At 43.6% G+C, this 141,472-nt stretch overlaps 11 protein-coding genes across 39 annotated transcripts in view; 5 read left to right on the top strand and 6 right to left on the bottom strand.

The window, feature by feature from the left end:
* LOC109875099 (matrix metalloproteinase-14-like) overlaps positions 1-10,648 on the bottom strand; it is a 17,903-nt gene extending 7,255 nt beyond the window's left edge. The window contains exons 1-2 of the mRNA XM_020467287.2: positions 10,105-10,648; positions 1-37 (exon numbers count right to left, since the gene is read on the bottom strand). The exon at positions 1-37 is cut by the window's left edge and continues 112 nt beyond it. Coding sequence (XP_020322876.1) covers positions 1-37; positions 10,105-10,203 — 136 coding nt within the window. The 5' untranslated portion in view covers positions 10,204-10,648. The remainder of the gene's footprint in view (positions 38-10,104) is intronic.
* A 10,115-nt stretch (positions 10,649-20,763) lies between these two features.
* On the bottom strand, positions 20,764-28,672 carry LOC109874740 (sal-like protein 2). The gene is made up of 3 exons (XM_031810080.1): positions 28,102-28,672; positions 22,407-26,164; positions 20,764-22,047 (listed from the first exon to the last, which is right to left on the bottom strand). Exons 1-3 carry the CDS (start codon positions 28,175-28,177, stop codon positions 21,700-21,702), a joined length of 4,182 nt encoding a protein of 1,393 aa, XP_031665940.1. The 5' UTR covers positions 28,178-28,672; the 3' UTR covers positions 20,764-21,699.
* Positions 28,673-29,165: 493 nt separating this feature from the next.
* trim110 (tripartite motif containing 110) lies at positions 29,166-58,248 on the top strand. Of its 4 annotated transcripts, none has more exons than XM_031810082.1 (8): positions 29,166-29,410; positions 52,601-53,140; positions 53,222-53,317; positions 53,468-53,701; positions 54,523-54,545; positions 54,653-54,798; positions 55,627-55,898; positions 56,133-58,248. In XM_031810082.1, the coding sequence occupies exons 2-8, from the start codon at positions 52,643-52,645 to the stop codon at positions 56,400-56,402; spliced, it is 1,539 nt and encodes a 512-aa protein (XP_031665942.1). In that variant the 5' UTR covers positions 29,166-29,410; positions 52,601-52,642; the 3' UTR covers positions 56,403-58,248. The 4 variants fall into 4 exon arrangements, with proteins under 4 accessions (XP_031665942.1, XP_020322804.1, XP_020322805.1 ...); XM_020467215.2 differs by lacking the exon at positions 29,166-29,410 and adding an exon at positions 50,808-51,103; XM_020467216.2 differs by lacking the exon at positions 29,166-29,410 and adding an exon at positions 50,809-50,969.
* On the bottom strand, positions 36,780-37,649 carry LOC109874739 (mas-related G-protein coupled receptor member A-like). The gene has a single exon (XM_020466755.1). The coding sequence runs from the start codon at positions 37,647-37,649 to the stop codon at positions 36,780-36,782; it is 870 nt and encodes a 289-aa protein (XP_020322344.1).
* A 1,523-nt stretch (positions 58,249-59,771) lies between the features above and the next one.
* Positions 59,772-62,343, top strand: LOC109874502 (cerebellin-1-like). Its single transcript, XM_031810107.1, has 3 exons — positions 59,772-60,062; positions 61,933-62,022; positions 62,146-62,343. The coding sequence occupies exons 1-3, from the start codon at positions 59,772-59,774 to the stop codon at positions 62,341-62,343; spliced, it is 579 nt and encodes a 192-aa protein (XP_031665967.1).
* Positions 62,344-64,180: 1,837 nt separating this feature from the next.
* LOC109874738 (uncharacterized) lies at positions 64,181-66,691 on the bottom strand. Its single transcript, XM_031810081.1, has one exon. It carries the CDS (start codon positions 66,302-66,304, stop codon positions 64,652-64,654), a length of 1,653 nt encoding a protein of 550 aa, XP_031665941.1. The 5' UTR covers positions 66,305-66,691; the 3' UTR covers positions 64,181-64,651.
* A 2,819-nt stretch (positions 66,692-69,510) lies between these two features.
* LOC109874501 (uncharacterized) lies at positions 69,511-73,328 on the top strand. Its single transcript, XM_020466419.2, has 2 exons — positions 69,511-69,852; positions 70,649-73,328. Exons 1-2 carry the CDS (start codon positions 69,667-69,669, stop codon positions 72,347-72,349), a joined length of 1,887 nt encoding a protein of 628 aa, XP_020322008.1. The 5' UTR covers positions 69,511-69,666; the 3' UTR covers positions 72,350-73,328.
* A 1,227-nt stretch (positions 73,329-74,555) lies between these two features.
* Positions 74,556-100,630, top strand: LOC109874498 (chromodomain-helicase-DNA-binding protein 8). Of its 3 annotated transcripts, XM_031810905.1 has the most exons (40): positions 74,556-74,685; positions 75,622-75,878; positions 75,967-77,043; positions 77,213-77,482; positions 77,610-77,720; positions 79,344-79,837; positions 79,936-80,050; positions 80,191-80,415; positions 80,521-80,589; positions 80,706-80,761; positions 80,921-81,038; positions 81,174-81,251; positions 81,398-81,535; positions 81,652-81,773; positions 81,848-82,091; positions 82,271-82,447; positions 82,632-82,874; positions 83,000-83,159; positions 83,388-83,598; positions 83,982-84,177; positions 84,295-84,465; positions 84,560-84,853; positions 84,951-85,171; positions 85,330-85,532; positions 85,882-86,038; positions 86,127-86,216; positions 86,333-86,436; positions 86,532-86,655; positions 86,761-86,836; positions 86,922-87,196; positions 88,529-88,761; positions 94,332-94,988; positions 95,074-95,186; positions 95,372-95,599; positions 95,823-95,918; positions 96,081-96,224; positions 96,363-96,473; positions 96,583-96,687; positions 96,871-97,083; positions 99,744-100,630. In XM_031810905.1, the coding sequence occupies exons 3-40, from the start codon at positions 76,069-76,071 to the stop codon at positions 99,897-99,899; spliced, it is 7,773 nt and encodes a 2,590-aa protein (XP_031666765.1). In that variant the 5' UTR covers positions 74,556-74,685; positions 75,622-75,878; positions 75,967-76,068; the 3' UTR covers positions 99,900-100,630. The 3 variants fall into 3 exon arrangements, with proteins under 3 accessions (XP_031666765.1, XP_031666763.1, XP_031666764.1); XM_031810903.1 differs by lacking the exon at positions 99,744-100,630 and having other exon boundaries at positions 96,081-96,242; positions 96,871-97,949; XM_031810904.1 differs by lacking the exons at positions 74,556-74,685; positions 99,744-100,630 and adding an exon at positions 75,080-75,267 and having other exon boundaries at positions 96,081-96,242; positions 96,871-97,949.
* A 219-nt stretch (positions 100,631-100,849) lies between these two features.
* Positions 100,850-108,258, top strand: LOC109874499 (TOX high mobility group box family member 4-A). 24 transcript variants are annotated; one of them, XM_031810924.1, is made up of 10 exons: positions 100,850-100,921; positions 101,324-101,464; positions 103,930-103,995; positions 104,133-104,429; positions 104,540-104,794; positions 104,936-105,286; positions 105,971-106,051; positions 106,206-106,976; positions 107,069-107,223; positions 107,374-108,256. In XM_031810924.1, exons 4-10 carry the CDS (start codon positions 104,382-104,384, stop codon positions 107,429-107,431), a joined length of 1,719 nt encoding a protein of 572 aa, XP_031666784.1. In that variant the 5' UTR covers positions 100,850-100,921; positions 101,324-101,464; positions 103,930-103,995; positions 104,133-104,381; the 3' UTR covers positions 107,432-108,256. The 24 variants fall into 24 exon arrangements, with proteins under 24 accessions (XP_031666784.1, XP_031666781.1, XP_031666782.1 ...); XM_031810921.1 differs by having other exon boundaries at positions 100,867-100,921; positions 104,136-104,429; positions 107,069-107,245; positions 107,374-108,258; XM_031810922.1 differs by having other exon boundaries at positions 100,867-100,921; positions 104,933-105,286; positions 107,374-108,258.
* A 17,298-nt stretch (positions 108,259-125,556) lies between these two features.
* Positions 125,557-129,591, bottom strand: LOC109874737 (zinc finger protein 37). The gene is made up of 4 exons (XM_020466754.2): positions 129,131-129,591; positions 128,164-128,303; positions 127,650-127,734; positions 125,557-127,519 (listed from the first exon to the last, which is right to left on the bottom strand). Exons 1-4 carry the CDS (start codon positions 129,393-129,395, stop codon positions 126,213-126,215), a joined length of 1,797 nt encoding a protein of 598 aa, XP_020322343.2. The 5' UTR covers positions 129,396-129,591; the 3' UTR covers positions 125,557-126,212.
* Positions 129,592-130,218: 627 nt separating this feature from the next.
* The window catches only part of LOC109874943 (calsequestrin-1-like), a 15,880-nt gene continuing 4,626 nt past the window's right edge, over positions 130,219-141,472 (bottom strand). Inside the window, exons 2-11 of the mRNA XM_031810653.1 lie at positions 137,391-137,484; positions 136,578-136,678; positions 136,296-136,407; positions 133,877-133,950; positions 133,639-133,769; positions 132,922-132,967; positions 131,895-131,949; positions 131,670-131,770; positions 131,465-131,539; positions 130,219-131,093 (exon numbers count right to left, since the gene is read on the bottom strand). Coding sequence (XP_031666513.1) covers positions 130,947-131,093; positions 131,465-131,539; positions 131,670-131,770; positions 131,895-131,949; positions 132,922-132,967; positions 133,639-133,769; positions 133,877-133,950; positions 136,296-136,407; positions 136,578-136,678; positions 137,391-137,484 — 936 coding nt within the window. The 3' untranslated portion in view covers positions 130,219-130,946. The remainder of the gene's footprint in view (positions 131,094-131,464; positions 131,540-131,669; positions 131,771-131,894; positions 131,950-132,921; positions 132,968-133,638; positions 133,770-133,876; positions 133,951-136,295; positions 136,408-136,577; positions 136,679-137,390; positions 137,485-141,472) is intronic.

The raw sequence follows: 141,472 nt of genomic DNA, 5'->3' as shown, positions 1-141,472 counted from the left end.
CACCTGGCGGCAGGTAGCCATATTGCTGCAACCACACCTGAAACATGGAGGTTGTACTGTTACAACATGTCTCAAATGCGTGAAGAATTAATATACTATGAATAAATCAACATCTGTTGAATGTCTTCAAATAAGACAGAGTGGGCTCTGGTGTTGATATACATTTCACAATGACATAAATAACGAATAGGCTCTCATTTAGGTTTTCATATGTTTTGGCTTGCAGGAGAAGCACAATGTCCACAAACAGGTGCTGGTCATTCCAATGGGTAAGTATAAAAGTATTCAAACATCAACACTACTCTTCAGTGACTGTGTCCAGCCAGCCCAATGGGACTCTGATGTACTGATGTACTGAAACCAAACCAGGGCAAAATGGCACCCACAAAGACAGCTCAGATTTCACTAAAGCCCTTGTAGGGAAAATTCAAAATCCTGGTAGACAAAGACTGAACAGTGAAACTGAAAACACTCTGTTGGTAAAATATTTCCACATTGTAAGTTACGAACTATAGTACTCTGGTGTCTTTTTCATTGTGTTTGTGTGTACGTGGCAAACATGTTCTCTATTGGACTACAGAGGTATCGTTTTTGATTGAGACCATGCTCCAGATATATGTCATAATTGTTTATGAGATTTTTTATTCCAGTCGGGCCTCTGCAGTAAGGGGTGTCCTTACATCCCTATAGGTCTAGGGTGGCCTCGCTTTCCAGGCTTGTTCTTGTAAGATTACAGTGTCTGGCTGCACTAGAGAAGGTGCTGAATTATTATATATCTGACCTTACTTTCCCCTGGAAACGTATTAAACTCTGGTGCCTCCCTCTCTCTATTTGGAGCAGAACCAGTGGCTGGGTCCCAAACCTCTCCCACACAGTTTCAGCTCTGCCCTTTCTCTCCCCCCCAAACAGGAGTTGGAGGTAGCTGATACTTCTCTGATATTCTTTACCGAACACATCCTGACTTGAACATTGTCAATAAGCTAGCACACAGCCAGGAAGTGTTTTTCACAACTCTAAATACTATTTGTTTGATTGTATGTTTGACCTTCAACTATTTAGTTCTTCACAAAAGTAGACTAACCTCTTCAGTTGCATTAATGTCAGTCTCTATTGAAACAGCACAGTCAGTCAGTCATTTTACTGGGAATTTCTCTATGATCCCACCCAAACCTCAAAGTCAAAACCTCTCCCCCCTACCCGTCTCTCTGTCCTCTTCTCTCCCCACTCCTCCTTCCCCTCTCCCTCTCTTTTCTAATATGGAAAACCCAACGGCCTGAGGGTAAATTATTGTGAACAACCACACCCTGTGCACAGTCAGTACATTGTTACTATAGTGTATGTAACTTCCTGTTAGGTTGGTGTCCATGTTCCAGGAACATAAAGAACATACCAACACTTTTAATTAACTAGTAATGATGCCATTTCAGCATTTTCTCTATCAACAGTAAAATGTCAGCAGTTTCATTATACTAGTGGAGGCTCCTCAGTGGAGGACCATGCTCCTCAGTGGAGGACCATGCTCCTCAGTGGAGGACCATGCTCCTCAGTGGAGGACCATGCTCCTCAGTGGAGGACCATGCTCCTCAGTGGAGGACCATGCTCCTCAGTGGAGGACCATGCTCCTCAGTGGAGGACCATGCTCCTCAGTGGAGGACCATGCTCCTCAGTGGAGGACCATGCTCCTCAGTGGAGGACCATGCTCCTCAGTGGAGGACCATGCTCCTCAGTGGAGGACCATGCTCCTCAGTGGAGGACCATGCTCCTCAGTGAATTTCATATAAATAAAAATCGTGAAACATTAAACAAGTTCTCATTTTTAGAACAATACAAAATATATTCACATCACCAAATAATTTATTAAAACACACTGTTTTGCAATGAAGGTCTACAGTAGCCTCAGCAACACTCTGTAGGGTAGCAACATGGTATAGCCGGAGGACAGCTAGCTTCCGTCCTCCTCTGGGTACATCGACTTCAATACAAAACCTAGAAGACTCATGGTTCTCACCACCTTCCATAGACTTATACAGTAATTATGACAACTTGACAAGCTGAAATTCGGCTTGGCCCCTAAGACTCTCAGAAACTTTTACAGATGCACAATTGAGAGCATCCTGCCGGGTTGTATCACTGCCTGGTATGGCAACTGCACCGCCTGGTACGGCAGCTGCACCTCCCGCAACCGCAGGGCTCTCCAGAGGGTGGTACGGTCTGCCCAACGCATCACTGTGGGCACACTGCCTGCCCTCAAGGACAACTACAGCACCCGATGTCAAAGGAAGGCCAAAAAGATCATCAAGGACATCAACCACACGAGCCACGGTCTGTTCGCCCCGCTACCATCCAGAAGGCGAGGTCAGTACAGGTGCATCAAAGCTGGGACCAAAAGACTGAAATACAGCTTCTATCTCAAGGCCACCGACTGTTAAATAGCAATCACAAGCCGGCTACCACCTGGCTACTCAACCCTACACCTTAGAGACTGCTGCCCTATATACATAGAGATGGAATCTCTGTCCACTTTAATAATGGAACACTAGTCACTTTAATAATGTTTACATACGGCTTTACTAATTTCATATGTATATACTGTATTCTACTGTATGCTAGTCAATGCCACTCCGACATTGCTCGTCCTAATATTTATATATTTCTTTATTCCATTATTTTAATTTTAGATTTGTATATTATTGTGAATTGTTAGATACTACTGCACTGTTGGAGCTAGGACCACAAGCATTTCGCTACCCCGCAATAACATCTGCTAAATATGTGTATGTGACCAATAACATCTGCTAAATATGTGTATGTGACCAATAACATCTGCTAAATATGTGTATGTGACCAATAACATCTGCTAAATATGTGTATGTGACCAATAAAATTTTATTTAAACATCCGGAGGACGTCCTCCAACCTATCAGAGTTCTTGCAGCATGAACTGACATGTTGTCCACCCAATCAAAGGACCAGAGAATTAATCCAGTACTGAAAGCATAAGCTACAGCTAGCTAGCACTGCAGTGCATAAAATGTGGACAGTTGTTGACTTAAAGAGAGAGAAAGACAACAGTTGAATAGTTTTGAACAAATGTATTTATTTAAAAATGAAGGAGAGACAAGAGAAAGAGAGAGCTAACTATATTTCAAAGTATTTTTTTTTCAGAGAGAGAGAGAGAGCTATATTAGGTTGTATTTTTCTCAACATTCACTTAGCTAGCAAATGCAGCTAGCTAGTTTAGCTTACTCAAACACCCGGCTCAAACAGAGAGGGATGCTATGTTAGTTAGCTGCCTATGACTATGCAAAACTAGAACTTTTCCAAGTCAGGGTAAGCTTTGGGCTTTATTAATTGATTACGACAGTGGCCCGCTGGTGTAATAGCTAAACTGCATTGACTGAACTGCTTGATTGTAGCGGGTTTACTAACGTGTTAGTTCTAGTAGCTCTAGACTATGACGCTCTAGACTATGACGTGACAATGCTGTAGGATGTGTGTAGCGGTCAGCGGTCATGATATGAAGGTTTGGCTTGGAAAGGTTTTCTCGCCTGGTCACAGACAGCTGATGTGTTCTGCACTGAAGTACACAAGCAAAGGGAAAATGGGAGAGGAGGAGCGCACATAGATAGTTGCGAGAAAGAATTATATATACAACGAGCAAAGTGATCATGCTGTGTGATCAGGGGTCTATTAATTCCGCTAATTCAGTTGAAAAACGTTTTTCTTAAACAGAAGCAAACAGAACAAAACAGGGATAAACATACCAGAATTTCTCATTTGCAACTGTTGGACTAATGATTACACCCTAGATCAGCTAGATGCAGGCAAGAGTGTGCAAGGTGGTATTGAATGTGTCAATATCTGTCATATTGATTACTCAAAATTCTCTAGACACGTAGGCGTGCTTGGAATGGAGGGGACTAATCTCTCTCGGGGAGACCCTGCTCTCTGTGTTAAGACTTAATATGTGAAAGAGGTCTTTCATCATGAAAAAGAGGGATGGTGAAGCGTGTAATTAATGGATTATGATAATAGAAATATAATGGAGGTGTGAGGACATGTCTTAGAGGAATAGTTTGTTTCAGGACAAGATTTAATTCTATGCTTGACATAAGGCCACAGCTGCTCTTTCTGAGGCCCCTATACCTTTCATTCTAGTCTTCTATCTAGGTCTTTCATAGTGTGTGTTGTTGTTAAACTGTATTTAAAATGGATGTATGAGCGAGAGAGCCATTGATAAACACTGAATACTTGTTTCAATGATAAGCCTAGTGAGTCCCACTCCTCCCATCCATGGTCCCATTTGTGGGTCCACAAATAACAGTCTTTAATTAAGTGTTCTTCAATAAGGGTATACTACTCCTAACTCTTGTCGTTTTGATCACTGAAGCCTAGAGAGAGTGAGTGGGCAGTGGGCAGTTATAGTGGTCCCTTTATTTGCTTTAGTTAGTTGAGTGAGTAAGACCTAGTATATAGACATTTTCCATGAACAAAGTAATAAATGAATAGCCCTAGGCTTTTTAGAGGCAAGGATATGACTTCCCTGACCTTAAAAAGACTTACATGAAATTTGGCTCGGTTCTCCAGATTACTGATCCACTTAGTGTGTCACAATGACTACCAACAAACACAACAACAGAGCATGAGAAAGAAGCCTCATAGCTCATAGCTAGATACACAATGATCTGGCCCATACAAGACACTTGGCTTAGGAGCCACAGCACACAGTATTACAAATCACAACACACACAAACACTACATGGTCAAAATATGTGGACACCCCTTCAAATTTGTGGATTCGGCTATTTCAGCCACACCCATTGCTGACAGGTTTATTAAATCGAGCACACAGCCATGCAATCTCCATAGACAAACATTGGCCTTACTGAAGAGCTCAGTGACTTTTTACGTGGCACCGTCATAGGATGCCACCTTTCCAACAAGTCAGTTTGTCAAATTTCTGCCCTGCTAGAGCAGCCCCAGTCAACTGTAAGTGCTGTTATTGTGAAGTGCAAACATCTAGGAGCAACAACTGCTCAGCTGCGAAGTGGTAAGCCACACAAGCTCACAGAACGGGACTGCCGAGTGCTGAAGTGCGTAGAGCGTTAAAAAAATATTCTGTCCTCAGTTACAACAATCACTACCGATTTCCAAACTGCCTCTGGAAGCAACGTTAGCACAAGAACTGTTTGTCGGGAGCTTCATGAAATGTGTTTCCATGATCGAGCAGCCTAAGATCACCATGCGCAATGCCAAGCATCGGCTGAAGTGGTATAAAGCTCGTCACATTGGACTCTGGAGCAGTGGCAACACGTTCTCTGGAGTGATGAATCACGCTTCATCATCTGGCAATCTGACAGACGAATCTGGGTTTGGCGGTTGCCAGGAGAACGCTACCTGCCCCAACTGTAAGTTTGGTGGAGGAGGAATAATGGTCTGGGGGTGTTTTTCATGGTTCGAGCTACACCACTTAGTTCCAGTGAAGGGAGATCTTAACGATACAGCATACAATGACATTCTAGCCCTGACCCGAACCCCATCGAACACCTTTGGGATGAATTGGAACTGCAAGCCAGACCATCACCATATTAATGCCCATGATTTTGTAATGAGATGTTCGACGAGCAGGTGTCCACATACTTATGGTCATGTAGTGTATATCATAAGAATCAATAAATATAAATGTGTCTGGGTGGTGTTACAACATTATCGTCATAAATCTTCTATGTGGATATTACTGATAAACCTCCCTGACCTCTGACTCGTCTCTACATGCACATCGTGTGTATGGGATTCCAGCTGTCTATGCAAACAGTCCTCTAGCCAGCATCAACAAGACTGAGCAAAAGAAGCAGCTCAGTTGATAGAGCATGGCACTTGTAACGTCAGCGGTAGTGGTTTCAATTCCCACCACCCCCAATATGTAAAATGACTGTAAGTTGCTTACGATAAAAGTGTCTGCTAAATGGCATATATTGTTTTTATATATACAGTTGAAGTCAGAAGTTTACATACACTAAAGTTGGAGTCATTAAAACTCGTTTTTCAACCACTCCAAAAATGTATTGTAAACTAACTATAGTTTTGGCAAGTCAGTTAGGACATATACTTTGTTCATGACACAAGTAATTTTTTTAACAATTGTTTACAGACAGATTATTTCACTTATAATTCACTGTATCACAATTCCAGTGGGTCAGAAGTTTACATACACTAAGTTGACTGTGCCTTTAAACAGCTTGGAAAATTCTGAAAATGATGTCATGGCTTAGAAGCTTCTGATAGGCTAATTGACATCATTTGAGTCAATTAGAGGTGAACCTGTGGATGTATTCCAAGGCCTACCTTCAAACTCAGGGCCTCCTTGCTTGACATCATGGGAAAATCAAAAGAAATCAGCCAAGACCTCAGAAAATAAATTGTAGACCTCCACAAGTCTGGTTCATCCTTGGGAGCAATTTCCAAACGCCTGAAGGTACCACTCTCATCTGTACATACAATAGTGCGCAAGTATAAACACCATGGGACCACGCAGCCGTCATACCGCTCAGGAAGGAGACGCATTGTGTCTCCTAGAGATGAACTTACTTTGGTGCGAAAAGTGCAAATCAATCCCAGAACAACAGCAAAGGACCTTGTTAAGATGCTGGAGGAAACAGGTACAAAAGTATCTATATCCACAGTAAAACCAGTCCTACCAGTCCATAACCTGAAAGGCCACTCAGCAAGGAAGAAGCCACTGCTCTAAAACCACCATAAAAAAGCCAGACTACGGATTGCAACTGCACATGGGAACAAAGATCATATTTTTGGGAGAAATGTCCTCTGACCATCGTTATGTTTGGAGGAAAAATGGGGATGCTTGCAAGCCCAAGAACACTATCCCAACCGTGAAGCACGGGGGTGGCTGCATCATGTTGTGGGGGTGCTTTGCTGCAGGAGGGACTGGTGCACTTTACAAAATAGATGACATCATGAGGTAGGAAAATTATGTGGATATATTGAAGCAACATCTCAAGACATCAGTTAAAGAAGTTCAGAAGTTCATCAGAAGTTAAAGATTGGTCGCAAATGGGTCTTCCAAATGGACCCCAAGCATACTTCCAAGGTTGTGGCAAAATGGCTTAAGGACAACAAAGTCAAGGTATTGGAGTGGCCATCACAAAGCCCTGACCTCAATCCTATAGAAAATTTGTGGGCAGAACTGAAAAAGCGTGTGCGAGCAAGGATGCCTACAAACCTGACTCAGTTACACCAGCTCTGTCAGGAGGAATGGGCCAAAATTCACCCACCTTATTGTGGGAAGCTTGTGGAAGGCTACACGAAACGTTTGACTCAAGTTAAACCACTTAAAGGCAATGCTACCAAATACTAATTGAGTGTATGTACACTTCTGACCCACTGGGAATGTGATGAAATAAAGAAAAGCTGAAATAAATAATTCTCTATACAATTATTCTGACATTTCACATTCTTAAAATAAAGTGGTGATCCTAACTGACCTAAGACAGGGAATTTTTACGAGGATTACATTTCAGGAACTGTGAAAAACTGAGTTTAAATGTATTTGGCTAAATTGTATGGAAACTTCCGACTTCAACTGTATAAGAAGTAACATTTTTAAAACATCCCACTGATGCCAAAGTAATTTGAGCATTAGCCAATTTGTCTGCATATCTTAATAAAAGAGAATCCTCTTCTCAAAAGCAAAAACAAGAAGGTCAGTCTAATATACTTAATTACGTTATCATTATGAGAAGGTTATAACTAAGACCCGGAGTATTTCCTGGTCAGGTTGTGTGGTCAGGAAACTAGGATGTAGAGTCGTTGCCATGTTCCTACCCAGCAGTGCTGCTTACAGATGTCTACTAAGTGTATGTGGCCTATGAGTAACATCCGGGCACACTGTGTATTGCCTAATTACATCATTCATAAACCTAAACCACTTTGTTCCCAAATTGCATCATCACAATTACTTATTTTCGGTTCCTTTTCATGTGGGTAGTACCCCTTCCCTCTTTTTCTCTCTCTCCTTCCTTTGGCATTTAGTCATCTCCCACTCATTCACATTTCCTTGAGACTGGTTCCCTCTTTGTACTGACTAACACTCCTCCCTTTCTCCCCCTCCCCCCTCCATCTCTGTGTCAGTCACTGTATGTGTTGTCATGGTCAGGCTGCAGTGAGACTAATTCAAGAAAAGAGGAAATCCCATGCCCACTTCCTATCTCTCCCTGAGGCCACAGGATATGACACACCTGCCTACCTTCCATGACTGGTACTATGGTCTTCACACAGCTGCTTTGAGCCCAGTCCAACGGACTATTAAACAGAACTGCTGGTCTTGATTTACCGTTCATTTAGGGTATTATCACTCTCTCAATACCTAATGTGTAAGCTAGTGAGTGTTCTGGTGCAAAATGATGGCCAAGCATTGTAAGAGTCTGTTTGAGGGACTCATTTTACCAGTAGTATTATGTGGTTTGTTGGTGATTTACCCCAAAGCATGTAAAGGAGAAGCAGCAAAAAGCAGTCTGTCTAAATGACAAACAAACACTATCAGTGATTCAGTTCCCTCACCTAGTAGCCTGCTTTCTGCTAAATTGGCAGTCTAATCTAGGTCAATGTAGTTCAATTATTCTTTACATTTGCACAGCTGGAAATACAATCCAGGCACCTACATTACGCTAAGATTACAGTTAATGCGCCAGCAGTCAGATCAAAAAGGCAGTGATGAAGTCAGAGCTTCCTGGGACATGATCTAGCTGACTGCATTGTCCTAAATGGCAGAGGGTGGGGTGCATAAGGGTTTAACATCATGGTAACTTCCTGTAGTCGAAACAGGCGAGTCCTCCTCCACTGCTGAACACCAGACTATCATATCCTCAGAGGCAGCCCTTAAAACTCCCCTCCCCCAGTTCAACCCTAACTCAGGACAGATGTCAACAATTATCTCTGCATCTCTTTGAACTTGGATTCTATACTGCAACTATAGCGCAACTCTAAATCCCCTCTCCTTTCAGAAAGTGCCTCTGTACCTGACCACAATACAGAGACCATGGTATTTCTCCCATTTGCCGCCTTCTTGTCTTTTTCTTTTCTCATCTCATCTTATTTTGCAGCCTCAGAATTCCTAAGTGTTGTCATGCAAGCCATCACCATTGTGGCCTGCTTCCTTTGGCTGAGGTCAGATCAATTCCACATCCACCCAGTTTTACTGTAAACTGTAATCTTGGATATCCTCGACCGCACTCAAAGATTGCGGAAGTAAACCATATATTATTATTATTAAGCTTTTGAAATTGTACAATCATGAAAGGGATACTATTATATTCCAATGTATCTCCTTGCCTACCATACGTATACATAGGTGGCTGGTGTTTGTGGGACAAGAGGCGTAACAATAAATATGTCAGACAAGTTATTTCCAAAGAATTCTTCCCAGAACAGTTCAAACGGAATTATATTTGTCAAATGTTTGATGTATCTGAAACCAAGTAAATAAGAACACAATATTTGTATTTACCTACACCACCCAAGGCTAAAGAGAACCATTTTAATATTCTAAATGATATTTATCTGTACATTTTTATGATTGAATTTCAATGTAGTTGGTAATGACTCTACATTTTGTGTAAATGACATTGGAAGTAAGCCGTCCCGCTAGGTCATGAATATGTGCAATACAACTTCGATCGGAAGTGACTTTTTCGTAACAGGCGAGGAGAATTTAGGCAGCAGGTTAGGATAATTAGATAAAGTTTAGGAAAAAGTTTAAGGTTAGCTAAAATGCTATCCTAACCTACTACCAAAAGTATCTTCCGGTCGTAGCTGCACTCGATATAGTCACAGGCGTAGTTTTACCTACAGTCTGGCATCCCAGACTTGGGAAATTATTTCCACTTTTTTAACAGTAGGGACTATTGCTTTATAACAGATTAAATCATCATAATGCAAATTGTTTAAATAATGCATATTTGTTGCATATATTCAATAATAATATATGCCAGTTGGCAGAACTTTTGTCCAAAGTGACAGTCATACATGCATGCATACATTTTCAATAAGGCAATATCTCCCGTTGTTATTTGTTCTTTGACCACTCACCTCGTGTTTTATATCTTGTGGTGCCGCTCCTTGTGCGCTCGGGTCCCATGCCAACACAAGAAACAGCAGTTGGGCAAACGCCTCTATCCAGAGTGCCATTCCACGACACCCGTCCCAAAAGCCCCTGTTTTGCCCTCTATGACTTTTGCCTGATTCTTCAAGTAGGTATTTGTCAACAAATTTCAAGAGCCTACTAGACTACACATATAGGAAAAATGCTTCCAAATGCAAAATAAGGTGTCAAAAGTATTATTATCACTTGCATTCTATGTCGAAAATACACATATTCAACGTAGCTTGCTTCTAAAGATTAACTTAATTAAAGAAAGAGGTGCGACGGGTTGCATGAATGATTTGGCATCCCAACGTTTTAACGCTCAATTTCCACTCTAACTATAATCGACCTACTTGTTTATCTTTGTCCGCAGTACTCAACGTTTTATCTAGTTCTTTGCATCTCCCCCAAACTTGTCCTTGTGATATGTTGATTCCTCTCTCACACAGCTACAGATGTGGTCGTTTGAGAGTCCCTCTCGAGGCCTTTGCTGGAAACTACTAAAACCTCCCACTTTAACATGGGGCTTTCCCTTCTGCCTTGGCATGAATGGGCATGGTTAATTTAGCTGATGACCTTCGCAGAGATGTTGGGCAAATGGTGCCCAGTCAGCCTCTGTAGGCCAGTGGCTGTCGGTAACTTTTAAGATAAGGGAGGACGATTTTTTTAATGAACATGGCTTATTTCTATTACAGCATATTGGATGACTGTCATTCATATTCCATTCACTCAGCTCAATGTAACATCGATATGTTTGGGCTACTACATGATACTCAAATTTTCCCTACACCCATCATGAGGTTGCTACATCCTTTCCTATGAATGAAAGTATACAACATAGGTGCACAGGTCCATAGGAAAATTAGGTGACAGACAGTGACACATTCAATACCACCTTGCAATCTCCTGCCTTCATCTAGCTGATCAAGGGTGTAATCATAAGTCTAACAGTTGCAAACAAGAGTTTCTATTGGACAAATTCAGGTATGTTTATCCCAATTCCGTTCCGTTTTCTTCTGTTTAAGAAATGTTTTTCAACAGAATCGTCAGAATGAATACACCCCTGATCAAACACAAACACAGTTCACTTTCATGGCAGCCACATACAAACAGCATGATCATTTTGCTTATTGTATAAATCATGGGCACCACTTTGGTTTTGGAAGTGTGGGGGGCATAACCTGTGTAATCCTCCCCCAGAATTTCTTTGGGCATCTAAAGCTAATTTCATGCATTTTCATACAATCCAATATGCTGTCTTTATTTAGAACAAGAAGTCAGCAAACATTTCCACAGTCATCAAGCTAGTTAAGAGTGTAAAGGCTTTCTTCCTGGGAAGGAGAGGAGGACCAAAATGCAGCATGGTTAAAGTTCATGGTTCTTTAATAAGAGAAACTAAACATGAACAGAATACAAAACAATAAACATGGCAAAACCAAAACAGTCCTAACTGGTGCAGAAAACAAAAACAGGAAACAACCACCCAACACAAAACAGGCTTCCTAAATATGTTTCCCAATCAGAGACAATGACTAACACCTGCCTCTGATTGAGAACCATATCAGGCCAAACATAGAAATAGACAAACTAGACACACAACATAGAATGCCCACCCAGCTCATGTCCTGACCAACACTAAAACAAGGAAAACACACAAGAACTATGGTCAGAACGTGACAAAGAGATCATTATTAAATATGTTTAAGTGATTAATAAGACTGAACTAGATCAAAGGTAATTCAATAATCCATATTGTGTTGCACCTTTAACCAGTAGCCTAACAAATGAACAACTCTTGAAAAAATACAGACTTTTGATTGTCTTTATTAAGACATCCTCTGTATCAAATTTCAGCCAGACCGACCAGCCAGCCCGAGCCGCCTGCATGTCTAGTCAGTAACTCACCTCTCTCCCAACACAATTTCCTTCCCAGTTCACATCTTTAAATGTTTTCATTCCCAACAGTAAGGTTTGGAAAAAAAACACATCAAAATAAACACATGCACCTCAAATATACATTAACACACAGAAACAGCAAATCCTCCATATAATTAATCTCAAATGACTAGTTGTACTGTAGAGCTCTTTTTACTTGCACACAATATAGCTGGTTCACCCCGTCCTGTCCCTAGGGGTCCAACACCCTGCAGTGCCCCAACCCAACGCACCCCACTCAGCTTTAGGATCTTAGTGAAACAGACATTTTTTGTTTTGTGTGTGTTAGGCCTAGGCCTAGACCAGAGTGCCAACCCACAGGATGGTAGACCCCCAGGGCCAGCACTGAGCAGCCCAGCTGCTAGGGATTGCCTAAATAGGTATCTCCCCTGACGTGGGCATGTTTTCAATACAGACTCCTTTAGTCGTACTGTGTTCCATATAAGGCATCCAGACCTTATGAAAGTTGCCCAGTATACCCTTAATCTTGTAATAAATCAAATCTAGTGATACATAACATGACATTGTGGGAGGATAACCAACCTTCCAATTAATGGCAATGCATTTCTTTGCTGCTATAAATGCTTGGTTTCACAGTTTCTTCCGATAACAGTCTCCAGTATCAACATTTCCAAGCAAACAAAAACAGGGAGAAGGTTGAATCTGTAGACATGCTGAGATAAAATAACATACTCTTTGCCAGAATTCAGCCAACCTTCACAAGACCATAACATATGAAAATATGCCTGCTTTTGTGTTTTACACCTCCAGCAGAGGAATGACCCTTCTGAGTGCATGTAATTCAGTTTCACTGGCATATAGTATGTTTTATGGATGGTCTTAAACTGCAGTAGTTTATGTCTGAGATGATATGAACATGACTGGGCATTAAAACATATCTGTATCTATTCATCATCATCAATAGCTTCTGCCAGGTCTTCCTCACATTTTTGTTTGACATGTTTTGTGTCATCGGTAAAAGCCTCTATCAACCCTTGATACAGTTTGGAAACTTTGGAGGTTTGTCAGACCGCCTTAAAATAGCATCTGGCTCATCCAGTGTTTGCTGCACAGAGAGAATAAAGCGTGGTATCTGCAAAAAATCACCTCACCTCCGTCCAAGACTGGTCTTCCCTGGCTGCCTGACTCTGCTGAGACCCCTGTCACCATCTGATCCTCCTAAAATGAGGCATGACAAAGAATTACCTTGGTGTACATTTATACATGATATTTTCCAAGAATAGAATCAATGGTTCAATAATTGAAATGACCGTTATTCCTAGATCCCAGACTGCAGCTTTAAAGCTGCTGTCCTGTAGCTACTTTAGGTCTACCCATCAATTCAAGATGGAATCTTTGTATCATTCACTGATATTATTAATATACTGCTAAATTCACTTGAGCTCCCTGGCTGTCTGACCCTGCTGGGAGCACTGTCACCATCTGATCCTGTTAAGACATGATGAGCATAGTGTTGTGTACTGACTGCACTAGAGGGCTGGATTCTGTAGGATGCCTTCAGACCCGACAGAGATCGTTGCAGCGCGGTCTGCATTTTTCATGCTGTGGGCTGAAGTGGGCAGTTGTCCCACAGACTATTTGTAAACAGTCCTCTTTCTGCTTTGCTACCTATTGTATTAAAATCACATCTTTTTCACATTATTCACACACACAATTTGCTGCTTGAACATTAGTAGCCTACCTCTCCTAGTTGGGCATGAGAGTTCAAGTGCACCTAGTATGTGTGGCCTCATTGAAATAGATTAGGCTACTTACATGGGCAGAGAATCAAGTGGAGGTTAAATTGATTATGAAATTAACTTCAATATGATTAGACTGTAGTTTACTACAGTGTCTGTAAATAAATATTGATAATGGAAAGAAGTGCTCAACCAACATGAATCAAAGTGCAATAAAAAATGTGTATCATCATTGAAGGCACAATGTACACATCGGTTAGGCTACTATGGTGAGCAAGCATTGAACCTTTTCATTTTCAGTAAGTATCGATTACCCATTTATTTGTCTCTGTCTGCAAATCGTCCTCCCAAAAGGTAAGCTATTTCCTATAGGACTGTTTCCAGTTCAGTAGCTATACCTGTGAGATCAGGTGCGCGTGTGGTCTCAGTTAAATAGAGCAGGCTATATCCTATGCATGGGCAGAGAAGCACGAGGCAGTTATCTTTCCAAGGAAATGTATTTCCTAAATAGGCCTATGATTAGGCATACAACACATACACACTGAACCATGCTCAACTCTCCAGTGCTGGTCCAGTCAGCCTTCCAGAAGCTTTGCCTTTACACTGCCTGTCAGCCCGCTCTGCATGCTCCTAAATCCAGCCATCTAAACACTCCAAACAGTGTACCTGACAACTCGGAGGCGACCGCAAGTACACTGTTGCCGCTTTTTTTTGTCACATTGCAATGATAAAACTAGGGGGGACAAAAATGCAATTTCAGAATGTGTGGGGGGAATGTGTGACATCACCCCACCATCCCCAGTGAAAGTTGCGCCCCTGGTATAAATTCCTTCTCATATCTACGTGCTCTCGTCCTCTCACATTTTCCCTTCGCTTGTGGACTTCAGTTCTTGCTGAAATTAATACAATAAATTAACACAACCAAAAGCTTACCTTGACTTGGAAGAGTTCCTGTGTTGGATAGTCATAACCAGCTAGCTAACATAGCACCCCTCTCTGTTTGGGCTGGGTGTTTGAGTGGGCTAAAATAGTTATCTGAATTCGCTGCTTTTTTAATTACATGAATTTGTTCAAAACTGTTCAACTATTGTCTTTCTCTCTCTTTAAGTCAATTAGTCACCACATTTTAAGCACGGCAGTGCTAGCTAGCTGTAGCTTATGCTTTCAGTACTAGATTAATTATCTGATTCTTTGATTGGGTGGACAACATATCAGTTCATGCTGCAAGAGCTCTGATAGGTTGGAGGACATCCTCCAGAAGTTGTCATAATTCCTGTGTAAGTCTATGGAAGGGGTTGAGAACCATGAGCCTCCTAGTTTTTGTATTGAAGTCAATGTACCCAGAGGAGGACGGAAACTAGCTGTCCTCCGGCTACACCATGGTGCTACTATAACAGTATAACTTTAGACCGTCCCCTTGCCCATACCCGGGCACAAACCAAGGACCCTCTGCACACATCAAAAACAGTCACCCTCGAAGCATCGTTACCCATCACTCCACAAAAGCCTTGCAGAGCAAGGGGAACCACTACTTCAAGGTCTCAGAGCAAGTGACGTCACCGATTGAAACGCTATTTAGCGAGCACCACCGCTAACTAGCTAGCCGTTTCACATCTGTACACTACGCTGGGGTGTTGTTGAGGCTACTGTAGACCTTCATTGCAAAACACTGTGTTTTAGTCAATTATTTGGTGACGTGAATAGACGTATTATAGTTTTATCAAAAGGATCACTTTTTTTATGTTTCACTATTTACATTTTTGTGAAATTCACTGAGGAGGATGGTCCTCCCCTTCCTCCTCTGAGGAGCCTCCACTGATGTAGGCCTTTATAAAGGGTTACTAGTTAATACTAGTTAGTAAGCATATATCACCAACACTGTCTACAGTCACACATGACATCATTCCATAAAAGTATCAATACATGAGATATGTTGTGTAAGGCAGCAAGGCTGTTGTTGTCCCCTCCAGGCCAATTAGTGACAATTATTCAAATTGATGTTGCACGGATTAATGAGGGCGAGTAAAAACTCTAGTCTTTTTCCCCTGCTGGAAATAAAAAATAAAAACAGAATGGGTGCAGCTTATAGCTGCTTATATGGGAAACGTGTTGCTCATGTGAGGCTGCATATAGGCCTATGTACAAAATGTCATGACTGTAGCTCAAACGATCCAGGAGATATGCTTGTTCAAAGTTTTCAGTTGATTACTATACCGCCCCCCTTGGGCCAATCAGTGTAATTGTGTATATACCTAATCTCTATAGGAAGGCGCATGATTCATCCAATTTCCATCAAAATCGCAGTATGGGTGGGTAACTGCATACTTGGAGTGTGTCTGAGAGTGGGTGTTTCAAAGATCAACAGTGATGGGTGTAACATCAGTGGGTGGCTCAACAGGGTTGGGTGTAAGATCAGTGGGTGGCTCAACAGGGTTGGGTGTAAGATCAGTCGGTGGCTCAACAGGGTTGGGTGTAAGATCAGTGGGTGGCTCAACAGGGTTGGGTGTACGATCAGTGGGTGGCTCAACAGGGTTGGATGTAAGATCAGTGGTTGGCTCAACAGGGTTGGGTGTAAGATCAGTGGGTGGCTCAACAGGGTTAGGTGTAAGATCAGTGGATGGCTCAACAGTGTTGGGTGTAAGATCAGTGGGTGGCTCAACAGGGTTGGGTGTAAGATCAGTGGGTGGCTCAACAGGGTTGGGTGTAAGATCAGTGGGTGGCTCAACAGGGTTGGGTGTAACATCAGTGGGTGGCTCGACAGGTTTGGGTGTAACATCAGTGGGTGGCTCGACAGGTTTGGGTGTAACATCAGTGGGTGGCTCGACAGGTTTGGGTGTAACATCAGTGGGTGGCTCAACAGGGTTGGGTGTAATATCAGTGCTCCATTATTGGTTATATTAGAGCTGTTTATTACTGTGTCCATGTGAAAAGTAGGGAATTAGGGCTAGGGAAACTGACAGAGAATGAGGTCAAGGTTAGCAAAAAGGTTAGGGTTAGGCTTAGCTAAAATGCGTATCAGCTTAGGATAATTAACATGGCAGGTTAGGAAAATTAACATTAACATTAGGAGATTGAGGTTAAGGTTAAGGAAATGGTTAGGGTTAGGCTCAGCTAAAATGCTAGCGTAGTCAACAATCGACTCGTCGTGTAGCCCAATCAGCCAAGCAAAACGGTCTTGAGCGGCAACAAATCTTCCCAACAAGCTGATTTGAGTTCCATAGACCCACTTCTGTTGAACCTCCCACTTTTGCAGACACATCCACTTTCAGACACACTCCATGTATGCAGTTACCCACGACTCCAAAATCAGGGAAGTGGTGTCTTTGATATCACATGTGACTAACGAATGGTTGATTTCATCATTGGGGATAAAAATAAAAATAAAATTGTCTTTCACATTCTTTCTGAAACGTTTAGTAGTCTGGAGACATGCTCAAATGTCCTGTGATAGATGATTGTTGCTCCCAGTTGAATGACACATTTATCATCAGGCAGGCATGCACAAGGGGCCCGTTGATATTGGATAATGAACGAGGGGTTAGGCTTACCTCAGCCCAAATGGGTCAGTTAGTTCACTTGGTCAATCCAATAGGTTCTCTCATGTTGAAGGCCTGGCTAAACACTGCCACGTTGTGGTCTTAACCAGTAATATGTTATGAAATATTACCAAACAAATTCAATCCTGAAGGTTTTGTTTAATGCTACTTCATTTTTTTTACATAGTTGATGTTTCATCGCCTGAAACCTCCAAGTCAAGTGACACATTCCAATAATACCTTGACAGCCATACTTTAGGGTTTTTCTATGGGCTGTTTTGTCCACCACTCCTTACTCCTTCCTCTTTGTATGGTGTCTGGATCAATATCTAAAAGTGGACACTGCCACCTGCTGTACAGACATACTAATCCTTTCTACTTAGTATACGTGTCATTCATGTGGAGATCAGTTGCACATACACTGATGCTTTACATGTTTTACATGTTACATTTTAGTCATTTAGCAGACGCTCTTATCCACAGCGACTTACAATTAGTGCATTCATCTTAAGATAGCTGGGTGAGACAACCACATATCACAGTCGTAGCAAGTACATTTTCCTTCAATAAAGTTGTTATCAGCAAAGCCATGCCTTTTTGTAAGTGGTAAGATGAATGATCACTAGCTAAATCCACACAGATAGACAGCACACCCACAGAAAATTCAGTACCTTACTACGACTGTGATCTGTGGACGTCTCACCTAGGAGTCTTAGGGTGAATGAACTTACTGTAAGTCAGTCTGGATAAGAGCGTCTGCTAAATGACTTAAGTATAAAACATGTCAAAGGTTCATCTGTGTGTGCGCTCACACTCTTAAATGTTCATTCATTAATGCGTACACCTTGGCAATCATTTTAACCATCAGAACCCTCGTAGGTGTGCTCCAGTCGCTAGAGTCTGTCTCGAGGCTAGTTTAACTGACAGTATGACATCCTAGACCTGGGAAATTATTTCAACTCTTTTAACAGGAGGGCCTATTGCTTTATAACAGTTTAAATCATCTTAATGAATATCATCATAATCACCCATTTCTTTTGTTGTATAATTTTTTTTAAATCATCATAATGCATATTCTCTGCCTAAATTTTCATAATAATAATAATATCTGCCATTTAGCAGACGCTTTTATCCAAAACGAAGGTCATGTGTGCATACATTGTCACATAGGATATTGCCCCTCTAAACTTCAGTGTATTTATTGCGGTGATTATATGGGCGGCAGGTAGTCTAGCGGTTAGAGCGTAAGGCCAGTGACTGGAAGGTTGCTATTTCAACTCATGAAGCTGACAAGGTTAGTCTGTTGATGTGAGTTTAAGGAAGGCACATAACCCAGATTGCTCCGGCATCACCTTAATAATGGCAGAGTTGGCATAAAGCCAACATTCTCCTTTATGTTATTTTGACCACTCACTTCAGGTTTATTAATTTTGTGGGCTCAAATCAAACTTTATTTGTCACATGTGCCAAATACAACAAGTGTAGAATTTACCGTGAAATGCTTACTTAGAAACCCTTAACTAACAGCAGTTGGCCAAACGTCTCTATCCAGAGTGCCGTTCCTCCATCATGACAACAAGCAACTGTTTTTCCCTCTCTGACTTTTGATTGATTCTTTAACTAACTATTTGTCAAAACATTAAATGGAAAAATGCCTTCAACAAATTTCAAGACACTAAAAATGCTTCCATATGCAAAGTAATTTTCAACCTACAGTAGTTTGCTTCTGAAGAAAAAAAATGTTTATTTATGAACATATATTGACGTGTGTCAATTTTCCAGTCTGAAATATGGCTTTTTCTTTGCAACTCTGCCTAGAAGGCCAGCATCCCGGAGTCACCTCTTCACTGTTGAAGTGAGACTGGTGTTCTGCGGGTACTATTTAATGAAGCTGCCAGTTGAGGACTTGTGAGGCGTCTGTTTCTCAAACTAGACACTCTAATGTACTTGTCCTCTTACTCAGTTGTGCACTGGGGCCTCCCACTCCTCTTTCTATTCTGATTAGAGACCCTTTGCGCTGTTCTGTGAAGGGAGTAGTACATAGCGTTGTACGAGATCTTCAGTTCCTTGGCAATGTCTTGCATGGAATAGCCTTCAATTCTCAGAACAAGAATAGACTGACGAGTTTCAGAAGAAAGTTATTTGTTTCTAGCCATTTTGAGCCTGTAATCGAACCCACAAATGCTGATGCTCCAGATACTCACATATTCTAAAGAAGGCCAGTTTTATTGCTTCTTCAATCAGAACAACAGTTTTCAGCTGTGCTAATATAATTGCAAAAGGGTTTTCTAATGATCAGTTAGCCTTTTAAAATGATAAACTTGGATGAGCTAACACAATGTGCCATTGGAACACAGGAGTGATGGTTGCTGATAATGGGCCTCTGTACGCCTATGTAGATATTCTATTAAAAATCTGCCGTTTCTAGCTACAATAGACATTTACAACATTAAGAATGTCTACACTTTATTTCTTATCAATTTTATGTTATTTTAATGAACAAAACATTTGCTTTTCTTTCCAAAACAAGGTAATTTCTAACTGAGACAAAACTTTTGAACGGTAGTGTACATTTTCCCTTTTGTGAGTGGTAAGATGAATGAGCATCAGCTAAACAGATCCACAAAGACTGCACACCCACATAATATTCAGTACCTTACTGTATGTGCCCACACTCCTAAATGTTAATTAATTGATGCTTACACCGTGGCAATCCTTTTAACCCTCAATGACCAGTGACCACAGTCTGAGCCATCAGCCCCCCCTTTGACCTTTCTCACACACACCCTGCTCTGGTTGTCATCATGGCTGAGGGGATTAGGGTCTGAAGTGGGGACAGCTGGTCTCTCCCCCCCTCTTCCTCTTGGTTGATGTGACAGACACAGAGGAAGGCAGGAGTTTAATTGTGTTGAAAGAGAGCAGGGATTAATGGCGCCTGTGTATGAGGAAACCTGGCAAGGCCGAGGCAGTTAGAGGCTACACACTGCTGTGCCAACACACACGCACATAGGCACATACGTACACATATGTAGCGCGCTCACACACACAAACACACACCCACTTGCACAAAAAAATAGCCAAATGCACACTTACGATATGCACAAAACAGCTGTGTGCATCTGACATGTTTGTGCATGTGCCATTGTTTTGGTGTCACTAACAGCAGTGTGTGACAAATAAACAAATATCAAAACAGCTCTACAGGAGAATGTAGAACAGGCACGATAGAGATCCAAAACAAATAAAACAGCTCTACAGGAGAATGTAGAACAGGCACGATAGAGATCCAAAACAAATAAAACAGCTCTACAGGAGAATGTAGAACAGGCACGATAGAGATCCAAAACAAATAAAACAGCTCTACAGGAGAATGTAGAACAGGCACGATAGAGATCCAAAACAAATAAAACAGCCACAGTCAACAACAACAACTAAAAAAGGAAAGCTTTTTTGTATTTTTTTTATCCCTCTTATTTCACAGGAATACACTGAAAGTACAACTCACAACAATATCAGACATGGACCTCTGATTTTTTTGTTTTTTGTTATAAAGATACAACATGAACCAAAGACAACGAGTTACAGAGAACGGACATCACTGTGAGACCAAACGACAATCAGCTTATTCAAAAGATCCAAAGGAAAATGGGTCACACAGGAAACTGTCTGTCCATTTCTTTCTCCACCTGGCACACCACAACACCCACTCCTCTGTGCTTCTCTGTAAATCAGCTGGAGGAAGAGTCTGGAGTATTCACAAGTTCAAAAGTAAACCCAGATGACATGAAAGATGAGGTTTTATACAGTAGTAGGATGAGAGACTGCATCTCCATAGACTGCCAGGGTTGAAGCTACCATGTCAAGTTTAGTTTAGTGACCCTTACCATTCTGTTTCACCTCCTTTTCCCTTTTATGTTTGAATGAAGGAATTGTTTATGTGAGAACAATATCACATCCTCTCTACCTTGCCTCCTTTTCCAATACATGTCTTTATCTGAGTTGATATCTATCACATAAACAGTGAGTCAGACTGTTCAGGAAAATTAGCCCTAAATCTAGAGTAGAGCTCTTTGCCTGACAAGCTCTCATTTTAGAGCCCAGCTCCAACTCTTATTGTCTTAACAGTGACTTGTGACCTCCTCAATCTTCCAATCCTGTAGTTATGTCATGTTTTTTGCATCCTTCAACTTTCTCCTCTTTTAAAAGAAAAGGCCAGGATGGCCAACTTACAGTTATCACAAATGAACTAAGCAACTTACTCACAGACAACAAACCCGACAGACTACTCAACTGAATTTGGAAGCAATACAATACAAAAGTCCCTACGGTTTGACTCAAAGGTACAGTGAATGTCCATTGATAGCACCAATTACATTGACTCTAGAGTAGACCCTTCGTCAGACCCATCTTCTGAACCCCTTCCAGTGGTTGGTTCTTTCGACAGCTGGGATCTAACGGGAGATTTAGCCAATCTGGGCATCTCCCCATCCTCTCCTTGGCTACCACTGGCCGGGCCTTGTGCCGGGTCGTCTGCCGAGTCGTTACTGGTGTTGAGGAAGGCTTGGTACTGGTTCCAGAAGCCCACATTGCTTCTGGTGGCCGGGGGGTTGGAGGACGTTGTCGGTGTGTTTGCAGGAAGTCGCTCAGAGGCCGAGCGACCGCTCCGTACAGGGGGACGTGGTGCCTTGACAACCCCTCCATGATGCTTCATGTGTCCCTGTGGATGAATATGAAAATAACAGATTGTTTAAGTGCCACTCCGACCAACATCTGAGTCCCCCTGGCTGGAAATAACATTTATATCACAAACATTTAGCTTGACTGATTACCCTCAGTCTGGAAGGAGATTTGTCATCAGTGAATGTTTCAGGTAAATGTAACCTGATGCCTAACAAACAGATTAAAGTAGTTTTAGTAGTAATGTTGGGTTCATTGGTTGCAATGTTTTGGACATCTAATTAACAATTCCACAGATTAATAAATCACTTCAAAGCAGCTATCATGAAGTCCATAAACATAAGAGATGGCTAAGTTCTCTACCAACCCACACACCAATCAATACTTTCATCCTCTCACCTTCAGTCCACTGCGGCTGGCATACTCTTTCCCACACTCGGCACAGCTGTAGGTCTTCTTCTCAGGGCGAGACAGGGGAGGGGGGAGAGTGGTAGCCAAACTGATGGGAAAAGTGCTTTCCAGTTGGTCACTGACACCACTCATCCCATCCTCCTTCCCATGGGAGCCAAGGTACGCCCCCTGACTCGTCCTGGTGTAGGGTACATCTTTCTGAGGAACTTCCCTAGCCTCAGCATCGCTTGTGTCTGTGCTCTCTGATGGTGGTGCCATTCTCAGGTCCGTATCAGATACAAGAGCTTGGTCATGCTTTGGTGCAGCAGGTGGGGGGGTTTCAACCCTGTATTCCTCTGTGGGCTTGGGGGTTTGGAGTTTAGGGGGGTGCTCTAAGTCTGGTTTGGGTGCTGGGTGGGGTTTGGGGTGCTCTGGGCTAAGGACAGGGGTAAAGGAGGGGGCTGGGCTTGGGTGTGCTACCGGGGCACAGAGGGTTGGTGTGCTCAGTAGATCCTCCAGGTTTGATCTAGGGCCGGGGAGGAAGACATTGAGAGGAAGGGCATGCTGACCCAAAAGACAGTCTGACATCATTAGACTGGACAAGGGGGTGGTTTTGGTAACACTGGAGGAAGTGGGAGCAGGGCCAATGGTACTAATGGTTGAATCAAGGTGTTCAGCATGGTTGTCATCGTTGACTGGGGAGGCTGTATCTCGTAGAGAAGGGGGTGGGGAAGGCACACTGACAAACAGGACTGGGGGGTCTGCGCTGCCGGGCGGAGGGGTGTGTGAGGTGGAGTTTAGGAAGTGGTCAGGGGTGAGGTCAGAGGGAGGGATCAGGTCAGGGCTGGAGGAGTGAGATCTGTTAGGCTCCCAGACACACTTTGGTGATGTCACACTGACCGATACGGGGGCAGAGCCTCCCACTAGGGTTTGAAAGTGTGTGGATGCTGCTGAGCTCTTTGACTGGCTGCCTGAGGCTGCAGTGGAGCTCTCAGTGGAGACCTTGGGGGTGTCATTGGACTGTGGCTGGGACTGAGACAGTGCCAGGGAATGGGTCTGGAGCTCAGAGATAGTGTCAGACTCTGCTGAGGCCTCTGACAGAGACTCTGCACCGCCCTCCGGTGGCAGCTGCCCTCCCAGGTGCATGCGAATGTGGTGCTGCAGCACCAGGGCATTTGTGAACTTGCGCTGGCACAGCGGGCAAGAGTTCTGGGCACGAGAGTTCGGCGGGCGGGCACGGTGTGTTGCCAGGTGGGACCGCAGGCTGCCCTTGGTGGAGAAGGAGCGTCCACACAGTTTACAGGGGAAGGGGCGCTCGCCCAGGTGGGTGGCCTGGTGCAGACGCAGTGCCCTGGGGCAGCTCAGCACACGCAGACACACCCCACACTGGTTGGCGGCCAGGGAGCCAGTGCTCATGATGCCAAGGCCTGGGAGCATGGCTCCTGCCAAGGCGCTGCCCCCATTTGCACTCATGCCCAGAGCGGCCACCATCTCCCTGGTGAAGTTGGAGACAGAGGTGGGGGCATGGGTGGAGGACGGTGGGGTTGCCATCACATAAGTGCTGGAGGTGCTGGCGCCCATGAGGCCGCTGCTGAACAACCCAGTAGAGGCCATGCTGCTGTGGGAGGTCTCCCCTGAGGAGGAGGCCCAGGGAGAGGAGGTAGGAGGCTCCTTCACCAGCTTCTCCACCAGCCGCTGCAGCTTGGAGGTGTCTGAGGTGGGGGTAGAGGCGGAGGGGGAGGAGGTGGAGGCGTGGGCTTTGGGGTAGTGGGAGAAGGGGAAGGAGAGCTGAGAGTGGGTGGAGGAGAGGTGGGAGGAGCCTTGGGCAGGGGGTGGAGGGCGGAGCAGGCCCAGGGCAGGGTGTTGGTGGGGGGAGCCAGAGGGGAAGAGGAGTTTAGGGAGGTGGGCCAACTGGGAGTAAGCAGAGTGCGACATCATGGGAGGGTGAGGGGGCGTGTTCTCATCAAAGCGTTGCTGCTTTGCCCCCTTGAAGAACCCAGCGATGGCAGAGGTGGACGAGGATGGGACAGAGAGGAGGGAGGAGGACGCAGAGGAGGAAGAGGAGGATGTGAGTGAGGAAGCAGCTGAGGATATGGATGCAGCAGCGGCTGCAGCAGCAGCTTGGTTGAGCCGCAGGAGAGAGTGGGCGGTGGAGATGAGGGCCAGGTCCACACTGGGGGGAAGGGGGAGAGAGGTGGGGGGAGCACTGGTGGATGCCCCCAGAGAGAAGCCCCCTCCGGCACCTCCCACCTCCATACCGTCTCCATACGGGTCATCCTCAGCCCGCCGTTTACGACGTCTTTGAGCCTGTGCTGCACTGATACTCAGTCCAATGCTGCTCATGGGCTGACCCTGGGGCTCAGACCCCCCCGCTGGTCCCATGCCCGGCCCAAACAGGGAAGGGGGGAGAAGGGAGAGCGAGAGCTCTGGGTTCTGCTCGCGGTGGCGGAGGAAATGCACCTTGAGGTTGCCGCGGGTGGTGAAGCGGCTGAGGCAGACAGGGCACTGGTAGGGTCTCTCGCCCGTGTGGGAGCGCAGGTGGATTTGCAGGGATGAGTCACTGCTGAATAGCTTCCCACAGAACCGACAGGCATGCTGGAGACGCCCCAGGGAGGAGGACGAGGACCCTGATGAGGAGACAGACAGGTGGGGCTCCTGAAAGGAGGGGGGTGCCATAGAGGCAGTGGTGGGCAGGGGTGGGGTGAGGAAGGACAGGCCACCGTGGCCGCTGGCTGAGGTGGTGTTGGGGGATTTCTCATGGAGGTAACGGGTAGGCAAGGCCAGGGAGAGGGCCAGGGGGTAGTTGGACGAGGCCATGGTAGAGATGGCCGAGGAGGCAGAGGAGGAAGAAGACGAGGAGGAAGGGCGGACACTGGTCCCAGGGTAAAGATAAGACCCTGTAGCCCCTCCTGCACCCTCCATCTGGGTCTTGTGTGGCCGCAGGACATGGGACAGGGGGTGGCTAGGCTTGGAGGGCTTGGAGGCAGGCTGGGGAGGGAGCAGGGAGGAGAAGCAGGCCAGGAGAGGAGCTACAGAGCTGGGAGGTTGGATGGGTGTAGGCTGGGGAGGACTGGGGGCCCTCTCACTGCCTTCCAGACAGAGCTGGGGAAAAGGAGGCAGGAGGATCTGGGGCGCCTCCAGGCCACAGGAGGCCCCGCCCAGCCGCAGCACCTGCCTGCAGATCTCCTCCGTCATCTGCATCTGGTGGATCTGCCTCTGCTGCAGCACTCGCAGCTCATCCAGGATCACCGCAATGCTCAGGTGGGCACGGGGCGGGGCTACAGAGGCAGCACCCGGGCTGGGAGAGGGTGTCACAGGGCTGGGAGGGCCCTCTGGCACAGGGCTGGGGCTACCAGGGTGGGGCGGAGGGCAGAGGGAGGCTGAGGAAGAGGATGAGGAAGTGGTAGTGGTGGCTGACACGCCCAGTTTGGGAGAGGCCATGATAGAGCGGGGAGGGTGGGTCTGACTGGAGGCCGATGTGGAGGTGTTGGGGAGGTGCAGGCCTGTCTGGGAGAAGAGGGAGGGGTGGGGGAAGTCAGGGGAGAGGGAGGACTGGGGGTCTGTGAAGGAGATGGGGCAGGAGGTGGGCTGGCAGGGGCAGCAGGAGAGGGGGGAGCCCTCACTGGGTAGAGAGTGGGTGTGAAGCCCCCAAAAGTAGGGATGTGGAGCCAGGGGTGGCTGGTAACTCTGAGGAGAGGAGGAAGATGATGAAGAAGAGGAATCTGTGGTAAGAGGAAAGGAGGATAACTTCACTGCCAACTGGTCACCTGAGAAAAGAAGAGAAAGCAGACAAGAGAGAGAAAGTTGACTTAGTTATTGTCTTACTGAGCATGACAGCGCTTTGCATCTACTTTACACACTGTTACCACGTTCACTTATATAAAACTCAGGGAAGTCTGTTTGAGCAGTGAGCACAACTCAGAATGCCCTTTTTGTGAGTGTTTTCCACAGGTTGACCTTATCACACTCTGATGATGGTCAGTGGATAGCACAGAAATGCAACTCTGGCAAATCATAGAGGTAACAACAACCAGATATAAGAGAATGGCCCTCTTAAAATTGTGATTTTGCAAGTAGTGGCAGATAGGTAGAAGCACAACAGCTAAGGACTGAAGCCCTCAGATAACAACTATACATTATGAGACCATTCTGTCAGGTGAACTCCTGATCCAGATCCAATTTCACATTGTTCTCTTCTCTATCACCTCATCCTCCAAACTCCCCCTCATTCATAATTCTCCAAACTCCCCCTCCCCTTCTCTTTCCTCTTCACTTCATTCTTTATCCTCTCCGTCTTCGTCTGCACCCCCCCAACTTACACCATGAGCAGCCTACCTTGTTTCCACGGCAACACTGAGGACAATGGACCCTAAAACTGCTTACAACCCTGACCCCTGAAAAAGACATGGAAACCATACATAGACATGCACATGCACTCTATCACACACTACTCTCTCTCCTCTCTCTGTCTTTCTTTCTCTTCGTTCGTTTTGTCTTTCATCTCTTGGTGCACCCTTCCCCCATTACCCTGTAGGGTATCAGGGGTCAGGCTGTAATTGGCTGGCATACTTGACCTTAAGAACACTGGGGTCACATTCTTTCTCCTAGATTCTGGGCAAGAGGTGGAGGCAAAATAAAACACACAGGCTACCAGACAAGAAAACAAACAGACAATCAACAACCACACTTCCCTAAAACACACACACACACATACTTGAAATTCATTATCTGAATCCACAAACACATACACACACACCTTCATATACAAACACAATATTACTACACCCTATCACTAAGGGTGGCAGGGTGGCCTAGTGGTTGGACTAGTAACCGAAAGGTTGCAAGTTCGAATCCCCGAGCTGACAAGGTACAAATCTGTCGTTCTGCCCCTGAACAGGCAGTTAACCCACTGTTCCTAGGCCGTCATTGAAAATAAGAATTTGTTCTTAACTGACTTGCCTAGTTAAATAAAATAAACTACAATGTTACTACACTATTAGACCCCACTAGCCCTGTGTGACTGGTCACAGCCCCACAAGCACATATAGACACACACACTTGGATATTCACAATAGTTCTTGTGTATGTTCATACCTCACTACTCAACCACAAAGCCCAGATGGACAATGGGGTTGCATGCTATTGCAGTTACACCTTGTACAGCACATATCATGGTCATCAGTTCCTCTTTCCTCTCCCAAAACTTGGAATTATAGAGTTGAATAAATAAATAAAATCTTAAATACACTGTATTGCCTCTAAGTTCTCATGTATTTTCTATTCTTTATCTGCCCACTAACTGGGTGGTCTGTGTCTCTGAGCCTGGAAATAGGAGGGCTGGTGAGGGGGGTGATCAAAATAAGATCAGAAAACAGAAAACAACAACAGAAAACAATGACTCCTAAGACACCATAAATGAAATAATATTACATTATTGCTTACATTAATAAAAGGAACATCAAAACACCGCCATAACTTTAGATTTTGAACTGTCATTGATGGGAGTCAACATTTTAAATCAAACTATCACAAAAACTCTCCAGATGACACGTAGAATATACTGCCCCTTTACGTTTATTTTATATGCATGTGCCACTACACAATCACTGTTATGTAGAGAAAATAAAGGCATTAACTACCCACCATACTAATAGCTACTGTATTCTATTGATAACTTGCATATCAATAGTAGTCAATTTCTCACCATGCTCTAATATCTGAGAGGCTGAAGGGAGCGGGCTCATGAGCTGCTGGGGCCGTTTCTGTTTCCGACGAGACATGCTTCAGCTGCACATGGGCCAACAAAATGCTTTCATTTTTTCTCCCTGCACACTGAAAAAGTAGTTAACTAAATTGTCCGAATTAGAAGCGATGCGCGGGTGAATTTTCCGCCACAAATGTTCAACTCCGTTGGTGGCATCTTGGTGTAAAAGAGAACAACGTGTGAAGACTACAGTCATATGTGTCAATTTCTCTCAACAAGTCTTCTTTTCTCAAACTCACCGTTAGATCCCCCCCCCCCCTCCTCCTCCTCCTCCCACAAAACACACACGCACACACACACAGGCCTCTTGTTCAACCACTACATTTGCATTCAAATGGCGAATGAACACTTCTTTTGAGCCATGACTCCCTCCTCACTCCACTTGCCTCCTTCTAGTAACCCACCTCACCCACAAAAGCCATCACGTTCTGTCCTTCAGATAAACACAATCATGAGTGTCCCAAGTGCTGTCTTTGATTTCAATATATACAAACGTTTTGATTTCAGTATATTCTAAAGTTTTGATTTCAGTATATACTAAAGTTTTGATTTCAGTATGTTTCCAGTATATACTAAAGTTTTGATTTCAGTATGTTTCCAGTATATACTAAAGTTTTGATTTCAGTATGTTTCCAGTATATACTAAAGTTTTGATTTCAGTATATACTAAAGTTTTGATTTCAGTATGTTTCCAGTATATACTAAAGTTTTGATTTCAGTATGTTTCCAGTATATACTAAAGTTTTGATTTCAGTATATACTAAAGTTTTACGTCCCCATGTGCTACATGTATAGTCCCTATACATTTGATGAAGAACAGACCAATTAATTTACACCTCTCCCTTGATTAGATGTTTCTCTTTATATTGTATACAACGTGTGTGTGTGTGTGTGTGCGCGCGCGCGAGTGTGTTTGGGTACAAGTAGGCCTACCCATAAAATAGCATCCTCCCTTCATTATGTATGTCCTATTCAAGCACGTATATCCAGTCAATTGCTTGGAAAGGATGATTGGCGGACGGTGATTGGTGGAACCCCAACTTGGAATTCGAATGACCTCCCTACCAGCTTTCGGATGCACGAGCTCCCATTAACAGGCCCCTGAATGAACAGGAATTCGCAACAATGGGGCTAGGACACAGCTGAATGAGCATCACCCTCTGCGAGCCTCTCGAATACACAGGACCACTGACGCGACGCACAATGCTTCCTTTTCAAACTCGAGCTCTACTGCTTACCACGTGGAAAGGTAATGAAAAGGAGGGATAGCCAGATTGAGGGAAAAATATATATTTTTTTTACTGAACCTACCCGTACAATACATTTGGTCCCCTGTGAGTCAAATGTTCTCTAGCCACAACAAGCGGTAAATTACTGTACGTAATTTCAACTCTACGATTATAGGCCTTGAGTCTTTACTGCTGGATGGAGGAACGTTACCACGCACGCATTTTACATCAAGCTATTTTTTTTTTAAACTAGGCAAGTTCTTATTTTCAATGACGGCCTAGGAACAGGAACTGCCTTGTTCAGGGGTAGAACGACAGCTTTTTACCTTGTCAGCTCGGGGATTCAATCTTGTAACCTTTCGGTTACTAGTCCAACGCTCTAACCACTGGGCTACCTGCCTCCCCAATTGCATACACACAATATATAGGCTATACTGCAGGCCTGTTACACAATCGATTTGCAATGACGTTTACACAAAACAAACAGGAAACAAGACAATACGGTAAAGAAATGCCGGGCCTTAGGCATGGTTACCTACCATATAGGCTAAGCCCCAGTGGCCACATATGGGTACAAGCTCAGTTCCCTGTGTTATACTTAAATGTATCACATAGACTAACATGAAACACTTCCATAAATGTAAAGTGTACAGTAGGTCTATGCTAGCCTATATTGTATCAAATGTGTGTTCATGATTGTGCATAATTCTGCAAATGTTTGTACATGAATAATGCGAATTCTTTGCTCTGATTTTGACCGTGTTCTCCTGGTCTGCACACAAGCCCGCACATCTTGGGCGGACATCGCCCCCAAATACACACAAACACAGGCTTAACTGTGTTGCACCCTCTGCTGTTACACCAAATCAGTTTTACTTAATAATTGAAAATCGATTGATAAAATAAATATTGTACATATCAAGAAATTCAATTATAATTTATCATTGTGGATTGTAGGCCTATACAAACATCTAAATATTAAAATAAGAAAGCCTGGTATTCACCAAGCCTATTTAAGTTTATCTATAAAATACACTCTTAGAAAAAAGGGTTCTTCGTCTGACCATAGGAGAACCCTTTTTGGTTCCAGGTTAGAACCCTCTGTAGAAATTATTCTACTTGGAACCCGAAAGGGTTCTACCTGAAACCAAAAGAGTTATACCGGGAACCAACATGTTTTATTTAAAGGGTTATCCTATGTAGACAGTCGAAGAACACATTTAGGTTCTAGTTAGCACCTTTTTTTCTTAGTGTAGGTTTCCGATTCACAGTTGGCACCATATGCTTTGAGTCAATAACGACACAAAAAATATATTTAGGGGCCTATTTGTCATAATAACCCACATTTGTAATCCTTGCCTCCCATAATTTGTGTATTGAAAAGGGAATTTATGGTTTGGATCAACGTGTCTATGCTGCAGGATAGGGATGTATGTCCTGATTTGACTGTTTGATATGGCCTACACATTCATTAGCCTTACATTTTAGAATTCCCTTTTCAGAGGCTTACGATATATTTAGACAGCGTTTTATATCTAGAAAAATATGTATACGGTTTATACAAATAAACATTTCAATCTGTTGTCCGTGTTTCGCAAACTATTTCATTCTATTAAAACATCGCCTATTGTGCCAACAAAGCATTTGTGTTTTTCGTTCCATCGCACCGTGACATTTAAAGCAACGATCTAACATTTTCATACAAGTCAGAACAGCGCGATAACTTCTGCTGTCCCGCTACTGTACCGGCGACCTGTTGCATGCCTGCGCGCGCACTGATCATAACAAGTTATGATTTCATAAATTATTATGACTGCCCTAAAATATCGCTACAAATTGCTCATATCCCTAGTTTGCGTCGTCGACATGAATAAGATAAAGGAAATTACTCACCATGTATGAATCGATTATATTTGATAGTGGTTTACAAAATGATAAAATATGTTGGGCAATAGGCTACGTCTCCCAGTCGGGACATCAACATAGCCTTTTCCGGCATACAGCCACAAAGATGCGCAGTAGTCCCTTTGACAGCCGGGCGGAACACCGCATTGTTAAATTATTTATTTATATCGTCGCCGTGAATTGAGACTATTTGATATCGTAAATGTAGTCCATCAATTCATTGTTTTGACTGACCCAGAGAAACAGCCGGGGGAGGAGATAAGCTACTATGCGGTAACGAAAGGGAATTGGATTAGTGTTTCTGTCATCCTCCTCCCCTTCCCCATTCAACCCTCTTTGTAGACTATTTGGCGAGGGCGGCCTGCTTCTCGGCCTGCGTCTGTGGTCTCTGCGGCACTGACGGCTGTCTGTTTGGCGGTCTGTCCCTCCTATTCGGACACTCTCCCTTTATAATTAATGACATTCGTCGCCACCGTGACTTGGCCTAGGACACAGTCTGACACTGACTAGACGAGCCTACCCACTGAGCATTTTTACGGCCTCACATATTGCTCTGAAAACCACATGTATCGAATTAAATCATCTTCCCGTATTAGCCCATTGTGCAAATCCAGTGTAACACCCAGGCACAATTTGGATAAGGCCCAGCCTACCCTTAGAAGTTACAATGGAGGAATGTTATTTTTCCACCTGGCTATCTTTTGTGGTCACATTATAATGGTCCTATGTGTCTTCTTAGAATATAACCTTCTATTTTATTCTAAATGCATACATCGTAGGCTACATAGAGGAAATTCATTAAAGACAATGAAAAGAATGCAGTAAGCCTCCAGCAAAATATGCAGCACATTTAAATGGCAAATTAAGATGTTAACAATAGTCAGTGCCACTGCCTAACTTTTAGTAGTCAAAATATCATCCCACATCTCAGACAATTACAGGTCTATGAAAATATAATGCCCCTATTCAGGCTTTGGTCAGACATGTAGGTCTACTGAACTCCCCACTAATGCAACTGTTATTATCAGGCTGTGTAGGCCAATATATTACTATTAAACCCAGTAGATAGTCTCGCATTGTGTTTTAGATGGTAGTCACACTTGCATGTTCAAGGTGGGTGTATTTGGTCTACACCAGCCAAGCCGCAGGCAGTAATTTATGAAATCTAAAACCTTCATGAAGAGGAATCTGTCCACTAGGTGGCTCACTAACCTGAAAAACAAGGTTGTGTTTCAGCCATTGAATGCATTGGGCACATTCGAGCGGATCACTTTTGTCAAGTTGGTGACCATCGTTGGTCCCGCCTTTCAAAGTTTGTTGCATTATGGGGATACAAATGGTCTGACTTGCGCCTACATGTGGACTGCATGAACTTGACTAAAATCATGTGACCAAAGGTCATGAAGTTTTGACTGTAGTCGACTGCAAGATTCTGCAAGCTTCACCAACTTTATCTTGCAGTGCTCGCCTGCATTGTGGGAGGCTCCTTTGTCAACTAATCATTAGGGTGTTTGTGTTTGACCCACACGAACGTGACCAAAGACCTGACTGAAACAGGAACCAACTTTGCTGCAATTCATGTTTATAATGGATATGTAGAAATGAATGTGATATTTGATTGTACAATGTAGCATACACACATATATTATACATGTTTATTTCAACATTATAAAGAACAACTTTTTATTAACAATGGCAACACTGGCACTGCCATGTCAGTGTCCAACTTTCGGCTGTCACATATGCACCTCGCCTGACTTCACTCCCTGAATATCGCTTTTACCATCAACTCCATCCTCTCAAGAAGCTCTGACCTGAGTGACATCCACCCTGTTCTTGACATTGAGGATGTGGCATCTGTTGTCACTCTTCCTGAGGAGCCACTGGAGGGCTCTCCCATCACTCTCAATGAACTGCTGTATGGAGGTGTCACCCATTGTGTCACACCAGCTGAATATCACCAGAGTGTTGATCTCAGGTGGGCTTCAGTGAAGGCAATACCTGCAGCAAAGACTAGAAGGATGGCATGGGGTCGAGGGGGACACAAAGACAAGCCATTCACGGCAAGGCCTACCATGTTCAGGTGTTCCTCCACAGCTCCCCTGCTCTTATCGTCCAGTATTGAGTACAAATCAATGAACAGGAGGAAGGCATGGGGGCCTGGGGGACTCAGAGACACACTGTGTACTATCTCTGTCATCACCAGCTCCAGGACCTCCACGGAGAGGTCTTCCACCATCCTAGAGTTTCCACTACGGTGCGTTGCCACTTTTCCCCGACGTCCCCCTGTCTCCTTACATTGTCCACGGTCTCGCTGTTGATTTCAGACTCAACTCGGGCAGGTATGGTGTTGCCTGCCAGACACTTATCAGCCCTGTTCTTACCCAGGAGAATGATCCGCATCTCTGGGAGGTGATTTGGGTCAGCCATCTCTGTCTGTCCCAGGGAAACACAGTACTGCGTCTCCTTGGCTGTGGAGCGCACTTGAGGTCACTGTCAGGGCTGCAGAGTCTCTGGCCTCGTTTAAGGCACAGCTAAAGACTGGGCTGTTCAGAAAAGCTTTCCAAGGACCTTCTATGCTAATTCTGTTTGACAACACCTGTATATGGCTTTGATTGTTGTCTGCTTACAATGTTTTGTTTTTATTGGCACCCCTAAAGATTCTTATAAATAAAAGCAAACAAAATTACATCTGCATTAACATTAATACATTTGCATTACTTTTTTAAGTTAATCTCATTTTAAGGAAATACACGGTATTGTGGCCTTCCATGGCGTCCTGTTTCACTGGGGAATAAAAAGGAGGTAACACGAATGTGAAATCCCTTTGTCATCCATTACCATGGGAAAATGCAAAGAACTCAAACAAAAAGAGACAAATGGTTGTTGACCTTCATAAATCAGGCAATGGGTACAAAAAAATGCTCTTTTTTTAACTCCTGAACTTATTTAGGCTTGCCACAACAAAGGGGTTGAAGACGTATTGAATCAAGACATTTAAACTTTACATTTTTAGTTAGTTTGTAAAAATGTCTAGGCCAGTGACACATCTCAATTTAATCAATTTTAAATTGGGTTGTGAATATTTTCTGAAGGTACCGTACATACATACTGTACTTGTGCATCCAAAGTACAATTCTATAATGTGTTGTATTTTGTTGAGTGAATGGTCAGAACATTTTCTCTGTTATTTTTCAATGCCTGAATTCTCTTGTGCTGTGTTACCAGTGAGCTCGGCTGAATACCTGAGGGTATCCGATTGGCTGACAGAGGGGAAGTCTGGAAATGCTAAAGATGTTTTGGGATATAGGACCAGTGAATATAAGTCCAGTGAGTCTCATATGAGACCAGTGGGTCCAGTGAAGTGGAGAGAAGGGACAACAAGTTATATTTTAGAAGGGAAAAATACACTTTTTAAATCTTGAAAGTGAACCCTTTAATCCACACCACCACACCATGTCAATTTATTTAGCTAGTTTGACGAAAACCGAAGCTGACTATGTCATGTAGGCCTTTTTTTTATTGTGAAATTGACTAATGTTGAAAACATTGAAATCAAGTAACATTTTACAGAGGAAACATCAGCTTTATAAATATTGAACGTGAAACCTGTTATCGATATGGTCATACTCTCCTGTATTTTAATTCTGAAGTTGCATAATGTTCTTTCTACATGTACAGTCTTACCATGATTTTCTGTGTACTTCGTTTGGTGAACATCATAGAGACATTATAATACAAGTAAAGGACTTTGTAGATCTGTATGGCTGGCATATACAGTGGGGCAAAAAAGTATTTAGTCAGCCACAAATTGTGCAAGTTTTCCGACTTAAAAAGATGAGAGAGGCCTGTAATTTCCATCATAGGTACAATTCAACTATGACAGACAAAATGAGAAAAAAAATCCAGAAAATCACATTGTAGGATTTTTTATGAATTTATTTGCAAATTATGGTGGAAAATAAGTATTTGGTCACCTACAAACAAGCAAGATTTCTGGCTCTCAGACCTGTAACTTCTTCTTTAAGAGGCTCCTCTGTCCTCCACTCGTTACCTGTATTAATGGCACCCGTTTGAACTTGTTATCAGTATAAAAGACACCTGTCCACAACCTCAAACAGTCACACTCCAAACTTCACTATGGCCAAGACCAAAGAGCTGTCAAAGGACACCAGAAACAAAATTGTAGACCTGCACCAGGCTGGGAAGACTGAATCTGCAATAGGTAAACAGCTTGGTTTGAAGAAATCAACTGTGGGAGCAATTATTAGGAAATGGAAGACATACAAGACCACTGATAATCTCCCTCGATCTGGGGCTCCATGCAAGATCTCACCCCGTGGGGTCAAAATGATCACAAGAACAGTGAGCAAAAATCCCAGAACCACACGGGGGGACCTAGTGAATGACCTGCAGAGAGCTGGGACCAAAGTAACAAAGCCTACCATCAGTAACACACGACGCCGCCAGGGACTCAAATCCTGCAGTGCCAGACGTGTCCCCGTGCTTAAGCCAGTACATGTCCAGGCCCGTCTGAAGTTTGCGCTAGAGAGCATTTGGATGATCCAGAAGAAGATTGGGAGAATGTCATATGGTCAGATGAAACCAAAATAGAACTTTTTGGTAAAAACTCAACTCATCGTGTTTGGAGGACAAAGAATGCTGAGTTGCATCCAAAGAACACCATACCTACTGTGAAGCATGGGGGTGGAAACATGTTTTGGGGCTGTATTTCTGCAAAGGGACCAGGACGACTGATCCGTGTAAAGGAAAGAATGAATGGGGCCATGTATCGTGAGATTTTGAGTGAAAACCTCCTTCCATCAGCAAGGGCATTGAAGATGAAACGTGGCTGGGTTTTTCAGCATGACAATGATCCCAAACACACTGCAATGAAGGAGTGGCTTCGTAAGAAGCATTTCAAGGTCCTGGAGTGGCCTAGCCAGTCTCCAGATCGCAACCCCATAGAAAATCTTTGGAGGGAGTTGAAAGTCAGTGTTGCCCAGCAACAGCCCCAAAACATCACTGCTCTAGAGCAGATCTGCTTGGAGGAATGGGCCAAAATACCAGCAACAGTGTGTGAAAACCTTGTGAAGACAAATGTTTGACCTCTGTCATTGCCAACAAAGGGTATATAACAAAGTATTGAGAAACTTTTGTTATTGACCAAATACTTATTTTCAACCATAATTTGCATATAAATTCATAAAAAATCACTACAATGTGATTTTCTGGATTTTTTTATTCTCATTTTGTCTGTCATAGTTGAAGTATACTTATGATGAAAATTACAGGCCTCTCATCTTTTTAAGTGGGAGAACTTGCACAATTTGGTGGCTGACTAAATACTTTTTTGCCCCACTGTATGCATGTACCACTTTAACGTTTTTTATTAATTTTTTTAAACAAGTCATTTTTTTCATTTCACTTCACCAACGTTTTCATTGCACAAAATAATGTTCTCAGACACGATCAACTGGCTAGTCATGGGCCAGTCTGTGTATCTCCCTGATCAGTCTGTCTACTGCTCCTGTTACCATCTCCCACATTGAGCAGCCTCCTGCAGCAGGGGAAGGCATCCACAGTGTCTCTGAGGTCCCTCCTCATGAAGATATAGAGGAAGCAGTCAGTGAGAGGGCTTAGGTACAACAAGGCACTGGTTATCACAGAGGACAGGTCCCTGACTGGGTCTGACACTGAGGGGGCATGGGGCTTGATGGAGTAGTACAGGTTCCTGATGCTGTACGGGAGGAAGAGGAGTGTATAACTGCCCAGGACCAGACCCAGAGTTCCCAGAATCCTTCTCCTTCTTTCTGCCCCCCTGAAAGCCATACTCCTGGAGAGGGCCCTCTGAGTGACCAAGAACAGCAACACCAGAAAAGGGGCAGGCAACAGGGAGATGGCAGAGAAAATCGTCAGTGAATACCGCATGTCGATCAAGAATATGTAATCAAAGGTAACGTAAACCAGTGCCAGTGCCCAGAGGCTCAGAGAGACCAGGGTGGAGTTTTTGACTGAGCGTCGGAGGCGGTACCACAGAGGACAGACCACCACCATGTACCTCTCCAGGGAGATCAACAACATGAAGCCCAGGCTGGTGCAGAGGCCCAGGCGAACAAAGATCCTTGACAGGCAGCGGGCCATCATGAAAGGCAAACATGTGGTGTCAAAGAACCTACTGAAAATGAAGACCAGCGTCATGGTGATCTGGAGAAGGTCTGAGATGAGCAGGTTGATCACGTAGACAGGAGCCACTCGGCCGGCTTTGACCAAACTGAACAGGGCATAACTGGCCAGGCAGACGGCAGGAAATCCTATGAGGAATATGATCCAGTCCACCACGATACCTATCATGTTTGCGTAGTAGGGTGGATCCAGACCACATGGAAAGGCAGTGGTGTCGTTAACGTCAATCATCTGATTACCGATGAGTAGTATTTTTTTTTTTAAAGCTAAAAAGTAGAGATATGTCCTTTCCTGGTAATTTGAGATGTATAGGTTAGAGTCCTTACTTGGTGATGGATGGAGCAGTGATCAGCTTTGAAGAGGGTGATTGTCTTACCCAACCCCTCTACAATTCCCTGTGAGAAGTGAAAATAATTGAAGTACAAAAAGGTTAAATTCTTCAACACTTTTCAATTACTGTTTTTGCTCATCTGTTGCTTTACTGCAAATTGCCTCCCATCTAAGATGGTGAAACTCCTCCCTATATAATCCCTAGATGTTTTACTCTGTTTTACATGGTTATGTGCTTACCTAGTCTCTCCGCGTCTGTCAATACTAGTCACGTTTTGTCCTCTCTCTTTAGACAACATTTAGTTATTAAGACTTATCCACATCCTGGGCAGAACCATTCCAGTACTTACCCTGCTGTCATTATTACATAGAAACATGCAAACCATGTTTACCATTTTATGGTCAGTGCTAGAGAAGGAAGTCAGGGGACTGACATCACTCTGTCTGGTGTTCTGGTGTTTCTCTTCCTTCCTATCCATCTCGCTCAGTCAATAATAGGCTATCAGGTTAGACATTTGTTTATATCCATTTTGTGCATACTGTAAAACAGTGACTGGTTGGCCTGACAAAATGATAACATATATAATGATGGCATAAAGCAGATGCCATAAAAACATAGATGATGAGCATATGCAAATAACAAAGGGTTTATAAAGACAGCATGCTCATCCCTATTGTTGTCAACCATGTCACAAAAAGGCACAGCTCAAAGCTGAATAGTGAGCTTTGCAGTGAAATGTAAATATTTTAGTGTATTGGAAGTTTAAAAAAGCCTCAAGTTTGTCATTTCCACTTTGACATTTCAGATTAAAAATGTATGACGGAAATAATGAAAAATGTATAAACGCCTACAAAAATGTCCATAAATAATAATCTACATAATAAGTCAAATTTCTTGTTGCTGCAAGATTATTTTCCTGTTTTAGCAAACTGTGCTCAAATTAAGATCCTACACCTGTAGTTGTAGAGCAACACAAATGTGGTCACTTAGGCCGTCACACTCTCTCTGTCTCTCTGTCTCTCTCGGTGCCTCTCAACAGGCTAAAGTGTTTTTCAGCTCATCTGAAAACTCAAGAAAAATAAATAAAGCTACCCACTCTGCACAAACTGGTTAAATCAACATTGTTTCAACTTAATTTTTCAAGGTATTTTGACGTGGAATCTATGTGGAAAACACATTGGATTTTGAGTGCAAAATTTCAACCACAGGATTATGTCATCATGGTAACCAATTTTCAACATAGACAAATCTTGTATAAAATATGTTGAATTTGTACCTTTTGAAACAATGTCAGATCTTTAAAGTAATATCCACTATACAAAAAAAACTTTACTCTTTCTTGAACTGCACTGTTAGTTAAGGGCTTGTAAATAAGCATTTCACGGTAAGGTCTACTACACCTGTTCTATTCGGCACATGTGACAAATAAAGTTTGATTTGATTTATCTACAGCTATCCCTTCCCATCCAGGGTTTTAACCAAGCCCAGCCCAGCTTACAGTGGCTTGCGAAATTATTCACCCCCCTTGGCATTTTTCCTATTTTGTTGCCTTACAACCTGGATCAATTAAATTAAAATTGATTTTTGGGGTGTTTGTATCATTTGATTTACACAACATGCCTACCATTTTGAAGATGCAAAATACTTTTTATTTTGAAACAAACAAGAAATAATACAAAAACACAGAGCTTGAGCGTACCAGGGTAGCCTAGTTGTTAGAGCGTTGGACTAGTAACCGGAAGGTTGCAAGTTCAAACTCCTGAGCTGACATGGTAATGGTAAATCTGTCGTTCTGCCTCTGAATAGGCAGTTAACCCACTGTTCCTAGGCCGTCATTGAAAATAAGAATGTGTTCTTAACTGACTTGCCTAGTTAAATAAAGGTCTAAAAAAATCAATACTTTGTAGAGCCACCTTTTGCAGCAATTACAGCTGCAAGTCTCTTGGGGCATATCTCTATAAACTTGGCACATCTAGCCACTGGGATTTTTGCCCATTCTTCAAGGCAAAACTGCTCCAGCTCCTTCAATTTGGATGGGTTCCGCTGGTGTACAGCAATCTTCAAGTCATACTACAGATTCTTAATTGGATTGAGATCTGGGCTTTGAGTAGGCCATTCCAAGACATTTAGATGTTTCCCCTTAAACCACTCGAGCGTTGCTTTAGCAGTATGCAAAGGGTCATTATCCTGCTGGAAGGTGAACCTTCATCCTAATCTCAAATCTCTGGAAGAGTGAAACGGGTTTCCCTCAAGAATTTCCCTGTATTTAGCACCATCCATCATTCCTTCAATTCTGACCAGTTTCCCAGTCCCTGCCGATGGAAAAACATTGGTGTTCTCGGGGTGATGAAAGGTGTTGGGTTTGCACCAGACATAGAATTTTCCTTGATGGCCAAAAAGCTCAATTTTAGTCTCATCTGACCAGAGTACCTTCTTCCATATATTTGGGGAGTCTCCCACATGCCTTTTTGGCAAACACTAAAAGTGTTTGCTTATTTTTTTTCTTTATGCAATGGCTTTTTTTCTGGCCACTCTTCCGTAAAGCCCAGCTCTGTGGAGTGTATGGCTTAAAGTGGTCCTATGGACAGATACTACAATCTCCGCTGTGGAGCTTTGCAGCTCCTTCAGGGTTATCTTTGTTGCCTATCTGATTAATGCCCTCCTTGCCTGGTCTGTGAGTTTTGGTGGGCGGCCCTCTCTTGGCAGGTTTGTTGTGGTGCCATATTCTTTCCATTTTTTAATAATGGATTTAATGGTGCTCCATGGGATGTTCAAAGTTTCTGATATATTTTTTATAACCCAACCCTGGTCTGTACTTCTCTACAACTTTGTCCATGACCTGTTTGGAGAGCTCATTGGTCTTCATGGTGCAGCTTGCTTGATGGTGCCCCTTGCTTAGTGGTGTTGCAGACTCTGGGGCCTTTCAGAACAGGTGTATATAAACTGAGATCATATGACAGATCATGTGAAACTTAGATTGCACGCAGGTGGACTTTATTTATCTAATTATGTGACTTCTGAAGGTAATTGGTTGCACCAGATGTTATTGAGGGGCTTCATAGCAAAGGGGGTGAATACATACAGTGGGGCAAAAAAGTATCTAGTCAGCCACCAATTGTGCAAGTTCTCCCACTTAAAAAGATGAAAGAGGCTTGTAATTTTCATCATATGTACACCTCAACTTTGACAGACAAAAGGAGAAAAAAAATCCAGAAAATCGCATTCTAGGAATTTTAATGAATTTATTTGCAAATTATGGTGGAAAATATTTGGTCAATGCCAAAAGTTTATCTCAATACTTTGTTATATACCCTTTGTTGGCAATGACAGAGGTCAAACATTTTCTGTAAGTCTTCACAAGGTTTTCACACACTGTTGCTGGTATTTTGGCCCATTCCTCCATGCAGATCTCCTCTAGAGCAGTGATGTTTTGGGGCTGTTGCTGGGCAACACGGACTTTCAACTCCCTCCAAAGATTTTCTATGGGGTTGAGATCTGGAGACTGGCTAGGCCACTCTAGGACCTTGAAATGCTTCTTACTAAGCCACTCCTTCGTTGCCCGGGCAGTGTGTTTGGGATCATTGTCATGCTGAAAAACCCAGCCACGTTTCATCTTCAATGCCCTTGCTGATGAATACATGGCCTCATTCATTCTTTCCTTTACACGGATCAGTCGTACTGGTCCCTTTGCAGAAAAACAGCCCCAAAACATGTTTCCACCCCCATGCTTCACAGTAGGTATGGTGTTCTTTGGATGCAACTCAGCATTCTTTGTCCTCCAAACACGACGAGTTGGGTTTTACCAAAAAGTTATATTTTGGGAGAATGTCATATGGTCAGATGAAACCAATCTTCTTCTGGATCATCCAAATGCTCTCTAGCAAACTTCAGACGGGGCCTGGACATGTACTGGCTTAAGCAGGGGGACACGTCTGTCACTGCAGGATTTGAGTCCCTGGCGGCGTCGTGTGTTACTGATGGTAGGCTTTGTTACTTTGGTCCCAGCTCTCTGCAGGTCATTCACTAGGTCCATAGTGGAGTTTGGAGTGTGACTGTTTGAGGTTGTGGACAGGTATCTTTTATACTGATAACAAGTTCAAACGGGTGCTATTAATACAGGTAACGAGTGGAGGACAGAGGAGCCTCTTAAAAAATAAGTTACAGGTCTGTGAGAGACAGAAATCTTGCTTGTTTGTAGGTGACCAAATACTTATTTTCCACCATAATTTGCAAATAAATTCATTAAAAATCCTACAATGTGATTTTCTGGATTTTTTTTCTCATTTTGTCTGTCATAGTTGAAGTGTACCTGTGATGAAAATTACAGGCCTCTCATCTTTTTAAGTGGGAGAAATAGCACAATTGGTGGCTGACTAAATACTTTTTGCCCCACTGTATGCACGTACCACTTTAACGTTTTTTATTTTAAAAAATTAACAAGTCATTTTTTTCATTTCACTTCACCAATTTGGACTATTTTGTGTGTGTCCATTACATGAAATGCAAATAAAAATCTATTTAAATTATTTGTTGTAATGCAACAAAATAGGAAAAACCCCAAGGGGGATGAATACTTCTGCAAGGCACTGTAGCTGTGATATTTTTCACTGACTATAACCAATGCGCTATCGGATGATGACTGTTGAGAAATATCCACTTAATGCTGTTGATTCACTGTTGCTATCAAAGTCATTACAAAGGGTAGGTTCAACAGAGCAAATTAAATGTAATCATACATTGTCAATCATGTATTGTATCACAAATAGCTGCCCACTGCACTGAGGCTAGGTAACATGGTCACCACTGATAAATCCATGATAATTGAACATTTCAATAATCATTTCTCAACGACTGGCCAGGCCTTCCTCTTGACTACTCCAACCCCAGCCGACAGCTACCCCCCCCCCCCCCCCCCGCAGTTACTCGCCCAAGCCTCCCCAGCTTCTCCCTCGCCCAAATCCAGACAGCAGAGTTGCTGTGCGTTTTGTTGCCAACCTATTTTGCTACCTGACAACTTTACGGTTTTTACTTTTTAATTACCGTTTATATATATATATTTTTTTTTCCTCAATTCTTTTCACTCCGGACGCTTTATCTGGACACGATTCGTCAGGACCTCCAACAGCCGAAGCTAAGTAGTAACATTAACATGTTGCCTTCTAATTGTAGTCGCTGTGCTACAAGCCCAGCTTCAGACGCAATCGTTAGGCAAGGGTAATTTCAGTGTAGGAAAGGATGAAACAGCGTCTGTGCCACCAGTAAGTACAGATAGTAGTATAAATCCCCTGGCACAGTCCCCGCAGCCGGACAACTTTCTCACGGTTTCTGGAAGGAAATGCTGTAGGAACGCTCAACCGGTGTGTCGCTCATTCAGCAGACAGAAACTTGAAACCGGTTTTCCCCATTAAGCAGCGAGTCGGAGTCTGAGGCCGAGTCTTCTCTGGTCTCTATTCCTCTCGTTACGGGGTCTGAGACGCCGAAGCTTCCCACCATTAGTTCTGACAAATTGAAAACTCTAGTCATTGGTGACTCCATTACCCGCAGTATTAGATTTACAACGAATCATCCAGCGATCATACACTGTTTACCAGGGGGCAGGGCTACCGACGTTAAGGCTAATCTGAAGATGGTGCTGGCTAAAGCTAAAACTGGCGAGTGCAGAGAGTATAGAGATATTGTTATCCACGTCGGCACCAACGATGTTAGGATGAAACGGTCAGAGATCACCAAGCGCAACATAGCTTCTGCGTGTAAATCAGCTAGAAAGATGTGTCGGCATCGAGTAATTGTCTCTGGCCCCCTCCCAGTTAGGGGGAGTGATGAGCTCTACAGCAGAGTCTCACAACTCAATCGCTGGTTGAAAACTATTTTCTGCCCCTCCCAAAAGATAGAATTTGTAGATAATTGGCCCTCTTTCTGGGACTCACCCACAAACAGGACCAAGCCTGACCTGCTGAGGAGTGACGGACTCCATCCTAGCTGGAGGGGTGCTCTCATCTTATCTACCAACATAGACAGGGCTCTAACTCCCCTAGCTCCACAATGAAATAGGGTGCAGGCCAGGCAGCAGGCTATTAGCCAGCCTGCCAGCATAGTAGAGTCTGCCACTAGCACAGTCAGTGTAGTCAGCTCAGCTATCACCATTGAGACCGTGTCTGTGCCTCGACCTAGGTTGGGCAAAACTAAACATGGCGGTGTTCGCCTTAGCAATCTCACTAGGATAAAGACCACCTCCATTCCTGTCATTACTGAAAGAGATCATGATACCTCACATCTCAAAATAGGGCTACTTAATGTTAGATCCCTTACTTCAAAGGCAATTATAGTCAATGAACTAATCACTGATCATAATCTTGATGTGATTGGCCTGACTGAAACATGGCTTAAGCCGGATGAATTTACTGTGTTAAATGAGGCCTCACCTCCTGGCTACACTAGTGACCATATCCCGCAAAGGCGGAGGTGTTGCTAACATTTACGATAGCAAATTTCAATTTATCAACAAAAAAAAAGACGTTTTCGTCTTTTGAGCTTCTAGTCATGAAATCTATGCAGCCTACTCAATCACTTTTTATAGCTACTGTTTACAGGCCTCCTGGGCCATATACAGCGTTCCTCACTGAGTTCCCTGAATTCCTATCGGACCTTGTAGTCATAGCAGATAATATTCTAATCTTTGGTGACTTTAATATTCACATGGAAAAGTCCATGGCTTTCGGAGCAATCATCGACTCAGTGGGTTTTGTCCAACATGTCTCTGGACCCACTCACTGTCACAGTCATACGCTGGACCTAGTTTTGTCCCATGGAATAAATGTTGTGGATCTTAATGTTTTTCCTCATAATCCTGGACTATTGGACCACTATTTTATTATGTTTGCAATTGCAACAAATAATCTGCTCAGACCCCAACCAAGGAACATCAAAAGTCGTGCTATAAATTCACAGACAACACAAAGATTCCTTGATGTCCTTCCAGACTCCCTCTGTCTACCCAAGGACGCCAGAGGACAAAAATCAGTTAACCACCTAACTGAGGAACTCAATTCAACCTTGCGCAATACCCTAGATGCAGTTGCACCCCTAAAAACTAAAAACATTTCTCATAAGAAACTAGCTCCCTGGTACACAGAAAATACCCGAGCTCTGAAGCAAGCTTCCAGAAAATTGGAACGGAAATGGCGCCACACCAAACTGGAAGTCTTCCGACTAGCTTGGAAAGACAGTACCGTGCAGTACCGTAGAGCCCTTACTGCTGCTCGATCATCCTATTTTTCTAACTTAATTGAGGAAAATAAGAACAATCCGAAATTCCTTTTTGATACTGTCGCAAAGCTAACTAAAAAGCAGCATTCCCCAAGAGAGGATGAATTTCACTTTAGCAGTGATAAATTCATGAACTTCTTTGAGGAAAAGATTATGATTATTAGAAGGCAAATTACGGACTCTTTAAATCTGCGTATTCCTTCAAAGCTCAGTTGTCCTGAGTCTGCACAACTCTCCCAGGACTTAGGATCAAAGGAGACACTCAAGTGTTTTAGTACTATATCTCTTGACACAATGATGAAAATAATCATGGCCTCTAAACCTTCAAGCTGCATATTGGACCCTATTCCAACTAAACTACTGAAAGAGCTGCTTCCTGTGCTTGGCCCTCCTATGTTGAACATAATAAACGGCTCTCTATCCACCAGATGTTTACCAAACTCACTAAAAGTGGCAGTAATAAAGCCTCTCTTGAAAAAGCCAAACCTTGACCCAGAAAATATAAAAAACTATCGGCCTATATCGAATCTTCCATTCCTCTCAAAATTTTTAGAAAAGGCTGTTGCGCAGCAACTTACTGCCTTCCTGAAGACAATGTATACGAAATGCTTCAGTCTGGTTTTAGACCCCATCATAGCACTGAGACGGCACTTGTGAAGGTGGTAAATGACATTTTAATGGCATCGGACTGAGGCTCTGCATCTGTCCTCGTGCTCCTAGATCTTAGTGCTGCTTTTGATACCATCGATCACCACATTCTTTTGGAGAGATTGGAAACCCAAATTGGTCTACACGGACAAGTTCTGGCCTGGTTTAGATCTTATCTGTCGGAAAGATATCAGTTTGTCTCTGTGAATGGTTTGTCCTCTGACAAATCAACTGTAAATTTCGGTGTTCCTTAAGGTTCCGTTTTAGGACCACTATTGTTTTCACTATATATTTTACCTCTTGGGGATGTTATTCGAAAACATAATGTTAACATTCACTGCTATGCGGATGACACACAGCTGTACATTTCAATGAAACATGGTGAAGCCCCAAAATTGCCCTTGCTAGAAGCATGTGTTTCAGACATAAGGAAGTGGATGGCTGCAAACCTTCTACTTTTAAACTCGGACAAAACAGAGATGCTTGTTTTAGGTCCCAAGAAACAAAGAGATCTTCTGTTGAATCTGACAATTAATCTTAATGGTTGTACAGTCGTCTCAAATAAAACTGTGAAGGACCTCGGCGTTACTCTGGACCCTGATCTCTCTTTTGAAGAACATATCAAGACCATTTCAAGGACAGCTTTTTTCCATCTACGTAACATTGTAAAAATCAGAAACTTTCTGTCCAAAAATGATGCAGAAAAATTAATCCATGTTTTTGTCACTTCTAGTTTCTCTACTTTCCGGCTACCCGGATAAAGCACTAAATAAACTTCAGTTGGTGCTAAATACGGCTGCTAGAATCCTGACTAGAACAAAAAAAAATTATCATATTACTCCAGTGCTAGCCTCTCTACACTGGCTTCCTGTCAAAGCAAGGGCTGATTTCAAGGTTTTACTGCTAACCTACAAAGCATTACATGGGCTTGCTCCTACCTATCGCTCTGATTTGGTACTGCCGTACATACCTACACGTACGCTACGGTCACAAGACGCAGGCCTCCTAATTGTCCCTAGAATTTCTAAGCAAACAGCTGGAGGCCCTGTCCGGGGGTGTCCTCGGATGGGGTCACAGTGTCTCCTGACCCCTCCTGTCTCAGCCTCCAGTATTTATGCTGCAGTAGTTTATGTGTCGGGGGGCTAGGGTCAGTTTGTTATATCTGGAGTACCTCTCCTGTCCTATTCGGTGTCCTGTGTGAATCTAAGTGTGCGTTCTCCAATTCTCTCTTTCTCTCGGAGGACCTGAGCCCTAGGACCATGCCCCAGGACTACCTGACATGATGACTCCTTGCTGTCCCCAGTCCACCTGGCCGTGCTGCTGCTCCAGTTTCAACTGTTCTGCCTTATTATTATTTGACCATGCTGGTAATTTATGAACATTTGAACATCTTGGCCATGTTCTGTTATAATCTCCACCCGGCACAGCCAGAAGAGGACTGGCCACCCCACATAGCCTGGTTCCTCTCTAGGTTTCTTCCTAGGTTTTGGCCTTTCTAGGGAGTTTTTCCTAGCCACCGTGCTTCTACACCTGCATTGCTTGCTGTTTGGGGTTTTAGGCTGGGTTTCTGTACAGCACTTTGAGATATCAGCTGATGTACGAAGGGCTATATAAATCAATTTGATTTGATTTGAAAGAGCTGCAATACCTGGACCTGTACAAATCAGCTAGGCTAGACAATCTGGACCCTCTCTTTCTAAAACTATCAGCCGCCATTGTTGCAACCCCTATTACCAGCCTGTTCAACCTCTCTTTCGTATCGTCCGAGATCCCTAAAGATTGGAAAGCTGCCGCGGTCATCCCCCTTCGAAAGCCAAGTTAATAAACAGATCACTGACCATTTCGAATCCCACCGTACCTTCTCCTCTGTGCAATCCTGCTTCCGAGCCGGTCACGGGTGAACCTCAGCCACGCTCAAGGTACTAAACAATATCATAACCGCCATCGATAAAAGACAGTAAGTACTGTGCAGCCGTCTGACCTGGCCAAGGCTTTCGACTCTGTCAATCACCGTAATCTTATCGGCAGACTCAATAGCCTTGGTTTTTCTAATGACTGCCTCACCTGGTTCACCAACTACTTTGCAGACAGAGTTCAGTGTGTCAAATCGGAGGGCATGTTGTCCGGACCTCTGGCAGTCTCTATGGGGGTACCACAGGGTTCAATTCTCGGGGCGACTCTTTTCTCTGTATATATCAATGATGTCGCTCTTGCTGCGGGCGATTCCCTGATCCACCTCTACACCATTCTGTATACTTCTGCCCCTTCCTTGGACACTGTGCTAACTAACCTCCGAACAAGCTTCAATGCCATACAACACTCCTTCCGTGGCCTCCAACTGCTCTTAAACGCTAGTAAAACCAAATGCATGCTTTTCAACCGTTTGCTGCCTGCACCAGCCCGCCCAACTAGCATCACCACCCTGAACGGTTCCGACCTAGAATATGTGGACAACTATAAATACCTAGGTGTCTGGCTAGACTGTAAACTCTCCTTCCAGACTCGTATTAAACATCTCCAATCAAAAATCAAATCTAGAATCGGCTTTCTATTTTGCAACAAAGCCTCCACTCACGCCGCCAAACTTACCCTAGTAAAACTGACTATCCTACCGATCCTCGACTTCGGCGATGTCATCTACAAAATAGCTTCCAACACTCTACTCAGCAAACTGGATGAGGTCTATCACAGTGCCATCCGTTTTGTTACCAAATCACCTTATACTACCCACCACTGTGACCTGTATGCCCTAGTCGGCTGGCCCTCGCTACATATTCGTTGCCAGACCCACTGGCTCCAGGTCATCTATAAGTCTATGCTAGGTAAAGCTCCGCCTTATCTCAGTTCACTGGTCACGATAACAACACCCACCCGTAGCACACGTTCCAGCAGGTATATCTCACTGATCATCCCCAAAGCCAACACCTCATTTGGCCGCCTTTCCTTCCAGTTCTCTGCTGCCAGTGACTGGAACTAATTTTAAAATCGCTGAACATCGCTTTAAACATCAACTATTTGTGCAGCTAAACGATCGCTGCAGCTGTACATAGTACATCTGTAAATAGTCCACCCAATCTATCTACCTCATCCCCATACTGTTTTTATTTACTTTTCTGCTCTTTTGCACAGAAGTATCTCTACTTGCACATCATCATCTGCTTATTTATCACTCCAGTGTTAATCTGCTAAATTGTAACTATTCGCTCCTATGGCCTATTTATTGCCTACCTCCTCATGCCTTTTGCACACACTGTATATAGACTTTATTTTGTCTACTGTGTCATTGATTTGTTTATTGTGTTATTGGCTTGTTTATTGTTTACTCCATGTGTAACTCTGTGTTGTTGTCTGTGTCACACTGCTTTGCTTTATCTTGGCCAGGTCGCAGTTGCAATGAGAACTTGTCAACTAGCCTACCTGGTTAAATAAAAGGTGAAATAATAGTTTTACTTTTTTTTAAATCAATGATGCTATTTAAGCCTATATAGCATTTGGGAAGTCTTCAACAGCTATTGTTTAAATTCAGTCCAGGATTCAACTAAAAATATACAATACATATAGGCCAAGGGTTTCAAGCTTTGGTTGATTTGGTTGATTAATAATAAATATGTTGGTCTCCACCTCAAAAAATAAATCTAAATGAAAGAATAGGATTAAATCAAATCAAACTGTATTTAAAGGACATTTAAAATTTGATTTGATTTAGTCCTATTCTTTACTTAGATTTTTGGTTGAAATGGAGACATAAATCCAACATATCAATTATTAATTTGCAGACAAACTGGAATTAAAGCCAGACTCAGTGGCACAGATGGAGCTATCCAAGCAGCAGAAACATCTCCTTCAAATGTTGATATTTGGTAGTGTTGACAACCAAACACAATTCAATATCACTTTTGCAATACTGTAAATAGCCTATTAACACATTTTATTGTGACTTTGGGACTATAAGGTTCTATCTGCGCAAAGCATAGTTCTGAGATATTGAGCATCAACGTTTTCACATCCCAGATCTCAAAAATATTTTGGCCAGAATTCTTCTTTCTTAAAATTAGTAAGATATCCATTGCCACATTTTGAGCTTAATGTAACAATAAATGTATTCTTATGTAACCATAGAAAGTGTGCATGTTCTGGAAATATTCACAATTGCTATAATAATCTGCACAGAATCTCAAAACGTCATTGATCACTTGCAGCATGTATAGCCATAGTGATTTACTTCAATGTAATCTCAATTATGCCGGGGTGGCAGCGTAGCCTAGTGGTTAGAGTGTTGGACTAGTAACTGGAAGGTTGCGAGTTCAAACCCCTGAGCTGACAAGGTACAAATCTGTCGTTCTGCCCCTGAACAGGCAGTTAACCCACTGTTCCCAGGCCGTCATTGAAAATAAGTAAGAATAAAATAAATAAATAAGAATGTGTTCTTAACTGACTTGCCTGGTTAAATAAAGGTTTAAAAAAAATACAAAATAAAACATTGCAATCCAGGTCATTTGGTTGTGGTATTAGATGAAGCATAGTGATAACACATTAGCTTGTTCTAAAAATAAGCAAAATATCTTAATTCTAATGGAAAATCAATGCCAGATAAAAAAAAATGTTTAAGAATGTCAGATAAAAACATTTTCCATTGGAATTTGTTATTATCTAGATGGTTGAAAGCATAGAAAAAATAAGCAAAATATCTTAATTCTAATGGAAAATCAATGCCAGATAAAAAAAAAATGTTTAAGAATGTCAGATAAAAACATTTTCCATTGGAATTTGTTATTATCTAGATGGTTGAAAGCATAGAAAAAATAAGCAAAATATCTTAATTCTAATGGAAAATCAATGCCAGATAAAAAAAAAATGTTTAAGAATGTCAGATAAAAACATTTTCCATTGGAATTTGTTATTATCTAGATGACACATTGGGAATTCAACAAACTTTTGGCTGTTTTTTTGAGTGGGTGAAAATAGGCTGGAATCTCATTGATCAAGGTATCTACCGAATATTACCCAATTATCTACGTTTACTTCATAGCGCTGCAGATGCAGGAAAGGAGATGAGAAGAGGAAGCCTCCTTAGAGATTTGAGATGGAAACTCGCTCTCTGAGTTGGTCATGTGACTCTGTGCTTTCAGAGGTCAGTCCCTCTGCTTAAACAGACATAGGTATGGGATTAGCCGGTTTCTACACACATTGACAGGAAAACACCTAACGATGGCCACACTCTGACAGCCTTGGGACACAAACAGGTAGGGGGAATCTATACTGAACAATCAGAAGAAAGAACGAAGAGTTTCATCAGAATGTGTATAGGACAATCGTAAACCGGAAAGCAGGATCACATAGGCAGGCAGGCAGGCCGGTAGTCCCGATGCCTTCCATTGTGAGTAGATTGCCACACACATTTACATATATATTTTTTTTAAGTAAGCGTCCCATGTCTGTCACGAATGTTGAATACAATTATATTTGAATTGACCGATTATCCATGGGGTTGGTCCTTCAGTGGGTCGATATTTGAGACAAAATATCCACAGGAAGTATTATTAAACCTACTTCAAAATGCGGGTCTCTGTGGGTGGAAATGAAGATTTGTTTGCTCATGACCTACGGCACGTGCACAAGACGAAAGTGCATGCATGTATACTAACGAAAGTATTGCAGGTGTTTACGTGGTTTTAAGCATGTGCCGGGTGATATACATTTCAATGCCAGCACTCTAAAAAGTCGGGTAAATAATACTTTCCTGTGGATATTTGGTCTAACAAAAATGACCCACTGAAGGACCAACTGCACAGACAACCAGTAGAGTAAGATCAAATTAAATGTTATTCAGCATTCTGGCTTGTAAGGAAACTTTCCATGTTTCTGGAGTGGTTTGTTTCAGGCTTTATACCAAGAATTGGTATCTCAGTCACATTTTTTAGGCAAGCAGGCGGGCAGGGAGGATGATCCCTTGATCCCTCCATTGCGACAGACAGGGATTGGGATGAGCATCAGGTCAGTGTTACAACTCCATAGGATGAGAATAAACTCCGTGATACGGGTTATACCAGTTCAATACAGAATTAACAGACCTGTCTGCCACCAAAGACAATTTTAAAGCATAGCAGTGTGAACAGACAACACAGAGTTGCACATGGAGTAAACAATTAACAAGTCAATAACACAGTAGAAAAAAAAGAGTATATACATTGTGTGCAAAAGGCATGAGGAGGTAGGTGAATAATTAAAATTTTGCAGATTAACACTGGAGTGATAAATGATCAGATGGTCATGTACAGGTAGAGATACTGGTGTGCAAAAGAGCAGAAAAGTAAATAAATATAAACAGTATGGGGATGAGGTAGGTAAAATTGGGTGGGCTATTTACCGATAGACTATGTACAGCTGCAGCGATCGGTGGGAGATCGAGGTGTTCTAACAATTGAGGACAATGGCCGAAGACCTTATAAACAGACTTAATGGTTGATTAGTAGGCAGATAAAGAGGCCGGTGTAGAGGACTACACATAGACTGAACAGGCCCTGTTCCTAATTCCTAGTATTAGTTTTTACATAAGTGACTTTGGTGTGAACACTCTTTAGAAAAAAGGATTCCAAAGGGGTTCTTTGGCTGTGTTTTGTTTGTTTATTTTGAATTATAAATGCTTGAGTATGGGGACAGCCAAAAACACTAGGGTTCTAGATAGCTCCTTTTTTAAAAGAGTGTACTGTAAACGTACCTGTCCTCAGGACTCGACTCACCGCTTACAAAGGTCATCATGTGGCTTCTAAGAACTGTCTTGAAAATAAAATGTTGGGAATTAAGATGATTTCAACTGCTCATTATTTTTGACAACTTGACACAAATGTTGACATTGATGTTTTTGTTTACAAAGGTGCCTTTTCCTTTTTGTGTTCCTGTTGACAAAACGGTTGTCATGGCGTCCCTGGAGGAGGAGTTGACGTGTTCAGTGTGCCGCGACGTCTTCAGCCAGGCCCAGCCCTTGCCATGCGGCCACAGCTTCTGCCCAGCATGTGTGCGAGACGCCTGGGGCCACGGGGAGGCGGGGGTCAGGGGTCGCTTCACCTGCGCACAGTGTCAGGAGGAACAGGGGGTTGTGGCGTGTGACTGCTGCCCCCCTGTGGGGGATGGGGACCAGTCTGGGAACGCTGCGGCGGTGAAGACCTGTCTGCGCTGTGAGGTGTCTCTGTGTGCCGAGCACCTGAAGCCCCACCTGGAGCGGCCCGCCTTCAAGACACACCTGCTAGTGGAACCTCTGGGAGACCTGTCCCACCGCAGGTGTCCTGCCCATGAGGAGATGTTCCGCTACTACTGTGCAGACGAGCGGGTGTACGTGTGTGCAGACTGTTTATTGGAGGGTGGCCACACACAGCACCGGGTTAAAGGACTGAGGAAGGTGGAGGAGGACCTGAAGGTCAGTTAGCGATGTAGTTCCTTACAGCTGGTGTTATATTGTGGCTTTAACAGTTCTAAATCTGTGTGTATGTTTCCATAGGTCATCCTCCAGAGCCTTCTCCAGAAAGCAGATGAGAAACTGAATAAAGGTGAACAGATCCTCCAAGAGCACCGGAACACTGACCGCACTATAACAGTAAGTAACCACACACTGTATGCTTATAGCAGTCCATCAATTTACTGTTCGTGCTTATGTTAGTCTATCCGGCCTTCTATTCTGCCCTGACGTTGAGTCTTGTTATGACCTTAGTCTTTGGTGGTGGTGGTGGTTGTTGTCCGCCTACAGGACTTGTCTGTGGCAGATGACTCCCAGGTGGAGCGTATGGGTATAGCCCTGCAGCTGCAGGTGGAGAGGCTGGTGCTGGCCCTGAGGGAGAGCACCAGGAAAGAGAGGCAGCAGGCTGTGGATCGCCTCCAGAACAACTGCAGCAGGGTTCGAGAGGACCTGAGCCAGACCCGGGACATCCACCACTACCTGGGCTCCTTGCTGGAGGAGACAGACCCCTTCCTGCTCATCTGGGTGAAATGTTTATTAATAACCCTTTTACCAGTTACCAATATGACCAGAGAGGGGAGAGGGTTTGAAGGAGCCAATTGGTATCTGGGGATGATTTGGGGACCATGGTAGTAAGAGGAGCCAGTTTGGGAATTCAGCCAGGCTAGTGGAGTTAACACCTCTACTTTTGGGACAAGTTCCATGGGATTATTTGTGACTACTCCAGAGTCAGTTTTGCAATATGGCAATACATATCCAACCTCACAGTAACCATTTCAGGCAGTTATTCTCTGTGTGTTAGACACAACCTTTGAATAATGTCCAACAAACCAAATAGATCAAAGCCATCATCTCAAACCACCAGATTCCATACAGTGCGTCACTATTCTGGTAATCATTCTAAATCTCAACATTCACCTTTGTACTGTACAGCAATGTTTTAACCACCTGCTGTATTTATTTATGAGACAGCATCTGTTGTATACTACATAACGGAGGATTTAAACTAATCTGTTTACCTCTCTGTCCATCTGGGGGAGATTCACTGGGCCATTTGGGCAGGATTTGTACGATGGCATTAAAGGCTTTGTGCTTCAATTCATTACCGTCAATGAATGTCTATTTTCTTGATGGAAAATTTGATTAACTTTATTAAAGGAATAGTTAAGGATTTTGACAATGAGGCCCTTTATCTACTAACCCCGGAGACTCTGGAGAAGTAGATAAAGGTCTTCATTGCCAAAATCCCAAACTATCCCTTTAACAGTTTTGTGTTATTGTCTTATAACAGTGCATTTTAAGTCTTACAACAGTCCTTGACTCCTGTTCTTTTGTTCTGTCCACAGGCATTTCAATCTGATGACTCAAGGTAAATAAAAAATAGACCTTCATTAGTATGATATTGTGTGTGTTTGTTTGTTCGTGTGTTTGAGTATAATATGATTTCTGTCTAACCTGCTGTGCTATGTTTAACAGGCTGCTTGCGGACCTGAACTGTCCCTTGTTCACTCCTGACTCCCTCAGCCTGGACAGGAAGTACATTATGGAGGATATCGAGAGCAAGTACAGAGAGTTCATCACCGAGACACTGCGCTGTCTCACTGAACTCAAGAGGGAGCTCTGTGAGTGCACAGGCCAAACCTTCAACCCATATATTTGAGATGGGAGGAATTCCGGATGTTTATTCATTCATATATTTGTTTCCCTCTGCTTCGTACAGTGCATTCTGAAAGTATTCAGTCCCGTTTACTTTTTCCACATTTTAAAATGGATCAAATAGTGTTTTATCCTCTACACACTATACCCCATAATGACAGAGCAAAAACAGCTATTTCACATTTCTTTCCTCCCCCCCGGAAAGATCAAATTTACATAAGTATTCAGACCCTTTACTCAGTACTTTGTTGAAGCCCCTTTGGTAGTGATTACAGCCTTGAATCTTCTTGGCTATGACGCTTCAAGCTGGGGACTTTCAATGCTGCAGAGAATGTTTTTGGTACGCTTCGAGATCTGTGCCTCTACACAATCCTGTCTCTGAGCTCTATGGACAATTCCTTTGACCTCATGGCTTGGTTTTTGCTCTGAAAAGCAGTGTCAACTTTGGGACCTTTATATAGACAGGTGTGTGCCTTTCCAAATCATGTCCCATCAATTGAATTTACCGCAGGTGGACTCCCAAGTTGTAGAAACATTTCAAGGATGATCAAATGGAAACGTGAGGCACCTCAGCTTAATTTCGAGTCTTATAGCAAAGGGTCTAAATACTTGTAAATAAGGAATTTGTTATTTTTATTTTTAATACATTTGCTAGAATTTCTAAACCTGTTTTCGCTTTGTCATTATGGGGTATTGTGTGTTCATTGATGAAGAAAAACTATTTAACGTGGAAAAAGTCAAGGGGTCTAAATATTTTTCGAATGCACTGTATGTCTGTTTCTCTATTTCCATAGTAACAAGTCCGTTGACTCTGGACACTAACTCTGCCCATCCTCTCCTGAGCATTTCGGACGGCCTGCGGTCAGCCATGCGGGTCAAACAGCGCCTTCCGTGTGCCACTCACCCTGACCGCTTTGACCACTGGGCTCAAGTCCTGACCGTCCAGACCTTCTCCTCAGGAACCCATTACTGGGAGCTGGAGGCAGAGGGCTTCTGGGACATTGCGGTGTCCTACCGGAGCATCGGGCGGAAAGGGAAGGAGGGCAGTGCCTTTGGAAATAACAAGGTATATTATCATCACCCATCTTCTACATATGGTCTTTAATAATAGGAACAGTTGTGGTAATAAGAGTAGTATTAGATATTAGTTTATTTGATGGTGGTAGCCAAGCCTTTTTGAATTTCTTTGTAAACTGATTGAGGAATTTAATTGGTCTATTTAAATACAACTGACATCACAAGAGAGATTGGTTGGTTTCTCTATTGACTGCTAGATGATGGATGAGGTTTTGACTTGCAGATGTCTTGGAGCCTGACGCAGCAGCACGACAGGAAGCTGGCTGCCTGGCACAACCGCAGGAAGACCCGCCTTTCCAGCCGGATGTCAGGCAACCGTGTGGGTGTGGCCCTGGATTATGGCATAGGAACAATCACATTCTCAGAGGTGGGGCCTTCCAACACCCTGACCCACTTGCACACCTTCAGTACCTCCTTCAACCAGCCTGTGTGCCTAGGCTTTGGCCTCTACAAGGCTGAGCTCCACAGCAGAATCTCTATAGTGAGGGTGTGAGGGATCATTCGAGACCAGAGAATAAAAATTATATTTCTATAGCTGGGACACCTTCGGGGTGGGCCTCAGGGATGGAGACTTTGTGGGAGGTTTCTTTCTGGAACATCTCCCAGGATCTCACGAGGGATTGGACTATGAACAAAAGAGCTTGTGTGAGCATGAATAATTGTAAGACTACATTCTTACAGCACTCAGGACTTGAAATACTGTGAACTATGACTTTGAATCAGTAAGGAATGGATGTGTATGTCCTAATTTTGTCACAGTTTAGGGGAATTTGAAAGACAAAGGTAACTTGGACCCAAGGCAGAGGGTTTTTTGATCAAATACATCCAAACTACAGGACAATATTCTTAAAGAATTAGAAAAGTACACATTCAGTTGATAGTTCTAGATTATTGTGGTGTAACAGCTATGGGGTCCCATTTCATTTCACGAGTTTGTTTAGACACATTTTTTTATGCATACAATAATCAATATGCGTTCTATGTGGCACCCATGTACCAAGCTAAATACCATAAATGATGTTGTTAAGAAAAGGTGGAAGGTATGTGGACTGGACCATATTGTAATATAGATTACAAAATCATTAGGCATTAGAAGCTTTCACAAAAGTTAAATTACACTGAGTGTACAAAACATCATGAACACCTTCCTAATATTGAGTTTCACCCCCTTTTGCCCCATCAGAACAGCCTCAATTTGTCTGGCATGGACTCTACAAGGTGTCGAAAGCATTCCACAGGGATGCTGGCCCATGTTGACTCCAATGCTTCCCACAGTTGTCATGTTTTGCTAGATGTCCTTTGGGTGGTGGACATTTTTTTTTATACACACAGGAAACTGAAAAACCCAGCATTGTGAAAACCCCAGCAGGGTTGCAGTTCTTGAAACACAAACTGTTGCGCCTGGCACCTACTACAATACCCTGTTCAAAGGCACTTAAATATTTTGTATTGCTGATTCACACTTTGAATGGCACATATACACAATCCATGTCTCAATTGTCTCAAGGCTTACAAATCCTTCTTTATCCTGTCTCCTCCTTTTCGTCTACACTGATTGAAGTGACAGCAATAATGGATCATAGACTGAGCAGGTGAATCTAAGTGAATGTGTCATGAAAAGAGCATGTGTTCCTAATGTTTGGTACACTCCTTTTACGTAGTCTATTATGGGAATGTGTCATGAAAAGAGCATGTGTTCCTAATGTTTGGTACACTCCTTTTACGTAGTCTATTATATTGAAAAGTATTCACTTGAAGATGGTCAAGGTATGACCTTCAACAAAATAACCTCCAATATTGAAACATCTCAGATGCAATACTTTCACTGGCACTTTTCATTTTTAGAGAAAAAACGAGTGAGAGTGCGAGAGAGAGCCGTGGGTCCTCTGGCATGGCTATTTAGATGCCTGTTTCAAAGGGAGGTGTCTGATACTGTAGAATGGGAGAAGAGAGATGTTACGAAGAATGTGTTGCTATCACTCCATCTCTAAGGACAAATGACTGACTTCAACTGATATGGAAAGCAAGGAGGACACCTTTCAAACTGAAACAGGTGAATCATCTTTTTTTATTATTAACATAAACCGACTCCAGGATTGTATTACAGTACTCAGTGAATAAATGCCTAGTTTTTGCAAATCCCTACATTGCTTGTGTTTAAAATCTCGGATCATTCAGGAAAACTGTTCATCTTCTGACTGTTTATTGAATATTGGGGACCAACTCTATGAAACATGCCGTGTTGGGTCCGTGTGGGTGTTTGAAGAGCGAGTGTAAGGTTGTTTCAAAATGTTGTTTATAACCAGGTTAATCACTAAAGTCAAAGAGTGTGACCATCAGAGATGTCCGCGTCTTTTTACACTTGAATTTACAAAATGTAGAGAGATTATTTTAGGAAAGGGAATCACATAAACAGAGTATAAAGTCTAAAATGTTGTTCTACGTGTAACTGCCAAAATAAAGGAAACACCAATTTAGTGTCTTAATAGGGCGTTGGGCTACGATGAGTTGCCAAAACATGTGCCTTGGCAAAGATTCTACAAGTGTTGGAGGGATGCGATACCATTATTCCACAATAAATTCCATAATTTGGTGTTTTGTTGATGGTGGTGGAAAAAGCTGTCTCAGGGGCCGCTCCAGAATCTCCTGTAACACTCTCCCATAAGATTGTGTGACTGAGACGGCCAAGGCATATCGTGAAACATCAGCAAGTTAAGCAGTCTTCGTCACTAAAGCCACTGCAAAACGTGCACCAACAATCACCCCTCTTTCAAAGTCACTTGAGATCTCTTCTCGCCATGGTAGCCAAAATAATGGGCAACTGGGCCTGCCCAGCATTTTTCTACATGACCCTAAGCATGATGGGATGTTAATTCCACACCTGTGTGGAAGCACCTGCTTTCAATATACTTTGAATTCCTCATTTACTCGAGTGTTTCCTTTATTTGGGCATTTACCTCTATACTATCAATACTGGATTAAGTGCCATCTTCTCTGTGTGATATACAGTAACCATATATTTAGTTGTGAAAAGAAACACCTGAGGAATTAAGTGAGTAAATGAAAGAAAAGGACAGACACTAAGTGATAACATGGTGGGTAAGGAGGGGGGCATGTTGAACGTCAGGAGGGAGTTGCTCCCTCACTCCCTCTTTCTCACTATCTCCTGGATTGTACATCCTCCCCTGCTCCCCCACTAACAATATTCTCCTCTTCATCCTCCTCTTCATAAGCTTTTCTGGTAGCCAATGCCAAGATTCCTCACAGGTGCCCTATCTTTACCTTTCTCAATGTATCCCTCCCTCCCTTTTTCATTCTCTCCCTCAGGTCTTGTGCAATGATGTAGATTGGAACACACCCAAATGTCTATTTGTCCTTGCCATCCTGCCCCCTACTGCTGCAGTTGCAAACAAGCACATAATCCACAGGAGAGACATCGGTGAGAACAGAGGTGAGTGAGAGAGAGAGAGGAAGGGAAGGACAGACAGACAGATAGTGTGGGTGGGAAATAGAGCAAACGACTGCATGTGTTCTGAATTTGGCTCCTGCTGCTGAACACTAATAACCACAAAACCTCCTGGTTGTCAGTCCTACCTGTTGACTCACCTCTGTTTTTATTACTGGGAGAATTCCTACATAGGGTCTACACTAGGTGGGATAAGAGACTGCTGACTTAGATCAGGGTGTTCGACCAAGTTCAACCAATTGAGGAACAAGTTCAACCAGCAAAGGACAGAATATCTATTGATTTATAAGTCGTACAACTCTTTTGCTTGAGCATGTGTATCTATGTCTCTACGTAACATTCCTCCATAATTGAATCAATCACAGATTTACATTCAAAACGTAGCCAATTAAAAGCATGTATCCCAGGCTGGTTCATCCTTCCAACTTCGAGCCCACAGTGCCTCTAGTGCTGCTGCTCCTATGGGGGCCTCTAGGGGCTCAGGCCCAGAATGACACAGAGCCTATCGTCCTAGAAGGGAAGTGTTTGGTAATCTGTGACTCCACTCCCAACTCTGAGCCAGCGGGAAATGCCCTGGGCATGTCAGTACGCTCAGGCACGGGCCGGGTGGCCTTCTCTGCCACCCGCCAGACCAACCATGAGCCCACAGCCATGAGCAACCCCACCATGATCATCTACTTCGACCAGGTGAACAAATGCAAAGAAACATTGACCATATAAAGTATCACATCATCAGGTGAAGTTGACTCATGCGTTCTGATTCTGATTAATGAATTCCCTTTGGATGTTGATTGATTTCTCTTTGATTGATCATTGATGAATGATTGATTTCTATACCTTGTAAAAAACATGAGCTGGCGCACACCCAGATACAATTATTGTATGTAGAGGTGCTGACTAACGGCGAATAAACTATATGCTATAAAATAAAGAGTTGCACACTATATAAACTCAGGAAAAGGAAACGTCTCTTTTTCAGGACCCTGTCTTTCAAAGATAATTTGTAAAAATCCAAATAACTTCCCAGATCTTCATTGTAAAGGGTTTAAACACTGTTTCCCATGGTTGTTCAATGAACCATAAACAATTAATGAACAACACCTGTAGAACATTCGTTAAGACACTAACAGCTTACAAACCGTAGGCAATTAAGGTCACAGTTATGAAAGCTTAGGACACTAAAGAGACCTTTCTACAGACCCAGGGTTCCTGCTAATCCGCGTGAAGGTCCCTTAGGCATGCTGCAAGGAGGTATGAGAACTGCAGATGTGGCCAGGAAAATAAATTGCAATGTTCGTACTGTGAGACTCCTAAGACAGCGCTACAGGGAGACAGCACGGACAGCTGATCATCCTCACAGTGGCAGACCACGTGAACAACACCTGCACAGGATTGGTACATCCGAACATCACACCTGCGGGACAGGTACAGGATGGCATCAACAACTGCCCGAGTTACACCAGGAACGCACAATCCCTCCATCAGTGCTCAGACTGTCCGCAATAGGCCGAGAGAGGCTGGACTGAGGGCTTGTAGGCTTGTTGTAAGGCAGGTCCTCACCAGACATCACCGGCAACAATGTCGCCTATGGGCACAAACCCACCGTCGCTGGACCAGACAGGACTGGCAAAAAGTGCTCTTCACTGACAAGTCACGGTTTTGTCTCACCAGGGGTGATGGTTTATCGTCAAAGGAATGAGCGTTACACCGAGGCTTGTACTCTGGAGCGGGATCGATTTGGAGGGGGAGTGTCCGTCATGGTCTGGGGCGGTGTGTCACAGCATTTGCAGACGGAGCTTGTTGTCATTGCAGGCAATCTCAACGCTGTGTGTTACAGGAAGACATCTTCCTCCCTCGTGGTACCCTATCTGTAGGCTCATCCTGACATGACCCTCCAGCTTGACAATGCCACCAGCCATACTGCTCGTTCTGTGCTAGATTTCCTGCAAGACAGGAATATCAGTGTTCTGCCATGGCCAGCGAAGAGGCCGGATCTCAATCGCATTGAGCACGTCTGGGACCTGTTGGATCAGAGGGTGAGGGCTAGGGCCATTCCCCCCCCCCAGAAATATCCGGTAACTTGCAGGTGCCTTGGTGGAAGAGTGGGGTAACATCTCACAGCAAGAACTGGCAAATCTGGTGAAGTCTATGAGGAGGAGATGCACTGCAGTACTTAATGCAGCTGGTGGCCACACCAGATACTGATTGTTACTTTTGATTTTGACCCCCCCCCCCCCCCCCCCCCCCCTTTGTTCAGGGACACATTATTCAATTTATGTTAGTCACATGTCTGTGGAACTTGTTCAGTTTAAGTCTCAATTGTTGAATCTTATGTTCATACAAATATTTACACATGTTAAGTTTGCTGAAAATAAACACAGTTGACAGTGAGGGGACGTTTCTTTTTTTGCTGAGTTTATAAACTCCCAGTAAATTATTGGGTAAATCACCAACGTTTCGGCATCACTGTGCCTTCTTCAGGGTGATTTCTATACCACCACTCCCCATCTCTCTTATTCTCCTGTATTAATTCTCTCCCTTTCTCTTCTTACCTCAGATCCTGGTGAATGTGGGAAATCACTTTGACCAGGAGAGCAGTGTCTTCCTAGCCCCCAGGGGGGGAGTCTACAGCTTTAACTACCATGTTGTGAAGGCCTATAACAAACTATCCAAGTGAGATACACACCACGCATACATCATATGTAGCAATCACACGTCTCACATACGGTTAGTTATTTGGCATTGAGACTCTGTGGTTCTTCTTCCCCAGGTTAGTTTGATGGTGAATGGGTGGCCAATGATCTCAGCCTTCACTGGGGACCAGAATGTGACGCGGGAGGGAGCCACCAACGCAGGCCTGGTGATCATGGAGAGGGGAGACAAGACCTACCTCAAACTGGAGAGGGGAAACCTGATGGGTGGCTGGAAGTATTACACCTCCTCCGGCTTCTTGGTTTTTCCCTTATAGGGAGACAGTCAGCAGGAGGGAGAGGAGGACAGAGGGAAAGAACAGAGGGAAATACGGAGTGAAAGAGTGATACGGTGGGAAAACGGTGTGACTGAGAAAGAGAGAGGATTTCACGTCTAAGAGAGGCAATTATAGATGAAAGATGGAGCGAAACAGAAAGACGTAATGAACATTGACAGCTGTGGGTATGTGAATTGTCTCATACCGTGTCCAGTTTATATGTAACTTGTCCTGTAGGATGAAGGACTGAGAGACTATTTTTGTTCAGATACCAGAGTTGATGATGAGCAGTATCTGCAATAAATTTGTATCTTTTTCATTTTCAATTTTAAAAGTAATAAGATAAGTAAATCATGTAGCCCTTAAAACATGGCAAGAACTGAATTCAACATTCGATTGACATTTGGATCTCTGGTATTTTTACCTGTCAATCTGGCCAGCCCCATGGTTTCCTGTTTTGTTTAACCTGTTTTTCTTGTGAAGGATTATATTCCCTATTGGCATGTATGTGTTTTGCAGAGTGCATACTTATGAAGATTTTAAAAAGTCATATTAAAATTAATATATACATTAGCTCTTTAGAAGTCTTTCGAAGTACTATGTGAATTAGATTATTCTTTTTGTTTTATGCATGTTACATTAGGTTAAAGAGTATTAATATTCACTCTTGTGTTCTTCATTGAACCAATATCATGACAGCTGTTTGTAAATATAGCTCTCACCACCAGAGTTGGCATGGTGGCAGGGCATTGGCAAGTGTGGAGAGCATTAGCATAGTGAATAACGGATACTCCTCATAGGGCTAACAGTCATGCACAAACAGATGGAGGCTTTGGCAAGGACACAAGCACGTCCTAGCCGGACTCCTGTGGATCAAGTGTGGTGTGCTGTCACAACTAGTCAGTCACGCTTCCCTAGTTAGGGGTTCAGCAGCTAAGCTGGTGAAACCCTATTGTATTTGTTAGCGTTTATTATTATTTGGGGTTCAGCAAGCATAGGCTGCTAAAGACCCATTTTTATTATTATAATGTATACTTCCATGAGATGGTAATGCCTACAAAGGTGCAACTTAACATGAAAAGTAAAGCACTTAAAATTCTACTACTCTGGCACCGTATGACCAATCTAAAAGTAAGTTGATACATGTCATGTATTGGCCAAGGTCTCTGAAAGCAAAATTTTTCCAGACTATACTCAACCTATGCAAGCACATTCAGATCAACCCCACAGTGGCGCTATAATTGGCACATGTTTATATCACTTGATCTGTTTGACCGAGTGATGAAATTTAGCACACAAGCTCAGGGACATGCTAACCTCTAACGCATGGTTTAGTTTGGTTTCAAGCTCTTTGCTCATAGTGGCCATATTGTTTGAGCTAGAGTCTTGGAAAATGTTGCGTTGGTACATGCTGTAGATGCTATGTACCAAATTTGATGCTGATCAGTCCAGCGGTCCTCAATATCATTGAAAATGGTCCAAAATACCTCAAAAGCATATTATATTGCATGATCAGTTTGATTTTGAGTTCTGATATTTGTCAAGTGTGATAAATAGTACAGAAGTAACTTGTCATAGGGAAATCCGTAAACATTTTCCTGATGGTGGCACAGTGGACGCACAGCTGAACCCCGGCAACGGAGCTTGCAGCATTTATTATTCCTCTACTTCTGTAAAGCCTAATTAAAATGCAAATTCCTGTGAGATTATAAGGCCTAGGAGGATGCAACCTGGTATGATGGTAAAGGTCCAAGGGCCACACCCTCCCCTGCAATGTCTTGCCAATCGGCCACGTGGTGGTGCTATAACAATCGATTTAACATGCAAACTTTGACCCTTTTTTCTTTTGGAAAAGTTTTATTGGCACAATTCCTTTAAAAACAGCTCATACATTTTTTACATCATTTACACACATAAAAACGGCAACAAGGCATAAAACACAGCATTTGAAAGTTACATTTAAATTTGTTAAAAAGTACATGTTGTTAAAACCAATTAGTTAAAACAACCATGAGTAAAAGTACTTTCCTTGTAAAAATATCAAATCTGTAGAAGCCATTTAAAATGTGTACTAATGATCTAACAAAGCTAAAACATTTTTAAGACATGAAAAACATGTTAAAAAGCCACTTTGTTAAAAAGCTGTCTTCAGTCCCTTGTACAGGAGCGGGGTGAGTCTTTATCAAGCTCACCTCATCCTGCTCTTCTGAATAGACCATCGTCCCATCCTTCGGGGCACAGAGGAGATCCCTCCCCTAGGCGCATCGCCCTAGGCGCCGCAGCGCTGTCAGGCCGTGGCCGCCGGGACCTAGGGTGTTGTGGGGGACCCTTCGCCTGGGGTCGAGGCCCCCTTCCTTTCGTACCACCCCAGGGCTTCCGTGGCTACCATGGCCACTGCCTGGGGGGTGGTCTCTACGTTCTTCGCTACCAGCAGGTTGCGGGAGGACCACAGTGCTTCCTTCAGGCACGTGAGGGTGGGCCAGAGCTTGGTGAAGGTCTTCGATGAAATGGGCCTTCGGCCCACCCCATACAGCACGAGCTGAGGTGTTAGGTCCTCCCCTGCTGGCAGACACGAGGTAATCAGGGGGCCTGCTTCCTTCCACAGGTCCCTGGCGGCTCTGCACTCCCAGAGCATGTGCCTCACCGATTCTTCTTGGCCGCAGCCTGTTCGGGGGCACGCGGATGTCCTCGCCATGCCCCGTGAGTGCATAACGGCCCTGACCGGGAGGATCTCGTGGGCGACCATCCAGGACAGGTCCCGATGCCGATTCAGGAGAGCAGGATGGGCCACGTTGCGCCAAACCGTTGTGGGCTCACCTATAGCGAGCCCGCGCACTGGACATACTGGTTCCCGCTCCTGCACAAGAGAGAGAAGAGAGCGGTGTTTTGTTAAGACCGTGACTGTTTCTTTTTCCAGTTTAAAATGTCTTAACTTCTGGAGCTGGACGTAGGGCGGGGGTAGCAGGAAAGAGACTGGGGCTCGCAGGTCGACTGGGATCAGCCTCAGAGTCCTGAGGTATGATCCCAGCCAGAACCGTGCGAGGGCCTGAGTCTTGTTGTTGACCGGGGAGGTGGCAAGAGTCAGATGTAACGCTGTGTAGCGGCTGCCCAGGAACAAGTAGAGGTCAGGCAAGCCTTTCCCCCCCTTGGACCTGGGCCTCTTGACCACCTCCCTCCTCAGCCTCTCCCACTTGCCTCCCCACAGGAAGTAGAAAAGCATTCGCTCCAGGTCTAAAATACTCCTTCGAGGGGGGATAAAAACAGAACTGATTAATAAAAGCACAGGTAAAATCACAGCTTTAATGATTAAAACCTTGCCCTCAAAAGTCAGCTGTCGTAGTCCCCAAAAACCCAGTCTCTGTCTTACAGTCCCCAGGATTCCACTCCAGTTACCACTCCCTCCTCCCCCCCGGTCAAACTTTACCCCCAGTACCCTTATGTCCGTCAGTTTAACTGTCAGAGGTAGTCTGGTCAAGTCTGGGTCTGCCCACGGTCCGAAGAATTGGGCCTCTGTCTTGTCTCTGTTCAGTCTCGCCCCAGAGGCTCGTCCGTACCAGTCAGTCCTGTCCAGAGTCCTGTCGACAGATAAAAGGTCGGTACATAAAATGTTGACGTCGTCCATATAAAAGACGCACTTGGCGGTCATCCCCCCACTCCCCGGGATACCCACCCCACTGATCCCTTGGTCCCTTCTCAAGACCTGTGCCAGTGGTTCAATACAGGCTACGAACAGAAGAGGAGATAACGGACAGCCCTGACGGACGCCGCAGTGTACTCCCACTGCTTTTGACAGATGCCCATTTACAAGGATTTTGCTGGTGATGTCCCCGTACAGCAGTCCCACTTTGACCCTTACCCCGTTTGACCTAGTCATGAAATTCGGTACGTAGGTCCCGCTCCTCACAATGAACAAATTTGCCTCAAGGACCCATAAGGTCTGCCATGATGGATTTTCCGCCATTTTTATTTTGTGAAAAATACTTTAAAAGCTTCTCCTCTGGCACCGAATGACCAATCTGTATGTAACTTCATATGTGGCATCTATGTACAAAGTTCTCCCAACACAACATTTTCCAGACTAGTACCTAAGACAACATGGCCGCTATTGACCAGTAAGCATTCACATGGGTGTGGTCTGGCACATAATTGCATATAAATCAGTCACGGATATTCATATTGTAACAACTTGGTACACATGTTCCAAACACTGTGAAGACTCAACATATTTAAGCACATCGACCACACAGTGGCACTATAAAGGGCACATGTTTACATACCTTAATCTGTTCGATTCAGTGATTACATTGGAACACATGCTCAGGGATACGAGTCTAGCTAACCTGTAAAGTATGGTTCAGTTATGCCGCATGGTGGCGCTGTTGGACATGAAAAAACATTAATGCAAGCTCATTGGCTCAATGTAGCCATATAGTTTGAGTTAAAATCATGGAAAATGTCGCGTTTAAAGACATAGGGACAGAGATGATGGATACCAAATTTGGTGCCAATCAGTCCAGCGGTCCTGAAGAAGATGTTTAAAGTAATCAAAATCATTGAGTTATTTGGACCATTTTCAAAAGTTTAAAACAGGGTCGGGAAACTCCAGTCGTCAGGGGCTGGAGAGATGTCACACTTTTTCCTCATCCTTACCAAACGCAGCATATTAAAGTAATTGCATTCTAAAGTGAAGATCATGATTAGTTGATTATTGGAATCAGGTGTGTTAGCTAGGGCTGGGGCAAAAGAGTGACACCAATCAGGCCCCTGAGGACTGGAGTTGGTCATACCTGCTTTGAAATGTCATTGGAGACAGACTATTGAGTCATACAGTTTTTGTCTCCCCAAAAATGTGTGCCTTTTAGCTAACCCTAACTATTCTACTAACACTTTAGCTACCCTCCAAGCTCATCATTAAGATCGGGGCCCTGGGTCTGAACCCCGCACTGTGCAACTGGGTCCTGGACTTCCTTACGGGTCTCCCCCAGGTGGTGAAGGTAGGGAACAACACCTCCACTTCGCTGATCCTCAACACGGGGGCCCAACAACGGTGCGTGCTCAGCCCCCTCCTGTACTCCCTGTTCACACATGACTGCATGGCCACACACGACTCCAACTCAATCATCAAGTTGCAGACAACACAACAGTAATAGGCATGATTACCAACAATGACAAGACAGCCTACAGAAAGGAGGTGAGGGCCCTGGGAGTTTGGTGCCAGGAAAATAACCTCTCACTCAATGTCGACAAAACAAAGGAGCTGATTGTGGAATTCAGGAAACAGCAGAGGGAGCACGCCCCTATTCACATCGACGGGACTGCAGTGGAAAGCTTCAAGTTCCTCGGCGTACACATCACTGACGAGCTGAAATGGTCCACCCACACACACACGTGGTGAAGAAAGCGCAACAACGCCTCTTCAACCTCAGGAGGCTGAAGAAATGTGGCTTGGCACCTAAAACCCTCACAAACTTTTACAGATGCACAGTTGAGAGTATCCTGTCGGGCTGTATCACCGCCTGGTATGGCAACTGCACCGCCCTCAATCGCAGCGCTCTCCAGAGGATGGTGCGGTCTGCCCAATGCATCACCAGGGGAAAAATACCTGCCCTCCAGGACACCTACACCACCCGATGTCACAGGAAGACCAAAAAGATCATCAAGGACAACAACCACCCTGCCTGTTCACCCCACTATCATCCAGAAGGCGAGGTCAGTACAGTTGCATCAAAGCTGGGTCCGAGACTGAAAACAGCTTCTATCTCAAGGCCATCAGACTGTTAAATAGCCATCACTAGGTGGCTTCCACCCAGTTACATAACCCTGCACTTTGGAGGCTGCTGCCTCATATACAGTGCCTTGCGAAAGTATTCGGCCCCCTTGAACTTTGTGACCTTTTGCCACATTTCAGGCTTCAAACATAAAGATATAAAACTGTATTTTTTTGTGAAGAATCAACAACAAGTGGGACACAATCATGAAGTGGAACGACATTTATTGGATATTTCAAACTTTTTTAACAAATCAAAAACTGAAAAAAGAAAAAAAAAGCTTGGGAAATCTTTTTGTATCCAAATCCGGCTTTAAACTTCTTCACAACAGTATCTCGGACCTGCCTGGTGTGTTCCTTGTTCTTCATGATGCTCTCTGCGCTTTTAACGGACCTCTGAGACTATCACAGTGCAGGTGCATTTATACGGACACTTGATTACACACAGGTGGATTGTATTTATCATCATTAGTCATTTAGGTCAACATTGGATCATTCAGAGATCCTCACTGAACTTCTGGAGAGAGTTTGCTGCACTGAAAGTAAAGGGGCTGAATAATTTTGCACGCCCAATTTTTCAGTTTTTGATTTGTTACAAAAGTTTGAAATATCCAATAAATGTCGTTCCACTTCATGATTGTGTCCCACTTGTTGTTGATTCTTCACAAAAACATTCAGTTTTATATCTTTATGTTTGAAGCCTGAAATGTGGCAAAAGGTCGCAAAGTTCAAGGGGGCCGAATACTTTCGCAAGGCACTGTACATAGACTTGAAGTCACTGGCCACTTTAATGTTTTCATATTTTTGCTTTACTCATCTCATATGTATATACTGTATTCTATTCTACTGTATTTTAGTCTATGCCACTCCAACATTGTTCATCCTAATATTTATACATTCCTTAATTCCATTATTTTAGGTTGTGTATATTATGTGCATTTTTGTGAATTGTTAGATATCACTGCACTGTCAGAGCTAGAAACACAAGCATTTTTATACACCCACAATAACATCTGCTAAACATGTGAACCTGCTGCATAAATTCTCTTAAACCTACAGCCTTTGGGGTGGCAGGTAGCCTAGTGGTTAGAGTGTTGGGCCAGTAACTGAAAGGTTGCTGGATCAAATCCATGAGCAGACAAGGTAAAAAAAGATGTCCTTCTGCCCCTAAACAAGACAGTTAACCCACTGTTCCCTGATTTGTTCTTCTTGACTTGCCTAGATAAATAAATAAAAAAATTTTTTTATATTTGACAAAATATGTATCCCTTCTAGAAAAAACTCACTATTGGGGAAGTAATTATACCCAGGTGCCACATCAATATCATCTCCTAAATTGTGATCATACACGACTGTAATAAAGACCATTTGGAACAAAGCCACAAACATACAAGGGGCTGGGTTACTTCGGTAGAAAGTAACCAATGGTAGTAACGCATTACAAGTAATCCGGATTACGTGGTTACGTAATCAGACTACCGCAGTGTGCTTTGTCTGTTTCCACAAATTGCTGTCTCGCTCTAAATGCAACACACTGTACGGATAAATTGTTAAAAATGGATACCAGTATGGATACCGGTACTCTTGCTACATCGTTCCACGTCTGGCGATATCGACAACATTTTATTTTCAAGGAAGTAAAAGACAAGAATATAATCGTTCAATGTGTTCTATGCAAACCCAAAATCCGCATGCTGTCTACCTCCAAGAACTCGACATCAAATCTGAAGAAACATTTAGAGGTTAGTAAATGCTTTCAATTAACATGTTGTATGGCGTGTTAAAAATGCAGATAGTTTATAAAAAATTTAACCAAAGCCCGTATCAACTTTATATACCAGCTGTGGCCTAGCTACTACTCTACTACCATCTCTTTCCCAATAAAGAATGAAGGCTTCGCTGTGTTTTGATTGGGTGGCGGTGTATTTCGTCCAGCCCATAATACAGACATTTCATTGGTTCCCTCATGCGTCGACATACCCCCCCCATATACAATAACACGATCAGACAAAAAAGTATATTGGAAATGTAATTCGAACATTCTTAAGCATTGCAATGCGTTGTCATTTTCACCTACTGAAAAATAACAACAAAAAAGACAGCAACCACAAAGACATTTGGGAAGGGGTGCGCTTCTCAATAGAGTAGCCATGTCCAAGAGCATCACATTTGTTCATTTGCTGACTGATATATTTTGTGACTTGGTTAAGATTGTGTTTTGCATAAATAAATAAAGAAAAGAGTGAAAGTAAAGGGATCTTGATAGTTGCACATAGCCTGTCTTGTCCTATAAGTAAAGCTGGAGAGGACTGAGGATGCCACTTAAGACTTGAGATGCATGAGAAGTATATCATATGGGTAAACGGGATTCTACTGGTGGTCAGTGTGTATGTGTGTTTTTACCTGCAGAAGCAATTGCACAAGGATGGGCTCTATATTGCAATAAATAGGTTGGGCAAATATTTTGGGCATTACAAATATAACAGATGTTCTGATATGTATGCTTCTGTATTAATGCATTTTATTTTTGTATTTCAGAGAAAGCATCCCAGCATGTATTTAAAGTCCCCTAAAGTTGAGATGAATGGACCAAATGGACCAACCACCTCAGATTCTCCTAAGGAGCCAAAGTACAAGAAATCCAAGCTGGAAAGCCTAGTCCATCAAATGACATCACAGCCAAAAGTGAACGCCCTGGTCTTCAACTTCATGGTGGATGATGTCCAATCGCTGTCTGTCTTGGAACAGCCTGCGTTCAGGAAGCTGATTGAGGGTTTAAGTGGAGGGAAGATGTCCATGACCCGAAATACATTTATCAATAGAATTGAGATGGCATTCTCCAAAATGAAGGATAAACTAAAGGAAAATCTTGACAGTGTACAATCAGTGTGCACTACAGCGGATATCTGGACAGCCCACAACAGAAGCTACATTGGGATGACATGTCATTGGATTGAGAAAAATGAGCTGGAGAGGAAGTCTGCTGCACTTGCCTGTGCCAGAATACGGGGCGCACATACATTTGATACAATTGCAGCCAAGATAAACGAGATTCATGTGGCCTACAATATTGAAAACAAACTTCAGGCTACTGTCACTGATAATGGCAGCAACTTCGTCAAAGTCTTTAAAGAGTTTTCAAAGGGGGACAATGAAAATGATGAAGATGACAATGTTGAATTTGAGGACGTGGGCACCATTCTTGATGGAGCAGATGAGGCCATGCACCTCTTTCTGCTGCCGCACCAGAAATGTGCATCACACGCATTGAATCTGATTGCCTCCCATGACCTAGCGCAAGCTCTATCACAGGGAGAAACTGCCCAAGTGTACTACAGCGCAATGGCCAAGTGTTCTGTCGTATGGAACAGAGTCCACCAATCCCCATTGACTATAGCAGCAGTGGAGGACATAGAGAAAATGAAATTGACTGCTCCTTGTGAGAGTCGCTGGAATTCTGAATACTGTGCAGTGGAAAAGATGGTTTCTCTCCCTGAAACAAAACTAATGGATGTTTGTGACAGCCTGGGGGTCCCAAGACTGCTATCTTACGAGATAGCATTTTTAAAAGAATACGTAGATGTCTTCAAGCCACTTGCTTTTGCACTGGACCTCTTCCAAGGAGAGCAAAAATGTTTTCTTGGACTGGTCATACCAACGGTACTCACATTGAAGAAAAAGCTATGTGAGAAGAAAACTCTTACACTCTATCTCTTCGACGTAATCAACCCTGTTCTAGAAGCAATAGATTCCCGCTTCAAACAGCTGTTTGCTAGTCTGGATGCAAAAATGGCAACAGCAACTACTCCACAATTTCGTTTGTGGTGGCTACCAGAAGCTGAGAGAGAAGACATGCATTTGATGCTAGTAGCTGAGGCGACCCCAATGGAGCTGACTGATGGTGCACCAATCGGCAGCGACGACATGCAGTCAGAAGATGAATTCTTCAGTTTTGGACCTGGGACCGGCAACAGTGACACAGAAGAGGAAGTCCGGAGGTACCTAGAGGGAACCAGCAAAAATCTCAGCTGCCTGAAATACTTCCCAAGAGTGAGAAATCTGTTCCTCAAATTCAACACCATCCTACCCTCAAGTGCTCCTGTGGAGCGCCTCTTCAGTCATAATGGGAACATTCTCACCCCCCAAAGGAATGGTCTGACTGATGATCAGTTTGAGCAAGTTCTCCTTTTGCGTTACAACAGCAAAATATGCACACAGGACAAAATATTCCCTGAATGAAAAAGGAATGGGATTTTTCTCACAGATTATGTATTAGAGGTGTATTATTGGTTGTGTTTGTTAAGCTGTTTAAAAGTAATCAAAGGCCGTGCACACTGAGATTTAAACAGAGATTTATGTTTGAAAAATGTTTGTCTGCGTGACATATTATTATACTCAACCAAAATATAAATGCAACATGTAAAGTGTTGGTCCCATTTTTCTTGAGCTGAAATAAAATCCCAGAAATGTTCCATAAACACAAAAAGCTTATTTCTCTCAAATTTTGTGCATAGATTTGTTTACATCCCTGTTAGTGCGCATTTCTCCTTTGCCAAGATAATCCAGCCACCTGACAGGTGTGGCACATCAATAAGCTAATGAAACATTTTGCTGGGGAGAGTAAAAGGCCTCTAAAATATGCAGTTTTGTCACACAACACAATGTTGCAGGTTTTGAGAGAGCGTGCAATTGGCATGCTGGCTGCAGGAATGCCCAACAGAGCTGTTACCATTTAATAGAATGTTCATGGCTGTGCTCCTCCCCAGTAAGGTGAAATCCATAGATTAGGGCCTAATGAATTGATTTCAATTGACTGATTTCCTTCTATGAACTGTAACTCAGTAAAATCTTTGAAATTGTTGCATGTTGCATTTATTTTTTTGTTCAGTGTATATATATATATATATGTATGTGTATATATTCTGAATATTGAGTTATGTACTAGTTGTTAAATGTGAACATAGTATACTAGTTGTTAAACGTGAATGTTTACTTAATTATACTTGTCAGAACATTGAGTGTTCTTTACTAGTTTTTAAACGTGACAATCTACTTTTCTTTACTACTTTGCTTAAAAAAAATTTACTCAAGGCTAATAGCCTACTTTTTACATGAGTATATTTGAAAATGAGTAACAAAAATGAAATGTAACGTGTTTTATTTGTGCTTTTATTAAACATGGGGGTACCTTAAATATTTAAAAAGATGTCATGTAATTTGTATCAAGTAGGGTGGCAAAACTCCAGTAAATTTTCCAAAATTCACAGGTTTTCCAGAAATCCTGGTTGGAGGATTACAGATATCCTGTTATTCCTTCCTGATTCCAACCAGGATTTCTGGAAAACAATGGCATTTGGGCAAAGTTGCTGGATTTTTGCAACTCCAGTATCCAGTATCTGATTTTTTGTGCTCCTACATGGCTTTAGAGACCTCCAAACAGAGGAACAGGTTCACACTCACATTTTACACACACTATCACCTCTAGGTGGCAATGTTGAGTGTGTGTGTGTACTGTGAGTGTGAACCTGTTCCTCTGTTTGGAGGTCTCCAAAGCCATGTAGGAACACCGAAAATCCGTTACTGGATACTAGGGCTGTAAAAATACAGTAACTGTTGGCAAGCTATCTTTCATTTAGCAGGCCACTTTTACTATAATGTACCAGTTCAGTTTGTGTGTACCAGGAAAATAAAAACACAAGACAATACCCAGTTTCAACTTAAATAGAGAGCACCATACAGAAAATCATCTACTTGGAGCATAATGGGGCAAAGGTGAGATGAGGGCATCTCATCAGGTGGCAGTTAATGGACAACTGGGCATTTGAAAGAATTGAGGTGAGGTGTCATACATTCCTCTGCGGCCAGTGATTTTGTTAGTGAATCCAGTGCTAATAATAATGTATTTGATGGATGCACCTTCTAGAGACCATCACCACATAAGCCTCAAGGTTCATTTCAGTTTTGATTTAGTGTACAGAAATAATATAATTAAGAACATTTTAAAATAAGCATTGCATCTCCGGTCTGGGCACAGCTAAAATTTTGAGTGAATAGTTATATAATTGAGTCAACATGGTCACCTTTTGAAGAGACTGAAAATATAAGAGGTCAAATTGTATTATTGCCTGGATGGTTAGCAAAACATTCCCCATTATTATATACATTATGCAGGTAATAGGACATATCTTTACTTCTTATTCAAGTTAAACTTTCAGTAAACTGGTGGTTACGCGTTTGTTTGGATGTTTGACAGCAAAATCCAACGTGTTGGACCTCTGAGCCAAATTGTCCCAACTAGGCCGCATTTATTGTTTTCTCAACCTAACTACGTCTATTACTGTCTCCCGCCCAGTATTGCGTTCATTATATGATGGACAGCCGTATTAAGCCAATGGTATGTTAGAATCCTGCCGGTTTGTGTAAATTCAGACCAATGATAGTTAAGCGGATGGGATTCGATGGGCACACGTTCAACGTTTTCGCTGGCAAGAACGTTAGTTCCTGCTCTTTGCTGGCCGTTTCCTGTAATCGTACAGTGTTGTGAGACGGAGAAAGCCATGTGTGTCGATGGAAAGGTACATTTAGCACCCCTAAATTTTAACTGAGAGTCGGGGCAGTGGATAGTATGGTTATTAGGGGATATTTTTTCTGATGAACAGACGCAGTCCAACCCAAATAGTATTGCGGCCTTACCCGTGTCTGATCGTAGACAGACTATGGTTATTGTGGCACGTTGCCTTTGGTTTGGTCCGGTTTGTTGATGAGATTGAAATAGTGGATGGTAACGTTATGCAGTAAATTATGGAGATGCTGCTACCTATTGACTGACCTATTATATAGTACCGTACCATTTAAAATAGATCTATCCCAAAACAGCCTCATCCAATGCAAATAGCAATTTAATGCTAACGTTATATCTGTACTGAAGCGGGTTTGCGGAGAGCAACACGGTCGGAAAGAATCCATGTTATCCTAGACGGATGTTTTTCGCCCACTTGCCATTTAAACTATTACTTTCCATACAAACACTGCTCGTAAAATAGTCTATGATCACAATGAAGGCATGTTTGATTGAAGGAAAAACAAACTACTAGTTAGTGTTTGTTGTTGTTATAGCTAGCTAGCATCGATGGATCAACTTATGATTCCGGGAAACGGTAAACAATACGGGAATGACGATATAGATAGCTTTTCAGAACCCATACTTGAAGCTGCATGCATCGATTGTTTTCGTATTATTGAAACAAAGCTTTTATGTTACACTATTTTCACCAAAATCATGAAAATACGTCAGCAACAGGGCCCCTGATACGCTAGTTAGCTTACTAACTACATTACGAACTAGCTTACGTTACTAGCTAACTAGATACCACATGACAACTCAGACAATTTCATCCCACAAAGAGCAGCGAGAGTCATGGCACACTTTGCATGCTACTTTCAGTAAGTATATTGGAATAGTGATTTTCCATTGTTAAGCTAACCCCTTATCTTCTCTCTGTCTTCTTTAGGAAAGAGACATCAGCGAATGATCTCTCAGATGGGGATCATTGCACACAGAGAGAAGTAGGCACTGAAGAGGAAAGGGGTGAGGAAGAGTTGGAAAAAATAGTGCGATTCTCCTCTTCCCCGAACCTCTTTCTCTGGTATCTAGCTTAAATGTAGGTCCCCCCCCCCATCTACACTACCCAAATATGTCATTAGAGGATACACAGACAAAGCCCACGTAAATTGTCTGCACAGGACTGAAACCTCAGAATCCATTTTAGTAAGTGCAATCACTACGTTTTGATAGAAATGTGTTTTGGTTATCTAATCACAGAAGGATATTTATGATATTTTTGTTTTTCCAATAGTTTTTTTTAGGACATACATACTGGTCAGATCTACGGTTTCCCTATCTTTCTGACTGAGTGCAAGGCTGTTTTGTTCTCTATATCTTCTGTGGACTGGGAAAAATGGCAGACCCCATCATGGACCTCTTTGATGACACGCCACTGTTTAACCTGGATGCCCTGCCAGACGATGCCTTCACAGACCCTGTGGAGGAGGCTCTGAAACTGGCTCTGGGGCAGGTGGACCCCCCCTCTGAACCAACCCCAGACCTCTCCACCCCAGCGCTCAGCATACCAGTGGCAGCTCCAACCATCCCAGACCCAGTACCTGTGCAGCAGCCGGCCCCAGTCCCAGTTGCTCTCCCTCAGACTGTTTCAATAGCTACAACAGTACCTCAGACAACACTCTCTGTAGCCAGTAACACCAGTGGGGCTGCCACAGTCCTGCTGAGCTCACCTCTGACTGTCAATAGCTCTACTGGCACCACGCAACACATCACCACACAACAATTCACCACACAGCAGCTTACACAGATCGCACAGCAGCTTACTCCTCAGCAGCTAGCTGCCATCACCCAGCAGGCCGGAGGCCAGGGAGGTGCCAAGATCGTCATCCTGAAAGGACCTGGGGGGCAAGCACAACTGCTGCAGACTGTTGCTGGGACAGGCTCCCAAGCGGGGAAGGTCACCTTTGCCAGGGTAATGTCTGGAACCCAACTCAGGCCCGGCATGCAGATACTGTCTGGAGGAACGGTCCTGAACCAAGCGTCTCCTGGGCAGGGACAGGTGAAGGTGGGAACTGGGGTACAGAGGCTGGTTCAGTCGCCCAACGGACCCCTGAAGCAGGTACAGTTGATCTCCATTCCTCAGGGCCAGTCCCAAAGCCAGACTGTCCAGGTGCAGATACCGCAAGCCCAGCTTACCCAAGCCCAGGCTCAAGTGCAGCTCCAGACCCAAGGACAGGCAACACAAATCCAGCTACAGCCCCAGACACAGGTGCAGCTGCAGTCTGCCATGCAGACACAGGTCACCGCTGCTGCTACAGGGACCACTACAGTCCGACCACAAGGGGTCACCCTCACTACAGTACCACAACAGGTAAGATTGCCCTCTGAGCTCAACTTGGCCTAACCATCAGGATTGTCAAATACTATGTTTTCAGTAGTCAGTAACCTCCATTAACCAGGGCTCTTCACCTCAGGTCTCAAGATTGCACATTTCTAACTAAATTAGCATCTTCTAATTGATAATTTCTCTCTCCTCTCAGGGTGAAGCCAAGAGGATCACCCTGGTGCTGCAGCAGCCTCAGGGTGGTGCGGCCCAGGGGGGTGCTGTGACAGTCGGTGGGTCGGGTCAGCTGCAGCAGGGCCAGCAGCAGAGGCTGGTGTTGGGTAATCTCCCAGGGAAGCTGGTCCTCCAGGGGGGTCAGCTGGCTGCTCTCACCCAGGCAAGGGCAGGGCAGACGGGGACACAGCCTAAAGTGCTCACCATCCAGCTGCAAGTGCAGCAGCAACCCAACCAACAGGGGGGACCCAAGGTAAGGAGGAGGAGGAGTGGCTTGAATGAGTCATTAGGAAATTCTCCACTCTCAGTTAACTAATCAGAAATACTGACCTGTTCTATGAAGACTTTGATCTGTAACTAGAACGGTCTCTGTCCTGCAGTTTCAGCTGGTGTCCGGAGGGCAAGGTAGTAGCCCACAGGTTGTTCAGATCTCCCAGGGTCAAGGTGGACAGAGACTAGCTGTGCCCCTCAAACTGCTGCTGCAACCACAGGTATGCATGCATACATGCATACATACATACATACCAGTCAAAAGTTTGGACACACCTGCTCATTCAAAGGTTTTTCTTTATTTTTTTAACTATCTTTTACTATTTTCATTGTAGAATAATATTGAAGACATCAAAACTATGAAATAACACATGGAATCATGTAGTAACCAAAAAAGTGTTACACAAATCAAAATATATTTTAAATTTGAGAATCTTCAAAGTAGCCACCCTTTGCCTTGACAGCTTTGCTCACTCTTGGCATTCTCTCAACCAGCTTCACTTGGAATGCTTTTCCAACAGTCTTGAAGGAGTTCCCACATATATTGAGCAGTCGTTGGTTGCTTTCCCTTCACTCTGTGGTCCAACTCATCCCAAACCATCTCAATTGGGTGGAGGTTGGGTGATTGTGGAATCCAGGTCATCTGATGCAGCACTCATCACTCTCCTTCTTGGTCAAATAGCCTTTACACAGCCTGGAGGTGTGTGTTGGGTCATTGTCCTGTTGAAAAACAAATGTGGTAGAGTATCGCTGCAGAATGCTGTGGTAGCCATTCTGGTTAATTGTGGCTTGAATTCTAAATAAATCACTGATAGTGTCACCAGCAAAGCACCATCACGCCACCACCTCGGTGGGAACTACACATGCAGAGATCATCCGTTCACCTACTCTGCGTTTCACAAAGACACAGCGGTTGGAAGCAGAAATCTCAAATTTGGACTTTTCCACCTGTTTAATGTCCATTGCTTGTGTTTCTTGGCTCAAGCGTGTCTCTTATTGGTGTTCTTTTAGTAGTGGTTTCTTCAGCAATTTGACCATGAAGGCCTGATTCACACAGTATCCTCTGAACAGTTGATGTTGAGATGTGTCTGTTACTTGAACTCTGTTTATCATTTATTTGGGCTTCAGTTTCTGAGACTGGTAACTCTAATGAATGTATCCTCTGCAGCAGAGGTAACTCTGGGTCTTCTTTTCCTGTTGCAGTCCTCATGAGAGCCAGTTTCATCATAGCGCTTGATGGGTTTTGCTACTGTACTTGAAGAAACCGATTGACTGACCTTTGTGTCTTAAAGTAATGATGGAGTGTTGTTACTCTTGGCTTATTTTAGCTGTTCTTGACATAATATGGACCTGTTTTTTTTACCAAATAGGGCTATCTTCTGTTTACCACCCCTACCTTGTCACAACAACTGATTGGCTCAAACGCAAAGGAAAGAAATTCCACAGATTAACTTTTAACAAGGCACACCTGTTAATTTAAATGCATTCTAGGTGAAGCTGGTTGAGAGAATGCCAAGTGTGTGCAAAGCTGTCATCAAGGCAAAGGGTGAAGAATCTCAAATATAAAATATATTTTGATTTGTGTAACACTTTTTTGGTTACTATATGATTCCATGTGTTATTTCATAGTTTTGATGTCTTCAATATTATTCTACAATGTAGAAAATTGTACAAATAGAGAAAAATCCTTGAATGAGTAGGTGTATCCAAATTTTTGACTGGTACTGTATATACACACACGTCTACATGATAGATGTATCGAGTTTCAAATCTCACTTGTCAAACCTTACACGTTCAGGTTATCAACTTAAGAGGTATCTATCTATATATATATATCTCCACAGACAAATGCCACCTCGACAGCAGGCAGAGCTGTCTCCGTAGTGAAGGTCATCAACACCTCAGCTGCTGGCTCCACCCCTTCCACCACCACCACTATGTCGTCACCAGGGATACGGCTAGCCAAGGCCCAGGAGCCTGTACGTCGTTTGGAGACCCTGTGCAAGCAGGAGAAGGCCAACCGTATTGTGGCTGAGGCCATTGCCAGGGCCAAGGCCCGGGGAGAGAGGAACATTCCACGAGTCCTCAACCAGGATGAACTGCCTGCCGGACAAAAGGCTGCTGACCAAGGGGCAGCTGCAACGACCACTGGCACACCTGGAGCCAAGAAGAAGGGAGGAGGGAGTAAGAAGAAGAGCCCAGCGGCGGCAGCAGGGAAGGGCGGGGCTGGTGCAGAAAAGAAGGGCAAAGCCAAGGCAGCAGGTGGGGCTGCTGGTGGGACACCTGGAGGGGCGGCTGGAACCGGCTGCAGCAAGAGCAAAAGCAAGGCAAAGATCAAGTAAGTTGTGATGTTCTCATTCTGTCTTTTTTGGGGGGGTGTTGTATCTATTTCTCCAACTAATTCTCGTTCTCATCCTCCTCTGTCTCTCGCCCCAGTACAATCACTCTAGTGGGGGGTAAGAAGAGGAAGAGGAATGCCTCCTCAGACCATTCTGATGGGGAGTTGAGCCCCGCCTCTCCCTCTAAGGCCCTGGATGAGGACATGCTTGCGGTGAGTCACGTCCCTCTTACTGACACACACTTACACACAACCCCCTCCTCCCATAATACGTACAGTACTGCACTGGATGTTTGTCAACACTTCCTGACCGATGTCTGACTTTTTTCCATGTCAACTCCCTCTTCCACCAGAAGAGACGTTCTAACCGTCAGGTGAAGAGGAAGAAATACACTGAGGATCTGGACATCAAAATCACTGACGACGAGGACGAACCGGAGGAGGACGTGGACGTAACCACCACGACGGCGGCGGTGGCGTCCATTACCGGAGGAGCAACGGGGCAGCTGATGGGAGAGCAGCTCAAACAGGAGCTGCAGTTGGACGGGGACAGCCTTTCTAGCATGCAGTTCTTTGTGGTGAGTGGGAGATTTTGATCAGGTTTGAGCTGTTCTGTTGAGTGAGTGTTGGTTATCTTATCACAAGTACATGACAGCTGTATAACACATGTATATGTATCACAGGAAAACCCCAACGAGGAAGATGCAGCAATTGTTGACAAAGTTTTGTCCATGAGGTTAACTAAAAAGGAGGTGAGTGTGCTTACTGTGCTTTTTTTCTGTTGATTGTTAGTATTTGGGGATTTTGCTAATTTAAGAAGTTGCAAATCATTATGTATCATGTTTGTTCCTCTCTTCATATTTTAAAGGTGTCTCCAGGACATTACATCAATGCTGAGGAATTTTTTGTCAAATATAAGAACTAGTAAGTCTCACACTTTCCTGAGGATGTCTATTGACTAAAATGTCGGTTTGAGATCCATGAAATTGTTTGTGGAGCATCCAAGATCAACAGTGCATGGGGAGTGTCTTCCTTTACATCCATGGCTGACCTTTGACCCCCCCCCCCTGTTCTCTCTCTCAGCTCCTACATGCACTGTGAGTGGGCCACTCTGGAGCAGCTGGAGAGAGACAAGAGGATCCATCAGAAGCTCAAGAGATTCAAGGCCAAACATGCACAGATGAGACACCTTTTACAGGAGGTAAGGGAATAATATGGCTTCTTTCACAGAAACATTTTGGTAACCCTCCGATTGTGAAGTAGGTGGGTATGTGTATAGAGGTGTAACTTTAGGGATTTGCTGTGTGTGTCATCCTCTCTGTGCTCCTGTCCTTAGGAAGAGGAGCCCTTCAACCCAGATTATGTGGAGGTGGACCGGATCCTGGATGAGTCCAACAGTGTGGACAATGGAGAGGTGAGAGAAGTCAATGACTGAATTCTGATCTCTAAAGGACAAGTCTTAATCTGTTCTTGTAAACCATGAATTAAAACCATGAATTGATCTCATTGTGAAAATTCTGGGTTAGGATTATTTGTCTAAGTGTGTATTGTATCTTCCAGCCGGTGGTGTATTACCTGGTGAAGTGGTGCTCTCTGCCCTATGAAGATGCTACCTGGGAGCTAAGAGAGGATGTGGACGAGGGCAAGGTGGAGGAGTTCAGGAAGATCCAAGACCGCCAACCTCAACTCAAGAGAACGGTGCGTGTGGGTATTCACTGGTCGTGTGTGTTCACAACGTTCCATGTGAGTAGTGCCACTGCTTTAATCCAATATGTCATCATTCCACAGTCTAAACCATTCACTCCTCTCATTAGCCCCGACCCCAAGCAGCTGCATGGAAGAAGCTGGAGGAATTCAGAGAGTATAAGAGTGGGAACGTACTCCGAGAATACCAGCTAGAAGGAGTCAACTGGCTGCTCTTCAACTGGTACAACAGGTACTAATGTTTCTTTTATTGAATGCATTTCACATCCCATTCTATCCATATTAACACATCCTCTCGCCCTACAGACAGAACTGTATCCTGGCAGATGAGATGGGTCTAGGGAAGACCATCCAGTCCATCTCTCTGCTGTCCGAGGTGTTTGGTGCCGGGGTCCAGGGCCCCTTCCTGGTCATCGCTCCTCTCTCTACCATCACCAACTGGGAGAGGGAGTTTGCCACCTGGACTGACATGAACGCCATCGTCTACCACGGCAGCCTGGCCAGCAGGCAGATGATCCAGCAGTACGAGATGTACTGCAAGGATGACAAGGTGTGTGTGTCGCATTCTGTTTGTGTAACCTTAGAACAGAAGAATGGATTACAGTGGTTGCAGTGCTAGTGTTGTTGTGCAGTAGGAACTGTCGGAAGACAATGATTCTCTCGTGTTCAGATAATTTGATTCTTGGTACATCGACATTTAGTTCCTCTAACTAGAGTGTTGTATTACAGGATCATCTGATCCCAGGGGCGTATAAGTTTGATGCCTTGATCACCACGTTTGAGATGATTCTGTCCGACTGCCCTGAGCTGAGGGAGATCTCCTGGCGCTGTGTGATCATTGACGAGGCTCACCGCCTCAAGAACCGCAACTGCAAGCTGCTGGACAGTCTCAAGATGCTGGACTTGGTGAGTAATCAGGGGATAGATAGTCTAAGGGACAGGGTGACAAATGTATTGTGATGTGACAACATTTTGGTCTTGTTTAAAAAGAGGCATAAAAACACCCCCTCTACCTCTTTTTCTTTCTGTTCATCTCCTTGTCTTCCTCCTCCACTCTCGATTCCACTCCCCTGTCCTCCCTGGTTCTCAGGAGCATAAGGTGCTTCTAACTGGTACCCCCCTCCAGAACACAGTGGAGGAACTCTTCAGTCTGCTGCACTTCCTGGAGCCAGCTCAGTTTTCATCAGAGTCTGAATTCCTTCGTGACTTTGGAGACCTAAAAACAGAGGAGCAGGTCCAGAAGCTCCAGGCCATTCTGAAGCCTATGATGCTGCGCAGACTCAAAGAGGACGTGGAGAAGAACTTGGCGCCAAAACAGGAGACCATCATTGAGGTAAGATTTGACACTCAAAATTAATAATATTGCACCATATAACCAAGGTGGCCTTGTATATGCGTAGCAGAATGTTTTTCTTAATGGACCATAACCATCAAGCTAATACAACCTTATTTACACAGGTGGAGCTGACAGATGTGCAGAAGAAATACTACCGAGCCATCCTAGAGAGGAACTTCAGTTTCCTCAGCATGGGAGCCACCAGCAACAGCAACGTGCCCAATCTGCTCAACACCATGATGGAGCTACGCAAGTGCTGCAACCACCCCTACCTTATTACTGGTACCTTACACCACAACAACACTTCAATACCCTTCCTCCTCCAAAAACAATAACCCCAACAGCGACTCTTAATGCAGCTAGCCTGCAGTCACTTGATGCTTACCACAGCATCTGTTGACCTAACATCACTCCAACTGTTCATCTGTATACGCCACTGTCTTCATACCTCTCCCAGGATGCAATGGTATACAATGGGATAGTAACCCCCCTTCTGTCTGTTCTGTCCAGGGGCAGAGGAGAAGATTGTGGCTGAGCTGAGGGGTGTTTACAACCCCGTGGCCCCAGACTTTCACCTGCAGGCGCTGGTGAGATCCGCAGGCAAGCTGGTCCTGCTCGACAAACTGCTGCCTCGCTTGAAGGCCGGGGGACACAAGGTGCTCATCTTCTCCCAGATGGTGCGCTGCCTGGACATCCTGGAGGACTACCTCATCAACAAGAGGTATGCGTACAGCCCAACACATCACTGGGGCCAAGCTTCCTGCCATCCAGGACCTATATACTAGCCGTGTCAGAGGAAGGCCCCAAAAAATGTCAAAGACTCCGGTTACCCAAGTCAGACTGTTCAGTAAGCATTTCATGATAAGGTTGTATTCGGCTTAGGTGACAAATAAAATGAGATTCATGACGGTCTAGATCGACTGCCTGCCTCATCAACGGGTATGGGCATGTTGAAAACAATAGATTTTGCTAGTAAGTTTTGTTTTACTACATTATCAGTCTGTGGTAGTAGACTAGGAGGTGGGTCATTTTAAAAGTAGACAGACTGGATGTGAAGAGTAATCTAGATGAGTAAGAAGTTGTCTTTATTAACGTTCTGCCCAGATACCTGTACGAGCGTATTGATGGCAGAGTGAGAGGGAACCTGCGTCAGGCAGCCATTGACCGCTTCAGCAAACCAGACTCGGACCGTTTCGTCTTCCTGTTGTGTACACGGGCTGGAGGTCTGGGCATCAACCTAACTGCTGCTGACACCTGCGTCATCTTTGACTCCGACTGGAACCCTCAAAACGACCTGCAGGTAATGTCTGATCTCCCGCTTTTGTGTCTGGTTCCTTCCAATGTTTCGTCCTAGTACCCTTACCACACTGTACAAATGGCATTCTATTGATGTACTAATCCTGCCTTCTCCCAACAGGCTCAGGCGCGGTGTCACCGTATCGGCCAGTCCAAGGCGGTGAAGGTGTACCGTCTGATCACCAGGAACTCTTATGAGAGGGAGATGCTAGACAAGGCCAGCCTCAAACTGGGTTTGGACCGGGCTGTACTGCAGAGCATGAGCGGTAACAAGGAGAGCAATGTCAACGGAGTAAGTTGTTTACTTAATATGGAGGTTTTTTTTTGTCTGCTGTTTGTTTAGATGCTAACTGGTTAATGTCCGTCCTGTTCCACCCGTTTCGTAGCAAATCCAGCAGTTCTCCAAGAAGGAGATCGAGGACCTCCTGAGGAAGGGGGCATACGCTGCCATTATGGACGAGGAGGACGAGGGCTCCAAGTTCTGTGAGGAGGACATTGACCAGATCCTCCAAAGGAGAGCCACCACCATCACCATTGAGAGTGAGGGCAAGGGCTCCACCTTCTCCAAGGCCAGCTTTGTGGCTACTGAGAACAGGACCGACATTGCCCTGGACGACCCCGAGTTCTGGCAGAAGTGGGCCAAGAGGGCAGACATAGACTTTGATTCCATGAATAGGAAGGTAATACTGACGTCTCAAGCGTGTGTATGTTTACTCTGTGCTTGTTTTTTGTGAGAAAAGCTCATTTTCCTTATGTTTTCTCACACCATCCCTGTAGAACACACTGGTGATTGACACGCCCAGGGTGAGGAAGCAGACCCGTCAGTTTGCCACCCTGAGGGGCGAGGGTGGGGAGATATCTGACCCCGATAGCGACGACGAGTACCCGCCCGCCAATTCCCGGCAGTCCCGGTCCTCTAGGCGCTCCGAGCGCCACACCGGAAACGGCTACGGCCGCACCGACTGCTTCCGTGTGGAGAAACATCTGCTTGTTTACGGGTAGGTGTATTTGGCTAGGGCCTGGAGTTTAGTTTTTTTTCTGGACAGGTGTAGTTATAATACATATGATAGTGAAGTTGTTACCGGAGTTTCTAATAAAGTAAGCTCCATGCTATTGTGTTGATCCTCCTTTCTCACTCTGCGACCTGTTTGTCCAGGTGGGGGCGCTGGAGGGACATCCTGTCTCATGCGCGCTGTAAGCGGCGCCTCGGGGAGCGAGACGTGGAGACTATCTGCAGGGTCATCCTGGTCTTCTGCCTGCTGCATTACCGTGGAGACGAGAACATTAAGAGCTTCATCTGGGAGCTCATCACCCCGCCAGAGAACGGCCGGGAACCCCACACACTCCTCAACCACTCTGGTACGTACTGAACCCCACACACTCCTCAACCACTCTGGTACGGACTGAACCCCACACACTCCTCAACCACTCTGGTACGGACTGAACCCCACACACTCCTCAACCACTCTGGTACGGACTGAACCCCACACACTCCTCAACCACTCTGGTACGGACCGAACCCCACACACTCCTCAACCACTCTGGTATGGACCGAACCCCACCCACTACTCAACCACTCTGGTATGGACCGAACCCATTGTCTAAATATTTCTTGCTGTTTTGGATAACTTTGTTAATGCATTTTCTCTCACTTTAGCGTTGCCTTCCAGGGTCCTGCGTATATGTTTCAATGTGTTTCTATGTCTAGGTTTGTCCATCCCTGTTCCTCGGGGCAGGAAGGGGAAGAGAGTGAAGGCTCAGAGCTCCTTTGATGTTCAGAAGGTGGAGTGGATCCGCAAGTACAACCCCGACTCCCTGCTTCTGGACGACAGCTACCGCAAACATCTCAAGCACCAGTGCAACAAGTCAGTGTGTATTCACCCTCAACCTCTATAGAGAGTACTGAAGTGTTTGTGCTCAGTGTCAGAGCATTAACCCTTTCCTCGTCGTCAGGGTGTTGCTGAGAGTACGTATGCTGTACTACCTGAGACAGGAAGTTATTGGAGAACATGCTGATTCTGTGCTGAGAGGAGCTGATGCCAGGTCTCAACCTATTAAAAATCCTTGTTATCTGCTATACACATGCCCACACACATACATCTACACACGCACACACACTCTCAGGCGTATACTGAATCCATCTGTTTGTGTCCTCGTAGGGATATTGACATCTGGATGCCTGAGATGGAGCAGCTTGAGGTGCCATCAGGTTGGTGGGATACAGAGGCAGACCGCTCCCTCCTCGTCGGAGTTTTCAAACATGGTGTGTGTGAATGTGAAAAAGTATTTAGGAGTTTGTTTAGGAACGTGGTGTTTAGTGAGTGTGTTTTATAGTAACTCCACAGTGTGTTGCTCCAGGGTATGAGATGTACACTACTATGCGTGCCGACGACTGTCTCTGTTTCCTGGAGAGAGCTGGTCGCCCTGACGACCAGGCCATTGATGCTGAGCAGCACTCTGCAGACGCAGAACTGGGAGACGGGTGAGCTACACTGGCTAACCTCACCAAACAACCCGCTAACTATATATTACAGAATTATTTAGAGCTGGCCTCACCACCATTAACTTGAAAAAACAATTCCCCCAGAGGAGACGATGACAAGTATTCTGAAGACCCGGAGTTCAAGCCTGCGTTAAGGCACACCAAAGACCTATACGAGGAGGTGTGAATCAGTGCTTATTATTCTCATTGATATGATTTTGGTTGTAGAATATTGTTGACATTTAATGATGATCTCTCTCCCCCAGGCTGACTCCTTGAACATGGATGATGATATCTGTGTCGAGGACAAGGCATTGCCTGTTAAAACCAAGGGGCCGCCCTCTGGCCAGTCCGGAGCCTGTGAGTGGCCGACAAGCTCATCACTTACCGCGCGGCTCCGTCGTCTAATCACGGCATACCAGCGCAGCTACAGGAGAGAGCAGCTGAAGGTGGAGGCAGCAGAGAAGGGCGACCGTAGGCGCAGGAGGTGTGAGCAGGCCAGTAAACTGAAGGAGATTGCACGCCAGGAACGCCAACAGAGGTACCAACTACTACCCTCAACTATTAACTCTGCAAGCATATGTGTCCTGAAACTGAGGTACAGTTGTTGATATGTTTGTTTAATGTCTCTGTATGGTGTAAGGGACAGTTTGAAATTTACTGGGATTGGGGGTCCAGAATAGCGGAAGGTTTTATAGCCGAATGTTACCTGCTTGCATGCTCCTCCCCTATCAATACTTCCCTTATGTACTACACTTCTCAGCATGTTTACTATACAGTCAACTCTATTCTGCCCTCTGTCCAATGTGACAATAGTGGTAGGTGGATTGTTTGTCCAAATCTGCAATAGGTTAACTAGCAATCATATCAAACATAAAACCAATTTTCAATAAATCCACAAGAACATAGAGGACAAGCTGATGGGCAGTGGAGAGCCATTGTGCATGAAAGAACAGATGTGACATGCAGCTCAAAGGTCTCCTATTGATCTTGTTAAGGTTATACAAATGTAATATACTGATTTTGTAGATTCTTAAAGTTGATTTGGATATTATATTTATGGGACATTGCAACTCAATAGATGCTTGTAGTCAGCCTGAAGTAAAAATGTCTAAAGGTAAGATAGCTATAGTTTATCGGCTCTATAAAATCAGCAATGCGTGCTTATAGTCATTTTCAATGATTTTCCCCAAAAACCTTCCCAATTTAAATGTTGACTGCAAAGTAGCAGAATGATACGGATCAAACCATGATAAATCATGATGATTTATATCAATCGGGTGCACATTTGTTTGGTATACTCTGCCATGTGCAGTACAGAAACACTGTACTGTGGCTGGGACATGCTTTCAATGGTGCGATCAACCATCACAATCCTCGCTATATGAGCCATGATACAGTTTCCTACGAAGTGGGTTAACTCTATTGGCACGATGTAGGGTGTTGGGCTTTTACGCCAGGGACCCGGTTTCACTTCCTTGTCCTGCCGTTTACTACATTTTTATTTTTTTATTTAACTAAATCCGTTAAGAACAAATTCTTATTTTCAATGATGGCCTAGGAACAGTGGGTTAACTGCCTTGTTCAGGGGCAGAACGACAGATTTTGTATTTGGATTCGAACTTGCGATTACTAGTCCGACGCTCTAACCACAAGGCTATTGGTTGAGTGTGGTGCATTGGCACAACCTGTTGGTGGAAAATGTGTTACATATAATTATAAATATAGTGTCAATGTTAAATCCATTTTTTTTACAGTACAAAGGGGGGGTCATGTAATTTCGAACTGTCCCTAACCGTACATTCTGGTATAAGATTGAGTGAGTTTTTAGTGTTTTACCACCTTAAACATTAGTCTTTTGTCTCCTTGCTAGGTGGACCCGTAGAGAGGAGTGTGACTTCTACCGTGTGGTGTCCACATTCGGTGTGGAGCGAATAAAGAAAGAGGCAGATACCCCAGAGGGGGAAGAGGCTGAACTGGAATGGGCTCGCTTCCGGACATTTGCCCGTCTAGAAAAGAAGACTGACGAGAGTCTGAGCCGCTACTTCCGCTGCTTCATGGCTATGTGCCGGAGGGCGTGCAACCTGCGGCCCGCCTCCGGAGAAGGTCAGAACTACATCAAATGTCATTATAGTGTGCTTTCCCCTCTGTATCCCAGGAGAAAATGCCTGCGGCTGAAGATTACGCACCAATTTACACAAAGGACACCGGGCGGACCCGTGGTAAATGTAGTCTCTTATGGCCAATCTTCCAATGATATGCCTACAAATACGTCACAATGCTGCAGACACCTTGGACAAACGGCACAAAGCTTAAGCTCGTTCATGGCACATTCACAGCCATATAAGGAGACAATGGAAAACAGAGCCTCAGAAATTCTGCTGATTTCCTGTTTGAGGTTTCATCTTGGTTTCGCCTGTAGCATGAGTTCTGTGGCACTCACAGATAATATCTTTGCAGTTTTGGAAACCTTAGAGTGTTTTCTTTCCAAAGCTGCCAATTATATGCATAGTTGAGCAGCTTTTCGTGACAAAATATTGCGCTTAAAACGGGCACGTTTTTTTATCCATAAATTAAAAGAGCGCCCCCTATATCCAAGAAGTTAATTTACGCTCTATTGCATCCCATAACTGTCCGACTACGTTTGAAATATATATTTCTCGCACAGGATAGAGTAGGTCAACTATTGTACTATTTATTTATTTTATTTGACCTTTTATTTAACCAGGTAGGCCAGTTGAGATTCTCATTTACAACTGCGACCTGGCCAAGGTAAAAAAGCAGTGTGACAAAAAAACAACAGAGTTACACAAACAAAAGTACAGTCAATAACACAATAGATTATTCTATGTACAGTCGTGGCCAAAAGTTTTGAGAATGACACAAATTAATTTCCACAAAGTTTGTGGCTTCAGTGTCTTTAGATATTTTGTCAGATGTTACTATAGAATACTGAAGTATAATTACAAGCATTTCATACGTGTCAAAGGCTTTTATTGACAATTACATGAAGTTGATGCAAAGAGTCAATATTTGCAGTGTTGACCCTTCTTTTTTAAGGCCTCTAATCTGCCCTGGCATGCTGTCAATTACACATCCTGACTGATGGCAGCCCATTCTTGCATAATCAATGCTTGGGAGTTTGTCAGAATTTGTGGGTTTTTGTTTGTCCACCTGCCTCTTGAGGATTGACCACAAGTTCTCAATGGGATTAAGGTCTGGGGAGTTTCCTGGCCATGGACCCAAAATATTGATGTTTTGTTCCCCGAGCCACTTAGCTATCACTTTTGCCATGTCAAGGTGCTCCATCATGCTGGAAAATGCATTGTTAGTCACAACTGTTCCCGGATGGTTGGGAGAAGTTACTCTCGGAGGATGTGTTGGTACCATTCTTTATTCATGGCTGTGTTCTTAGGTAAAATTGTGAGTGAGCCCACTCCCTTGGCTGAGAAGCAACCCCACACATGAATGGTCTCAGGATGCTTTACTGTTGGCATGACACAGGACTGATGGCAGCGCTCACCTTGTCTTCTCCAGACAAGTTTTTTTTCCGGATGCCCCAAACAATCGGAAAGGGGATTCATCAGAGAAAATGACTTTAGCCCAGTCCTCAGCAGTCCAATCCCTGTACCTTTTGCAGAATATCAGTCTGTCCCTGATGTTTTTCCTGGAGAGAAGTGGCTTCTTTGCTGCCCTTCTTGACACCAGGCCATCCTCCAAAAGTCTTCGCCTCACTGTGCGTGCAGATGCACTCACACCTGCCTGCTGCCATTCCTGAGCAAGCTCTGTACTGGTGGTGCCCCGATCCCGCAGCTGAATCAACTTTAGGAGACGGTTCTGGCGCTTGCTGGACTTTCTTGGGTGCTCTGAAGCCGCCTTCACAACATTTGAACTGCTCTCCTTTAGGTTCTTGATGATCCGATTAATGGTTGATTTAGGTGCAATCTTACTGGCAGCAATATCCTTGCCTGTGAAGTCCTTATTGTGCAAAGCAATTATGACAGCACGTGTTTCCTTGCAGGTAACCATGGAACAATGATTCCAAGCACCACCGTCCTTTTGAAGCTTCCAGTCTGTTATTCAAACTCTATCAGCATGACAGAGTGATCTCCGGCCTTGTCCTCGTCAACACTCACACCTGTGTTAATGAGAGAATCACTGACATGTCAGCTAGTCCTTTTGTGGCAGTGCTGAAATGCAGTGGAAATGTATTTTTGTGATTCAGTTAATTTGCATGACAAAGAGGGACTTTGCAATTAATTGCAATTCATCTGATCACTCTTCATAACCTTCTGGAGTATATGCAAATTGCCATCATACAAACTGAGGCAACAGACATTGACACATTAATTTTCATTCTCAAGACTTTTGGCCATGACTGTACAGTGTGTGTGCAAATGTAGAAGAGTAGGGAGGTACAATTTAGCATTAACACTGGAATGACAGATGTGCAGATGATGATGTGCAAGTAGAGAATAGAGATACTGGGGTGCAAAAGAGCAAGAGGATAAGTAACAAAATGGGGATGAGGTAGTTGGGTGTGCTATTTACAGATGGGTTGTGTACAGGTACAGTAAGCTGCTCTGACAGCTGATGATTAAAGTTAGAGAGGGAGATCTAAGACTCCAGCTTCAGTGGTTTTTGCAATTTTGTTCCAGTCAATGGCAGCAGAGAACTGGAAGGAAAGGTGGCCAAAGGAAGTGTTGGCTTTGGGGGTGACCAGTGAAATATACCTGCTGGCGCGTGTGCTACGGGTGGGTGTTGCTATGGTAACCAGTGAGCTGAGAAGGCAGGGCTTTACCTAGCAGAGACCTATAGATGACCTGGAGCCAGTGGGTTTGGCGACTAATATGTAGTGAGGGCCAGCCAAAGAGAGCGTATAGGTCGCAGTGGTGGGTAGTATATGGGGCTTTGGTGACAAAATGGATGGCACTGTGATGGACTACATCCAATTTGCTGAGTAGAGTGTTGGAGGCTATTTTGTAAATGACATCGCCGAAGTCAAGGATCGGTAGGATAGTCAGTTTTAGGAGGGCATGTTGGCAGCGAAATAGGAAGCCGATTTCTAGATTTAATTTTGGATTGGAGATGCTTAATGTGTCTGGAAGGAGAGTTTACAGTCTAACCAGACACCTAGGTATTTGTAGTTGTCCACATATTCTAAGTCAGAACCGTCCAGCGTAGTGATGCTAGTCGGGCAGGAGGGTGCGGGCAGCAATCGGTTGAAGAGCATGCACTTAGTGTTTATTGCATTTAAAAGCAGTTGGAGGCCTCGGAAGGAGTGTTGTATGGCATTGAAGCTCATTTGGAGGTTTGTTAGCACAGTGTCCAAAGAAAGGCCAGATGTATACAGAATGGTGTCGTCTGTGTAGAGGTGGATTAGAGAATCACCAGCAGCAAGAGCGACATCATTGATATATACAGAAAAAAGAGTCGGCCCGAAAATTGAACCCTGTGGCACCCCCATAGAGACAGAGGTCCGGACAACAGGCCCTCCTATTTGACACACTGAACTGTATCTAAGAAGTAGTTAGTCAACCAGGCAAGGCAGTCATTAGAGAAATCAAGGCTGTTGAGTCTGCCGATAAGAATACGGTGATTGACAGTCGAAAGCTTTGGCCAGGTCGATGATGGCGGTTATGATATCGTTTAGGACTTTGAGCGTGGCTGAGGTGCACCCATGACCAGCTCAGAAACCAGATTGCAAGTTGATGCAGGGGGTGCTGAGATGTTGGTAGGGGTAGCCAGGTGGAAAGCATGGCCAGCTGTAGAAAAATGGTTATTGAAATGATCAATTATTGTAGTTTTATCAGTGGTGAGAATGTTTTCTACCCTCAGTGCAGTGGGCAGCTGGGAGGAGGTACTCTTATTCTCCATGGACTTTAATGTCCTAAAACTTTTTGGAATCAGTGCTACAGGATGCACATTTCTGTTAGAAAAAGCTAGCCTTAGCTTTTCTAACTGACTGAGTGTATTGGTTCCTGACTTCCCTGAAAAGGTGCATATCGCGGGGGCTATTCGACGCTAATTCAGAACGCCATAGGATGTTTTTGTGCTGGTCAAGGGCAGTCAAGTCTGGGATGAACCAAGGGCTATATCTGTTCTTAGTTCTACATCTTTTGAATGGGATGGAGGGGAAAGATGGAAAGCACTTTTAAAGAGCAATCAGGCATCCTGGTTGCTCTTGGTACTATGGTGAATATTAGATTGACATAGGCTAGTGCTTTTGCTGTTCTTTTGGCCTACTCATCTTGTTGCCTGACAAAGTAAATGTGGACCGTTCTTCCAATATCTTTAATATGCACCTCGGAATTGAATAAGGACGCACGCAGTTGCATCCCTGATGTGTCTGTCTTCACTTGTAGCATTTGAGAAATACCCTATCACGTGACGGGCATTGTCTAATGAGAATTTAGCTATTTGAGAGAGCCATGTGAGTGAGAGGTGCTTCGGCGCATGCAGCCAGGAGAAAGGAATTCTAAGTTATATTCATCCCAAGGACACAACGGCCACTGGCTGCAAAAGGCATGTTGCATGCTGCAAAAGGCATTACGTCCACACAAAGGTTGATGCTGCCGGGAAATTCAAGGCATTATCAATTGCTTGTCAAATTGTGAATTAGAGGCTGAAGTGTGTGCAGCACGAGGAAAAACCAAAGCAGAGCTCATGCCTTTTTCATGTGACTTTTTTCAAATCATTGTTAGTTGCTTCATGCAGCCTTTGAATGTAATAGAAATCTAAACATATAGCCCAACGTTTGTATCACAACTAAAGTTGCATAAATAACTCTAAATTAAGCATATAGGAGGACCTGTTGCTTTGTTAACCGTTCAACACGCAATCGCTGCATATTGCAAAAATCGTTTGGAGAAAATATAATTGTATTTTATTATGCTATGTTCAATTGTATTCTTCATATTATAAAATAATGCCACAGAATTCTATGCAAATATTTTCTGCTAAATGAACGAGTGTAGCCTACAGCCATATGGCATAGCCAGATCGGAGCATAACATTAGAACAACTGAGTATTCTGTTCTTCTGAAATAGACTACATTTTCTTCATATCATGTTTCTTTAGACCTGTCTAAAATAATGGATTTATTGTGAAGGTGTAGAGACTATATTACATGAATCTATTTGACTTTTTTAAATGTAGATGTTCCAAAGGTCTGCATCAGTGGTTTGTAGGCTGTGTGTGGAAGTCAGGAGATGCTAAATGTGTTTGTTAATTAACGGTCAATTACCGTGAAAATGGCAGTTATTTGCTTGACAATCACCGGCTGACAAAATGTCATGATCGCCACATCCCTAAGTGGGACAGCATTCCACAGGCTACAATCAACAGCCTGCTCAACTCTGTGTGAAGGAGATGTCGCGCTGCATGAAGCAAATGGTGGTCACACCAGATACTGACTGGTTTTCTGATCCATGCACTTTTTTTTCTGTGACCAACACCAACAGATGCATATTAGTATTCCGAGTCATGTGAAATCCATAGATTAAGGCCTATTGAATTGATTTCAATTGGCTCATTTCCTTGTATGAACTGTAACTCAGTAACATCTTAGAAATTATTGCATGTTACGTTTTTATATTTTTGTTCAGTGTATGGTGTTTAATATTTTGGTAGATCTGAAGAGAGACAGGTCTCTAACCCCTTTCTCTGTCCCCAGACCCTTCAGAGCTGGGCCAGTCTCTGGCCCCAATCACTGAGGAGCGAGCCTCTCGCACCCTGTACCGCATCAGCCTGCTGCGCCGTCTCCGTGAGCACGTCCTGCCTCACCCTTCCCTGGAGGAGCTCCTCCTGCTGGCCCCGCCCAGCTCTGAGCTGCCTGCCTGGTGGAGCACTCCAGCCCATGACCGGGAGCTCATGCTGGGTTCCGCCCTCCACGGCGTCAGCCGCACTGAGCTCTCGGTCTTCCTTGACCCGCAGTTCTCATTCAGCCAGGCCCGCCACGACTACCTCGAGAACCAGCAGAACCAGCCCGCCCCCGCCACTCCCCTCCTCCAACCACAGGCAGAGGAGGGCTCAGTCGTCAAAGAAGAGGAGGGTCTGGACAAGGAGTCCCGCATCCTTGGAGCCTCTGAGGCTCTCGGCCACTCAGATACCCAGATCACACACCTCTCCCCTCCTGATGGGAAGGGCCGAGCCCGGACCAGCTTGGGATGGAAGAAGAGCAGGGGGAGAGGGCCGAGAAGTGGAGGAAATAAAGGAGAAAGAAGTGTAGGAGGGATTTCCGATTCTGACTCTGATTCTGGCTCGTCTACCTCCTCCCAGCGATCAGGCAGCTCTGACGACAGTGGCGACAGTGAAACAGAGAGGGAAAGAGGTGAGTGGGGACTGAGTGATATCGAAGTGTGAGGATTGAGATAAGACAACACACATTGATGGGGTTTTTTAAATTCTGTTTTCAGCTGCTTTGAAGATGGAGGAAGATGGGGAGAACAGCTTGCTCTCAATGACTCCATCTCAAGATGGTGCGCCACCAGAGTCCCTTACCGACCCATTCAGGGTTGATTGGCCCAAGGTATGTAGGTTGGGGACATATACAGTCCGCAACTATAGAGTATGGATGGATCCAGATATGTGGATGATGTTCTGGTTGCTTGCACATTAGTACTTCAAATACAGTATTAACAGGAAGTTGAATATGAACTGTACAGTAGAAGGGATTGTTGTTTTGGTGGAGTGATTGGCTGGTTTCTCCCTCAGGACCGTGTGTTGATAAACCGGCTGGACAGCCTCTGTACCCTGGTGCTGTCTGGGCAGTGGCCAACAGGGCGGCGCTATGCCTCTGATGCCCAGCTCAACCCAGGCTCTGATGACCTAGGGGCAGGGGATGAGCTCAGCTTTGCACGGCTCATGCGGAAAGGTAACAGCACGCCCGGTGGAGAAGGAGCAGACGGACAGGAATCTGAGTTCACCGTCAAACTCCTGAAGGTGAGCTGAGAGGAACACAGAAAAGTTTAATCAATTCTGGTGCTGGGGGACCCACAGAGTGGTCAGTATTTTGTTCTAGCCCAGTATTAACACCTGATTCAGCTTTTTAGGCCATTGAAGTATATTGGGATAAAGCTTATTTGACTGAGGTACATACAGATGGAATGACTAAATTGTCTCTTTCTCCATCCCCCTTTTTTTTTTTTACTTCCTACTCTCTTAGGAGGAGGGGCTGAAGCTGACCTTCTCTAAGCATGCCTTGATGTCCAATGGGTCAGGGGGAGAGGGGAGCGGACGCAGGAAGCGTAGGGACCAAGAAGTACACATATATACAATACTAGTGCACATTCTCATAGTCAGAAGTTAAGACTGCTCATAATACATAGATGTGCAGACAAAGAAACAAACTCTGAAATCTACGTACTCAAACATTCATGTAATGTTTGCATTTATCATGCCACATTCATAATCTTCCACCTAGTTGTCAGATCCAGACGGAGCGGTCCCGGTGGTCGATGCCATGACGGGCACAGTGCTGAGTGGGGAGCGAGCCCCTCGCCGCAGAGACCTGCCCAACTGGCTGAAAGAGAACCCAGACTATGAGGTGGAGGGAGACATGTTGGAGGTAGATTTACCTGGAAGAGTATGTCCATGTCTGTCTCTGCCTATGTCTCAATTGAGGCTCTGGCCAGAAGTACTGCACTTTGTGAGAAATACAGTATCATTTGAGATTTTCACAGTGCCCCCCCCCACCCCCCCTCAGCTCCTTGTGAACCAGAAGAAGAGGAGGAGGAGGAAGAAGAGGACTGAGAAGACCGCAGCACTGTTGGGCAGTGAGAAGGTTAAGATCATTGATATGAGGACAGGAAAGAAGGTGAGAAATTGCAAAGAATGAATTACATGGGTGCAATGGGATCCTCGGTCAAATATTTATTTGTGGATGTTGATTGCTTAAGGGTGGATTTTCTTTCCCTTTTATTCAGGTTGGGGCTACGTATGGACCTATGCTGCAGGATCTGAGGGTGTTTCTGGAGGAGAACCCTGACTGTGCAGTGGCACCAGAATGGGCTGAGATGGTCCAGAGCTCTGTGAGTACCCTTAACTTATTTACAGCACACGTTAGGGCTGGGCGATATGGCCAAAATCTCCTATCCTGATTATAGGTCATTTCAAATCCTGATAATGATACATATCACGATGAATCAGTTCTGCTTCACATTGTAAAATATTTCCAAAAACTGATCCTGGTTCACTCCATTTTGTCCTTCCAGGGCTTTCTGCCAGACAGCCTCTTCCACCGGCTCCTCTCTGCACGCTCTGTCATCCCCAAGAGAGTCCGCCGCCACCACCACCACCACCATGCCCCTCAGCCTGCCCCGCTGGAGGACCCAGTCCTGGGCGGAGGTGTAGAAGAGACCCTGGTCTCAGACGGGGCCTACATGATGGAGGACGAAGACTTGGAGAATTCCCCTTTCCTGACTCAAGCTTTTGAAGTTAAGATGGAAGGCGGCGACAGCTTGTCACAAGGCGAATACGAGAGTTCTGACAGGGAGGCCCTTTTGGATGACGTCATCATGGCTCAGAAGGACTCAGACTCTTCCTCCAGCTCAGAGGATTGACCAAGCCCATTTAGTCTAATATAGTCCCAGAAAAATCATGTTATTTTCCCTTTCATGTTATTGCTCATTGTTTATTTTTATCATGATATATATTGAATTTTGGATGAATTTGGTTTTTGTTCTTCTTACTCACTTGGTTTATGTAGATTTTTGGAAAGGACCAGGTTTGCACCCAACTCTTTCCATTCCCTTTATTCATGATATTCCCCTTCCCTCCATGACCATCCCCTTGGCACCCTCTACCACACAGTGAGTCCACACCCAACTCTGTTTCTCAACCCACTGCTCCTCTTCTCCCTCAAACCCATTCCCAGTCTCAGCTTTAAGGGGAGCCCTGCTGTGAAGGCATTTGATCAAAGAACCTCCTAGCTAGTCCTCCAGTATAACTGGACGAGAGGACATGCGTACTGAGCAGACCAGAACTTTGGCTCCCATGATGCCTGAGTCTGATGTCATAGGCCATTTCTGCTCCCTGTTGAGTCAGTGAAGGGGTCCAATTTGTGATGTACATTTTTTCTGGTAGGGTAAAGGTGGTGGTGGTGGGGGGGTGGTGGTGGTGGGGGGGTACCGGTATATAAGTTACTGATTCAGTGCTAGGAAGATGGGTGTATTGTACAATGTAGAACTGGTCAGTTGTGTGCTATGGTGCAAAGATGACCACGATGAGTTAATATTCTTGTTTTATGACCTGAATGTATCTGTAATATGAATAACAATCTACAGTGAAAGCAGCCAAGTCCTCTTGTCCTTGTGTATTTGTGTGAAATAGCTGAACACATGCTGTCAAGAAAAAGCTGTTTTTTTTCAGGCATTTTCCCTGTTCACTTACAATCTTGAGTTTTAAAAAGGATGAAATGAAGATGTATATTTGGGAAAATCCCACGTTTGTGAAGGCGGAAACCAATGCCCCAGGTCGCTGGTTTTCAGGGTTCTGACCGGAAGCGACTTTTTCGTATGCAGGTAAGGAGAATTTACGCAGCAGGTTAGAATAATTAAGGTGGCAGGTTGAGACTGCCACCTTACAGACGGACAGGAATCTGAGTTCACCGTCAAACTCCTGAAGGTGAGCTGAGAGGAACACAGAAAAGTTTAATCAATTCTGGTGCTGGGGGACCCACAGAGTGGTCAGTATTTTGTTCTAGCCCAGTATTAACACCTGATTCAGCTTTTTAGGCCATTGAAGTATATTGGGATAAAGCTTATTTGACTGAGGTACATACAGATGGAATGACTAAATTGTCTCTTTCTCCATCCCCCTTTTTTTTTTTACTTCCTACTCTCTTAGGAGGAGGGGCTGAAGCTGACCTTCTCTAAGCATGCCTTGATGTCCAATGGGTCAGGGGGAGAGGGGAGCGGACGCAGGAAGCGTAGGGACCAAGAAGTACACATATATACAATACTAGTGCACATTCTCATAGTCAGAAGTTAAGACTGCTCATAATACATAGATGTGCAGACAAAGAAACAAACTCTGAAATCTACGTACTCAAACATTCATGTAATGTTTGCATTTATCATGCCACATTCATAATCTTCCACCTAGTTGTCAGATCCAGACGGAGCGGTCCCGGTGGTCGATGCCATGACGGGCACAGTGCTGAGTGGGGAGCGAGCCCCTCGCCGCAGAGACCTGCCCAACTGGCTGAAAGAGAACCCAGACTATGAGGTGGAGGGAGACATGTTGGAGGTAGATTTACCTGGAAGAGTATGTCCATGTCTGTCTCTGCCTATGTCTCAATTGAGGCTCTGGCCAGAAGTACTGCACTTTGTGAGAAATACAGTATCATTTGAGATTTTCACAGTGCCCCCCCCCACCCCCCCTCAGCTCCTTGTGAACCAGAAGAAGAGGAGGAGGAGGAAGAAGAGGACTGAGAAGACCGCAGCACTGTTGGGCAGTGAGAAGGTTAAGATCATTGATATGAGGACAGGAAAGAAGGTGAGAAATTGCAAAGAATGAATTACATGGGTGCAATGGGATCCTCGGTCAAATATTTATTTGTGGATGTTGATTGCTTAAGGGTGGATTTTCTTTCCCTTTTATTCAGGTTGGGGCTACGTATGGACCTATGCTGCAGGATCTGAGGGTGTTTCTGGAGGAGAACCCTGACTGTGCAGTGGCACCAGAATGGGCTGAGATGGTCCAGAGCTCTGTGAGTACCCTTAACTTATTTACAGCACACGTTAGGGCTGGGCGATATGGCCAAAATCTCCTATCCTGATTATAGGTCATTTCAAATCCTGATAATGATACATATCACGATGAATCAGTTCTGCTTCACATTGTAAAATATTTCCAAAAACTGATCCTGGTTCACTCCATTTTGTCCTTCCAGGGCTTTCTGCCAGACAGCCTCTTCCACCGGCTCCTCTCTGCACGCTCTGTCATCCCCAAGAGAGTCCGCCGCCACCACCACCACCACCATGCCCCTCAGCCTGCCCCGCTGGAGGACCCAGTCCTGGGCGGAGGTGTAGAAGAGACCCTGGTCTCAGACGGGGCCTACATGATGGAGGACGAAGACTTGGAGAATTCCCCTTTCCTGACTCAAGCTTTTGAAGTTAAGATGGAAGGCGGCGACAGCTTGTCACAAGGCGAATACGAGAGTTCTGACAGGGAGGCCCTTTTGGATGACGTCATCATGGCTCAGAAGGACTCAGACTCTTCCTCCAGCTCAGAGGATTGACCAAGCCCATTTAGTCTAATATAGTCCCAGAAAAATCATGTTATTTTCCCTTTCATGTTATTGCTCATTGTTTATTTTTATCATGATATATATTGAATTTTGGATGAATTTGGTTTTTGTTCTTCTTACTCACTTGGTTTATGTAGATTTTTGGAAAGGACCAGGTTTGCACCCAACTCTTTCCATTCCCTTTATTCATGATATTCCCCTTCCCTCCATGACCATCCCCTTGGCACCCTCTACCACACAGTGAGTCCACACCCAACTCTGTTTCTCAACCCACTGCTCCTCTTCTCCCTCAAACCCATTCCCAGTCTCAGCTTTAAGGGGAGCCCTGCTGTGAAGGCATTTGATCAAAGAACCTCCTAGCTAGTCCTCCAGTATAACTGGACGAGAGGACATGCGTACTGAGCAGACCAGAACTTTGGCTCCCATGATGCCTGAGTCTGATGTCATAGGCCATTTCTGCTCCCTGTTGAGTCAGTGAAGGGGTCCAATTTGTGATGTACATTTTTTCTGGTAGGGTAAAGGTGGTGGTGGTGGGGGGGTGGTGGTGGTGGGGGGGTACCGGTATATAAGTTACTGATTCAGTGCTAGGAAGATGGGTGTATTGTACAATGTAGAACTGGTCAGTTGTGTGCTATGGTGCAAAGATGACCACGATGAGTTAATATTCTTGTTTTATGACCTGAATGTATCTGTAATATGAATAACAATCTACAGTGAAAGCAGCCAAGTCCTCTTGTCCTTGTGTATTTGTGTGAAATAGCTGAACACATGCTGTCAAGAAAAAGCTGTTTTTTTTCAGGCATTTTCCCTGTTCACTTACAATCTTGAGTTTTAAAAAGGATGAAATGAAGATGTATATTTGGGAAAATCCCACGTTTGTGAAGGCGGAAACCAATGCCCCAGGTCGCTGGTTTTCAGGGTTCTGACCGGAAGCGACTTTTTCGTATGCAGGTAAGGAGAATTTACGCAGCAGGTTAGAATAATTAAGGTGGCAGGTTGAGACTTCGGTTAAGGTTGGTGCTTTGTTAATCTACTCCTAGTCACAGGCGTTTTTCAGGGGACACGAACAGTGTAAAGTTGCAATACCAGATATCCATCAAGTGGACATGTGCTCTGACATAAACAAGCATGGTGTTGGTCACAATCTATTTACGTTTATAAGTGGTCACCGGAAAGCGGTCTAAAGCGACCAGTTGAATCTGGCGTACCTTATCTGGTGCCTATACTGGAGTGAATTTTCTCCTGCCTTTCAAGCGCCAATGAGACTTTAGACATGTCTTTAGTGTGAGCGGGCTGCCATGTTTCTTCAATTCTATCAACGAAAATTCTATCAATTACTCGCGACCGGCATTGATTGCATAACTGGTTTTCGTTCTATATGGCTTTATAACAAACCCACTATCTCTCCATCTCAGAAGGTGGCCCTCGCGGGCCAGCCCACCAGCCAGCTCGGGCCATCCGGGCACGGTTCTTCCCCCGGACGACTAGTTCTCGCGGCACCGAGTGACACTGATATGCTTCGGGCTCCAATTCATGTGCTATAGTTGCAAGTACTGGTATGTATTATCTCTACTGAATATTCACCCACCCATTAACGTTATATTGAATTATGTTGGGCAATATTTGTTGGGGTTACTTTAAATGGGCAACTCGTTCTTCAAGATGACAATGAAAATAGTGAATAAAGTATATATATTTTGGAACAACCCCCTTATTGTTCTATTTTACTTAATTTGATTGTGAATTGTGTGTTGTAAATAAATAGCATTCTTATGGTAATGTTTTGTTATCAAATACATTATTACCGATGATAACCAGTAAATAAGGCCAACGGAATCTAAGTGACGTCATTTCCCCGAATCAAGGAAACCCGGAAACCAAGTGTATCAACTAAAACAATTAATTAGAAAATAAGTGGACCGATGTAGTGCGAGGATGGAGGTAAGAGAGAGGATAAGAAGCGTAGGAATTTGTAAAAATGTTTTTACTGAAGATTGAGTGTGATTAAGGCTACTGAACGCCTTGATATTTTCTACCGTCTTTCCACTTTTAATAGCCTTCAGTCTATGCTAAGAATTAGCCACGCCAGGTAGCTTGTTAACCAAAACTTCCCCAACACTCATTCTTGACACGTCCATCATGCTGGTTGTCATTTGTAAAGCTGATAAACAACTATCACAGCTATTATCACACCACGTTTTTACTATGACAATATTTAGCTAAGTACCGTAGTTATAGCCTCCCTGTAAACAAGGGTGTATTCATTACGCCTATACTTAGGCAAAACTTTTTCGAAACCTATTCAGTCTGTTGGTGTAAATTAGGTGGTTTCCAGTTTCCACTATCACACCAATCCATTCATTGATAATCCACGAGGGGGTGTACAGTCCTCTTTTAGGACAATGGTGACATAATTCCAAATTTACCTCTATCCCAACTTCCTAGACATGTTGGATAGGTCTCAGCAGTTATATATCGACGTCCAGTAGAGTGAGATTTGACGATAGACGTTCCAGCGATATTTCCATCGAACTATTTAATGAGAGAATCCTGTCTGCTATCAAGAGCGTCGAGTCACTTACTCACTGGACAATGGGTGAAATACCACAGTGTACAATCGCAGCAGCAAGATTGGTGACCTGTTGCCACAAGAAAAGGGCAATTTATTTCATCTTTACCTAAATACCTATTTGTTTATTTCCCCCTTTTGTACTTTAACTATTTGCACATCATTATAACACTATATAGACACATGACATTTGAAATGTATTTTTCTTTTGGAACTTGTGAGCGTAATGTTTACTGTACATTTTTGTTTATTTCACTTGCTTTTGCAATGTTTACATGTTTCCCATGCTAATGTTGCCCTTTTAATTTAAATGTATACTTTTGAGGAGATGGGAAATGTATGCGTCGGCAGTGTGCGGAGCATTCTGGAACAAGGAGAGCTCTCCTTCAATTAGTGAATAGCAGTCAATTGGGCACTAGCTCAAAAACCAAACATTAGCAATAATTTCGTCAAGAAGTACAACAATGCAAATATTTTCCGACATATAAATAACTAGTTCTCTGTGATATCGTATAGCTTTGGAATCGTAACATTACGTACGTTCGAGGAAAAATAGGAAGGCTTCTCGAAACCCTGATTTTGAGAAGCGATGGCGTGGCGATTAGCTTTGCAACCGTGTTGACGCAGCATGACAACGTGAACGCGATTGGTCTACAGGCTGCTTGGTGATGCGTTATACGTTCAATTCATTGACCAATGGGATTCCTTTCTCCTCCTTTTTCTAATATATCTGCCTAAAATTAGTGGTCGAGCTTGCTGAGTAGGGACCGAATGAACCCTATCAACGTGATTTTGACACATTGCTTATAAGCTAGCTAAATATCATACGGGCACATTTAGGTTCTTATGGGTAACAAAGATTGTTCCCATAATTAGTTAAAAATAACAGCAAACGTGAGCTAAATCGGAATGATTCCCTGGAAGCTATCATTAGCATTGTTGGCTAGCCTGCCAGCTAGTTAAGTACTTTAAATTAATTTCGTCAAATACTTAATTAGCTCTCTGATAATGCTGAACAAATCCTTTACTTGCAATGTAATTTTGTAAATCAAAGTTACCTAGTTAACATTTATCAGCTTACATATATTGATGTACAGCTAGTGGTTAGCAAGCTAGCACACCAGTTAAAGTGAGGCGATTGATTCGTCTCCTTTGGCATGATGGTGCTCTCTAGCTAGTTTGGAGTTCTTATTATAGCTCAGTGGCTAGGAGACTGCATCACAAAGAGCTCACCACTCTTGGTTGTTAAATTGCACAATTTTGATTGGTCTGTCATGATGGATCTTCATTTTTACTCTGACCTCTCTGATGGCACCGATCAGGATGCCGACCAGGAGTTCTTGGAAGCACAGGGTTATAATGGATACGACCCAGTTAACAAGGTATGGGGCCTATTTCTAAACAAAAAAGAGAGCCTATTCACACAACATGAAAACAATGTGTGTTTTGCAGTTTCCGGGAGGCAGTGATACTTACCTCACCATCTCTGGGGCAGGTCATCCTTTTCTCTCCTCTGAGGTGGGTGTCATGATCCTCAAAGCCTGCACACATTCCGCAATGCATATTATTCACATTGTGCAGTGTATTCACACCGAAAATGTTCATGTAATCGATTTGTCCCATTAACAGTTGTCCTTCTCCTTCTCTCTGTTTAGCAGACATTCCATACCCCCAGTCTTGGAGATGAAGTGTTTGAGATCCCTCCCATCTCCCTGGACCAGGACTCGGCCCTCAGTGTGGGGGACGAGGTGTCCCATTTTGGGGAACTATCGGGGGGAGCAGGGGGTCCTTCTGGGGTTGGAAGCCTGGCGAGGAATGCTGTGGTGGGGGGCAATGACCCCTCCTTTGCCTCCACCTATGTGAACCCAAACTCTCAGGGCCTGGAGCACCTGAGTCTTAGGGTGATGAGCCAGTCTGGAGGGGGGGCCCTGCTCAGCTCAACACTGGGGGTGGTAAGTGGTGTACTTATGAATACTACTAGAAGACTTTCTGCATCAATAATGTTTTTTTTCAAATTGTTATCCTTTAAGACTTGTGAAAACCCCTGTCTTTGTCTCTCTAGGAACTTGGCCACTCCATTGGCTCCCATTTCAGCAGCTCCTCTCCAATGACCATTGATGTCCCACTTGGTGACATGAATCATGGCCTATTGGGACACAATCAGCTAACCACTATTGATCAATCAGAGTTGAGTGCCCAGCTTGGGCTTGGTCTTCATGGCGGGAACATTCTGTCCTGTTCCAAGTCCCCTGACCAGCTGTCTGCCACGCCTTCTCCAGCAGGCTCCCTCCAGGATGATGACATGGATGACTTCAGGGTGAGTGTCTGTTTGTATGTTTATTTATATGGATAGGACTTGTTGGTTTGTTATGTGTTGCTGAAGTCTTGCTAAGTCAACTGATCTGGCCTTGTATCTTTCCCTGTCTCTCTGTCCACTGGTCCCACTGTCACCCAGAAGAGTGTGCTGGTTGACTCTCCAATGTCCCTGTCGGTCTCCCCTGCAATTCTCTCCCACCTCTCCACCATGCCAGGCTCTGCCCCCATGCTCTCCTCCTCCATCTCCCCTGCATTAGTGAGGCGCGGCGGGGGAAAGCCGGCCATGGTGGCCGCTACGGCAGGGCCTGGAGGAGGGAAGAAGGGAAAGAAGAAGAAAGACCCCAACGAGCCCCAGAAACCCGTCTCTGCGTACGCCCTGTTCTTCAGGGACACACAGGCTGCCATCAAGGGCCAGAACCCCAATGCCACATTCGGAGAGGTGTCCAAGATCGTAGCCTCCATGTGGGACAGCCTTGGGGAAGAGCAGAAACAGGTATACAATACACACTTTTACTAAAAGATATACCGTAAAACTTCAATGAATAGCCCAGGTGCTTATTTACAGGGGTGGCAGGTAGCCTAGTGGTTAGAGCGTTGGGCCAGTAACTGAAAGGTTGCTGGATCGAATCCCGAGCTGACACACATTCTGCCCCTGAACAAGGCTGTTAACCCACTGTTACCCGGTAGGCTGTCATTGTAAATAAAATACAAATTCTTAACTGACTTGCCTAATTAAATAAAGGTTAAATAACAAAAATGAAAAATGTATTAGTCTATTTTCTAAACGCACACAGCTTATTCGTTGCGCTTTGTGTGCCCCCTGTAGTTGAGCCGAGCATGTCAAACCACACAGCTGTCTGATCCATGGCAATGATGTTGCTTTCCTTTATCATCTTTTGCCAATCTTTACGTTACACACTGCAGGAAACTCGTAAACAATTCATTTGAACCCGGCGTTTATTTGAAACAGGAATTTATTTGTTGAAATGACGGGGCTGATGCCCGGCTATTAAAAGGGTCAGGCGGCTATTTGAGACTGCGTTTCATTGAAGTTTTACGGGACACTTAAAACAATTGAAGGACATTGTGGATAAAAGGATATACTGTAATTCATGTCAACAGGATTGGTATTTACTCTTGTCTTCATCTACATAATTATACCCTCCATCACTATTAGGTGTATAAGAGGAAGACGGAAGCAGCGAAAAATGAGTATTTGAAGGCATTAGCAGCTTACAGAGCTAATCAGCTCTCACAGGTAAAATCTCTAGGCCTGTCTTTGCTTAGAAATCGTGTGACTGTAGCCATGACAATGTTATATTGAAAATATTGTCATATCTCAAATGTAATATACTCTAATCTCACCAATTCAATTAAGTATATACATGTATTTTTTACTGTGTTCTCTTTAGCCCTCTATTGAGATGATGGACACGGCCTCTTCACCACCACCTCCAGTGCCTGAGCCAATGAATGTGGCCCTCCTGGCTCCCACCCGCCCCTCCCGCCTCCCCCAGCACAACCCTGACCAGAATACCATCACCAACATCTGCACCTCCAACATCATTCTGGACGTCCCCCAGGTCACCACACGCTCCCGCACAGGTGCTCACAAGCCACTCACCCTGGGCCCCACAGCCACCCCGACCCTGATCCCAAACATCACAGCCACCCTGACCCCCACCATCACCAAGATCATCATCTCCAAACAGATGCTCCAGGCCGGGGCTCAGCTCCACCAGATCCCCACCTCCATGGTGACTGTGCTCCCTGGCGGTGTGCGCACCCTGCTGCCCTCAGCCCCACGCCAGCCCCCACCTCTGCAGCAGATGCAGCATGCCCCTCCTCCCCCACGGCTCCAGCAGATGGTACACTCCCCAGCCCCGCCTCCCCTCCAGGCCAAGCCCAGAGGAAGTGCTGGACCTGGGATTCCTGTGCCCATCACCGCGACACCTCCCCCTCCACTACAGATCACGATAGTCCCTGCTTCTTTGCAAGCGGACGCATCCTTGCCCATTATTGTTACGACAACAGCAACCGCCAACTCAATTTGTGTCACCAATTCCACTGTACCTACATCTGCTTACTCCACCCCTACAGTGGCTCTGCAATTGGCAAAGTCCACTGACTTGACGGCCAGTGCAGATGAGGATGCGGTTACGGAAGAGTTCACGTCAGGAGAGGTAGGCTGAGGTTTTTCTTTGTAAATTGACCCAATGTGCATGTTAAATATGCTTGGTGTTTCAATCATCAACTTTTCCCTATTTTTCTTCAGATGGAAATGGAGTTCAATGTGTCTCCAGGTGCCACTGATGTGGCTTCTGGCCCTCTGACTATGTGTGTGCGCGCAGGATGCACCAATCCTGCAATAGAGAGCACGGACTGGGACAAAGAGTACTGCAGCAATGAATGTGTCGCCACTCACTGCAGGTGTGTGGGTTTGTATTTAAATGTATGTGTTCCTTTATTTCTGTGAGGAAGGTTGATGTTGTTTTTGGGACATTTAAATGAAAGTGGTGTTGGAGTAGAAAAGGGAACATGTTAACTGACTTAAACACTTGTCTCCTTTCTCTCCTTCAGGGATATCTTCATGGCCTGGTGCTCCATCAGGAATCACAACACCATGGTTGTCAAGTAAAGACCAGCATTACCCAGACAAAGGGAGGAATGTGTCTTGTTGGGTTGAGTGATAACAGGCCTACGGTAGACCAATTGGGGCGAGAGGAAAAGATGGAGTTCGGAGGGGAAAAGAAAAGCACAGTGTACCACGAAGCGATCCATTGGAAATCATTTATGAACATTACACATGGGATTCATTTAGAAATTCATGGATAGTTGAGACAGTGGCCGAGATGTTTTTATGTTTTATTGTTTGGACGTGCATACCTTTTAACAGGTCTAAGTCACACTGATGGTGTTAGAAGAGGATGTAGCCCATATGAAGGGACCTAAAGTCATAGTGGGATTTCAAAGGGTTCTATTCCAGAGGGTACATTGGAACATAGTGCCACTAGTTGTGACAAAGCTCCATTTGATAGGTTCATTGAAATCAGGTTTGACAGAGAGAAATTAGGATACAAGATTTTCTATGAGCCATGGCAGCCAAAAGCTTAATGAAGTGTGCTATCTTAACTATTTGGATAAACATATATTTGATACCCACCTTTTTTTTTTGGTTGCCTTTAGGTCCTTGAAAAACATTTGTCAGTCTCTCTTCTTTTTAGAGAAACAGAATCAGGAAAATACAAAACATTTCAGTGAAACTGAAAATGTGATTTGGAGTAGTGTATCATACAATTCTCTTGTTTTCTTTTTACATTTAGTTTAGTGCCCTCTAGGGCCAATACTCTTACTTTTTCATTACTGTGAAGGAAATGTTCACTGTGTCCGTGGTGAGTAAACATCAGCAGAAATCAAGGTCAATTTGTTATTGCATTTTTAATAAAAGAGCGATGAAGATATGGAGCTCAAACTCTGGTCTCATTTATTGTGAGTAGCGGTGAATAGTGTGTTTCAGTGCTAAAGGGGATGCTTCAATCAAATCAGACAACAACAGACAGCATTTCAGTAAGTCATTTCTGAGCCTCACTGTATAATGCATTTCCTTAATACATCCTTTACAATAGACAATAAGCAATAGTTAAATACACCGATATTTGTATATAAACAAAACATTAAATCAAAATACTATGGAGTCATGTCAACATTGTAATATAAAAGAAACCTGAGACAACGGTACATTTGGTTCAGTGCTTGGTGAATAGTGTCATAAACCTCATTTACACCTTGTGCTAATGTGTTCTGTGATCTGATCAAGGTTTGTTGCTTGTATTATTATTATTATTAAAATTTGTCTCTTATCCTTCCGCTGTGTCCACATTGTGACCAGATTAGCTGGTGCATCCCTGTATGCAAAATATTTTACAGATATTCTTTCAAAATCATGCATTTCTTTTAAGACAATCGCTTACAGTATGCCATTAGTCCAGCGCTTCCCAAACTCAGTCCCGGGGACCCCAATGGGTGCACAATTAGCTTTTTGCCCTAGCACTACACAACTGATTCAAATAACCAAGTTTTGATTATTTGAATCAGCTGTGTAGTGCTAGGGCAAAAAGCTAATTGGGGTTCCCAGGACTGAGTTTGGGGAACACTGCGTTAGTCAATGGTGCTTCCTGTCACCAATTTTAAAGGCCTGTATAATGATTTAAATGGTTTGACAATCATATGTTTACACTTGATATCGATGGGCTCCCGACTGGCGTAGCGGTCTAAGGCACTGCATCTCAGTGCAAGAGTCGTCATTACAGTTCCTGGTTCGAATCCAGGCTGAATCACATCTGGCAGTGATTGGGAGTCCCATAGGGCGGCGCAAATTTGGCCAGGGTAGGCATTCATTGAAAATAAGAATTTGTTCTTAACTGACTAGGCTAGTTAAAATGAAGGTTAAATAAAAAACCCAAGAGACAATGGGTTCTTGACTATCTCTGGAGGTTGTCAGGAAGATCAGATCACAATGTGTCTTATCTACATCGCCCTAAAAATGTGAGCACAATCAGAATGTGGGCAAGATCAGGACAAAGGGCACATGTTAGCACCAGGTAGAAGCAGGGCTAAAGTAGGACCACTACCGGGTCTCTATAATTGTGACTCTACTGGGAGGATCTATGCGGTAGAGGCTGAATCCAAGTCACAGTCTGGCTGAACTGGTGTAGTTGGGTCAGTTTCATACCCACTTGAGAAAAAGTGATGGTTCCTTTCCCAAAGTCTACCACCACTGCCAATCTGTTGCCCTTCAGGGAATTGGCGATCTCCCTCTTCATGTTGTGGTAGGCAAACCGATTGCCCTTGTGTGTGATGTTCCAGGATTCATTTTTGAGGCCAAAAGTTAGGCCCTAGCATTAAATGCTCTGGTAGGACACAACTATATCCCAGTAGCTCACGGCCTCCACCTCCCAGTAATGTCTCCCAGAGGAGTAGCACTGGGTGGTGAGAACCTCAGGTGCTTTGTCAAAGTGGGGGAGGGACAGTTTCTAACCCCACTCTCCACAGACTGGAGGTCAGTGTTGGAAAAAGTACCCAATTCTCATACATGAGTAAAAGTAAAGTTACCTGAATAGAAAATGACTAAAAGTCTAGAAGTAGGGTAGCCTAGTGGTTAGAGCGTTGGACTAGTAACCGGAAGGTTGTGAGTTCAAACCCCCGAGCTGACAAGGTATAAATCTGTCGTTCTGCCCCTGAACAGGCAGTTAACCCACTGTTCCCAGGCCGTCATTGAAAATAAGAATTTGTTCTTAACTGACTTGCCTGGTTAAATAAAGGTAAAATAAAATAAAAAAAATTGGTTTTATTTGGTTTTAAATATATTTAAGTATCAAAAGTAAGAATATTTGAAAATTCCTTATATTAAGCAAACCTGATGGCACCATTTTCTTGGTTTTAAAAAATATATACAGATAGCCAGGGTCACTCCAACACTCAGACATTTAAAAACAAAGCATTTGTGTTTAGTGGGTCCGCCAGATCAGATGCAATAGGGATTACCAGGGATGTTTTCTTGATAAGTGTGTGAATTGGACCATTTTCTGTCCTGCTAAGCGTTCAAAATGTAATGAGTACTTTTGGGTGTCAGGGAAAATGTATGGAGTAAAAAGTACATCATTTTCTTTAGGAATGTAGTGAAGTAAAAGTTATCAAAATATAAATAGTGAAGTACAGATACCCCAAAAAATTACTTAAGTAGTACTTTAAAGTATTTTTACTGCTGGCGGTCCAGGGGCACATTGAGAAAATGACTGGCTGAGTCTATGTCCAGATTCAAGGCACCTAAGAAGACAAATGGACACAGCTCAGTGACAAACACTGATTACGTTGGGCTCCTCTGATGTCTGCATTTCTGTGGCCCTTTGGTGAATTTTAAACCATGAATTCTGTAAATAACTACATCACATCTCTTATTACCATACAGTAATGTGGCAGGTAGCCTAGTGGTTAGAGAGGTGAGCCTGGAACGGGAGTGTTGCTAGTTTGAATCCTGGGACAGACAGGAAAGATTTGGTGGGAAGTGAGCTGGCAAACTGAGGATTGCTGGTATAAAATCCTAGATGCCATTTCCTGCCATTGTGCCCTTGAGCAAGGCACTTAATCCCCCACAACAACAGCTCCCTGGGTGTCCAGTGTGGCAACCCCCCCCCCCCACTGCCAAAAAAAACCTGTGTGTGTGTCTTTCATGGGGGGTTGGAAGTCAAATTTTGGTTGGACCTTAATTGACCAGTAAAGTGATCTTAATCTTAAACAAATAATCTTAAACAAGTAATAAATATGTAATTACCTACTTATGACTACAGTACCAGAATATTAAAGCTTGATTATCTACAAAGAGCAACATTTTCACCTGCCATGGAGGAGTAGACATTGTGGAAGAGAGTCTGATGTTTCTTCAGTGTTTCTGTGAAATTCTGATTTTAAAATCAGAGGAACTAAAGGCTACGATGTAGGAAAAAAATAATAATCAGACAGACAAAAACACCTACACATAGCTGCACACACATCTGTGCACAGACTCAGGCATACAGGCACACGCTCACACATACACCTAGCCGAAGTCCAAGTGTATGCAGGTCAATGATTGACAATGTTATTTGGGGTAGGTAAGAGAGCAATGACTCCTGATGATGCAAGAATGCTATATTCAAATTCAAGACCATAATAGAGGACAATGAACCAGAGGCACAGCAGCACCACAGTAACTGTTCATGCTGGAGTCATTGGTATTCGAGGTCCGCCTCTGTGCACAAAAAAAGAAAACTATGAATCTCTAAATAAATAAAAAACACTGAAAGCATTATACACTGAACAAAAATAGAAACGCAACATGTAGTGTTGGCTCCATGTTTCATGAGCTGAAATAAAAGATCCCAGAAATGTTCCATTCTATCAAAAAGCATATTCTTTCTCAAATGTTGTGCACAAATTTGTTTACATCCCTGTTAGTGAGCATTTCTCCATTTCCAAGATAATCCATCCACCAAGAAGCTGATTAAACAGCATCATCATTACACAGGTGCACCTTATACCGGGGACAATAAAAGGCCACTAAAATGTGCAGTTTTGTCACACAATACTATGCCACAGACATCTCAAGTTTTGAGAGAGTGTGCAATTGACATGCTGACTGCAGGAATGTCCACCGGAGCTGTTGCCAGAAAATTGAATGTTAATTTCTCTATCATAAGCCACCTCCAACGTTGCTTTAGAGAATTTGGCAGTCTGTCCAACTGGCCTCAAAACCGCAGACCATGTGTGTGGGGTCGTGTGGGTGAGCAATTTGCTGATGTCAATGTTGTGAACAGAGTGCCCCATGGTGACGGTGGAGTTATGGTATGGGCAGGCATAAGCTATTGACAATGAACACAATTGTATTTTATTGATGGCAATTTGAATGCACAGTGATAGCGTGAGGAGATCCTGAGGCCACATATCGCAAGGATCTGTACACAATTCCTGGAAGCTGAAAATGTCCCAGTTCTTCCATGGCCTGCATACCCACCAGACATGTCACCCATTGAGCACGTTTGGGATGCTCTGGATCGAGGTGTAGGACAGCGTGTTCCAGCAACTTCGCACAGCCATTGAAGAGTGAGGCAACATTCCAATCAACAGCCTGATTATACTGTGCCAATCACTCTGCATAGGCAGAGTATCTGGGTGGAGTATCATTCTCTGTTTAATATATTATGTATTTTAAGCACATGACCAAACTAATTTCCCCCTGGGATAATAACATTGATCTAATCTCAAGTATGTGACATGATTCTTAGATTAAGGCTAGAAGAGCCTGTTTGTGTTTGCTCTCTTTTTTCTCCAACAAACCCAGGGATTTCTACCGTGCATACCTGCCTGGAAGTGTACTCCTTTTATGAGAAAGTCACCGCCCCTTACTCCACCACACCACATTTATTCTTGTTGAAATATGGTAACAGAATTTGTTTTGTTAACACACAGTCAGTTTTCTCCCCAGAACATTGGACGTCAAGACGTTGAGGTTCATCTGATTCTTGTCCAGACATGGAGCAGTAGTACCTCAGCACCTCATCCTCATGCTCAGGGTACCTCCTCTTGCTCAGGTCTCCTAGGGGTTTGATCAGATGATGTCCCAAGAAGGCAGGGAGCTGCAGGTGATGCTGGACATGCTCCTGCCACAGCGACACCTCACACTTCAGACACGTCTTCAACGCCAAGCTCTGTTTCTCTGGACAGCAGTCACAATACACACTTAGTCCTCTTAGCCTTCAATGAAATCAGAAATCAATCAATTAAACCTGCAATATGTAATTTTTTGGGCAACCCAACCAATTTCACATAGAAATACGGGTTATAGATCTGTCATTCGCATTGAAAGCAAGTCTAAGAAGCTGTAGAGCTGTTCTACAGTGTCTTTGGAAATTATTCAGATCCCTTGACTTTTTCCACATTTTGTTACATTACAGCCTTATTCTAAATCAAATAAAAAATCCTCAGCAATCTATACACAATACCCCATAATGACAAAGCGAAAACAGTTTTTTTTGCAAATAAAAATAAAATAGAAATACCTTATTTACACAAGTATTCAGACCCTTTGCTATGAGACTCGAAATTGAGCTCAGGTGCATTCTGTTTCCATTGATCATCCTTGAGATGCTTCTACAACTTGGAGTCCACCTGTGGTAAATTCAATTGATTGGACATGATTTGACACACCTGTTTAAATAAGGTCCCACAGTTGACAGTGCATGTCAGAGCAAAACCAAGCAATGAGGTCAAATAAATTCTCTGTAGAGCTCTGAGACAGGATTGTGTCGAGGCACAGATCTGGGGAAGGTTACCAAAAAATGTCTGCAGTATTTAAGGTCCCCAAGAACACAGTGGCCTCCATCATTCTTAAATATAAGAAATTTGGAACCACCAAGGCTGTTCCTAGGGCTGGCTGCCCGGCCAAACTGAGCAATTGGGGAGAAGGACCTTGGTCAGGGAGGTGACTAAGAATCCGATGGTCACTCTGACAGAGCTCTAGAGTTCCTCTGTAGAGATGAGAGAACCTTCCAGAAGGACAACCATCTCTGCAGCACTCCACCAATCAGGCCTTTATGGTAGAGTGGCCAGATGGAAGCCACTCCTCAGAAAAAGGCACCTAAAGACTCTCAGACCATGAGAAACAAGATTCTCTGGTCTCATGAAACCAAGATTGAACTCTTGGGCCTGAATGCCAAGTGTCACTTCTGGAGGAAACCTGGTACCATGCCTACAGTGAAGCATGGTGGTGGCAGCATCATGCTGTGGGGATGTTTTTCAGTGGCAAGGACTGGGAGACTTGTCAGGATCGAGGCAAAGATGAACGGAGCAAAGCACAAAGAGATCCTTGATGAAACCATGATCCAGAGTGCTCAGGACCTCAGACTGGGGCATAGGTTCACCTTCCAACAGGACAACGACAAGTCTCTGAATGTCCTTGAATGGCCCAGCCAGAGCCCAGACTTGAACCAGATCAAACATCTCTGGAGAGACCTGAAAATAGCTGTGCAGCTACGCTCCCCATCCAACCCAACAGAGCTTGAGAGGATCTGCAGAGAAGAATGTGAAAAACTCCCCAAATACAGGTGACTTGAGGCTGTAATCGCTGACAAAGGTGCTTCAACAAAGTACTGAGTAAAGGGTCTGAATACTTATGTAATTGTACTATCAGTGTATGGTATTTTTTTGAAATATACATTTGCAACATTTTCTAAAATACTGTTTTTGCTTTGTCATTATGGGGTATTGTGTGTAGATTGATGAGTGGGGGGGGAAAGCAATGTTACCAATTTTAGGATAAGGCTGTAACCTAACAAAAATGTGGTCTGAAAGGGGTCTTAATACTTTCCGAAGGTACTGTATGTGCACTATTTCTATGATTCCCGTTCTGAAGCTTCGTTTTTGCGTCTTTTACTTTCGGTTTATGTACATCAACGAGCTGACAATACAATATTTTTGGTTATGGAAAATATATTTCACAGCAGTTTAGATGGTACAATGATTGTCTACACTTTACTTGCTTATTTTGTCACACAAACTGAAATTTGGCAAACTATTACAATTTTAACAACCAGGAAATGGCGGAGCGATTTCTACATAGTGCATCTTTAATCAAATGGACAGTCATGACACAGTCATACCAAGGCAACCAAACCAATCCAGTGACAGATATATCAAGACACAAGACAGAAGTCTTGGCAAAAGTAATAAACCAGAACAGTGAACAAAGAGAGGAGCACCTTCAGGTTCTCTCTTTAGCCCTCTGTGATGTTAGCCAGGGGTAGCATAGCATTCCTGGACCCCAATGATGGCCCCGCAGTATGAGCAGTGGAAGGGCATATCCGAGGCGAAGTCTATCACGCCCTCCAGACACACTATACAGTAGCTGTGCCCACAGGGCAGCTGGCGCCAGTCCTTATGTCCTGGCACACTGGGCATATCAGCATCACCTCCAGCTGGGTTCTCCTTGAGGGAGGAATGGTACATTTATTGTCCATCTTGCTCCCTTCCTGTTGTTCAAAGACGATTGGAGCAGAAGGCAGAAATGTGGAGTGTAATCCCAGAGGGTTTAAGGAAAGGAAGTCTCTCTGCAGTCTGCTGTGGGTGGAGTTCAAAGTTGCCTGTTTCAATGGTAGCCACATGCTGAAGTGAATGGCATGTTAACACAGTAGGTAATGAGCCCTGGGAAGGTCTGTGCAACTAAATCAAACAAAATAACCGCCCTATAAGGTCGTCCATGAGTCCTTGCCGGTGTGTATTTCTCTGGGAGTCTCAGTTGGATACTCCTCACATCCTCTTTTTTATTTATTTATTTATTTTACCTTTATTTAACCAGGTAGGCAAGTTGAGAACAAGTTCTCATTTACAATTGCGACCTGGCCAAGATAAAGCAAAGCAGTTCGACAGATAAAACGACACAGAGTTACACATGGAGTAAAAACAAACATACAGTCAATAATGCAGTATAAACAAGTCTATATACAATGTGAGCAAATGAGGTGAGAAGGGAGGTAAAGGCAAAAAAGGCCATGATGGCAAAGTAAGTACAATATAGCAAGTAAAATACTGGAATGGTAGTTTTGCAATGGAAGAATGTGCAAAGTAGAAATAAAAAATAATGGGGTGCAAAGCAGCAAAATAAATAAATAAATAAAAATTAAATACAGTTGGGAAAGAGGTAGTTGTTTGGGCTAAATTATAGGTGGGCTATGTACAGGTGCAGTAATCTGTGAGCTGCTCTGACAGTTGGTGCTTAAAGCTAGTGAGGGAGATAAGTGTTTCCAGTTTCAGAGATTTTTGTAGTTCGTTCCAGTCATTGGCAGCAGAGAACTGGAAGGAGAGGCGGCCAAAGAAAGAATTGGTTTTGGGGGTGACTAGAGAGATATACCTGCTGGAGCGTGTGCTACAGGTGGGAGATGCTATGGTGACCAGCGAGCTGAGATAAGGGGGGACTTTACCTAGCAGGGTCTTGTAGATGACATGGAGCCAGTGGGTTTGGCGACGAGTATGAAGCGAGGGTCAGCCAACGAGAGCGTACAGGTCGCAATGGTGGGTAGTATATGGGGCTTTGGTGATAAAACGGATTGCACTGTGATAGACTGCATCCAATTTGTTGAGTAGGGTATTGGAGGCTATTTTGTAAATGACATCGCCAAAGTCGAGGATTGGTAGGATGGTCAGTTTTACAAGGGTATGTTTGGCAGCATGAGTGAAGGATGCTTTGTTGCGAAATAGGAAGCCAATTCTAGATTTAACTTTGGATTGGAGATGTTTGATATGGGTCTGGAAGGAGAGTTTACAGTCTAACCAGACACCTAAGTATTTGTAGTTGTCCACGTATTCTAAATCAGAGCCGTCCAGAGTAGTGATGTTGGACAGGCGGGTAGGTGCAGGTAGCGATCGGTTGAAGAGCATGCATTTAGTTTTACTTGTATTTAAGAGCAATTGGAGGCCACGGAAGGAGAGTTGTATGGCATTGAAGCTTGCCTGGAGGGTTGTTAACACAGTGTCCAAAGAAGGGCCGGAAGTATACAGAATGGTGTCGTCTGCGTAGAGGTGGATCAGGGACTCACCAGCAGCAAGAGCGACCTCATTGATGTATACAGAGAAGAGAGTCGGTCCAAGAATTGAACCCTGTGGCACCCCCATAGAGACTGCCAGAGGTCCGGACAGCAGACCCTCCGATTTGACACACTGAACTCTATCAGAGAAGTAGTTGGTGAACCAGGCGAGGCAATCATTTGAGAAACCAAGGCTGTCGAGTCTGCCGATGAGGATATGGTGATTGACAGAGTCGAAAGCCTTGGCCAGATCAATGAATACGGCTGCACAGTAATGTTTCTTATCGATGGCGGTTAAGATATCGTTTAGGACCTTGAGCGTGGCTGAGGTGCACCCATGACCAGCTCTGAAACCGGATTGCATAGCAGAGAAGGTATGGTGAGATTCGAAATGGTCGGTAATCTGTTTGTTGACTTGGCTTTCGAAGACCTTAGAAAGGCACGGTAGGATAGATATAGGTCTGTAGCAGTTTGGGTCAAGAGTGTCCCCCCCTTTGAAGAGGGGGATGACCGCAGCTGCTTTCCAATCTTTGGGAATCTCAGACGACACGAAAGAGAGGTTGAACAGGCTAGTAATAGGGGGGGCAACAATTTCGGCAGATAATTTTAGAAAGAAAGGGTCCAGATTGTCTAGCCCGGCTGATTTGTAGGGGTCCAGATTTTGCAGCTCTTTCAGAACATCAGCTGAATGGATTTGGGAGAAGGAGAAATGGGGAAGGCTTGGGCGAGTTGCTGTTGGGGGTGCAGTGCTGTTGTCCGGGGTAGGAGTAGCCAGGTGGAAAGCATGGCCAGCCGTAGAAAAATGCTTATTGAAATTCTCAATTATGGTGGATTTATCAGTGGTGACAGTGTTTCCTATCTTCAGTGCAGTGGGCAGCTGGGAGGAGGTGTTCTTATTCTCCATGGACTTTACAGTGTCCCAGAACTTTTTTGAGTTAGTGTTGCAGGAAGCAAATTTCTGCTTGAAAAAGCTAGCCTTGGCTTTTCTAACTGCCTGTGTATAATGATTTCTAGCTTCCCTGAACAGCTGCATATCACGGGGGCTGTTCGATGCTAATGCAGAACGCCATAAGATGTTTTTGTGTTGGTTAAGGGCAGTCAGGTCTGGGGAGAACCAAGGGCTATATCTGTTCCTGGTTCTAAATTTCTTAAATGGGGCATGTTTATTTAAGATGGTTAGGAAGGCATTTAAAAAAAATATCCAGGCATCCTCTACTGACGGGATGAGATCAATATCCTTCCAGGATACCCCGGCCAGGTCGATTAGAAAGGCCTGCTCGCAGAAGTGTTTCAGGGAGCGTTTTACAGTGATGAGTGGAGGTCGTTTGACCGCTGACCCATTACGGATGCAGGCAATGAGGCAGTGATCGCTGAGATCTTGGTTGAAGACAGCAGAGGTGTATTTAGAGGGGAAGTTGGTTAGGATGATATCTATGAGGGTGCCCGTGTTTAAGGTTTTGGGGAGGTACCTGGTAGGTTCATTGATTATTTGTGTGAGATTGAGGGCATCAAGTTTAGATTGTAGGATGGCTGGGGTGTTAAGCATGTTCCAGTTTAGGTCGCCTAGCAGCACGAACTCTGAAGATAGATGGGGGGCAATCAGTTCACATATGGTGTCCAGAGCACAGCTGGGGGCAGAGGGTGGTCTATAGCAGGCGGCAACGGTGAGAGACTTGTTTTTAGAGAGGTGGATTTTTAAAAGTAGAAGTTCAAATTGTTTGGGTACAGACCTGGATAGTAGGACAGAACTCTGCAGGCTATCTTTGCAGTAGATTGCAACACCGCCCCCTTTGGCAGTTCTATCTTGTCTGAAAATGTTGTAGTTTGGAATTAAAATGTCTGAGTTTTTGGTGGTCTTCCTAAGCCAGGATTCAGACACAGCTAGAACATCCGGGTTGGCAGAGTGTGCTAAAGCAGTGAATAGAACAAACTTAGGGAGGAGGCTTCTAATGTTAACATGCATGAAACCAAGGCTATTACGGTTACAGAAGTCGTCAAAAGAGAGCGCCTGGGGAATAGGAGTGGAGCTAGGCACTGCAGGGCCTGGATTCACCTCTACATCGCCAGAGGAACATAGGAGGAGTAGAATAAGGGTACGGCTAAAAGCTATGAGAATTGGTCGTCTAGAACGTCTGGAACATAGAGTAAAAGGAGGTTTCTGGGGGCGATAAAATAGCATCAAGGTATAATGTACAGACAAATGTATGGTAGGATGTGAATACAGTGGAGGTAAACCTAGGTATTGAGTGATGAAGAGAGAGATATTGTCTCTAGAAACATCGTTGAAACCAGGAGATGTCATTGCATGTGTGGGTGGTGGAACTAATAGGTTGGATAAGGTATAGTGAGCAGGACTAGAGGCTCTACAGTGAAATAAGCCAATAAACACTAACCAGAACAGAAATGGACAAGACATATTGACATTAAGGAGAGGCATGCTTAGTCGAGTGATCAAAAGGGTCCGGTGAGTGGAGAGGTTGGTTGGTGATTTAGACAGCTAGCCAGGGCATCGGTAGCAAGCTAGCATAGGATGGAGGTCTGTTGTTAGCCACCTCCTGCGCTCCGTCAGTAGATTAGTGGGGTTCCGTGTGGTAGAGGGGATCAATCCAAATCACACAACAACAACAAAAATAAAAACAATAGATATAGTTATAGAGGCCCAAGAAGAAAACATAATAATAATAATAAAAAATAAAATAAGATAAAAAATAAAAAAAATTGTCCGATTGTCTATTCAGATAGCAGCCGGTAAGACAGCTAACGGTTAGCAGGCCGCAGATGGGCGTTCAGGTAACGTCGCGACGGAGGAGCCAGCCGAATAACTCCTTCGGGTAGATAACGTCGGCAGTCCAGTTGTGAAGGCCCGGTGGGGCTCCGCGAAGGCAGCAAAACGGGTCCGGATAGGCGACTGCAGCCCAGGTGCGATTGATGGAACTCAGGAGTGATTGACGGAGCCCGCTAGCTCCGGAACAATTGATGTTTGCTCCGGAATCGACGAAGGCCGACAGTCACACGGATAGCAGCTAGCTAGCTGTGAGATCCGGGCATGAATGTCCAGAGAGCAGTCGAAATCCAGGGACATGGAGAGAAAAATTGGTCCGGTATGCTCCGCTCCGAGCCGCGCTGCGCCGTACAGAGCTGGCGATAGACTTTCGAGCCAAAGGATAGCCGATGACCACAAACCGTGGTTAGCTGAACACCAACGACTTGCCAGTAAAGGAGCCAACTAGCTTCTGAACTAGCTTCTGGATTAGCTTCTGGCTAGTTTCACGCCAGCCTCCTGGAGTTTCTGGCTAGCTTCTTGGAGGATTACAGATCTGTGGTAAATAATACTTTTTTATAAATATACATTGGTGAGGCGGGTTGCAGGAGAGTGTTTTGAAGATGAGTTGATGGAAAATAAAAATAAAATGTATGTGAAAAAGTTGTAAATATATATATATATACAGGACACGACAAGACGAGGACAAAAGACGTCTGAACTGCTATGCCTTGCCTCCTTCTAAAAACCAATTGGATAAGGTCCGAGTGGAGAGACCTCTGCCTTTCTCATCCAATGAGTTTTGAAGAGGCGGGGAGAGAGGACGCAAGGAGTGTGAAATTGAGATTCTCCCTCTCTCGGTGTGCAATTCAAGCATTCAAAACTGAAAGCAAAGCTCACTCATGTTGCAAAATGCATAACACTGGCTGTATTTCTGTATTTCTAAAGTAATACATCTTAACTTATTGCTGACATACAAAACATTGGGACTATATCAACAATGAACTAATGAAACAAATACCCAAAGATCGTTTTTGGGTGGAATTTTCCTTTAACCCTTACCATTTTAAACTTCAATGGGGCAGGGATGTCCCAAGGAAACCGGATAGCAAGGACCAGTTCTGACATCTTTGCGGCTGGAATTTTTTTATATGCTATAAAATAGAATATGCTACTGTAACATACATTAACTTTTGGAACAAAGGGAAGAGACTGACACATCAGAAGTGTCTTGTTGTGTGAATGTTTAAAAGTCATTAGTCAAACCAAAAATACAGGTGATGTCTTTTATTGCCAGACAAAGGGCCAACTTGTTGCTGTGATTGTGTAACAATCAGGAATTCCCACAAGATTACTACAGTACTTACCAAAATCCATATAATAAAACACAGACCTTTGATTAGTATTTCACGCAGATTACAAAAACTATTTTCCAGTCAAACATGTTTTTTTTTTAATTGGATCACAGATTACAGCATTTTGGGTTAGAATTGAATACAATTAGTTGACAAAAAAAGCTATGAAGTAATATATTTCTATTATCTTCAGAAAATAAGCCAGAGACATCAGCTATAATTGCATAATACATATGAAATAACTTCTCACTACACATTAAAAGGAAACATCATACTTCCCATTTTGAACTAAGTCATGTGTTTTTAGAGAAACTTCCCTACGTCTATAAAGGAAAAAGTAAGGAGGATGCTTACCTGACAAACACAGCAGTACGGATAAAAAAGAATGAGAGAAAGTTGCTGCATTACTAAAGTATTTGGCATAATGGTTTAGTAAGAGTTAGAGATAAAAGTATCAAACTTCACACCCATCTCTAAAACAATTTATAAACAAAGATACAAAGGAACAATCTGTTGGTACAGTGCCTTGCGAAAGTATTCGGCCCCCTTGAACTTTGCGACCTTTTGCCACATTTCAGGCTTCAAACATAAAGATATAAAACTGTATTTTTTTGTGAAGAATCAACAACAAGTGGGACACAATCATGAAGTGGAACGACATTTATTGGATATTTCAAACTTTTTTAACAAATCAAAAACTGAAAAATTGGGCGTGCAAAATTATTCAGCCCCTTTACTTTCAGTGCAGCAAACTCTCTCCAGAAGTTCAGTGAGGATCTCTGAATGATCCAATGTTGACCTAAATGACTAATGATGATAAATACAATCCACCTGTGTGTAATCAAGTCTCCATATAAATGCACCTGCACTGTGATAGTCTCAGAGGTCCGTTAAAAGCGCAGAGAGCATCATGAAGAACAAGGAACACACCAGGCAGGTCCGAGATACTGTTGTGAAGAAGTTTAAAGCCGGATTTGGATACAAAAAGATTTCCCAAGCTTTAAACATCCCAAGGAGCACTGTGCAAGCGATAATATTGAAATGGAAGGAGTATCAGACCACTGCAAATCTACCAAGACCTGGCCGTCCCTCTAAACTTTCAGCTCATACAAGGAGAAGACTGATCAGAGATGCAGCCAAGAGGCCCATGATCACTCTGGATGAACTGCAGAGATCTACAGCTGAGGTGGGAGACTCTGTACATAGGACAACAATCAGTCGTATATTGCACAAATCTGGCCTTTATGGAAGAGTGGCAAGAAGAAAGCCATTTCTTAAAGATATCCATAAAAAGTGTTGTTTAAAGTTTGCCACAAGCCACCTGGGAGACACACCAAACATGTGGAAGGTGCTCTGGTCAGATGAAACCAAAATTGAACTTTTTGGCAACAATGCAAAACGTTATGTTTGGCGTAAAAGCAACACAGCTCATCACCCTGAACACACCATCCCCACTGTCAAACATGGTGGTGGCAGCATCATGGTTTGGGCCTGCTTTTCTTCAGCAGGGACAGGGAAGATGGTTAAAATTGATGGGAAGATGGATGGAGCCAAATACAGGACCATTCTGGAAGAAAACCTGATGGAGTCTGCAAAAGACCTGAGACTGGGACGGAGATTTGTCTTCCAACAAGACAATGATCCAAAACATAAAGCAAAATCTACAATGGAATGGTTCAAAAATAAACATATCCAGGTGTTAGAATGGCCAAGTCAAAGTCCAGACCTGAATCCAATCAAGAATCTGTGGAAAGAACTGAAAACTGCTGTTCACAAATGCTCTCCATCCAACCTCACTGAGCTCGAGCTGTTTTGCAAGGAGGAATGGGAAAAAATGTCAGTCTCTCGATGTGCAAAACTGATAGAGACATACCCAAGCGACTTACAGCTGTAATCGCAGCAAAAGGTGGCGCTACAAAGTATTAACTTAAGGGGGCTGAATAATTTTGCGCGCCCAATTTTTCAGTTTTTGATCTGTTAAAAAAGTTTGAAATATCCAATAAATGTCGTTCCACTTCATGATTGTGTCCCACTTGTTGTTGATTCTTCACCAAAAAATACTTTATGTTTGAAGCCTGAAATGTGGCAAAAGGTCGCAAAGTTCAAGGGGGCCGAATACTTTCGCAAGGCACTGTATTTACAACAAAGTGATGATATGTATCATGAACACAGATCGTGGTCTGAAAATAATCTAAGCCCAGATCCCTTGTGTTTTGTCCAACAAAATACAGTGTAAAGACCTAGAGACAGTTTTCCAGACCCAGATTAAAGGAATAATTTTGGCATTGAAGTCTCATCTACTTCCCCAGAGTTAGATGAACTGGATACCATTTTTACGTCTCTGCATATACAGTTGAAGTCAGAAGTTTACATACACCATAGCCAAATACATTTTAACTCAGTTTATCACAACTCCTGACATTAAATCCTAGTAAAAATTCTGCCTTAGGATCAACACTTCATTTTAAGAATTTGAAATGTCAGGATAATAGAGAAAACTATTTATTTCAGATTTGTTTCTTTCATCACATTCCCAGTGGGTCAGAAGTTTACATACACTCAATTACTATTTGGTAGCATTGCTTAACTTCTGTCAAACGTTTCAGGTAGCCTTCCACAAGCTTCCCACAATAAGTTGCTCCTGACAGAGCTGGTGTAACCGAGTCAGTTTTGTTGGCTTCCTTGATCGCACACTTTTTCAGTTCTGCCCACAAATGTTCTATAGGATTGAGGTCAAGGCTTTGTGATGGCCACTCCAATGCCTTGACTTTGTTGTCTTTAAGCCATTTTGCCACAACTTTGGAAGAATGCTTGGGTTCATTGTCCGTTTGGAAGACCCATTTGCGACCAAGCTTTAACTTCCTGAGTGATGTCTTGAGATGTTGCTTCAATATATCCACATCATTTTCCTACCTCATGATGCCATCTATTCTGTGAAGTGCACCAGTCCCTCCTGCAGCAAAGCACCCCCACAACATGATGCTGCCACCCCCTGTGCTTCACGGTTGGGATGGCGTTCTTCGGCTTGCAGGCACCCCCTTTTTCCTTCAAACATAATGAGGGTCATTATGGCCAAACAGTTCAATTTTTGCTTCATCAGACCAGAGGACATTTCTCCAAAAAGTACGATCTTTGTCCCCATGTGAAGTTGCAAACTGTAGTCTGGCTTTTTTAATGGTGATTTAGGAGCAGTGGCTTCTTCCTTGCTGAGCGGCCTTTCAGGTTATGTTCGATATAGGACTCGTTTTACTGTGGATATAGATACTTTTGTACCAGTTTCCTCCAGCATCTTCACAAGGTCCTTTGCTGTTGTTCTGGGATTGATTTACACTTCGCACCAAAGTACGTTCATCTCCTTCCTGAGCGGTATGACGGCTGCGTGGATCCATGGTGTTTATACTTGAGTACTATCGTTTGTACAGATGAACGTGGTACCTTCAGGCGTCTGGAAGTTGCTCCCAAGGATGAACCAGACTTGTGGAGGTCTACAATTTTTTCCTGAGGTCTTGGCTGATTTCTTTTGATTTTCCCATGATGTCAAGCAAAGAGGCACTGAGTTTGAAGGTAGGCCTTGAAATACATCCACATGTACACCTCTAATTGACTCAAATTATGTCAATTAGCCTATCAGAAACGTCTAAAGTCATGACATTTTCTAGAATTTTCCAAGCTGTTTAAATGCACAGTCAATTTATTATATGTAAATTTCTGACCCACTGGAATTGTGATACAGTGAATTATAAGTGAAATAATCTGTCTGAAAACAATTGTTGGAAAAATTACTTGTCAAGCGCAAAGTATATATCCTAACTGACTACAGTTTGTTAACAATACATTTGTGGAGTGGTTGACAAAATAGTTTTAATGACTCCAACCTAAGTATGTCAACTTCTGACTTCAACTGTATATACAAAATGATGTGGACATCCCTTCAAATCAGTGGACTTGGCTATTTCAGCCACACGTGTATAAAATCAAGAACACCGCCATGCAATCTCAATAGACAAACATTGGCAGTAGAATGGCCTTACTGAAGAGCTCAGTGACTTTCAACATGGTACCGTCATAGGATGCCACCTTTCCAGCAAGTCAATTTGTCAAATTTCTGCCGTACTAGAGCTGCCCCGGTCAACTATATGTTCTTATATTATGAAGTGGAAACATCTAGGAGCAACAACGGCTCAGCCGCGAAGTGGTAGGCCACACAAGCTCACAGAATGGGACCGCCGAAGCATGTAAAAATCGCCTGTTCTCAGTTGCAACACTCACTACAAAGTTCCAAACTGCATCTGGAAGCAACGTCAGCACAAGAACTGTTAGTCAGGAGCTTCATGAAATGGGTTTCCATGGCCGAGCAGCCGCACACAAGCCTAAGATCACCATGCGCAATGCCAAGCGTTGGCTGGAGTGGTGTAAAGCTCGCCACCATTGGACTCTGGAGCTGTGGAAACGCGTTCTCTGTAGTGATGAATCACACTTCACGATCTGGCAGTCCGACAGACGAATGTGGGTTTGGCGGATGCCAGGAGAACGCTACCTGCCCCAATGCATAGTGCCAACTGTAAAGTTTGACCATCTCATTCCGATATCAACGAGCAGGTGTCCACATACTTTTGGTCATGTAGTGTAGTTTCGCAAGCCAATTCTAACTAGCGTTAGAGCAATGACCAGAAATCTATGTTATCTACTAGCATACTAGCAGTTACTATAGACTTCCAGTCATTGTGCTAGTTAACAACTTCCTTCAAACTGAATGCAGAGTCATAAAAATGGCATCCATGAGTTCATCTGACTCTCTGGAAGTAGATAAAAGGGCTTCAATGCCAAAATCCCGAAGAGTCTCTTTAAGCCTAGTCCAGCATGCGCAATAGAAAAACTCCATTGAAATAACTTTTTGGTTTAAAATTAAGCATAATCTGTGTCTGGAAAACAGGCCCTTACCGTATTAGAACATTATGGCTGTCAACAACATCAGTGTCCACTGAAGCTTACACTCTGATGATCATTCTGGACAATCCAAACCTGATTGCAATTTACCATCATAGCACCTTATCAAAAATAACCAAAATGGTTGGTTATAATGAGGAATGGACATTCAGTTGTTTCAGTTAGAGGTAGGACAGTTTTGTAAGGTGGCCTACAAAAGGCTGCTCATGCTTTTAGCACAGTTGTCTTTCGCCGGAAAATGTGCTATTTCGCTGTCGCTCCCAAGTGATCAATGCTGTGTTTCTCAAGATTCCGGAAGATTCTGAAGCTCTTGGAGCAGAAGGAGCAGGTGAAAGGTCTCTCACCAGTGTGAAAGCGCAGATGAGCCTTCAGATTGTCCCTGAGACGAAAGCTCTTCCCACACTGGGGGCAGCTGTGAGGTCTCTGCCCTGTATGGAACCGTTCGTGCCTGCGGAGGCTTTTCCGCAGGGCAAACGTTTTGGAGCACTGGGAGCAGGAGTAGGGCTTCTCACCGGTGTGGAAGCGCTCATGCCTCCTCAGGATCTTCCTGCGCTTGAAGCGCTTCCCACAGATCTTGCAGCCATGGGCGCGGCTTGAGGAGAGGTCCCCTTGTATCCGCCAGACACCGTTCCCACACGGAGTGAAGCAGCAGAGGCGTCGGCCCGTGTGGAGGCCTTGGTGGGTCTTGAGGTCCTTTGGCATTGGGAACCTCTTGCTGTCATGACAGTTGCTACCATTAGCCTTCTTCCCTCCAGAGTTCTTTCCTCCAGGCACCAAAAGCAGGTTCACCAGCTGGACAGAGCAAGGCCTCGTCAACTTCTGCTCCAAGGAGGTCTGGTCCAGCTTGAAGTCCACCATCTTCTTCTTTGTCTGGTCCAGCTTGAAGTCCACCATCTTCTTCTTTGTCTGGTCCAGCTTGAAGTCCACCTTCTTCTTTGTCTGGTCCAGCTTGAAGTCCACCTTCTTCTTCGTCTGGTCCAGCTTGAAGTTCACCTTCTTCTTCTTCGTCTGGTCCAGCTTGAAGTTCACCTTCTTCTTCTTTGTCTGGTCCAGCTTGAAGTTCACCTTCTTCTTCTTTGTCTGGTCCAGCTTGAAGTTCACCTTCTTCTTCTTTGTCTGGTCCAGCTTGAAGTTCACCTTCTTCTTCTTTGTCTGGTCCAGCTTGAAGTTCACCTTCTTCTTCTTTGTCTGGTCCAGCTTGACATCCACCTTTTTCTTCATTAGAGCAGAGGGAGCGTTTGTTACACCCATAAATTTCAACTTACTCTTAGCCTGTACAGGAACCAAAGCCCCATCTGAGGAGGATGGGCTGTAGGCTGTTCCTTTGGCGGTGCTGTAACTGGCCTGCTGGGGCTCCATCTGGGTAGGCTTTTCTTTACATGTAGGCTGTCGTGTTATGTCCTCCTCCGCCTTTGGGACCATTTGGCAGATGACTTTAGTCTCACATTCTATGTTGATTCCATTCTCAGTTTCTGTCTTGAGGGGCTGGGGTTTCTGCTTAGTTGGGGAGCTTTGAACAGGAACATAAAGGTGGATTGGATCCACAGTGGCTGGAGGACAGAAAATAAAATAGTTGTTAAATAGTACCCTCAACCCTTTATATACAAAGAGTTTATAGCAAATATATTTCAGTGTCTATTGCTTCACTACTACCTCCTAGAATAAATGTGTTTTTTTTACCAGAATAGATCACTTGTTCTTCTTCTGGCTCAGTGGTTGTTGAAGATTTTGTTTCCAGACTAATCCCCTCCACCATCTCCACAACCTGATGACAGATGACAAGCCAAAAAGACAACTACTTAGGTTCTGTAATACAGGTGTCAGCTAATCAAATTAGCTTGAAGCCTACAAGTCAAAAGGGCATTAGTCCTAGTAACAAACAACAAACACATCTTATGGTTCACAATGAAGCCCTTTATCTACTTACCCACAGTCAGATGAACTTGTGGATACTATTTTTATGTCTCTACATCCAGCATGAAGGAGGTTTGAGGTATTTTTGTGAGCCAATGCTAATCAGCATTAGCACAATGACTGGAAGTCTATGGTAACAGCTAGCATGCTAGTTAGCAACTTCCTTAAAAATGCACATAAAGACATAAATTATATGAGTTCATCTGACTCGAAGGAAGTAGATAAAGGACTTCATTGCCAAAATCACAATGTATCCCTTTAACCCAAACAACTCACTGACCTTCTCTTCTAGAACAGAGCACTTGAGTTCAGCAGGCTGATTACCCTTCAGCAGGGGGATACGATGTGCAGGACCCTCCTCCTCATTGCTCCCATTCAAAGAACCACTGCCTCCCTCCAAGGACAAGCACTGTTTTGGGTCTGGAGAATGCATGGGAAAGGGGAGGGGTAGAAAGCAAAGCACACAAACATTCCATTTGTTAGACAGCATGGTGCAGATCAGTACTGACAATAATAACAATAAAGAGATTAAACAAATCAGTAATTGTGTATTTCTTTGTTATTTTTTGCCTCCAAAATGTTGTTTGTTGACATAAGTCATAAAAAGACATACATTTTTCTTTTTTTAAGGATTTCAACAGTCACATTCAGAGAGAAAGATGATAGAGTCATAATGCCATACTAAACCGTGTGTATTTACTCAAATTTGGAAAGTTTAACATATGGCTCTCGTGAGAACACGATTGTATACTTGCTTCAAAGTATCCAGAATAATTGTTTTGTTGAGATTGTGAACAACGTTTCACTGCACTCTCTGCAGAGCAACAATGTTTGCTACAGGACAATGAGACACGATGTTTTAATTTAAAAAATGTATGCCAAACAAAAACGATTGACTTCAAACCATACAACTCTATGCACAATGGCCACTTTGAACAATTTACACAGTAAATACATAAACTGTGCAGATGCAGTCTGGTAACAGAATTATGGTAAAATGTCCGTTTTCATTCTGTTATCCAACTTTATCTGCACAAGTTCTTCCTTCTAAATGTGTTTTTGTAAAATTGTCAGTGGAAATTGTTAAAATTAGTATTTGTGCATTGAGTTGTATGGTTTGCTAAACTTTGAAATCAATGTTTTTTGTTTGGTATACATGTTAATCTGGAAAACATAGACTTTCTGCGTAAATCCGTTACCATGGATTTACCAGTGTAATGACGTACTACTAACGTTAGCTAACATACTTTCATGTAGCTCTAAGGACGTTGTTGTTTCCTCATCCACTTGAACTCCGATACTGCGAAGACATTTTTTGCCAGACTTTTTTACAGCGTCCACTGTTTGCAAGGTTTCATTTTGTTCACTCCGCCCTTCAATGAGAATAGTGGTTCCCGAAGCAAGGAAGCGACTCTCGAACAGTTTCGTTATTTCCACCACCGCCACCTTTGCAAGTGAATCCAAAACAGACGCAATCTGGGTTTCAAAATTCACGTCGTCGGCAACAGACATGGTGACAGCTAATAGTGAGCGCGCGGTAAGAAATCTAACTAAAATCGAACAAATGTTAAAACCAAAAAGCTTAACATGGCGAGATATTAAACTGTGTTTATCATCAACCACATGGTCTGAGAAACCGGGGGCGTGTCTCTGACGTTGAATGAAAAAAAAGTACGTGTTTCCACAAGTTACCACAGCCACAAAGTATATCGTAAAAATAAATGAACTTTTCATTTAAGGTTAGGCATAAGGTTAGCAGTGTGGTTAAGGTTAGGTTTAAAATCACATTTTAAGAAGATAAATTGTAGAAATGGGCGGGGTTTAGTATTTGGTGGCTGTGCTAACTAGTGACGACCACACGTACGCTTAGCGTCTTGTGCCAAATACATTCTATTTCCGGGGAAAGCGTGGTGCGTAATATGGTAATATCTCATTATGTAATATGGGGGAAAATAAAATAATGCTAACAGTGAGAGATAATTGTTGTTATTATCTTATCTGAGTTTTATGGTACACACACACAGTATTGTACAACTAACTAAATCCTATTTTCCCTAACTCCTAAACCTAACCCATACTCTTACCCTAACCTTAACCCATAAACCTAACTCTAAAACGAACTGTGGCTCCTAACCCTTAACATAATTCTAACACTAATTCTAACCTTAACCCTAAACCCTAGAAATAGCATTTGACCTTGTGGGAACTAACATAATGTCCCCAGTTGTTCAAATGTATGTTTGTTTACTATTCTTGTGGGGACTTCTGGTCCCCACAAGAATAGTTAAACATGTCCACACACACACAATAATCCAGATCACAAGTCGTTTTCAAATCTTTTTCCAAGCTGTCATTTATTTTAAGCCTTTACAGTATGTTTAAGTTTTCTTGTTTAAAAAAAATGAATACTGTTGTTATATTTCTTTGTCAGTAGAAAACATCCATGTGATTTACAGCACATTTCAGTGCACAAGAAGAAAAAAAGCTTACCAACTAAAGTTACAATAATTCAACAGAGTAGGTTGGTATGACCCATGACCTGTATGTAGGAAAAGCCTGCTTGCACCCTTGGTGCAATAAAATACATTCAGATGACAAGTTTACAGATGGACTCAGACTTAAAATGCATCAACAAAGTAACCCCTCTATTTGTTTGAAATATAAAAATCAGAAGCATCAGGTGTTTTAAGATTTAGTGCTAATGAATATCCAATAGTTGTATTTTGAATGTATTATTTTCACAATTTATTTTTTGTATCCTTTTCATATTGTATGGATGGCAAAGTTACAGGTGTGGTGTGAATAAAAAAAATGGGGCTCTGAGAAAGTACTGTCTTTTATGGATTCAAAGCAAAGTGAAAAAAATGAAACAATATTTTGACAAGATGCTCTGAGCAAGGATGTTGAAAACATGAGGATGTCCATATGAGCAGACATATTTAACTTAATGAAGTGTTACAACAGAGGACAAGGACAAGTTGAGGAAGGGGATGATGTGATTGGACAATTCTATTATATTGGCCAGATTTAGACATAGGCCAGTGAAATGATGAGATCAACAATTTACTCATCGTCGTCGTCTTCATCATCATCGTCATCATCGTCATCTGGATCAATTTCATCTGAAAGAACATCTTCAATCCATTCCTCAAGCTCATCTGCGCTTGGTAGGTCATCATCATTGTCGATCTCCATCCATACACTGTCAGCCTATAGAGAGACAAAAAGCAATTCAGTGCCAAAGATAGACTATTGAATGTTTTTTAATGCTAGTGGAACCATAGAAATATAATTAATAGAACGGGTGTCCCCATTCAAGTCAGTGAAAGCATAATGGGTGCACTGCCGGCCATTGCGAGTGTACCCATAGCAGCAAAGCAGGAAATGTACCCATCAATCTGTGCTGTAATTTGTTGAATCTACTGAACAACACATTGACATTACAAAAGAATACATTCAGAGTGTACGCATGAGTTTACCAGTTAAATTGCCAGCGTTAGAGGTTCCAAGCCTGTTCTATTCATTCTATTTCTATGTGTAGAACCTCATGACTCCTCATACATGACAGAAACATTACTCACATCTTCAACATCCACAACACCAATCTGGGGAGAACCCAGGTCAATTCCAAAGGTCTTCTCCCAGTATGGGACAAGCTAAAGAGGATGGATAATATTCCAGGAAGAAATCAACAGCAATCAGAATCTCATATCACTATCCCCCATATTTCATGTGGGAAATTGGATAGATGGATTATATTGTATTGATAAGTGACCATGATTTTACCAGCGGGAAGTCATCTGGATCAATCCAGACAATGCTGAGGTTGGGATTATCATTGTGCTCCTCTGCTACTTCCTTTAGGATTTCCAGGAACTCAAAACCATCTTGGAAGTCAAAGGTCAAGTGTCAAATGTACATAAAGCCTTATGAAACCCCTCTTGCTGACAATGGTTCCCTCCTCCCCCACCCAGCCCTATTGACTCATTAGCCTCCCCTTTGGTTCTGTACCTGGATCATCCTCTTCTGCGAATGCAATGATGTGCTCACCATCGATGTCATCCTCCTAAGAAAAGACAGACTCCTTAAACGTACTAACACCAGGTAAGAAAACTGGGATGGGGAATATAGACTACCTACAAGTCCATTTCCATCCTTGCTTGCACATTTAGGCCACATAAATACACTGAACAAAAATATAAGCACAACATGTAAAATGTTGGTCCCATGTTTCATGAGCTGAAAAAAAATCCCTGAAATGTTTCATACGCACAAAAAGCGTATTTCTCTCAAATGTTGTGCACAAATTTGTCTACATCCCTATTAGTGATAATTTCTTCTTTGCCAAGATAATCCATCCACTTGACAGATGTGGCATATCATGAAGCTGATTAAACAGCATGATCATTACACAGGTGCACCTTGTGCTGTGGACAATAAAAGGTCACTTTAGAATGTGCAGTTTTGTCACACAAAACAATGCCACAGATGTCTCAAGTTTTGAGGGAGCATTCAATTGGCATGCTGACTGCAGGAATATCCACCAGAGCTGTTGCCAGAGAATGTAATGTTAATTTATCTAGCATACACTGCCTCCAACGTCGTTTTAGAGAATTTGGCACTACGTCCAACCGGCCTCAAAACTGCAGACCACGTGTAACCACGCCAGCCCAGGAGCTCCACATCTGGCTTGTCTGTAATAAAGCTCTTTTGTGGGGAAAAACATATTGTGATTGGCTGAGCCTGGCTCCCTATGCCATCCGAGGCCGCCCCATGGCTGCACCCCTATCCAGTCATGTGAAATACATAGATTAGGGCCTAATGAATTTATTTAAATTGACTGATTTCCTTATATGAACTGTAACTCAGTAAAATCTTTGAAATTGTTCCATATTGGGTTTATATTTTTGTTCAGCATGTTGCGTTTACATTTTTGTTCAGTATACTTAATAAAAATTGGGGAGGCATGCTTACTAAGAAGGCATCAGCCATTTTGTTTTGTAGGGTGATTTTTATGGTAATAGTTGGTATAGCTTACCCAGATCTCATACATGTTATCAGGCTCCATCTTCCTCAGGGTTGGTCTATAAAGAAATAGGACGTCAGATATTTATTTATTGTTCATTGAGCAAGGTTACACTTTTTATACTTTGTGTCGTACTTTAATGGGAATAGCCAGTTAAGAGTAATTTACACAATATTTAGCATATTTATATGTTTTCCCTTTCTGTAATACACATGACTTCCAGAGACCTATTTGCAACACTCATTTGTGTACGGGTTGATGGTCACTAGACTTGTTACTGACTGTTATGGATTGTTCTCATATCGTTTGATAGGGATTGACGCCGGAGCTACTCAAGGTACAAGGAACAAGGACACACTGATTAGTATTGTATTGATGACATTATGAACACTCTGTGATTCTGTAGCAGAAAAGTTACTGTCTTTTGTTTTGACCTTGTACAAGCATCTTGGGCTGATGTTTAGAGAACATTTAGTACTGTTCGATTAGAATTTAAAGGGGCCCGTCTCCAACAGTCCCGATTATACATTTTTCTGGAGGTGTCTCCCTGTTGCAACTGTTGATTTTGATTGATATTATCAACGACTGCCCTCCTTTTGGTTCACCTGAAAATTCCATTTACACCTAGTTATAGGGTTTTTACAAGTCAAATCACAAAGCCAGGAAAGAACACCAGACCCATCTCATTATGTATATCGCCATTCTGACCACTGTGGCCATGAATCTCACCTGTCGTGATCCTCAATGTACTCGACAAGCTCCTCCTCTGTGTAGGGCTTTCCGGGGATAACTATGGGTTCATCTATAAAGGGTTCATAGAAGTCCACCTCATTCACCTTCAGGCCCAGATCCTTGGCAACCTGGAATACAGAGGATTGAATTGAAGGAACAATGGGATACTTTTAAAGGAGAGTAGAGCTCCAGTGTAATTTTGAGGATGTAGTTGTTAGTGGGTACGGTTCTTCACCTTGGGAGTGAATGTAGCGAAGAACTTGATGTGTGGATGGAACTCCTCAGCCGCGTCCACATAGGCCAAATAATCTGAAATATTACAGGCATTTGTTAACACCTTAGTAAAATCTAGATTTTTTTGTTGACAAATACACTGTTAATACACTGTTTTATCCATAAAATGTACACATAACTTATAATATACAGTAAAAACACAGAAATAAAATGTTTTAAATAAACTGGGAAATGCTTAACACCCCGGCAGTCCTACAATCTGAGCTATATGCCCTCAATCTCACGCAAATCATCAAAGAACCCACCAGGTACAACGCTAAATCTGTAAACAAGGGCACCCTCATAGATGTTATCCTGACCAACTGGCCCTCCAAATACACCTCTGCTGTCTTCAACCAGGATCTCAGCAATCACTGCCTCATTGCCTGTATCCGCTACGGGTCCACAGTCAAACGACCACCCTTCATCACTGTCAAACGCTCCCTAAAACACTTCTGCGAGCAGGCCTTTCTAATCGACCTGGCCCGGGTATACTGGAAGGATATTAACCTCATCCCGTCAGTTGAGGATGCCTGGTCATTCTTTAAAAGTAACTTCCTCACCATCATAGATAAGCATGCTCCGTTCAAAAATATATTTTTGCAGAATATGCAACTGTTCAGGGAAGTCAGGAACCAATACACGCAGTCAGTCAGGAAAGCAAAGGCCAGCTTCTTCAAGCAGAAATTTGCATCCTATAGCTCTAATTCCAACAAGTTCTGGGACACTGTAAAGTCCATGGAGAACAAGAGCACCTCCTCCCAGCTGCCCACTGCACTGAGGCTAGGTAACACGGTCACCACCGATAAATCCATGATAATCGAAAACTTCAACAATCATTTCTCAATGGCTGGCCATGCCTTCCTCCTGGCTACTCCAACCCCGGCTAACAGTTCCACCCCCCCCCCCCACCACCCCACCCCCCGCAGCTACTCGCCCAAGCCTCCCCAGCTTCTCCTTTACCCAAATCCAGATAGCAGATGTTCTGAAAGAGCTGCAAAGACAGAGTTCAGTGTGTCAAATCGGAGGGCATGTTGTCCGGTCCTCTGGCAGGCTCTATGGGGGTGCCACAGGGTTCAATTCTCGGGCCAACTCTTTTCTCTGTATAAATCAATGATGCTGCGGGCGATTCTCTGAGCCACCTCTATGCAGACGACACCATTCTGTATACTTCTGGCCCTTCCTTGGACACTGTGCTATCTAACCTCCAAACGAGCTTCAATGCCATACAACACTCCTTCCGTGGCCTCCAACTGCTCTTAAACGCTAGTAAAACCAAATGCATGCTTTTCAACCGTTCGCTGCCTGCACCCGCACGCCCGACTAGCATCACCACCCTGGATGGTTCCGACCTAGAATATGTGGACATCTATAAGTACCTAGGTGTCTGGCTAGACTGTAATCTCTCCTTCCAGACTCATATCAAACATCTCCAATCTAAAATCAAATCTAGAGTCGGCTTTCTATTCCGCAACAAAGCCTCCTTCACTCACGCCTCCAAACTTACCCTAGTAAAACTGACTATCCTACCGATCCTCGACTTCGGCGATGTCATCTACAAAATAGCTTCCAATACTCTACTCAGCAAACTGCATGCAGTTTATCACAGTGCCATCTGTTTTGTTACTAAAGCACCTTATACCACCCACCACTGCGACCTGTATGCTCTAGTCGGCTGGCCCTCGCTACATATACAGACCCACTGGCTCCAGGTCATCTACAGGTCCATGCTAGGTAAAGCTCCGCCTTATCTCAGTTCACTGGTCACGATGGCAACACCCACCCGTAGCACGCGCTCCAGCAAGTGTATCTCACTGATCATCCCTAAAGCCAACACCTCATTTGGCTGCCTTTCCTTCCAGTTCTCTGCTGCCTGTGACTGGAACGAATTGCAAAAATCGCTGAAGTTAGAGACTGTTATCTCCCTCACCAACTTCAAACATCTGCTATCTGAGCAGCTAACTGATCGCTGCAGCTGTACATAGTCTATCGGTAAATAGCCCACCCAATTTACCTACCTTATCCCCATACTGTTTTTATTTATTTACTTTTCTGCTCTTTTGCACACCAGTATCTCTTCCTGCACATGACCAGTTGATCATTTATCACTCCAGTGTTAATCTGCAAAATTTTAATTATTCGCCTACCTCCTCATGCCTTTTGCACACAATGTATATAGACTCTTTTTTCTTTTTTTCTACTGTGTTATTGACTTGTTTATTGTTTACTCCATGTGTAACTCTGTGTTGTTGTCTGTTCACACTGCTATGCTTTATCTTGGCCAGGTCGCAGTTGTAAATGAGAACTTGTTCTCAACTAGCCTACCTGGTTAAATAAAGGTGAAATAAATAATAAATAAATAATACATTATATATTCTTACGTTCAGACTTTTCGCTCTTAAAGTAGCCAACCAGTTTGATATCCTCCTCAATATTATGGAAACCTTTAACCTCCGGATCGTTCTCAATGATCTCAACTGGGTCTTCAAGAACCTTGAACAGAGTAAAAGAAGGATGGATGGAGAGAGGAAGATCATGGTGTGGGAAAAGAGAGTGAAACAGTACAGAATATATTAGTAGTGGATAAATAGTCTGTTTCCTACAAATAAGGTAAAGAGTAAAGGTAAAAGAGAGCATAAATAGATTACATTACTCTCACATACATCATAGATGAACTCCACAATTGTGTCTGCAGCAAGCTCCCCATCGTACTCAATGATCTCGTTCTCGGTGAAAATGTAGATGCTGTCGGCCTCCTCAAGTCCTGAGGAGACAACAGAATTTCAACTCGGGGCTTACATATCCAGTCATACCCGGGAATCCACTAGAGGTCAGGCTTGCTCATAGGTTGCCTTAGCACAGTGACACAAGATTTCCATCTCAAAAGTGTAGTGGCTTCTACTTGTTTCCTTTACTTCATCATCACTGAGGTGAGATAATTAAAAAGGTGATGTCTCAGTGGGCAATGGGCGTCCAGCATATTGCTTTCTCCTATAATATATTTCCTAATTCTGGGAGAGTGTAAGTCTCAGTGACCCCCTCCTTCAAAATAACCTTTTTGAAAAACAGTACTCCGCAAAACTGTCATCTTAAGAGTGAGGTATCTTAGTCAGCAGCCTGTCGAAGTGTGACCCGCACAGCAGCTCGTGCACATAAACAAGTAGAAATGGGAAATAGTGTTCTGCAGCGCTCTCCACAGGGGAAATTATCTACATTGATAGTTGCAGAGGAAGGAGGCAAGACAAGGAGAGGAATCCACATATGACTATTGAGATGCATCCATTGAGACCGGTCAAGCAGTTTACTCCACTGAGCACATACCTGGTCAGTGTTGATGTCTAGATTAGATTGTGACACTTTGACAAATGGACCATGTTTAAAGATGGTGACAATTTCACCATAAATGGCCTCAGAACTATAAATAATGCTGTGAATCTTGAATATCTGTAATAGTGTCTATTTCTGTGTGTATTTACCTAGTTTCTTAGCAACAACACTGCCCTTCTTCTCATCAACAAGGCCAAATCCAATATCCTCATCGTCAAGGTCATCAAGTACCTGAGCTGCAAGCTGTGAAAAAAAAACACTTTCACATAACTGAAAACACAGTAGCAGCCTTATGCCTAAGCAGGAATATCTTCTGTATGTACGAAGAACTTATAAGGACTTTTGGGGAGTTTGTTTTTAAGTTTATTTATGAGTATTCTGTAAGGAAATTGATGTGCATTCACTTCACCCTCAGCTTTGTGGGTTTGCTAGAGGGACAGGTGTCATTCTCAGTGCACTGTGTATGCACTGAAGCAAACAGAAATGTTGTTGTTTTATTTCACACATTTTCATTCAGTTCCTCCACCATAAAAGCCTGGGACTCAGAGCGCTGTCCATGCACTTTCTAAATCTGTGTGAAACTTGACCCTTATAACTGACAACCGGCTCAACCAACGATGTCGCCACATCCATGGCCTGCTTATGGTGGGGGTGGGATAACAGTTCTGCTGACTGCGTTGGGGTAACTGGGTGCTTGGATAGCAACAGGTGCAACCCTGCTTTCACATATCTCTTCTAGCACTTCATCAAGGAGGTGCAGGCACCCAAACATACATACACAGAGACACACAAACTGACATGAAGGATAAGTTATCAGTGCTTCTGTGCAGTTAATTTTATTGCATAACAAAATCCCATAACCAGGCTGTCATGTTCCACACCATGGCAATGATGATAGCTGGCACTGATGGTAGGCCTAAAGATCCTAGCCAGAAACCGCAGGATGCAAGCAATAGTGGCCCCTGCTTTATGTCTTGGTGTGCAGTTTGATATTATGTACCTTTTGGGGGAATGTTTATTTGTGATTAACTGTAAAACAGCGGCCCAAATGTCAGAGGTTAATTATTATAATAGCAGGCTGTCCCAGGGAAGCTGATTTTTAGCTAATGTCCCCACTATTTACTTGTCTGATTAATAGGTTTTTCCTCGTAGACACTTCCCACTGTGTACAAACTGGTTTAAACAAATTTGTTTCCATGTCATTTCAACAACAAAAAATTCAATCTGATGACGTTGAATCAACGTGGAAAATTGCATGAATTTAGGAACTTTTTGTATTTTTTTTTCACCCAACCTAAATTCAATGACATGGTTTGACTTTTTGGTGTTTTCACTTTGAATTCATGTTAGTTGACAACTCAATCAAATATGAATCAAAACTACACGCTGAACTGACGTCTGTGCACAGTGAGTTATGTGTCCATATTTGTCATGTGGGGAGTGGTATTCATATGAAGAGGTTCTCAGGGGGTCAGGATCTAGATCGGCCTGTTAAATAGATTGAGGGCTAAACTCAGCTAAAGGCTTTTAGCCAAACAGACTACTACAGCTATATAAGGTTGCTGTTTGGGGGCAAGTGTTGTGAAGCGGGCAGGTTTGTTGCCTGAGTGCAAGGGGAGAGTTCGCTTCGTGACAAATCAGGGAAGGGAGGAGGGAGGAGCACATACTGTACATCTAAATGAGATGACATGCTATCCTCATCTATCTCATTGCCTGACCTAGATTATACCATAGAAATAGAATGAATAGAATGGGTGTCTCCATTCAAGTCGATGATGGCATAATGGGTGGACTGGCATCAATTCATGAGATAGCCCACTGCAAAGGACATGAAGCTCAGCCTTTCATAAATATGTGGGACTGACTCATAAACGATATGTAAAATCTGATATGGACAGTGTTGTATAACAGTCTCATCGGTTGTTCCCTACAAATGCTGTTTTGAATTCAAAATAAATTCTACCTACACACTGAAGAAGGCTGCAAAGCCGGAACGTCTGTGTACGCTATCCCTGATGTAGTGAATTTTTTCTCTCAAAACGAAGTACGTTTTATGAGACATCTTTTTGAGTGCAGACCCATTACACCTTTTGTTTGTCCTAATTTACAGTTTTTTTACCAAGCTTCTGGGAGAGCGCGATGGTTCTCTTTTGATTAGCCATTGAGAGTGTACCCATAGCAGCAAAGCAGGAAGAAAAAGCAGGAAGTATACCCATCAATCTGTGCTACGATTTGTTGAATCAACTCAACTGACACTACAAAAAAATGAATTCCATTCCATGAGCCACATCAGTTAGCATCATTTGAATGCAGTGGAGGCTCCTCAGATGAAGAAGGGGAGGACCATCCTCCTCACTGAATTTCATAAAAATAGTGAAACATTAAAAAAAGTTAACATTTTTAGATAAAACCATATGCATGTCACCAAATAATTTATTAAACACACTGTTTTGCAATTAAGGTCTACAGTAGCCTCAACAGTACTCTCTGGGGTAGCTCCATGGTGTAGCTGGAGGACAACTAGTTTCCTTCCTCCTCTGGGTACATTGACTTCAATACAAAACCTAGGAGGCTCATGGTTCTCACCATCTTCCATAGACTTACACAGTAATTATGACAACATTCAGAGGACATCCTCCAACATTTCAGAGTTCTTGCAGCATGAACTGACATGTTGTCCACCCAATCAAATGATCAGAGAACGAATCTGAAAGCATAAGCTACAGCTAGCTAGCACTGCAGTGCATAAAATGGGATGAGTAGGTGACTCAATTAGAGAGAGACAATAGTTGAACAGTTTTGAATAAATAAATATTCAAAATGAAGGAGACACAAGAGATAGAGAGAGAGCTAGCTATATTTTGTTGTATACAAAATTTTGTTGTATATTTTCCACTTCAAGATGCACTATGTAGAAGTCGCTCTGCCATTTCCTTCTTGCTAAAATTCTAATAGTTCACTTAATTTCAGTTTGTAACAAAACAAGTATAGTGTAGAGAATCATTGTACCATCTAAACCGCTGTGAAATAGTTAGCTAGCTAGCTAGTTTAGCCTACTGAGACACATGGCTCAACAGAGGGATGCTATGTTAACTAGCTATGGCTTTCCAACACTGGAACTCTTCCAAGTCAAGGTAAACTTTTGGTTTTATTAATCTATTTCCACAGGGGCCTGTATCGCTTGCTGTACACTGTACTGCATGATTGTATCGGGTTTACTAACACGTTAGTTTTAGTAGCTATGGTGACAATGATGTAGGCCAGCATTTCCCAAACTCAGTCCCTGGGAGCCCAAGGGTTGCATGTGTTTTTTTCCCCTAGCACTGCACAGCTGATTCAAATTACCAAAGCTTGATGATTAGTTGATTATTTGAATCAACTGTGTAGTGCTAGAGCAAAAACCAAAACGTGCACCCCTTGGGGTCCCGAGGACTGAGTTTGGGAAACCCTGATGTAAGCTGTGTGTAGCGGTTATGGTATGAAGGTTTGGCTTGGAAAGTTTTTTTTGTTGCCTGGTCACAGAATAGCGTGTAGCTGCGAGAAGGAATTATACAATGAGCAAAGAGATCATGCTGTTTGTATGTGGCTGTTATGAAAGTGAGCTGTGGTTGGGGGTGATCATGGGTGTATTCATTTAGCCGATTCTGTAAAAATGAATCTTAAACGGAAGCAAACGAAACAGAGTGCTGATAAACATACCTGAACTTGTCCAATAGAAACTCTTGTTTGCAACTGTTTGGACTAATGATTACACCCTAGATCAGCTAGATGCAGGCAAGAGTGTGCAAGGTGGTATTGAATAGGCACACAATGTGCTTACTTAAGTCCGATTTGGATATATTTGGCAGTTTTTGCTGCATAACATGTAGAAGTTGTCCCTTTTCAGGTTTAGAAGAAGTGATTAGTTAGAATAGAAGCTGATTAGAATAGCTAGCTTATATAAATCGTTTATGGTAGTCAATTTGGTTTTTTAATTGTAACTCTTTACCACATCTATTGCGAGTGTACACATCAGTTTACCAGTCAAATTGCCAGGGTTAGAGGTTCCAAGCCCGTTCTATTCATTCTATGTAATATACTCTCTCTCTCTCTATTTCTCTCTTTCTCTGCAATAGACCAAAACAGAGTGCAGAGTGCACATTAATTTCACATAATGTCATGGCACTACTACCTTTCAAATAGCAACACAGCACTTTAGGATACACAAACATCCACAACAGCAGCACTTGAT

This window comes from Oncorhynchus kisutch, linkage group LG30, assembly GCF_002021735.2.
Source record: "Oncorhynchus kisutch isolate 150728-3 linkage group LG30, Okis_V2, whole genome shotgun sequence".
Classification (NCBI taxonomy): Eukaryota; Metazoa; Chordata; class Actinopteri; order Salmoniformes; family Salmonidae; genus Oncorhynchus; species Oncorhynchus kisutch.
This window is presented reverse-complemented; position numbering and strand designations above follow the sequence as displayed.

Bases quoted from the DNA above. Each gene is read 5' to 3' on its own strand.
- LOC109874501 (XM_020466419.2), top strand. From the start codon at position 69,667: ATGGATACCAGTATGGATACCGGTACTCTTGCTACATCGTTCCACGTC. The intron at 69,853-70,648 runs GTTAGTAAATGC...TTTGTATTTCAG, and splicing joins ATCTGAAGAAACATTTAGAG to AGAAAGCATCCCAGCATGTA.
- LOC109874499 (XM_031810907.1), top strand. From the start codon at position 103,752: ATGATGGATCTTCATTTTTACTCTGACCTCTCTGATGGCACCGATCAG. The intron at 103,996-104,132 runs GTGGGTGTCATG...CTCTCTGTTTAG, and splicing joins ATCCTTTTCTCTCCTCTGAG to CAGACATTCCATACCCCCAG. The intron at 107,246-107,373 runs GTATGTGTTCCT...TCTCTCCTTCAG, and splicing joins GTGTGGGTTTGTATTTAAAT to GGATATCTTCATGGCCTGGT.
- LOC109874738 (XM_031810081.1), bottom strand. From the start codon at position 66,304: ATGGCGGAAAATCCATCATGGCAGACCTTATGGGTCCTTGAGGCAAAT.
- LOC109874498 (XM_031810905.1), top strand. From the start codon at position 76,069: ATGGCAGACCCCATCATGGACCTCTTTGATGACACGCCACTGTTTAAC. The intron at 83,599-83,981 runs GTATGCGTACAG...CGTTCTGCCCAG, and splicing joins GACTACCTCATCAACAAGAG to ATACCTGTACGAGCGTATTG. The intron at 97,084-99,743 runs GCTTTTGAAGTT...GAAGACTTGGAG, and splicing joins ATTCCCCTTTCCTGACTCAA to AATTCCCCTTTCCTGACTCA.
- LOC109874740 (XM_031810080.1), bottom strand. From the start codon at position 28,177: ATGTCTCGTCGGAAACAGAAACGGCCCCAGCAGCTCATGAGCCCGCTC. The intron at 26,165-28,101 runs GTGAGAAATTGA...TTCTTTTCTCAG, and splicing joins CTCTCAGATATTAGAGCATG to GTGACCAGTTGGCAGTGAAG. The intron at 22,048-22,406 runs GTGAGAGGATGA...ATTCATCCACAG, and splicing joins CCAGCCGCAGTGGACTGAAG to GGACACATGAAGCATCATGG.
- LOC109874737 (XM_020466754.2), bottom strand. From the start codon at position 129,395: ATGTCTGTTGCCGACGACGTGAATTTTGAAACCCAGATTGCGTCTGTT. The intron at 128,304-129,130 runs GTATGTTAGCTA...TGCATTCTCCAG, and splicing joins GTCCTTAGAGCTACATGAAA to ACCCAAAACAGTGCTTGTCC. The intron at 127,520-127,649 runs GTAAAAAAAACA...TCTGTCCTCCAG, and splicing joins AGAACAAGTGATCTATTCTG to CCACTGTGGATCCAATCCAC.
- LOC109874739 (XM_020466755.1), bottom strand. From the start codon at position 37,649: ATGATAGGTATCGTGGTGGACTGGATCATATTCCTCATAGGATTTCCT.
- trim110 (XM_020467215.2), top strand. The intron at 53,318-53,467 runs GTAAGTAACCAC...GTCCGCCTACAG, and splicing joins ACACTGACCGCACTATAACA to GACTTGTCTGTGGCAGATGA. The intron at 53,702-54,522 runs GTGAAATGTTTA...TTCTGTCCACAG, and splicing joins ACCCCTTCCTGCTCATCTGG to GCATTTCAATCTGATGACTC.
- LOC109874502 (XM_031810107.1), top strand. From the start codon at position 59,772: ATGTATCCCAGGCTGGTTCATCCTTCCAACTTCGAGCCCACAGTGCCT. The intron at 60,063-61,932 runs GTGAACAAATGC...TTCTTACCTCAG, and splicing joins TGATCATCTACTTCGACCAG to ATCCTGGTGAATGTGGGAAA. The intron at 62,023-62,145 runs GTGAAGGCCTAT...CTTCTTCCCCAG, and splicing joins ACAGCTTTAACTACCATGTT to GTTAGTTTGATGGTGAATGG.